At 40.4% G+C, this 144,179-nt stretch overlaps 1 protein-coding gene, 1 long non-coding RNA gene and 1 other non-coding gene across 13 annotated transcripts; 1 reads left to right on the forward strand and 2 right to left on the reverse strand.

Annotated features, from left to right (window-relative positions):
* Positions 1-4,338: 4,338 nt before the first annotated feature.
* WAC (WW domain containing adaptor with coiled-coil) lies at positions 4,339-83,509 on the reverse strand. Of its 6 annotated transcripts, none has more exons than XM_061126379.1 (14): positions 83,405-83,509; positions 82,444-82,480; positions 80,744-80,939; positions 38,810-38,916; positions 34,482-34,597; positions 33,810-33,922; positions 29,127-29,435; positions 17,287-17,532; positions 15,777-15,899; positions 14,789-14,937; positions 9,705-9,826; positions 8,328-8,514; positions 7,044-7,171; positions 4,339-5,786 (listed from the first exon to the last, which is right to left on the reverse strand). In XM_061126379.1, exons 3-14 carry the CDS (start codon positions 80,880-80,882, stop codon positions 5,717-5,719), a joined length of 1,809 nt encoding a protein of 602 aa, XP_060982362.1. In that variant the 5' UTR covers positions 80,883-80,939; positions 82,444-82,480; positions 83,405-83,509; the 3' UTR covers positions 4,339-5,716. The 6 variants fall into 6 exon arrangements, with proteins under 6 accessions (XP_060982362.1, XP_060982363.1, XP_060982361.1 ...); XM_061126380.1 differs by having other exon boundaries at positions 80,744-80,956; positions 82,443-82,480; positions 83,405-83,420; XM_061126378.1 differs by lacking the exon at positions 83,405-83,509 and adding an exon at positions 82,853-82,976.
* LOC133045404 (U6 spliceosomal RNA) lies at positions 44,755-44,861 on the reverse strand. The gene has a single exon (XR_009690265.1). It is a non-coding gene; the product is annotated as a U6 spliceosomal RNA (small nuclear RNA).
* Positions 83,510-83,739: 230 nt separating the features above from the next.
* Positions 83,740-118,453, forward strand: LOC133044733 (uncharacterized). Of its 6 annotated transcripts, XR_009690047.1 has the most exons (6): positions 83,740-84,018; positions 84,167-84,337; positions 100,111-100,210; positions 102,605-102,794; positions 108,109-108,187; positions 108,278-110,168. It is a non-coding gene; the product is annotated as an uncharacterized LOC133044733 (long non-coding RNA). The 6 variants fall into 6 exon arrangements; XR_009690046.1 differs by lacking the exons at positions 108,109-108,187; positions 108,278-110,168 and adding an exon at positions 113,505-118,453; XR_009690043.1 differs by lacking the exons at positions 108,109-108,187; positions 108,278-110,168 and having other exon boundaries at positions 102,605-108,096.
* The last annotated feature ends 25,726 nt before the right edge of the window (positions 118,454-144,179 follow it).

The following is a 144,179-nucleotide window of genomic DNA, read 5'->3' on the forward strand; positions in this document are numbered from 1 at the left end:
CCTTCTGCTTATCACTTCAACAGTTTTAGCTCATAAACATGATAAATGTCAAGGTATCAAAGTGGAAAAATAAAAAACAAACAGTGAAATTTAAGGAAGTGGCTTGTTGACTTGATATTTCAGAATGACTGCTAAAGCTCTCTTTAATCACAATTTTTTTTTAAAAAAATGCATTAAGCTTACATGTTAAATACAAATTTGAGCAATCCTAGAAAGCAAATATGTAAGTTGTATATTTCATTCATTCATGTAAAAATACTTGAGCACACTCTAGGTGCTGATTTTTCTAGATGACGGGAATACATAATACAAAAAAACCTTGTTCTTGCATCTTGCTTTTTTCACTAAGGTAAAAACCCTAAACTACCTAAATAGGAAGAGAAAATTTACAGTCTTCACACACCCACATATGCTGGTCAAATGGGGCAATTAAACAGTAGGCACATTACAACAGGAAAAGATGCCCGTTTATGGAGTTCAGTTCAGTTCAGTTCAGTCCCTCAGTCACGTCTGACTCTTTGTGACCCCATAGACTGCAGCACGCCAGGCTTCTCTGCCCATCACCAACTCCTGGAGTTGGAGTTATGAAGTACGTGCATGCTAATTCACGTCAGTCATGTCTGACTCTGTGACCTTATGGACGAGCCTGCCAGGCTCCTCTCTCCATGGAATTCTCCAGGCAGGAATACTGGAGTGGGTTGCCATGTCCTCCTCCAGGGGATCTTCCCCACCCAGGGATGGAACCCGTGTCTCCTGCAGTGGCAGGTGTGCTCTTTACCACTATCACCACCTGGGAAGCCCTTATGAAGTACACCCAGTCACAAAAGCAGGGATTCTCACATCCCAGTTGTTTCCCTCTAGGATTGTTGTTCAGCTGCTAAGTCGTGTCCGACTCTACAACCTGTGGACTGCAGCACACCAGGCTTCCCTGTCCTTCACAATCTCCCCAAGTTTGCTCAGACTCCTATTTTATGAATCGGTGATGCTATCCAACCATCTCATCCTCTATTGTCTCCTCCTCTTACCCTCAATCCTTCCCAGCATCAGGGTCCTCTAGGATAGACATTTTTCTACCAGTGACACATCTCAGAACATAGTAGGTCTACACCCATCCTAAAAGTTAGAAGCATCTAGGTGGAAGTCAAGGCATCATCTAAACCAAAATGGACCCATCAAGGCTTCCTACCTTGTGAAACCTGGACCCAGTCCCCAACCCCATCAGTCATGCAGTCATGCCCTGCAGCAGAGACACTTCCTGCCAGTCCATCTCTCTGTGCTTATCACATCAGAAACAGCACCTTGCTTCTCAGGGGATTTTTTTACTCCTCAAATGTATTTACAGGAGGCTCTGATTTTACTGATTCAGTTGACTGATCATTTGAGAGAGAGACTTCATAACACTAGCAATTAAGATGGGTTTGGAGTTAGGTCTTGATAACCAAGTCAATAGTGATTTCTTAGAAAAGAAGAAAAAAAGCTAGTTGCTGGTCTTGTCTCTCAGGGTGAGGATCAAAATCACAACTTGAAGAAAGAAAACTCAGTAATCTTGTCTTCTTAAACTCACCCTGTCCATAGCCCTTTAACACTCTTAATTCATTCAACAAATAATGTATGGAGTGCTTTACTCTGTATATAAGACACTCTCAAAGAAAACAACATGCAGGCTAAGGGATACTGATTTGGATGGGGGGGTGGGAGGTGGTCAGGACAGGCCTCTGAGATGAGATTGACTGGGCGGCCAGCTATACTGACCTCTGGGGTCAGGGCTTCGTGGAGAGAGGAAGAGAAAACCACGGGGGCGGGGGTGGGGGGAAAGGGGCACTGCAGCCAACCAGGGAGAAACAGCAGAGAAACCTGACATGAGATCATGGTGATATTCTGGGGTTTGAACATGTAAGCCAAAGGAGTTTTGGATTTTGTTCTGTGACAGCCTGTGCATGTGTGTGGGTGTGTGTGTGTGGCCGGCATTAGAAGCAAGATGAAAAGCCAGGAGGGTGCGGTGGCCTCTGGCTTAGAGGACTGAGGACTGGGCTGGAGCGGGAAGCCTCGGGGTAGGGAGATCTCAGGGGTCAAGCACACTGTGAAGGCAGACCTTGTGGTTCTTGGTGATGGGTAAGCACATGCTATTAGGGCAAAAATATTTGGATCTTGAGCACCTGGGGAAACCATGCTGTCAGCTATGAGAATGGGAAGAGTGGAGGATGAAAGATCCCCTCTCCCCCACCCTGTCTTTTAAGAAAATTTGCCATGTTAAGGCAAGAATTAAACTCACTTGTTGGGAGCTCAAGAAGAGCCAAGGGCCGGAGATAATCTGGGTGAAATCGACCAAAGAGTAGGATTCTCTAGGTGGACTGCATTTTGAGGGCACTCCCCAAGTTCAGAATCAGGGAATAGGGTACAGCAAATCAGAACAGGATCTAAAGAATCCCAACTTTAAGCCAAATTTTTCATTAAAATGTGATTAAGAAATTATATGAAACACGACTGGAACACAACCGCTATTAAAAATTTTGTAGTAACCTGGTATTTTAAGTATTTTTCCTCAAGTGCGTAATTTATGCACTTAGACTTTCAAAACAGACTGTTCTGAAATAACTGCACAATATAGTCAAAACATATTTATTACTTTTCAGTGTCATTTTGTACACTCCAGTACAAATACAAGAATATAGCCATATTTACAGTTATTGAAAAGAAATCCGTATATTCAAACCCCACATCTAAATACAGTAGCTTTAAGTCCTGAACTACAATAGTTCTGGTTTGCAGTGAATGACTTCGCCCCCTGCCCCCTCCCCTTTGAAATAATCCCTTAAAGGTCGTGTTTAAAGAGAACAGATTACTTCTGACATGGGTTAACAATTAATTCTTTGCAAAGTGTTAAGCACCTCCTTTCCAAGATTTTACAATTATGAAGCAGATATATAAAATCTGGAAGATAAAAATCACTCATTTGGGCTATTAAAAGCAGCATAATGTCTTTAAAAAAAGGCTGACACAGAGTTTTCAGTGTGCTTAAAGTCTGGCGGTACAGCCCAAGTTATCAAATTAAAGGTTAGTCAAATTAGTTAAGCAGAAAATAAAGGGAAAAACAGGAGGCTGGCTCTTCAAGGCTAAGACTTTCTAACAGACCCACCCTCACAGAATATTTTATTACATCACTTTTTAAGATTTGAATGTAACACTACTAATGTCCCTTTTAAAATAAAATCCTGAGGTTTCCTAGGGGCAATTTGTATCTCTCTTCTCAAATTCTCTGAACCGCGGTGTCCACAAAAGGAGATAGCCATGCCAACAGGACAACTAAAGAATATTCTGGGGGGTATAACATCTATTTTAATAAATATCCCCTGGTTACCTCAAGAAGGTTAGTAGCTGGACACCGAGTCTGTATTAGTATTAAAGTGCAGTATTTAAAATAATTCACTACAGAATAAGTGAATCAAATATTGTAAAAATATTTCCACAAAATTTTTAATTGTTTAAAAATTCACCGGGAAATTTCAAATTAGGCCATCTTCTCATATATATATATACATATATCTGTGTGTATATATATATATATATATATATATATATATATATATATGAGCAATTCCTAATTTAGGGATAAAAATACTTTTTAAAAGTCCAAAGAATAAGGTGATACAGATCAATAAACAATTAGCAAATTAAATTCAAAGTTACTTAAACCACAAGTCAAGCTGCCATCTGATGGGGAAATATCTGCCTACCCCATCATCTTTCCAGAAAAGACACAGGACTACATCAGTAAGGGTTCTAACTTAACAGAGCTCTTCCGAGTTTCATGTACATGCACTAATCAAGCCCAGCAAATATTAACAATCTCACAGGTATTAACATTTCATGACGATATAATTTATGACATTTGTCTTTTCTTACATTTTATCCTCAAGTTACAATTTTAAAAAAGTCAGTTTCCAGTATGATCGTAATTCTTAATTACACTGGAATATTTTTGTATTTAGAAAATATCAACCATACTATCACAGTTTACCTTTTTAAATGTATTGAGAAGTCTGAGCATTATCTTCTATACTTTAAATATGCTTAAAGCACAAGAGCATTTTGAATTTTTGCATCCCAGAATGTAGCAACAATGTCTAACATCACAAAATAAGCCCTTGGTGCTGGCAGTTCTGAAAGCACATGAATGCATCTGCCTCAACAGGAAAAAAAAGTCTCTAAATTGGATAAGATTTTGAATTAGGAGATTTTTCTGCATAAAGAAACCCTTGTGATCTGATTTAATACTGGCAGTATCATGCTAAGGCCACGTGACCAATATTTTAGCAAAGAAAAAAAAAGCCAAGGTAATTTTATAGTAGCAATAGTTTCTTTTTTTATTTTAATATACTTTAGGAAACAATATACAAAGCTGAGCTTTCCCACCGTCTCCAGGTAACAGCAGGAAGCTCCAATTACACAAATTTAGCGTTTTGTGATGGCTAAGAACAGCAGTCAGCACCAGACTTGAACAGTTAGCTACAACACAGACATCCTTCAAAATGAAATGTCCTCATAGCAAGACAGGTGAACCAGGGTTTTAACAAAAGACAACCACTTGGGAAGTGACTAACGGTTCTTGTTGAATTTATTTCATTAAATAGTCTTATACACATTTTCCTGTTAATATGCTTTAAACAAAACCTCCCTTAAGGAATTATTTCAATGAAGTATAAATGTTCAACAAGAATAGTTCTGATAAAGAATCCCCAGGTAGTTTAAATTCTAATATGCATTGACCGAAGGTAAAGAAAAATAACAATTTTTGTTTCTTTTAACATGTTTATTACAACAGATACAATTCACATCTGACTAGAGTTGTTTCCTCTTCCCTCCCACAACCATGTTCATTGGGCCATTTCCTCATATTTGAGCAATCAATGTACTTTCAGCACACATGCCCAGCAGTACTTTTAAGTCCATTCTTACAGGGTGCAAATGGATTTCAATAATTTATACAAACAAGTGGGTTATGCTCAATCACTGCAATTTTAAGCTACTGTACACAGGAATGAAAAGGTTATAGAAAAGTGCCATAGCAACAGTGCCTTAAGAAAGGAGAAAAAGAGGAGCCTTAAAAAATGGATAAAATCAGATCAAGGATTTCAGAGGGAAATGGAACACACGGGAAATGAAAAACATTTCTCTGCAAAACAAATGGAGAAGCACTGCTCTTGATCAGGTGCAAGTGTGGAAACAGTTGTTTCATGATATTTTGTACACTGCCCATATGGTTCAAAATCGCATCCTTAGACACAGATCGCCTGGCGCTTGCACTGAATTTTTGAAAATGCAAGATTTCTGAATGATAAATTAACCCCCCAAATTTTTCTTTAAAAAAGCTAATTTTGCAGACAGGTTTACATGTAAAAGGCTAGGTATTTAGCCACCTCAGCATTGATTAGTTTTGGATGTCTAAGCTCTGTTACACATGGCTTCCCATGGCTTCACTCTACAAAACATATTTACAACGTGAAGAATACATCTACAAGAAATCTACATTTCAAGGGTTTTACAAATCAATCTTGTATCTTTCCCCTGAATTGAATCTCACAGACCCCGACCCCTTGTCATTTCCTTTGCCCAGCTTAACGGTCCAAAGTCTACTTAAATGCAGCTCAAAAATGTTAAGACTGGGAAACAGATTTACAGTTCCTGTTCTCAACACCATGTGCAATTATTCACATCTTCACACCATGAAGGAATTCTGATTTTTTAGCTTTTCGAGTTCCTTAATTTGTTGTCTCAAAAATAGTATCCTGAAAAATAAAAGACGGCATTAGAGCCCATGCGGTCATTATAAATTTTACAGAAAAAACAAACTTTTAACTACAAAAAGACCTTTACAAAGAAAAGGAGTAACTACTAGCTATGACGAAGTAATTTAAAACTGTTCAGTCTAGTTAGGACAAAATAACCATTTGATAATATGACATATTAAAGTATTGGGATCACAAAAGTTAAAATATTTCCTAGTTTTCTAACCCTTTCTCAATAATTATGAAAAAAATTCTCAATATAAATGTAGGTTCATAAAAATGGAGCAAAGCCCAGCTGACATGCATATTTAAAACAAAATACAAAAATACAAACTCCACAGCTAACTAGATTTTTATGAACTTTGTAACACTATTCCTCTTCTGTGAACTGTGATAATTACTGCTTATTATCTGTATGGTCAAACATGATTTGTGACACATGACTGTGTTTCAGTAGCTGCAAGCTACTGTTCTGTTGAGCAAGCCAAAGTAAGGTTTTACATATGCCAGAACTACTTTCGGAGCAATCCTAGAGTAAAAAAAAACCCCCAACTGATATTCAAAAGTGTTTCCAGACTTTTTAGTCGTTGAAAGGTTAGGTAAAAACTCACTTTCCCAAGTTTACCATAAACCATGACTTGGTATCTGCGGTTTCACGACAAGATTACGTCTGACCCAGTGACTCAACACAGACAGGATGTGAAGCCACTGAGTGTGGCCTCAGTGTGGCCTCAGCTCTGTAACAGGCTTGGAAAGACCTATGCTGTCTAACACAGTGCAGAAATCCCACCTGGATAAAACACTGTATCATTAAGAAATACGAGACCGAGTTAAGGTGAAAACAACTAAAGAAGGCACGTATATATCATTAAACTTCCTAGACAACTAAACTTCATGTAATTTCCAAGGGATCTATTGATGCTTCAAGGACAATGTAATCAGTAGTTTGAATGTCAACTGAAATATTTACCCTCAGTAAGAGGGCACTGCTCTCAACCAAAGAGGGGACTCCTGGTAACTGGTCGCTGTAAATATCTTACTTTTTAAATAAAACACTGCAAGTACCTTATGTAGTCATTATCCAAGAAAAAAAGTTTAATAATAAAGCATTTATACCACGGGTTAAGAGAAAAAAAATCTAGATGCCATTACTGTTCACCAGGAACATTACTAAACTATGAAACAGTTCACAGTATTATGGAATGTGATATATCAAACAGAATTTTAAATTAAAATTTACTTCAGTGAAAAGCTTACCTTTGCTCTCGCAAAGTTGCTTGAATTTCACATACTCGGACTAAAGATCTTAAATTTTTTAATTCAGTACAAATTTCTGACATATGAACGCTTCCCATGTTATGGGCTTCTTCTCGCAATCTTGATGCCTATAAAAGAAATGAAAATCTCATGAAATGTAAGCCACATTCACATACAAAAATAAAGAGTGTAACTTTCTATCAAGATTATAGAATAAGTCTTCTAAATTCACAAAAATGCTCATGAATCTGAGGGGAGGGGGCGGGGAATGATTTTTTTTTAAACCATCTCTAATGGTAAAATGTATTTCCTTTAAGAATTCCCCCCTCAGGCTTCTTGAGAAGACAGTATTTTCAGTCTCATGGTAGTACAGCACTAATATAGAAGGATTCATGATTTGTGGTTAATAAAAAATGCTGGATCAGCCAAAGTGAAATTCAGGTATAACACTGATAAAAGGGCCTTACTGTATCCCCGTATCGAGAGATATACAATGCATGACCATAAACTTACAGAACATTTTAGATGGTCAGTCATTTGATAAAATGAAACATAGCCAGTGGCAATAACTGGAAAGTGCTAGGGTTGGTCCTTCATCCCTACTAGTACTCTCAGTAGTTAGTTGAACCTTGAACAACAGAGGTTTTGCACTGTGCAGGCAGGCCCACTTACACATGGATTTTTTCCAATAATAAACACTGCTGTCCTACACGATCCACGGTTGGCTGATCTGGGGGTGAGGGACTGTGGATATGGAGGGCTGACTATAAACCATACTTGGATTTTTGACTGTGTGGAGACTCAGCCCCCCTACCCAAGTTGTTCAAGGGTCAACTGTACTAAAAGGATCAGAGTGGCCGGCTGAGTAGGAAAAGCATGCTGGCTTTGAGTTGTATCACTCTTAGTAACTGAGTGACCTTGGTACAGATTATTTGGTCTTAAGGGCCTCTTTTAGTAAAATGAAAAAACTCATGATCTGCACTGGTCAGTAGTTTTAGAAAATGGAAAAAATAAACATAAAGCACTTAGCACAGACCTAAACGCTGAGCGCTTGATAATGGGAGCTACAATGATAATTAAAATAGGTAAAACCACAAAGTTATCTCACAAGTATCCTGTAAGTACATATCAAATATTTTACAAAGTGACCACACACAATCTAATGAGAAATTAGTTGTTTTAAAGACTGCTCGAATCCGCAGGGTCCGGGTTAGATTTTCTCACAGTGGAATTGAGCTGCCAGCAAATCACAGGCAGAACAGCTGCTGTGACTGTGTGATATACCTGCTTCTCCGCATGATCTGCAGGCCATCCTTGAACGTGCTTGATGAGATTTTCATTGAAGTGTGCTGCGAGCGTCGGTGTTAGTGAACACGGAGGTCGGGCAGAGGAGTTCTGTGGTACAACTGCTGTATTTGATGCATTACTACTAGACGTGTGATTTGGACCAGGTGACGGACTTCTCTGGCTACTACGAGAAAAGATAACCGAACGTGGGGCATGGTTAAAACTGGTTTCTAGGTATCCTAAACATTGCCTGTCAATACCTTTCATTAACTTAAAGATACCCAAATTTCTAAGAATAACTTATTATTTTAATATTAAATAAGTATAATTTAAAATCCAAAGAATACTTATATCATATTCCTAATACACGTCTGGAGGTTATAAGAGCCCTCTGAACAGTAATGTCAGGGCTTAATTTAAAATATCTGTACTCACCCAAACTTGACAGTGGAACCTGTGATTTTGTATACTACAAACACACATAAGGATGTGACTAAGCAATGGTCACATTCGAACAGTTGTAGATATAAGGCACATCAATATATCTTAAATACATGAAGACATGGAGGGTGAAAAGTACAGAGGTTTGACTGTTTAAAATCAGAGTAAAGTGAGTAATCAGAGAGTGAAATAATGTGAAGCAAAACAGACAGTGTAACTGCCTCTCAATGAATGAGTTCAGTGGCAAAATAAGACCAAAAATGGGGAACACTCTGAGGCTGCTTATCTTCTTTTCACCTGTATGGTTTGGGCCAGGATTTAGGGATGTGGTGGTGAGAATCAAGAATGTAATACCCCAAGCTGACTTCCTAGCTGCCTCGCACCAGACTTTGCTCTGAATGAATTTCAGTTATTTCCAAAAATGAAATTTCCCAAAAGATGAAAAGTTCTCATCACTGAGGATATTTAAAATTATATTGCAGCCACTAAAGACTAAAGGATCAGAATTGAGGCTATTGGGAAGGCCTGACACACATCAGCTGGAAAATACTGACCCAAGTTTCAGATGTGAGGTTTTTGGCTTTATCAATAAACTCAAATCTAAAACTGCTATTGGGAAGTTATCATTTCCAATGAATGAAGTAGTATAAAATCATGTGCCTCTACAAGTGAAGTGTCATATATATAGTTACTCCCATTGTATTCCATCAAGCAAAACTCTAAATAGAGAGCCACTTTTCTTCAAAATAATTCAGGATTCACTACTAGAGACAATCTAGTAAGATTTGCCTTTGTAAATTTTATAATACACAAAACTATGTTAGGCTATCCATGGATTCTTCCAAGATCAGGTTCTACTATACATATATAATATCCAAGTAATATGGTAATATAAGGAAAAAAGTGTTGTCTCAACACACAACATCAACTTACTTTGAGCGCTGAAGACTTCGAGGAGAGACAGGTTCATGACCTTGTTGCTGCTTGTCAGCAGTTACAGGCTGCTGTGTGGCCGACTGTGAAACTGGTCCTTGCTTAACTACTGGAGTACTAACCTGGAATGTCAAAATCTGGTGAGACAGGCTTCTACCACACAGACAAACAGCAGTGAAAACCAGATAAGAGCAAAAGTTCTGCCAGTGAAAACTTCCCAATTATTTCTGTTCAGTGATTTTTTTTAAAGGTAAGAATTGTCGTAAATGTTCACAATAAGATTAGTATTAGGGATACAGCCACACTTAATTATGTAGACTATTGTCATTTAGGGCCCAAATCCTCAGATCCCTCCAAGTCTAGTTAGTAATCTTGAACAATATAAAATACAGAGATTTAAAGAGGAGGAATCGAATGAGTTCCCAAAGGTCATGTGGTTAGAAGAAAGTTTTTTGAGGCTTAGATCCAATTTCTTCATAAAATGGCCCAGGGCCAAACAATTACTTAAGCCAACCAGCTTAAGAAACTAGTTCTCCTGATTTTAAGCCCCATTTTCTTTCCAATTTCCTGATTTACTATTACTTCTGTATCAATAAAAATAAATATATTACACCACATCATCCAAATACAGCTGCTTAAAATTCAATCACAAAAGAAGAGAATGTATTGACTTGTCTATCAGAGAATGAGCTATGGCCCATATGCAGTTTAGCTGGAGTGGGCTTCAAAGAGATGGTACCTTACAGAGGCAGATCAATAGGTCCATGGTTGCCACTATGGACACATATATTTCCACATACACACGTGTGACAGAAAACAAGCAGTTTTCAATGTAAGTCCAAAATATGTACAAAAGCATGTTCTTTTATATAAGATCAAGTGTCCACTTACTTTTAAAGACAATTTGAAAGGTTTATAATGCAAGCAACTACAAGCCATCTTGCTTACAGGATCTGAAGTGACAATGTTACGATCAACTGTAAACCCAACACAACCACTCATGCCATGTGCAGCCATATTTCACTGTGCTCTTAGAATACCACAAGGTAAGTTATAAGCTCTAAGAACAGGTCTCTTGTGCTAAAACTCACATTTTAATTCTTCTCTCATCAAAACACAAGTAAACAATAAGGAACTACACAGAAAACTAACAACTGTAACTCAAAATTTTAAAACAGCAATCTACAACACACACAAAAACATGACTCAAGTAGGGAAGGAATGAGCCAACAGAAAGACCTAAGAGTTGGCCTACCATCCATTTCAAGTCATGTTTTAATACATTTTTATTTTTAGGCTTCTGCTTATGATTTTATTTAAATAAGACATTCTTTGCCATGAAAGTGTCTTAACAGCCCACTGTTTTACAGCTTTTAAAAACAATTTCCCCAAAGAGTTACCAGTAAGAGTTCAAAAAAAGTTAAAACTCATACATTTCAACTTCCAAATAGCTAAAGTTCTACTGGTGGTATTCTACGAAAGCACAGAATGAGGATGACTGGAACTGCTTATGAATTTGTGAGCAAGAATCAAAGAATGCAGCATAAAACCCGACAGCAGCATCACAAGATCCTGTTCACAGCCCAGTAAGGACAGAGACTAGTCAACAGTCTAACTGCTATGAGGAGCCAACAATGTAAGGTTTTACTTGGACAAACAAGCAATATAACTTCATAAAATGGGTTCTATATTCAGAGACACCTGGGTCTAAAAATGACTCAACCATAAAAATCAGACTTAACGAAAGAGTTAATTTTCTATCAAATGAAGCAAAGAGTAGCTGATGTGAAAATTAGATACAAAGCTCTTGCCACAGAAACTGACTCATTTCTATAAAAAACATATGGGGAAATCACTGGAAAACATGTTCTCTTACACCTTGGAGTCTAAAAACATGTGAATCCATGGCTGATTCATGTCAATGTATGACAAAACCCACTACAATATTGTAAAGTAATTAGCCTCCAACTAATAAAAAAAAAAATGGAAAAAAAAAAAAAACCTCTACAAAAATAACACTCTATTAGTAAATCTTCTTTATCCATGAAGTCAATGAAGACAGAAGAGCATCAGTGCAGAGGAGGGGCACTGGTGCAACTCCCCCCTCCAAGCCTTCCATTAGCTGAGATTAACCTGCATCTATTCTCACTCACCTGCCAGGCATCCCACCACCATCTCACTCCCAATAAAGGGCTCTTCCTTCATATACAGTCTAGAACACTATGAAACTTGTTTTAACCAAAAGTGTGTTCTTTCCCAATTTCCCTCAGAGGCGATGTACCTTTCAGTCAGTTCAGTGGACTCTGCGACCCCACGCCAAGCTTCCCTGTCCATCACCAACTCCAGGAGATTGTTCAAACTCATGTCCATCGAGTCACTGATGCCATCCAACCATCTCATCCTCTGGTGACCCATTCTCCTGCCTTCAATCTTTCCCAGCATCAGGGTCTTTTCCAAGGAGTCAGTTCTTCCCATCAGGTGGCCAAAGTACTGGAGCTTCAGCATCAGTCCTTCCAATGAGTATTCTGGACTGATTTCCTTTAGGATTGACTGGTTAGATCTCCTTGCTGTCCAAAGGACTCAGGAGTCTTCTCCAGCACCAAGTTCAAAAGCATCAATTCTTCAACGCTCAGCTTTCTTTATAGTTCAACTCTCACATCCATACATGACTACTGGAAAAACCACACCTTTGACTAGATAGACTTTTGTCAGCAAAGTAAAATCTCTGCTTTTTAATATGCTGTCTAGGTTGGTCACAGCTTTTCTTCCAAGGAGCAAGCGTCTTTTTATTTCATGGCTGCAGTCACCATCTGCAGTGATTTTGGAGCCCAAGAAAACAAAGTCAGCCACTGTTTCCATTGTTTCCCCATCTTTTTGTCATGAAGTGACAGGACTGGATGCCATGATCTTAGTATTTTCAATGTTGAGTTTTAAGCCAGCTTATCCACTCTCCTCTCTTACTTTCATCCAGAGGCTCTTTAGTTCCTCGTCACTTTCTTCCATAAGGGTGGTGTCATCTGCCTATCTGAGGTTATTGATATTTCTTCTGGCAATCTTGATTCCAGCTTGTGCTTCATCCAGTCCAGCATTTCACATGATGTACTCTGTGAAATGTACTCTTATAAGTTAAACAAGCAGGTTGACAACATACAGACTTGACGTACTCCTTTCCCAATGTGAAACCAGTCCATTGTTTCATGTCTGGTTCCAACTGTTGCTTCTTGAACCTACATACAGATTTCTCAGGAGGCACATAAGGTGGTCTGGTATTCCCATCTTTTGGACGACTTTTCCAGTTAGTTGTGATCCACACAGTCAAAGGCTTTGGCATAGTCAAGAAAGCAGAAGTAGATGTTTTTCTGGAATTCTCTTGTTTTTTCTATGATCCAATGGATGTCAGCAATTTGATCTCTGGTTCCTCTGCCTTTTCTAAATCCAGCTTGAACATCTGGAAGTTTTCAGTTCACCAATTGTTGAAGGCTAGTTTGGAGAATTTTGAGTATTGCTTCGCTAGCGTGTGAGATGAGTACACCTGTGTGGTAGTTTGAACATTCTTTGGTTATTGCCTTTCTTTGGAATTGGAATGGAAATTGACTTTTCCCAGTCCTGCGGCCACTGCCGAGTTTTCCAAATTTGCTGGCATATATTGTGCCATCTTTGCATAAAATGTTCCCTTGGTATCTCTATTTTTTTGAAGAGCTCTCTACTCTTTACCATTCTATTGTTTCCTTCCATTTCTTTGCATTGATCAATGAGGAAGGCTTTCTTATCTCTTCTTGCTATTCTCTGGAAGTCTGTATTCAGAAGGATATAGCTTTCCTTTTTCTCCTTTGCCTGTCACTTCTCTTCTTTTCTCAGCTATTCATAAGAAGTCCTCAGAGAACCATTTTGCCTTTTTGCATTTCTTTTTTCTTGGGGATGTTTTGATCACCAACTTCTGTACAATGTCACGAACCTCTGCCCATTGCTCTTAGGCACTCTATCAGATTCAATCCCTTGAATCTATTTGTCACTTCCACTGTATAATCCTAAGGGATTTGATTTAGGTCATATCTGAATGGTCCAGTGGTTTTCCCTACTGTCTTCAATTTAATTGTGAATTTGGCAATAAGGAATTCATGATCTGAGCCACAATCAGTTCCCAGTCTTGTCTTTGCTGACTGTATAGAGCTTCTCTATCTTCCGCTGCAAAGAATATAATCAATCTGATTTCAGTATTGACTATCTGGGGATATCCATGTGTAGAGTCATCTCTTGTGTTGTTGGAGGAGAGTGTTTACTAACACCAGTGTGTTCTCTTGGCAAAACTCTGTCAGCCTTTGCCCTGCTTCATTTTGCACTCTCAAGTCAAACTTGCCTGTTAATCCAGATAGCTCTTGACTTCCTACTTTTGCATTCCAGTCCCCTAAAAGGACATCATTTTGGTGTCAGTTCTAGAAGGTTTTGTAGATCCTCACAGAACCATTCAACTTCAGCTTCTTTGGCATTAGTGGTTGGGCACAGACATGAATTACTGTGATACTGAATGGTTCGCCTCGGACACGAGCAGAAATCATTCTGTCATTTATGAGATTGCACCCAAGTACTGTATTTTGGACTCCTGTTGACTATCAGGGCTACTCCATTTCTTCTAAGGGATTCTTGCCCACAACAGTAGATATACTGGTCATCTGAATTAAATTCGTCCATTCCAGTCCATTTTAGTTCACCGATTTCCTAAAATGTTGATATTCAGTCTTGCCATCTCCTGTTTGACCATTTCCAACGTACGCTGATTCATGGACCTAACATTCCAGGTTCCTATGCAATATTGTTCTTTACAAAAGCATCAGACTTTACTTCCATCACCAGTCACATCCACAACTGGGCGTTGTTTTTGTTTTAGCTCCATCTCTTCATTCTTTCTGGAGCTACTTCTCTACTCTTCTCCAATAGTATATTGGGCACCTACCAATCTGGGGAGTTCATTTTTCAGTGTCATTATCTTTTTGCCTTCTCATACTGTTTATGGGGTTCTCAAGGCAAGAATACTGAAGTGGTTTGCCATTCCCTTCTCCAGTGGACCACGTTTTGTCAGAACTTACCTTTGGCTGTGATGAAACAGGAGGAGTACTGATCAAAGGTTTGATGGGGACTGTGTTTGTCTGGGGTGTGCTTATCCTTGGAGACACATATGATCGTGGGGATGATGCGTCAGACGTTAAAGACATTGGAGACTGATTGGATGGTTGGGCTGCAAAGAGTAAAATAAACCAGAAACTTCTGTAATTAACGTGGGGCAGATCTTTACAACTCTGCACATGCCCCATAACCTCAAAGAGAACACCTATCTGAAAAAGTCAGCATCTCTACCCACTGGGGCCACAATGACCACATGACCTGTCAGAGACTAGCCACCCAATGCAGCACCCATTCTAAGTCTGAACAGTCTCGCCAGGAAAGCATCCTGATCTTTAGCCTTACTTCTAGTCCCCCTCAGATTCCCACCCCATGAGGTTACCCAAGGGGTCTCTTAAGAGTCTTTTCACTGCACTGGTTGATCAGCAGTCCTGCTCACTTGAGCAGCTTTCTGCACTGGGACTCAGGGATAATAAATCAAGTGACTCTTTTATTTCCTGTCTGCTCCTTGGTGTCATCTCCACTAGACACCTGCACGGAGAAGAGGGCTGGCTAACTCAAGGCAGGACTAAAGCATTTCCACATCCTCTGATCAAAAATCATATAACACCAACTGGAACCAAAGTTCAACTCTGAAAACAGATTCAATGTTTCACAAAGATTGAGAGCATATCATAGTTTGTTTTAGCTTTGGAGCAGGATACCTCATTAAGGACTTACATGCTGAATTAAATATATAATACAGATCTGATGGCAACAGCATAAGATAAATGTGAAAAGCCTGTTTCATTTAAAAAGGTAAAGAAAAATACTACTTGTATAAAGGAGTGTTAAAAAATCAAAATAAAATTATCATAGCTACTTTTTCTTCAAAGATTAAAAGAAATCTGTTATTAATCCCCTCTGCCTGCCTTAAAGACACAACTCTAGAGGTATCTAAAAGTACATAAATACCTTGTGTGGAGAGCTGAGCAGCTTGAGAAATCAGAGAAGTTATGTTGAAAGCAGATGGTCCAGCAGTAAGAAACTTGTGAATTATAGACTGCAATGAGGCTTGTGTCACAGCTGCTGTAAGAACTAGAAGCACAGTACATCTTAAATTCAAATAAAAACACAGCAGCATATGTAGTATTAGTAAAAATGAAAATTCAAATAAGAACCCAGAAAAAAATTGTTTCATACTAGAATTTCCAAATTGAGTCTAGAAAACAGGAGTAATACAACAGGTCAAGACATGGAGAATGATCTGAGGCAGAAGCAAAGAAAATGAATTGGCTTATACAATAAAACAGTAGAGTTTCCTTTCCAGTAAAATTTAGGTGTTCAGTTAAAAGAAAACTTCTTAAAGGCGTTTAAATCAGCAGAGTATTCACTGGAACTTCTGACTACACCAGAAACCTAACCATACATAGGCAAGGTGCTTCGTACGTTACTTGTAATTAACGGGATAAATAGCTGTTTCATGCAACTGCTTTACTAGATAAGCTGAGCACTCAAATCCTACGTCAACACCTACCCTCAAAAATCTTTCAAAAATGGATGTTAAAAAGCTGGGTACTTTGAAATACTATTTTTGGAGCGTAAGATATTTTATTATCAACATTTTCTTAGGCTATGGTTTCTTCAAACTGTTTAAAAGTCCTACTTTGCCTAGTAAAATCTTTACCTATCAAACAAGAGAATACAGAAATGTTGAGAAGAATAAGACTGGAAGATTAATGACCAACTAGCCTGAGATAGCTCCATTTTTATGATACAGGAAGAACTTAACCACTTAACAGTACTGTTAAATATATGAGAATGTATGCAAACAAAATGTTGCGATGTTCGTAAGATTTAATACTTCAATCTGAATGGTTTACAAACTATATCCATTTTTACTCAGACTTCTTTGAGGTGGCTGTCTAAATACTTTAGTAGTACACTGAAAAGCAAAATTGGAATTAACAATGCAATTTAACTAGGAAAAACAGCATAACATGATCCCCATGATCCATTACTTCCCTTCTCATTGATATTTAAGTAGTTCAAGAACTACCTGAATTCCTACACTTAGCTTAGTCCTAGTAAATAGCATATTTAAAATACTTCAAGTAATTATTTACCAATATACAGGAGGCTTTTTGAAATATGTTGGAGACTAAGTGTTTTCTATCAATTTTAGTAAATACTCTTTTTTTCTGTTTTCATTTGGAAAAAAAAAAAAAAAAAAATTTTTTTTTTCACCAAAAACATTAAGTTAACAGAACAATTATCTCTGGTAACTACCAGGTGCACAAAGAAGTCTTGGAGAATACACAGAAAATTAAAGCATTGGTAATTCAATCATATCTTTTGAAGCATGCAGTTCAAATGTAAATTTCAAAATGAAACAAAGCATATTCCTATACAGGGGATTTTACTAATTATGTAATTCTGCACACTGCAAATGAACTTCTGAGAAACTGTTACCATGAAAATTTACCTTCATTTATTTTGGATATGTCCACATTAGAATTATTAAGTTGCAGCGTGGCTTGCAAAGCAGGAAGCAACTGTCTAAGCAGATTTGGGTCCTGAAGTAATGGAGGTATTGGTGACTGTGGAACAGGAGAGACAGGAATTGCTGAAGCGGATGCTGGAGGTGCAGACGTGGGGTTCAGTCCAGAGGCTGAAGATGTGGAAGGAGTTGTGCAAGAGTGTGATACAGACTTGTCTCCTGATGTAGTTTCTAAAGACAAAGGAGACAGTAAGGCTGAAAAACATGACTTGAATACTGGAAATTGGAACCAACATCAAACAAGCAGGATCCATGTATGTGCCAGGCACCTAACTCAAGTAATCTCATTCCCAAGGTAGCACAGAGTGGGCTCAGCAAATAGTTGGCTGACTAGATATGAGGTAGATACTTCACACTCTGATTTCACAGATGACAAAACTGTACAAAAAAGACTATGTAACTTGCCTGAAGTCACCAGGGAAGGCAGTGACGCTACCATACCATACCATACCTGTATCTGTGGTTCAAAGCACCACTATGCTTATTAGTAATGCTGTCTCAAAAACATGTACAAGCACACCTTGTTTTATTGCATTTTGCAGTTACTGCCTTTTTCATCCCCCTCAAATAATCGAAGGTTTCTACAGCAATTCTGTATTGCAAGTCTACCTACAACATTTTCCCAACAGCATTCTTTTTAAACTAAGGTACGTATTTTTAAAAACTGGAATATAATTGCTTTACAATAGTGTTGTTTCTGCTGTACACCACTGTGAATCAACCATAGATATACTATATACATATATCCCCTCCTTCTTGAGCTTCCCTCCCACCCACCCCCATCCCACCCCTCTAGAGGTTATCACAGATTTTAGTCATAATGCTATTATTGCACACTTAACAGACTACAGTATAATGCAAACGTAACTTTTATATACACTGGGAAGTCAAAATATTCATTTGACTTGTTTTATTGTGATACCTGCTTCACTGTTGTAGTCTGGAACCGAACTCTCAATACCTCCACGGTACTGTCCTGTATTGACTACATTTCCAAATAAGCTTCCATTAAGATATAAAGGGACAATACAATTCTCCAAGAATTAATTTATATGCACCATAAAGGTGAAAATGTTCATCACCACAAAAAACGGTCTGCTTAAATATGAAAATCAGAATAGGAGTGATGGTGAGCAACCCCAGAACGGACTATGGATGTGATAAATAAGAGGAGACACCTACTCTGAACTTTTATACCTAACAACTGAGTTTTGGAATTACATACTCCTCTTCTGGAATTAAATATATAAGGCAATGAACTATCTCTATTTGTATCATTTAAAGGTTATCAGCACTAAAAAAGATTCCTTAATAGCCAAAAAAAAAAACCAAAACAAAAAACCTCCCACAAAATCCCAACCTGTGTTTCAATGTACACAAAAAAATGTATATTTATGAAAAATTATCATAATTTGAAAGCTGTCATTGCAAACTATTTACATAGATTTAAGGTAACTGAAATTAAAATCCCAACAGCATTCTTGGTAGCATTTGAAGAGGTAGGGGTTAGTAAAAGCTACAAAACTCTTTAAGAAAAAGAATATAGCTAGTGACACGCATGTCAGACATAAAAACTTAAAACAAAACCAATTTAAGGCAGATTTAACTTTTGTATATACATTTAAGTCTTAAGAAATAGCAGAGGAAAATACAGAAAAATAACTCTGATGTGAGGATGCAGAAAATGACAAAAGAGCAAAATAATTACACCCAAAGGACTGGTAACCAAAATACTTTAAGGAATTTCTACAAATTAAAGAAACACAAACAATAGAAGAAGAAATGAAAGACACGAAAAGACAATTCACAGAAAAACCTGAATGGCTTAAAAAACAAAAGATCCTCAACTTCACTGATAATCAGGAAAATATGTATTAAAAAGCAACAGAATATTCTTTTACATTCATATTGAGAAAAATGTCCAAAAGTCTAAAAATACCAAATACTGATAAAGAGTAATAGAAACAGCATCTCAGGTGGAAGCTAAACTCATATAACTACACTGGAAGATAATTTGGCATTCTCTAGAAAAACTGGAGGTACATGCACTTCATAACCCAGTTAATTCACCTTAGGTATACACCCTTAGAGAAACTCTAATATATGTAAATTAGGAGAAAATACTCAATAATTCTTGAAATGGTATTGTGCTTTTATAAAAAAAAAAATTGAGCACAAAACTAGAAACAAACCATGTCTACCAACAGGAAAAGGAACACAAACTAGTATTTTTATATCATCAAATTTTATTAATACAGTCACTTTAATGAAGCAAAGAATTAAAAACAGAAGGTAATGATGTTTAGACTAGATTATTCAAGATATCCATACACTCTTACAATCCTGGCATTTCCTTAAGATTTTTCAAGCTCACATACATTATAGAACCGAATTAAGACTGCTACTATGATAAAAGTCTCAGGAACACTGTATTTGAATATCACATTGCTACCTAGTAAGTACAGATTTTTAATTCCAATTCTAGGAACTAAACATTCGTTAATCTTCATGGCCTCAAAGAAGCTGAGAATTAATAACAAGCTTATTGCAAAATAAAGAAAAAACCAAACCTCCTTTACCAGCCTTTTAACAATACTGCTGTAAAGGTCAAAAGAACTAGGGACAATAGCTCTCTAAAATACAGACTCAGAGCTGCTTTCACTACATTTCATGTATGTGCTGAACTCTTATGATCCATTTTGGTCTCCACATCTTTTATAAGACAGATACTTTCATTTTACAAGCACACATTTTAAAGGAGGGTCTGTAAGTCTTAGCAGACTGCTTACCATGTTCAGCCTTGCTTTCAAACATTTGTTTGGAATCATAAACAAGTACAAAGAAACTTGAAGAAAATAAGATCTTCCTTATGAAAAGTTACTACATTTCATGAAGCAATTCTAGACAATAGCAGCAGTTTTCTCCAGATCATATCTTAAATTCAGCTTAAGGAATAAACAGTTTAAATATCTTAATGATGTTTAGAATGAAACAAGTTCTATTTTTACTTCCTTTATGAACAATTAAGTCAGTACTTATACTCCTCTGAAATGACCCTTTTGTTGCTTTTACTTAGGTTTTCTTCTGCCTTCAAGGACAGGAGTTGGAGAAGGTGTTGTTTCCAAATTTGTTTCAGTGCTGCTAAATCCAGACTGGAAAAACTAACAGGGGCTGGAAAGTTCTTCAGTGTTATTCCTCATTCCAGGAAAAGAAGAACACTCCAAAAGAGAAAACTAATACATATCTACTCCCACAGAGATAATGTAACAATGTAAATAAATGTTTATTTATCCTATGGATACATGTCTTTCACAGTTTTTAAGAGATTATTGATGAACAGTATGGAAACCAGTTGACACCACTCAATATTTATAGGAACCTTCAGCATGTAACATTTCTTAAGGCCAGAAATGCTCTTTTTTCAAAGGTTTGATTTTGAGAATGACTTTAGCAGAATTACTCATGAAGTTTAAAAACAAAAAGATATAAGAGCTCCACCCCAGTTCTAAGGAACAGAATGGGGGAGGGGGAGTCCAAGAGTATATATGGTAAACTTACAAGAGTTCTATGGGTGAATCTGGCACACCTTGCTGGTTATGAAAAAGAAAGATATTTAACTTTAAAACAAAAGGAAACAAAATCAAAACAAAATTTTGCACAAACATGAAGAAATAATGAAGAAAGGGCATGATCAAAGACAGGAAAGCTAAAATGCTTTTTCCAGGTAGTCTTCAGCATGCTATTTTCCAGCATGCTGTATGTTCACACTTTTTCAAACAGCTCCAGTCACCCTACTCTTCCTAAAAGACACACCTATACACATGCCCTCCCAAAACACATTACATCTTTAACATTTTTAATATTACTTGTCTCAATCTAGAAGTATAATTGAGAACAAGAGATCATATGTGATAATGAAAACATAAAATGCTACCCTGAAAGGTAGTCTTATCACTAAAATACAGAAGAAAGCTATTGGTTGGGTGTTGCTCCTCTACATTCAGAATGCCCTAGCACAGGTATTACTCAGCATCTTCTATTAGGGAGCTTATTATCTCTCCCTTTTATCAGAAAATGAACTCTTTCAGGAAAAGAAGTTTGTTGTATTTATCTCTGTAGCTCTAGTAGCAAAACATGATCCAGCACCAAAATGGCAACACCACATGCTTCCTGATTGATGCCAGACTCGGCAAGAAAGGGGCAGGTGCATGTGTACGTGGTCCTCTTCCTTAACCTCTAGGTTCAAACCTTAGAGTGGGGGAGAAAAGCCTAAGATCTCCAAAACAACTGATAAAGCAGACAATGACCAGCTTGCTTTATGTTATTTTTCATAAAGCCAAGTAATACTGTATAATCTTAGAAACAAATATAATTTATTTAGACTTAATTCGAAAAATCTGAATCTTAGAAAATACAAATAGTGACTTTAAGTAAAAAAACCAGTGCAGCGTTTTACATCCCAAACCCACTTCAAAAGCTTCTGCTTTGTAACATCAGCCTCTAGTCTATTCTTTAAATGAGAACCTTTGCAACTTCTCCTTTGCAACTTAATTTCGTAGGTTGCTTTAAACCTATTTTTTTCAGTTGTTGGCAAAGCAATGGTATCTAATTTTAGCTCCAGCATTTTTATTGTGTGTCTTTTTTTAAGGAAATGTAGCAATGTCGTCCTACCATATTTTAAATTTAAAATGAACTAAGTTACTTTCCTAACTGATATTTCAATCATTTGTAATTCTCTAACCAAGTCTTTAATATAAACCATGGAATAAGTATGTTACCCTTTGATTTTAAATTGGATATATTAGCTCTGAGAAAACTTTGTCTCTTTATGAATTAATCATTTAGATTCATTTATATTTCCAATTTTTACCAGTAGAGGGAGCAATTTACCAAACACTAGACCGTTCACACAGAAATGTTATCATAACCTAACTTTTCAAGCCTTAAGTAGTACCCACGCACCTCTTCTAATTATAGATACCCTTTCAAAATACTCAAGACAGCATATACTAAAGTCAAAATTTTCTGACCCATATTTTTCCAGTATGCCAAGTAACTCCTTCTCAATATGCGAAAAGGTCTAAAGAGATACTGCACTTAAAGAATAAAAGGTACTGACTACATTACTAAACAATTTCCTACAATATTCTGACAGTTGCTGCAATAATATTGAACAGGACACAGGAACAAAGCTCAAACAACTGATAATGAGGCAGCCTGCATGTTCCACTGTGTAGGAGTGGTTACACAGAGGGGTACAACATGGAGAAATAAGGGGAAAAAGTGTACAAGTGAAAAAAACCATGAAATAGCTAGGTGACAACACCTGGTATATAACCGGTCACTTCCTTTACTTTATAATTCATAATTTTAAATCTTGTCTGTCCATAACTTTTCTAGGCATTTAAAATGTACATAAAAATAGGTATGGTATTGCTATTTTATAACATTTATGCTTTTGCAACTTGGTTTTTTAATTCAATCAGGAAAATCATTGATAATACAAAGGATAAACCTACTTTAAAGCTTAACAGATTTTACTTAAGTGACCTCCATAATAATCATCTTACACACTTTTACCAACTGTCATTAATCTTAAGAGTGAAAAAAGTCATTTTAATTTCCAATACTGAATCAGTAATCTTTCTCTTGAACTTTCATGCTGATAAAATACACAACATACAATTAATCATTTTAACCATTTCTGGGTTTACAATCCAGTAGCATTAAGTGTATCACACTGACACACAGCCATCATAATTCACCTGCAGAACTTTCTCATCTTTCCAAACAAACACTCTACCCAATTAAATAAAGCTCCCCATCCCACAAACCCTAAGGAGGCACAGCTCTAGTCTGTGTTCATGAATCTGTCCATCTGGGCTGCCTCACAGAACTGGATCACAGTAGCTGTCCTTGTGTGTCGCTGAGCATGAGGTGTTTAAAGTTCATGCGTGCTGCAGTGTGTAGCCGTGCTGCAGTGTGTATCACAATCTTGCTCCTTTCTAAGGCTGAGTAATACTGCATGTAAATATATATATATATATATCACATTTTATTTACCCTGGGATTGTTTCCACCATTCAGCTATTGTGAACAGAGCTGTCTCGATCCTTGGTGTATAAATATCCATTTGATTCCGTGGCTTTCAATTCTTCTGATTACATTTAAGCAAGAATCACTGGACGATCCTATGGTAATTTTATCTTTCACCCATTGAGGAACTGCCAAACTGTAATCCACAGTGGCTGTGTTTCAATGTGTATAGAGGGATATTTCACTGTGGTCTGATTTGCTTTCACTATTGACTAATTATGCTGAGCACCGTTTTATGTGCTTATTGGCCATTAGATTATGTTCTCTGGAAAAATGTCTTTTGAACTCATTTGCCCATTTCTGAACTGGGCTGTTCACTTTCTCCTTGAGTAATATGACTGTATATTCAGGATATTAACCCCTGACCAGATGTAACTTAACAAATGTTTCCTCCCACTCCATGGGTGGTCTTTTCACTCTAGAGTGTCCTTTGAGGCACAGTTTTTAATTTTGATGAAGTCCAATTTACCTATTTTTTTTTTCTTCTGTTGCCAGTGCTTTCGGTGTCACTGGAGAAGGAAATGGCAACCCACTCCAGTATTCTTGCCTGGAAAATCCCATAGATGGAGGAGCCTGGTAGGCTACAGTCCATGGGGTCACAAAGAGTCAGACATGACTGAGCGACTTCACTTCTCCACTATCATATCCAAGATATCAGCACCAAATCCAGTGTCATAAAGACTTTACCTTGTTTTCTTCTGAGAGTTTTATAGTTTTTATCTCCTAAGTTAAGGCCTTTGTCCCATTTTGAGTAAATTTCTCTACTAAATTTCTCGTCTAAAGCAAGACGGGCAATTTAAAATTCCTCTTCTGTAATTGCTGGTTCATATCCTTTGCTCATTTCTCTACTGGATTGTTTTTTTCACACTGGATTGTTTTTTTCACACTGCTTTGATGAATTCTTAATGTATCCTTAACGTACTGTGTTTTAAATATGTTCCAAATATTCTCTACTAATTCGGTATTTGCTTTTCAACCTTTGTTTCTTGTATCTGTCATAGAGAAGTTTTATGAACGTTTTAAGGCAAATGTGTTTTGAGTCTGATTTAAAAGATCTTCCTTGACTCTCAAGTTATAAACAAATATTTTCTAATATTTTTTCACCACCAGTGTTCCCTCTGCCCCACTATTCAAAATGCCATCTTTATTAACATAATTTTAGTAAACTCACTAACTAAATCAGACTAACCACCCTCTCCCTGTTAAGGTCCCCAGTTATTCAAATATCTGAGTACCTCTATGGCCAACTGGTCTAATTTTACATGAATATTTAGTAATCCTAAAAATAGTTTAAAGCAAATCAAGGAAGGGCTGAATGGTGGGCCACTTAAAACCAGTTATGACCTCCTCTGTGGGCTTACTGCCTTATTAATATACACTGGAAAGTTTTTGAGTTCATTTTAATTTCACCCAGTCTACAAACATCATCGAACACAAAAAGGAAGTTTAGGTGACTAACTTATACCTCATATTAAGAATGACTAATCCCTTTCTCATTAGATTAAGACTACAGAAAGTGAAAGTCGCTCAGTCATGCCCGACACTTCACGACCCCATGGACTATACAATCCATGGAATTCTCTAGGCCAGAATATGGGAGTGGGTAGCCTCTCCCTTTTCCAGGGGATCTTCTCAACCCAGAGATCGAACCCAGGTCTCTTGCATTGCAGGGGGATTCTTATCAGCTGAGCCAAAAGACTACAGAACCAGCATGTAACTGACTGACTCTTTAGACATGCTAAATTTTCTGAGAAATTACTGAATGCCACTGATTAGGTCTGTTTCTGCAGCTACTATTTACTTTTCAAACGTATTGACATGAATAAACTATAACTCAAAATTATTAAATAAGAAATTTTAATCTCTTCTGACTTTGGCACTTGTTTGGCCAAATCAAAAAACAAGGACCTATGTCTCCTGCCTATTTTGTCATTTCACAAATCTGGAAAGGAGGGTGGAGTCAGGACCAGTTTAGGATGGTCAACAGGCTACCAATCTGTAAAAATTCAACTGCATCATTTTTTAGCACAGAGTTTCTCTGTACTTTGTTGTCCAATACAGTAATCTTGCCAACAGATGTTCAAATGTTACTGTAACAAAGATATAAACCTGTAAGGAGGTAACCTGACACCCTTGTTTCACCCTACCTAACACTAGAATTATTATTCTCTGCAAAACCAAACAGCTTCACAGCTTCTCCACACTTCTATCCCTCAAGCAAGCACAGACTGATCTGCCTTACGTTCTTTTTAATGGAAGATACACTGGCATTGCTGCTGCTGCTGCCGCGGCTGCTAAGCAGCTTCAGTCGTGTCCGACTCTGTGCGACCCCACAGACGGTAACCCAACAGGCTCCCCCGTCCCTGGGATTCTCCAGGCAAGAACACTGGAGACACTGGCATTACACAGACCTAAATCTATTTCTGGTTTCTTTAATTAGATCACAACATATGTAACACTTCTTCTGCAAATACATTTTTAAACCATGACCAAGGCAGGTGCTTCGCCAGCCCTCAACAGCACATTACCATGCTTTCAGTTATTTATTCACATATCACAAATACCAACTGGCTATTCTAGGGATATAGAAGTGGTCAGGACAGAGATCCTGCTCTTGTATTCTTTATTAGAGCATTCTATTGCTGACAACCTTAAAATACAGCTTAGCTACACTATCAGCACTTAAGACCAAGACCCATCTGTATGAACCACCAACCTCTTAATTATTTGTTAAGGAAAATCCAAACAAGGAAATCACTATGCTGATGAGAAGAATCAACAGGAAGCTTAACTGAAGTAACACAGATGTCTCCATTGAGGGAAAAAAATATATTTCAAATTAATGGACCTTTTTACAAATTTAGACTAACTGGAAAACAATCTGAAAAGATCCAAATTGTTACACAATTTATTTAAGGGAATAATACTGTTTCAATTCACATGCAAGGGGAAATACTTGGAAGTTAGTACTATTTTCCTTATACACACAGGCAATTTCAAGGTAATCAGGTTGCTTCCTAGAAGCTTAAAATTATATGTAAAAGTCTCACGTTAAGTTTGTGATCAGCAAAGACACTCTGTAGAATTTAAACATGAATTGATTTGTGATCTCTTTCATGACATACAGTTTTATGGAAGGAACATGGATTTTAGAGAAACCACATCTTACACCGTACGTTTAGACTTTAGGAATGTTCAGGCTTTTCATATCTAACAGACAATTCTTTTCCTCACAACGTTGTTTTAAAGAATAAGAGGTATACAAAACATTTAGCACCAAACTAGGTATACAGTTTACTTTTTATTATGTTAAGTTTCTCAGGAATGGTGCTTGAAGCTTTGAAGGAGAGCAGGGAGTGAAAAAAGTACAAAAAGCAATAAATCATAATGACTAACTCTACATAGGACCGTCTAATTGGAGGAACTAAAATAATAAAGTGGTAAGTGCAATTAACAGATCAAAAGAAAAGTGTTTGAGAGGTTAACTGACAATGAGAACAGAAGGACACCATAGCTGGCTCTGAAAAAAAAAAGAGTACTGAGTTCAACAGAATGGGAATGGAGGAAAGAATACATCCTTTTCAGCAAAGGATCAAACCATGAAAGAGCATAACATGATCTAAAAAGAAGTACAAGTTTTTAGCAGATGAATTATATAGCAAATGTAAGAGTAAAATACTGGAGATCAAGCTAGTTATGACAGACTGCAATCAGACTGTCAAGGACTTGCTGTTGTCTTATTGGGAAGTATGAACTTTGATCCTTTGGATAAACCACTAGAAAATTTTAAGCCATGAGAGACCACCACCCGGTATAATGATGTCACTGGTAAATGCAGAGACTGGGTAGAAGGAAGCACAGCAATTATCAGAGGTTATTTCAAGATCCATGATCCGAGTCTCATGGCAGTGACAGTAGCAAGAGGAAGGACATATACAAGTAAAATCTGGAAGAATCCAAGAGTTGCTGATGGATGGGCAGGGGTAGAAGGGCAAGAATGTTAAAGAACATGGAGTAGTTGGGAGGATAGTGTTATCGCTGAGAACCTACAAATTAGGGGAAAGGGAGGCATTTGGTACACATTAACTTCTGGATACCAACTACTTAGATAAGGAAGCAGACGTGTGTGAGTTAGAAATAAAGATTTGGGAGTCACTTATGTAGACAAAGTAGTCATAAGAATTGCCTGCCACCCAGCAAATGAGAACATGTTGGGGGGAAGAAAAAAGAAAAACAACACAGTAAGAGACTAAACTCTATTGATATTCAAGGAGCAAGAAGAGAAGAGTGGAGACGTTAAAGAGCAGCAGTGTTCTAGAAGTCAGGGAAGAAAAACTCCAAGATGAACGTAAGAGCGTAAAAAAAAGGCTGTTAAATGAACAAGAGGTAAAATGAGATAAATACCAAAGATCTTTTTTAAGGCCAAAGGATTTTTTTTTCAAACTGACAAAGGCTTTTAAAAAGAAAATGTTCTGTAACCAAAATAAAACTGACACAACTGGAAAGCCAAGCTTCCTTTAGAAAGTACTACTAACAGTTAATGCATTAAATCAGATTTTCTAAGAAACTGCCTTTTGGAAATTTAGTTCTGCGTCAGGGCAAATACAACTTGTACAATGAATTCTGATACACCATCTTTGGGAAATTTGACAACATTTGGAATACCCTGTTTATGTACTATGCACTATATGATAAAGCATGGTTTAATAATGTGTGAAAACTGCTACAGGGGAAATTCCAACAACATACATAAAAGGAGAGGAAACTAAAAACGAGAGGAAACCCAAATACTTAAATCCTTTGTCAACAAATTAAGTCAGTGTGAAACAGTGGACCAGACATTACAGTAAAAGCGTAAACACTCAATAGGTCCATGTCACATCTCCTAAATCCAAAAGAAAGAAAAATTCTTCAACAGTTAACTGATGCTAATCTGCTAATGAGTTTACTCATACTTGTTTACTTAATGCCTTTAAATTTCCTTAGTTTCATAAAACAGTCTTAAGTCTGGGACTGTGACTGGTCTATGCAAATATGCTTATCCCATCACCATGCTTCCCATTATCCATCATCTCCCAATTTTTTTCTAACTTTTTTGAACATTCTGTGGTTATTAGCACAGAGCTGGAATGTGGTTGCAAATTTTAACCTCTAGTCTTTCAACTAAGTCCTAGTTCAGACATAAGACTCCTTATCTTATGGCCCATAACTGAGCTGTCTAATTCACAAACTGAAACCAATAGTTGCATGTTACGTGGCAATGACAAGTTTTAAAATGTCTCTATTCGTATTAAATTTTAAGTGAAAATTGAGACAATTTCTTGACTAAATCATGAAGACAATTATCACAAAACACCCAAAATTACTTGTATACAAGTGTGATGGGACACTCATTTAGCTTTAATAAGTTGTTTTATCCATTACTGTTATAAATTAAGCACTTGACTTCAAAGTATTAAATGCAAAACCAGTTCTGAGGCTCCATAATTAAAAATGAAAAGAAAAAAACTAATTACGGCTAACTCAAGATCTAATCTATGCAGTAACATTCTAAAAGACTTTAAACGGATTTATAATTCAGAGTCTCACTGAAGCTGATGGAAATCATGTCATATAATCAGAAACTCACACTACAGTTCAACGTGCAGCATCTAGTAACAACGGCATACCTTTTCTTTCTGTTCTCTGAGCAGGGACAGAAGATGTGGGTGTAGGCAGTTTTGATAAAGTAGATGCTCCATTAGCATCAAATGATTTCTTTGGCTGGTGATCAGACTGTAGCGTAAATGGACTAGAAGGAACAGTGCTTGGGGCAGCAGTTGGATGAACCACTGGTTTGATGGGGTGCTGTACTGGCGTAGAACTACTGTGAGTCTCTGCTCTTGGCAGTCTGTAGTCTCTGTCATTGTGTCTGCTTGTCTGAGACAAAATATTCTGTGGGAGCAAACTACTGGCATCACTGGAATGCTTGTCTTCCACTTTAGTTCAGAGTTCGGAAAAAGAGATGTTGGAATGACGGAAGGGGGAAGAAAAAAGATTACGTTAGAATCCTGTCTTTAACATCAGCTAATTTAGCAACATACTTGTACTTACATCTTTTCTATAAAACTGCAAGCCCAGTTAGTGTCTGCAGTTTTACCACTAGCATACAAACATCCAAATACTGGAAGAGGAATTTCAGATCAACTGTAAATATTAATTCTATACTCAGATTTCAAGTGGGCTACTTGTTTTGGGGGATTCTTTAGAACCACACCATAGTTCAAACAGAACATTTTTTTAAAAGATCAATATATGGATTTATAACATTTTATTCAAATTTAAAAAAAAATTTTTAAAAACAGAAAAAGCAAACGATCCATTCTTTTAAAATATGGATCTTGGCTCTAATAATTGACTGTATCATCCACAGTGATTCAATTGCAAAGAATTATTACTTTGTTAGCCTGATTTTTCTGAATACTGAAGCGGTTAACTAGTGGGCTCTAAAGTTGTTGGTACTAGGGCTTAACCTCATTTAGGGATGGCTGAATTTATGAACAACTCTGTATTAAGTCAGTCAACTCATATTTTAAAAATGCTAACAAATACCAGAGTTAGTTAAAAATCAAGTTATAGATAATGCTATCTGAAAATAGAAGACCTACATCTGCAGCAAAGTCAGAAAAATATACTTGGGTATGTTAAAAACAGATCCTCTTCCAACTTAAAGCCACAAAAATAAATTTTAAACTGAAAAGTACTTTTGCTTCCACAAAATAAGTACAAAAGAAGGAAAATCTGAACAATCACAGTTAAAGAAAATTTGTATTTATAAAAAATTCTCCAGCCTTAATTACAATAGTCTCCCCAGTAACTAAAGGATTAAAGCAACTTCCATGTAGAAAAACATCTTAAGATTCAAGCACGTGATTACCAAAGGATGCCCTCCCTGTTGAATGCAGTGTCATTTTTTCCCAACTCATGGTTCCTCCAAGTCTAGAGGCCACAAGAGCACAAAGAAGGAAGTATGCTTAAACTACAAGTCAGTTTTTAAGTTGGCAATGTACACCTTCTAACATTATAGCCAAACAAAAGGTACTTGGTATAGTACTGGATACTGTCAAAAAAAAAACTTTAGTCATTATCAAAACAAGGTCTTCTTACTTGAAGACTTAATTAATGAAAATCAGGGTTACAACAGATGCATTTATTATTGTACCAGAAAAATAAACAGACTGAGCTGCCACAGCAGATTACAAACATCTGTTCCATGATATTAACTTATCAGTAAACTATCAACTTGAGTGCACATACAAATTAAAAGTTTATTCTAGAGTTTCTTCCTGAAAAGAATACGACCCACAAGCTTTTAGAGACAGGTTTAACAGTTTAAAAAAAAACAAAACATGCCCAATTCCCATCAACCTTGTCACTTTCCTCATGAAGGAAATGCCCTTTAATGTTCTATATGACTACAGCCAAAATCTATCAAGTATTCGTATGAAAATTAAAGATACTTCTCACATGTGTAAACTTTGGGGGGCGGGGGGTGGGGCAGACACAGCAGCAGCATCACAGCAAATGAGAACGCTATGGCCTCAACAACTCAAGATGAAACACGGTTAAAGTGACTTGATCTGCACATCCCCACAACAAGAACACTAAGCAAGTGTCTGGAGACACTTCTGGTTGTCACGACTGGGGCAAGGAGAGGAGTGCCACTGGGATCTTATGTGTGGAGGTGGGAACAAGCTCTACATTCTACAATAGAGCACAGAATCCACCAAGAATGACCTGACCCAGAATGTCAGTAGTGTCACTGTTGAAGAACACCAAGTTAAAGTTTCTCTAACCACAGAGCAACCACTCTACACAGATTAAAGATTAAAAAAACAAACAAAACACAATACAACCACATCAGTGCAATTACAGCAGCAGTGATATCAAATTTAAAATTTCACCCATACAACTTCAGGGTCAAATTGTGGATTATTTCCAACACTGCCAAAAAACCCAAAACCCCAAAAATGCTCTTAAAAATCCTTTCTTCTACATTTCTCTCTTTAGATGTAAAGTGTTCCCAATCCTTCCTGCTCCCTGCTCCACACCTCTTTAGTGGGCTGTTAGGAAGAACAAAGCTTTAAGTGCTACCTGACATGCATACCACTGTACCAGACACAGGGGAAACTCCCAGCAGTTTTTGGTAGACAAAGTTAAGTACTTCAAAGGCTTAGTAACTATTACTCTCAACCAGGTAATCAGTTGACCAATTTAAAAAAAAAAAAAAGTAGCAGCAGCAGTACAGCAAAAGCCCTTTCTCAAACATTACTTAAAACTCAAAAAGTATAATACATGACTACATTTCAACACAAACACAGGCCCACTCTCCTCCTCTACACTCCTAGGAATTTAACTAAGGAAGTAATCAGGTAAGTGGGCAAACACAGGAATAGCAGCACTGTTTACTATAGGAAAGAGCTGAAAACCATGCCAGTCTCCACAGAGAGAGGATTATCTACCGAACATGAGCATGTTCAAAAAAGGGAACAGCATGTAGTCAACATAATATATGTTAAATTATAAAATGACAAACAAACATATGTTTGGGGGAAAAAAAAATTTTTTTTTGGCAGTGCCTTAAGTCATGCAGAATCATAGTTCCTCAACCAGCAATCAAACCCCCACTCCCTACAGTGGAAGCACGAGTCTTAACCACTGGATCGCCTGGGAAGTCCTATATCCTTGAAACATTACTGAACAGAAGGTTAAGAACAGTAACATAATCTGATTTTGATATAAAATACATACACATGTAGTTTTTATTTTATTATATGCAGCTAGAAAAAAAGTTTATGTCCCCAAGTATTCCTGAATCAGGAGATTAAAATATTTTCCCTCCTTCATTTTTAGTAACAAACATTGTCTAAGTTCTGAAATCATAAAGAAGAAAATCTGACTCACTCCTCCTGAAAGTAAAAGCTACACAGAGATAATTTAAAAATACAACTATTGTTTTATTTTCTTAAAGATATTTTTTAAGCACACAAAACTTGTGTTTTCACTTCTGTCAACATTTCTATCAGATCTCTAATTACCCGCAAGAGAGGACAAGGGCCTAGGTTATTTTGGAAGGAACAGACACACTAGATGGCAATCTTTTCCTCTCTGGGAACCACCAGCCTCTTATGTGGAGAGGCCTGCCCCAATAACTAAAATATGTTATCTTTACATCCAACTAGCCACTCTTCCTGGATACCCATAGTTGGTTCAAGAGGACCACAAGCTGGGCACTATGTATTTTTTTAATCTGGAAGGAAAAGCCACTCATTTTTAGTTACTCACCAAAAGTCAGTTACTTAAGTAAAATGAGACTACAACCAAGCCTTCTGTCTCAAAATACAATATTCTTAATTTCTTGAGTACCTTAAACCATTTTTATTTTCTAAAAATCAAGTACAATTTAATATAACAAATTTAATGTTTCCAGAAACACATTTTAAACATTCAGCCCTACAGAACTATATTATCTGTTTCACCTTAAATAACTTTTCCCATCAAAAGTTCAATATCCTTTATTGGGACCAAATATATCCCTACTTTTTTGAGTTACAGAATGAGAACTCAAATATGCTTAAGTCTGAGAATTTCCAAAACACATCTTAAAATTCTCAAAACTTGATAAAGAGCCTAAGAATTCTATGTGGCATTTAAATTTTATTCTGGGCAAGACAAGTCACTGGGAATAGAACATATGTGGTAAAATCTTTAAATTCAAACTTTATTTGAATTAAAAAAATAAATTTATGTTACCCATATTGTCCAACTTGGACAAAATCTGACCTTTAGAGAACATGAAGATATGCCCACGGTACCGAGATAGCACACAGATCTATGATCATTATGAAACCATTTCCAAATACAAGGATAAACAAGTTTCTCACTGGCAACACAAAAACAGGTATTTCATGTCACTATCTGTGTACCTTTGATTTAATTATTAGATTGAAATCCAGGAAGGTTTGCAGTGTCCAGTTTAAATGGGGGGAGGGAGATGTTGTGGCGGCTCCTGTTTTAAGAAGTGAATCCACAACATGAAATTTTACTTTTTAACCAACTCAGTGGCATCATAGCCATTATGAGTAGTGATGAATACACAGGTGTATTCATTCTACTATATACTATTCTATTATACACTCTTTCCCTTTGCAAGAAACAAAATAATGTAGGTTACAAGGACAGATCCAGCATAAAAGAAAAGACTTGTTATGTTTCTATTTTACATTCTAAGTGGCTATGCACATATATCTGTAAACAAACTACTGAAATGAATTCAACACTACATTAGTTCAAAGAAAAAAATCAATACTTACTTCCACTGGCAAACCCACTAGTGGCTGTTGCTTGCATCACCTCTCTTCTGTAATCTCTATCTTTTGGGAAGCTATTAACTGCCATCTTGTTTGCTTCTTTTTGTCTCTGTTCTCTAAAAATGAAAGATAAACCCATAAAAATTACAACAGATACAATGAATCTAACTTAACACGTCTGGTCAAATGTGTAAGGAAACAGTACACTGAACATCAAAGAACAAGGCAGTGATGTCATGTAACTGGTGTGGGACCTGGGACATAGCAACAGCAGTAATGCTTCTTACTGATGGCGACATTACGCTGATTTACATGCCATGAACCCCACAACTATACACAGTAACAATAATTCTACATTCTATATGAAACACTGTCCTACAAGACAAAGATTTCTAATACAAATTATAGAAAAGATGAATAAATGTAGATCAATATGTTTTAAAATTAAACATTCTGTTTACAAGGACCTTGTGGACAGCTGCTCATCTGTCCTAGTTTTTTTGGTTTGTTTTTTAAGAGAAATTATGGAAAACACAGACAATGGGTCAACATTTCAATTAAGAAGAGAAGTGATGAACAGCACACTAAGAAACCTAAATTTAGAATGTTTAGCGCCCTAGGATGTTAGCCTGTAGAATCAAGAGTGAGAAATACTGTTCAATTAAGCACAAATACCTTTCAAGCCACTCTTTTGGTTTTTCCCACTGTGAAACTTCTGTTCGACAATTGTAGTAGTATTTTTTCCCAGAAGAGCTAATATGCTCAGACCAGTCATCTGCAGAATCATAAGGCTTAAAAAAAATTAGAAAATGTTAGTGTAATTTAATCACTTGATATATCAAGAATGTAAATGGTTTTATAAGTACACATAGGGGAAAGACTTGAGACAAAGGTACCCTCATCTGAGATGGAATCATCTGCATGTATATTTAGGAGATCTTAGTCTAAGAAAACCTTCAACTAACAATGGAACACCCTATAAAGTATCAAATTAACATCATACTGACCTTAGAAAAGCATTACAAAACCCACATTACCACAATTTTAACTGCTGACGTCTAGTCACACAGAGAATCCAGTCTCAACTGGCTGACTTGATGGCATGAGAGCACATCAGTTCTGAACACTTTAAGGCACAACAGTAATCAGTGTAACAGAGAACAACCTGCTTGTACTCACGGTTACTTAGTGGGGGGGGGGGGGGGGGGGAGCACACACAGAAAAGCTTCGGTATAAACACAGGATATTAAAAGCTATGAATTTGCTCCAGCTTCACAATCCACAAGACATGTCAAGTATTAACTGAACTTGTCTCACACAACATACAGGATCAGCAGCATCACTCATTTTCCCAGAACTAAAATTGGTCTGTCTTAGTTCTCAGATTCAGTCTCTTGCTAGTCATTTCACAGACACTAAAATTATCAGGAAATTAAAAATTATCTGAAAGGCCCATTTCTCATGGAATTAATCTCAACAATGTAATGTTTAACTGCCTGCACTGGCTCCAGGAAATCTGGTAGAAATCCTAGTATTACATGAATTTATTGATAACTGTTTACCAAGGAGCTCTGAGATTAAAATGAAGCAAGGGTTATACTTTGGGAATTCATCCTTCCTTGCTCACCATTGTGCAGAGGGACACAATTTGAACACTTCAGGAAACAAATTCTTATGCACTGCCTACTCAACTTGAATTTAGCACATAGGAACAAGCACAGAGAACACGTCCATACATCACAAAACTAAACAGTGACAGGAGAAAAGATCAAAACTCAGGCTTCCAGGTATCTATTATTCCCATTAAATCAACACCAATTTTGGAAATGTGTAACAATTTTGAGCATAGCTGAAGAAACCCTGCAGATTCTGCTCTCAGGCTGTTTCAAAATTGTGAAGCTGCTGGAAATCAGCCCAGTGCTTCCAAACTTCTAGAGATCAGGGAAGAGTTAATTCTCAACACCCCACCTGACTCTAGCCAGGAAAAGGCTTCACCAGGCTGCAGGAACCCAATCCAGAAGGCAAAATTCAAAAGGGTTCTTCTCTACCATCTACCACCCCCCAGATCTAAATTATTATGCCAACAAAGCCCTCTATGGATGTATTTGCAAGATTTGGTTTCCTGGGCAGGCAATTACATGGGATTACTAGTTTGGTCTAAAGAGGATGAAGGAGATTTGGTCTAAAGGTGGACAGAGGACACCAGAGTAGAACAGAGAGGTCTAAGCCAGTGCTCTTCAAAAGTGATGGTTATGTCAACTGTGACCTGTCCTGGAGGAGACAAGGAGCTTGCATCAGAATATATATCAACACATTGCTCCCAAGCCGAAGGTCTTGCTTTAAACAACACACACATACCACAGCTCAACTAAAGAGTGTTATTTAATGAAAACTAATTTCCACTGTGGCACAACCTGCAGGACAGTGAGTTAAAAGTTCACAGACCAGAAGCTTGAAGAGCATGGGTCTATCAAATCCTAGGTTAGTACAAGTTAATATCTTACTTAACAAAATGTGCTCCAGGGTACAGCATTACAATCACATACTAGTAATTTAAGTTCATCTTCTCCACCCTATTTCTATCTCCCAAAACAGGTTAAGGAAGAAACCTTTTAAAGAAATGGAAATTATTTAAATGCTGATATGCAAAAGCAGGTGTTAAATGTTTTTCCCATTGTATTATTTTCCACTTTACTGAGGTGTAATTGACAAATATAATTGTAAGATATTTTATTTAACCTGGGTTAAAATAATGTGTTTTTTTAACCTGGGCTACCTAATATTCATCTGTTCGTCTCTTTCATTACAAAAATATTAATGAACAGTGATTTTATATTTTACTTTACTACTCAGAATTAGAAGTGATTTCAAGACATGGTTTGAAAGTAATCTTCAGATTACTAATGTTCAAAAGCCAGCTTCTCAGGTAACATTAAACTCAGTTTGTAAAAAAAAGTGCCACGCCCATTGGGTACATTATGATGAAAAAGACCACCACTTGAAGGTTAATTATATACCTAGAGTTGAAATTTACAGAAGGGGAACCTTGATTCTAAAAACACATGACATTTAATCCATCTTCTGTTGTCACTCACATAGTGAAATCCCCTGACACCCTTAAGAATCTGGATGCTGCAAACTTTCTGATGCCCATTATTTACACTCTCTGATTTCATTATGCCAATCCATTTCCTGAAAATCAAGATAATCAGAAACCGTTTTTCCGAATTTTTTTTTCACCAAAACAATGTCCACAAGGCCCGCCTCTGTCCTAACAGCATATGAATACGAAATCTAAATCGTCAGTGATGAAGGGAACATTAGGTTAGTGCTAGACTGTTAAATTAATGGGGCTATTTTTCACAAAAATGAATACTCATTGTAAAATACTGAGTATATTTCTTAGTGAAAATGATTCAGCAGAAGCAGTGTGATGATAACACCTGTCAAAGTTTATCAAGCTGCTGTCTGGATCTCAATACCATCCTTCTATGTTCTGTGATGCTAAGGCTGGGACAATGCAAATTACATTCTATTTAGTCAGCTAGCTTTCTGTAAGAGTCTGCCAATACCAGACATTACAGGAGGACTGAAGGGCAGGAGAAAGCAGCCACAGGGGATGCCAGTTTCCAGCTCTCAATCCAGAATCAGAAACAGCTTCATTATACCCCTCAGAGAACTGTGCAGGGCTCCTCCTTTGAGCAGTTAGGTTCTGATAACCCCCAACCTCTTCCTTTTGTTCCCAGTCCTCAGGGATAATCACTATCTATGCTACTTCTTGTTTTCTGTGTTTGAAGTTCTCTGTGCTAAAATAACTCAGCAGGATTTGTTTTCCTGAACAGACCCTAATACTTAAAACTTTTTATGAAAGTCGTTGATGTCCCAATTTTCTATGGAAATGTACTAATCACACTGATTCAGCAAGAGACAAAAAAATAATAAACCCCAAGAGTTTTCAATACCACTTAAGGTATGATAACCACCTGAATAACCAAGGCAATGCCTGCTGGATTCAACCAATACTTCCATGGCCTTTCAGTTAGTTGTCCTTTCATCCTTCCTGTAATGGTTTTTCCACACTGCTATCTGATGGTTTTTAAATAGCAAATACAGTACTTCCTGACTAGGCCCTTGAGGATCTCTCCACTGCCTTCACATACAGTCCACGATCCTTGGGAAGCAGAGAACACTGTGTGATCTGGCCCCATTCTCTCTGTAACCTGAGCTCCTACCATTTCTCCACACCAGCAAAACCTGTGTTCTGCAAACAAAGTGCTTCTTCACATTTCTGTGTCTTTGTGGGTGCTGTTCCTTTCCACGCTACACGAATTCCAGGCCTCTTCCACGACATGGGTTACAGGCAGCCTGCTGGCCAGCACAGCCTCTTCACCCAGGCTCAGTCCCCTCTTGAGGGCTCCCCCAGGACCTTAACATGCACTGATCTAATGGTTTACCGACCTATAGTCAGTCTCCATATTTTTTTTAGTTCTATACATCAAAAATCTAGCATCTGCTTGCAAAGTTGAAATCTTACTTTTGCATGAATGTATTAGAACTTTCATTTGATTCCTAACTTTAAAAAGTTCAAACTACTTCATTAACAATTACTTCATTTTTAGAAAAACCTACAATCCCTCACTGGGTTTCATGCCTTTCAGGACCAAGACCTCTATTATCACTAATGTCTTGTAGGGTATATAACATATAGTAGATACTCAAGTTACAGATTTTAAAAACAGAAGTTTATAGATTATGAAAAATATAAGCTCAAGTCAAGACACAAGTTTCACAATCTGAAGTTCTCTGTATCTCAAGTATCACAATGGTAAATTTTGCTCCACAAAAGAATGCTAATGAAACAGTATCAAGATGGCATATTCAGACTCTCCTCAATTTTAATATTAAAGCTAGCTCATTAGTTCAGGTGCATTAAGATCAACTTTGATTTTTAAAAATTTTGCAATATATTCAAAAAACAAAACCGCAAACGATTATATACTTACTGCATCTGAAGTTTTGCTTGGATTATTGCTTGGATTAGAAGAATGTGAATTTGAACTATGAAGAGCACTGTGGTTGTGTGAATTTTCTTGGGGAGAGTAACTGGTCCCTTTAAAAAATAAAAAGCAAAGAGAATTTTAAGTAAGTCATAGCTGATGTTTATACTGGGCTTCTGTCATACTACAGATATATCACTAATTCATCATTGCAAAAGTGAATTTTTATCATTTCTAGCAAACTGTAGGTTTTTTTTAAAAAAAATTAAAAGTTATATGAAAGACACAACATACATAGAAAAAAGGCCAAAAGTTCCACTAACGAGAGAACAAAAGTGACAATTAGCCAATCATCCACTGTCCATGGAATTCTCCAGGCAAGAATATTGGACTCGGTTGCCATTCCCTTCCCTAGGGAATCCACCCAACCCAGGGATCAAACCCAGGTTTCCTGTATTGCAGGTAGATTCTTTACCGTCTGAGCCACCAGGGAAGCCTCAATTATCCAGTAGGTTTTTGCAATTACTTTTCAAGTTCTTAAACAGTTTTCCACACTTGCTCTTTAAAGTTTTAACAAATTTTAACTAAAACAGTATAAAATTTTCAAAAAGTTAAGTTTCAGGGAAGGTGCTTGCTTTCAAGATGATGAAAATGACATCATATCTCCTCACAACAGGATAAGTTGCTTTAAAGTAAACATAAAATAAAGAATTTTATGAACCATGACCATCAGGGATGCCAGTTTCATCTTAAGAAAAGCCAAGATCTAAAAATCCAGACTTTATTAGTAATACAAAAAGCTCCACTACAAAAGTCTGTTAGTATTTCAGTTTCATTCCATGTATTTTTCATCATAAAGGTAACATAATTCAACTTTCCACCTACTCCTTGTCCCAAAAAATGAACTGGCAAGTGGTATGGAGGCTACAAGATAATGAACAAAAGCTGGAAGCAGGAAGAGCAATTTAGATGGTCCAGTGGTCCTGGAAAATTAGCAGTCAGAATCACGTTGGTTATGAGAAGAATTTAGTAAGAATTAACTATTTCAATCAACAACTACAGGCCTACCTTTGTTTTATTGGGATCTACTTTACTGCACTTCAAAGATACTGAGTTTCGTATAAATTGAAGGTTTGTGCCAATCTCATATCTATCAGTGCTATTTACAGCATTGGTTCACTTCTTGTCTCTGTGTCACATTTTGGTAATTCTCATAACATTTCAAACTTGTTCACTGTGATTATCTTTGTTACAGCAATCCGTGGAGAGTGATCTTTGATTTACTATTGAATTTGTTTTGAAACACCACAAACAACACCCACACAACATGGCAAGCCTAAATGATAACTGTGTGTGTTCTGACTGCTCCCCCAGGTCTCCCCTTCTCCACGGGCTGTCATCTTCCCTGAGACACGCAGTACTGAAATTAGGCCAGTTAATAACCCTACAATGGCCTTTAAGTGCTCAAGTGAAAGGTAAGAGTCACATATCTCTCACTTTAAATGAAAAGCTAGACACAGTTAAGCTTACTGGGGAAGGCAGGTTGAAAGCCAAGACAGAAAGCAAACGAGGCCTCACACCAGTTAGCCAATGTGAATGCAGGAAGAAAGTTCCCACAGGAAAATTAGAAGTGCTACTCCAGTGAACACATGAAGAAAGCACAACAGCATTGCTGCTGATGTCGATAAAGTTTGAGTTTAGATGGAGAGAAGATCATATATACCAGCCACAACATTCCCCTAAGCCAAAGCCTAGTGCAGAGCCCACACTCTCTTCAATTCTATGAAGGCTGAGAGAGGTGAAGAAACTGCAGAGAAAAGTCCGAAGCCAAGAGGTCGGTTCCTGAGGCTGAAGCAAAGAAGGTGCCTCTGTAACATCAAAGTGAAGCCACAAGTGCTGATGTAGAAATTGCAGCAAGTCACCCAGGAGATCAAGCTAAAATCTTAACATTCATGAAGGTGGCTACATTAAACAACAAATTTTTCAACACAGATTGAAACAGCCTTCTATTACTTTCACAGAAAGAAGACGTCAACGCCTGGCATCAAAGCTTAAAAGAACAGGCTGACTCTCTCAGGAACTAAGGCAGCTGGTGACTTGAAGTTGAAGCCAATGCTCATTTACCACCTGAAAATCCCAGGGCCCTCAAGAACTATGCTAAATCTTCTCTGCCTATAAATGGAACAACAAAGCCTGGATGACAGCACATCTGTTTACAACATGTTTTCAGCCCATTGTTAAGATGTACTGTTAAGAAAAAAGACTCTTCTCAAAGTACGAGGGCTCACAGACAATGTGCCTGGTCACCCAAGAGCTTGATGGAAACATACAAGATTCATGTTGTTTTCATGACTGCTAACATCTATTGTGCAAGCCCATGGATCAAGGAGTCATTTCAACTTTCTGTTCTCTTTCAGAAATACACTTCATAAAGTTATAACTGCCAATAGACATGAGTCTGACTGACCTAGGTAAAGTAAATTAAATACCATCTGGAAAGAATTCATTCTAGATGCCATCAAGAACATTCATGATTCATGCATGGTAAGAGGTCAAAATATCGGCATTAACAGGAGTATGGAAGAAGCGGATTCCAACCCTCACAGGTGACTCTGAGACTTGTCAAGATTTCAGTGGAGGAAGGAACTGTAGATGTGGTGGAAATAGCAAGACAACTAGAAGTGGAGCTGAAGATGGGGCTGAAAGGCTGCATCTCATGATAAAACCTGAATGGATGAGGAGCTGCTTCCCATGGATGAATAAAGAAAGAGGTTTCTTAAGAGCGAAGCTACTTCTGGTAAAGATGCTGTGAAGATTGTTTGAAATGACAAAGGATTTAGAATATAACAAAAATTTGATTGATAAAAGCAACAACAGGCTTGGAAATCACTGACTCCAATTTTGAAAGATGTAAAATGCTATCAACCAGCACTGCACACTAGAGAAACATTTGTGAAAAAAGAGCCAAGCCAGCAAACTGCATTGTCTTAAAGAAATCGCCACAGCCAGCCCAGCCTTCAGCAATCACCACCACAATCGGTCAGCAGCCATCAACATAGAGGCAAGACCTTACTATTAGGATCCTGAAGGCTCACAAAATAACATTTTTTTTTTTTTTAGCAATAAAGTACTTTAAAATTAAGGTGGTTGTTCAGTCGCTTAGGTGTGTCTGACTCTTTGCAACTCCATGGACTGCAGCATGCCAGGCTCCCCCATCCCTACTACCTTCTGGAGTTTATGCAAATTCATGTCCACTAAAGTCAGTGATGCTCTCTAACCATCTCATCCTCTGCTGTCCCCTTCTCCTTCTCCCTTCAATCTTTCCCAGCATCAGGGTCTTTTCCAATGAGTCAGGTCTCTCCATTAGGTGGCCAAAGTACTGGAGCTTAAATTAAGGTATGTACATTTTTTTAGACATAATGCTATTACTTAACAGACTATAGTATACTAAACCTTTACATGCACTGGGAAATAAAAAAGCTTGCATCTTACTTTATTGCAATATTCACTTGACTGAAATGGTCTTGAACCAAAATGGCAATCTCCCCAAGGTATGCCTCCAAATGGGTAAGAAAGGTGGATTAGGACAGACGATAACCTAAAGTTTCCCTTACTCAATTGTAATGGTCAGCAGATCTAGGAATTCAAAAGTGGAGCAAGAAGTCCATTCCATTAGAAAGGTGAAAAGTAGGGGACTCACATATAGTAACGTAAAAAACAAGCATTATGAGCTCTGAATGAGTAACAGCAAGGCAAGAAGAAAGGGAATAACCAAGATTTAATCTTGACTAGAACACAGCTTATTGGGGAAGCTAGAAGCAGACTCAGAGAGAGACCCAATAAAGCTAATGATATAACAAAAGATATGTACCTAGGAAAATGTATGGGGTACAAGAGAAGAAAATTTCCCAACAAGACAAGACTGCTGCTTAAGATGTCTAGTGGTTTCTTCATCTACTTGTTTAAATGTACCTTGCTGGACAGTATGTATTTATGTAAAACATCCTAAACTTTAAAAAAAATACAGTAGTCAATAAATTCTTCAATAAACATTTTAAGACTGAACACAACTGAAAGAAGCAATCAGTGAAGGATAAGCTCTGTGTACAGGGACATTAACATGCCAGCCTGAGATCGCTATTAGAAAAGTCTGCTTGCACAGTTGGTCCTTAGCTAGCACAATGACTGTTCAGGAGGGTTCCCACAACAGTAACTGTTAAGAGTGGTTCACTGTGCCTAAGCCTTTCTGCCGACCACATGGTTTATGCTGAATACCTGTTTTCCTACTGGGAATCCAGACTTTTGGTTCAAATCAGGCAGAGATGCCTACATAAGAATCCAAATCCAATAAAAACCTTGGGTTCCAAATCTCTAATAAGCTTCCGCAGTCCACAACATTTCACCAGTGTTGTCACAATCCACTGCTGGAGGAATGAAGGGTGTGCTGTCTTTCTCTGCTGGGCCAAGGCTCTCAGAAGCCTGCACCTAGTGTCCTCCAGACTTTGCACCACATGCCTTTTCCCTTTGCAGATGTCACTTTGTGTTCTTTCGCCGTTATTAAGACAAAGCCATGGTAATGAATGTTAGGTCCTATGACTCCTCTTAAGACAATCACCAAGCCTGGGGGGGTGGTCTGGGGACCCCAACACATTCAGTTACAAAGAAAAAAAACTCCAAATTAAGACTGTTTTTCATTCATTTTTATTAGTTGGAGGCTAATTACAATATTGTAGTGGTTTTTGCCATACATTGACATGAATCAGCCATGGATTTACATGTGTTCCCCGTCCCGATCCCCCCTCCCACCTCCTTCCCCATCCCATGCCTCTGGGTCTTCCCAGTGCACCAGCCCTGAGCACTTGTCTCATGCATCCAACGTGGGCTGGTGATCTGTTTCACCCTTGATAGTATACTTGTTTCAATGCTATTCTCTCAGAACATCCCACCCTCGCCTTTGCCCACAGAGTCCCAAAGTCTGTTCTGTACATCTGTCTCTTTTTCTGTTTTGCATATAGGGTTATCGTTACCATCTTTTTAAATTCCATATATATGCGTTAGTATACTGTATTGGTCTTTATCTTTCTGGCTTACTTCACTTTGTATAATGGGCTCCAGTTTCATCCATCTCATTAGAACTGATTCAAATGAATTCTTTTTAATGGCTGAGTAACATTCCATTGTGTCTATATACCACAGCTTTCCTATCCATTCGTCTGCGGATGGGCATCTAGGTTGCTTCCATGTCCTGGCTATTATAAACAGTGCTGCGATGAACACTGGGGTGCACGTGTCTCTTTATCTGGTTTCCTCGGTGTGTATGCCCAGGAGTGGGATTGCTGGGTCATATGGCAGTTCTATTTTCAGTTTTTTAAGAAATCTCCACACTGTTCTCCATAGTGGCTGTACTAGTTTGCATTCCCACCAACAGTGTAAGGGGGTTCCCTTTTCTCCACACCCTCTCCAGCATTTATTGCTTGTAGACTTTTGGATAGCAGCCATCCTGACTGGCGTGTAATGGTACCTCATTGTGGTTTTGATTTACATTTCTCTGATAATGAGTGATGTTGAACATCTTTTCATGTCTTTGTTAGCCATCTGTATGTCTTCTTTGGAGAAATGTCTGTTTAGTTCTTTGGCCCATTTTTGATTGGGTCATTTATTTTTCTGGAATTGAGCCGCAGGAGTTGCTTGTATATTTTTGAGATTAATCCTTTGTTGCTTCGTTTGCTATTATTTTCTCCCATTCTGAAGGCTGTCTTTTCACCTTGCTTATAGTTTCCTTTGTTGTGCAAAAGCTTTTAAGTTTAATTAGGTCCCATTTGTTTAGTTTTGCTTTTATTTCCAATATTCTGGGAGGTGGGTCATGGCAGATCCTGCTGTGATTTATGTCGGAGAGTGTTTTGCCTATGCTTTCCTCTAGGAGTTTTACAGTTTCTGGTCTTACATTTAGAAAAAATATGGAACGCCTCATGAATTTGCGTGTCATCCTTGCGCAGGGGCCATGTTAATCTTCTCTGTATCGTTCCAATTTTAGTATATGTGCTGCCAAAGCAAGCACCAATTTAAGACTTTTAAAAAGAAAATCTACACCAAAGAAGAAGACCCACACCAAAATTTGTACTTTTCAGGTGTAACTTAAAAACTATTTTTAAAACTCAGCTTTACAGTTGCATGCAAGTAAAAAATAACTAGTAATATGGCCTACAGAACACCATATTTATACCCTATGAGTTGAGAATCCCATGGAAATTTCCATAAATATGTTGCAACAATGAAGAAAAGAATGGCCAGTCTTACCAACTGAAATGATTCCCAGAGTAGTTCTGTAAGAAGCCTGGGTTAGATCCCCTGACATTTATTTGCATACATTCTTGAGCAAAATGTGAATCTATGAAAACAACAGTGCCACACTAAAGACGTGGTAAAAGACATGATAGGAAGAGTCCTCTATAAGCCTAAGATGTATCAGAAATGAGATCTACTGATCTCTCTTGAGTTTAAAACACAAGAATTCACTTTAGTGTTATTCTTCATATCAATGAAAATTTAAAAAAAAAAAAAAGTGATAATTAGTACTGAAGCACTTAACCTCTGAACAAATGACATGTAAGATAGCTTTTAGGTCCGTTGTTAAGTGTTTTCAGAGGGCACAACATAACAATTAAAAACAATAAGCATCAAGACACACTAGTGTAAGACTTTAATAGAATCAAGAGAAAAAACTCAATCAGCTGTTAAGAGGAAAGCTATTTTCAGAAACAGGAGCTTTTTGATAGGGACTAAATTCCACATTCTATGAGACAGACTCATCTAGAAGACTTAGCAAAACTACCAACTCTAACTTAAAGAAAGAAGTGAGGAGGAATTTCCTGGCAGTTCAGTGGTTAGGACTCTGCACTTTCACTGCTGAAGGCATGGTTCCAACCCTTGGTTGGGGAACTAAGATCCCATAAGCAGAGAGGTGTGGCTCCCCAAAAAAGTGAGGACCAAGATTAAGACACAGATATTTTATTGAAAGACTAAGAATAAACTGATATTCTTAAATAGAACCCAAAATAAGTAAAAGAGGTTGTACAGGAAGCATGATAAAGCAGGCAACAGGCTCTCTAGATTAGGGTCAGAAGGATGCACTTAAGAACTCAAGGCAGGGAAGATTTGCCTCTGAATAATATGACTATAATTGGCTGGGCTTCCCTGGTGGCTCAGATGGTAAAAGCAACTGTCTGCAATGCTGGAGACCCGGGTTCGATCCCTGGGTCAGCAAGATCCCCTGGAGAAGGAAATGGCAACCCACTCCAGTACTCTTGCCTGGAAAATCCCACAGACAGAGGAGGCTGGTAGGCTACAGTCCGTGGGGTCGCAAAGAGTCAGACACGACTGAGCGACTTGACTTTGACTTTATAATTGGCTGAACCAAAGGTAACTATTACAAAAGCTACAGTTTATATTATCTTCCAAAGTATTTGGGGGTGGGGAGGGTGAGGGTGAGCATCCCATTGAGACTTAATTTCTCCATGTAGTTCTTTCCAAACTGAAGTATCAAGCAGGCAGAAAAGCAAGGTCAGAGCAATGATTATGGTTATGCTTTTCCACAGCCATACCTATGGAGGGCTACAAACAGTATTTCTTTGAAAACTCCTACTTCATCTCTCATTAATTTTTATATTCCCATTATACTCCCATTAATTTTTATATCCCACTCCATGGTGGATTTGTATGTTTCAGGATAAGAAAAGTGTTTTTTATTTTGGTAATAGCAGTATAGTGTATAGTCTAAAGCCGAGAGAAAGAATAAATGAACTGTGGATGGTAAATATCCAAAGAAAAATACAGCCACACATAAAACTTGAACTCAGATTTTCAGTGCTAAATTCAGAGACATATACATACATATGCTGGTGAGAGACTGTCTCCTAGATGCTGCCTGGCTCAACAAAGTAATGGAAGCAAAAGCTGTTTACATGTCTGATGACCTTTATGCTTTCTTTACATTACCAAGAAAAAGGCTCTCCACTTCAAAGAAATTATCTCCTTGAGAAAAGCAGAATTTGTGACTAAGTGGGATGAAACTGTTTTAAGTAATACTAATTTAAACCAACCTTAAGAAATTAAAGTCTGATGAAGCAAGTATTCAAGACTTTCAGACCACAGGTGCAGCCAGCCATTTAAGTATTATCTACAGTTACTTTTGTTCTCTTAATTGTGGCAATGACTGTGTGGACTGTGGGACTAGAATTTTTACTATCCAGCCCGTAAAGAAAAAGTTTGCCAACTCCTGCACCAGGCAAATGATAGACAGTTCATGTTAATGGTGCAAGATGCTGCCCTCCTCCCTGATAGAATCTTCACTATTTAAAAAGGCAGAATAACCCCTCCTACTTGTCAACCTCTAAACTTCAGAAGCTAGATCTTAAGAGTGAGAAGGCTATAACCCACAGTCTGAGAAAGATGAAGTCCTAAGAGAGTACCATGGGAAATGGGACAAAAAATGTATCGAAACTCACCTGACTCAGCAAGAAATGGGCATTAAGCAATTAGACTGCCCTCCCATTTAGAAAAGGGAACTTGGATATTATTAAATGGAAAGTGGGAAGTACATACAATTCTATATAAACAAACAAGGCTAGGAAATGCAACTAGCTCTTCTGAAGATGAAATAAGTTCCCAATCTATTCAGGGGCAAAATATGGCATTGTGTCCTTATTCAGAACATGATAACCACTAGAATTCCCTACGACATCCTCAGACTTAGAAATTAGGTCTTAATGCTTTCTCCAAGAAACTGGGAAGAATATGTAAGGTACACTTATAACAAATGAAGATCTCAAGTACATCCACCACCCCAGACTGGTATCCAAACTAATATAAGCAGATAATGTGCATGACTGAATAAGGTTCAGCAGTGGACCTCAAATATCAATCTAGTAAACAATGTACAAAGGTAATTTCACAGAGATTGTGATTCACACTCTATAAGATGGGATCTCAAGATCTGGATTTTTTACAGGCACTTTCCCTGTCAAGATGGTTTTGGTGGTCAGGATCCAGACCAGGGCTTCCCAGGTGGCACTAGTGGTAAAGAACCCGCCTGCCAATGCCGGAGACATAAGAGATGCGGGTTTGATCCCTGGGTTGTGAAGATCCCCTGGAGGAGAAGAATGGCAACCCACTCCAGTATTCCCTCCTCAGAAATACCATGGACAGAGCAGCCCAGCGGGCTACAGTCCATGGGGTCACAGAACAGTCAGGCACAGTGAGCACGCACACATATATTAATAAGTATCCAGACCACACTTTATTCCAAGTGTCCTCCTCTCATCAATTAGAATCAGAGACCACAGATTTAAACATAAAGGGATTTCAGACTTCCCTAGTGGACCAGGTCTCCAATGAAGAAGACGAGGGTTCCATCCCTCATCAGGCACTAAGTCCCTGCACTGCAACTCCTGAGTCCACACATCACAACTAGAAAGCCCACATGCTACAACAAAAATCTCGTGTGCCACAACTTAGATCCAATGCAGCCATAAATATTTTGAGAGAGAGACTTACGCTTAAAGGTCAGGGGGAGTTCACCAAAAAAGTCATCTACCTGTAACGGGCATTTCTGTGTAACAATCAATGTTTTCCTGAAACACCTTGAATTCTGCAAAACTGCACACTAAAAGTAGAAGTTTTATTGGGAAAATAGGGTAGGGGCAAATCACTCAAAACTACACTTTATCATAACTGGAGCATAACAAAAACTTGAACACTGACAAGCAGCTCACTATGTTTGCAGATTGCTTTAAGGGATACTAAATTACTGGGGTTGAGAACATGGAAATGAAATACTGGGTAACAAGGCAACCATCAAAAAAAATGGACAGAAAAGTACAAATTGCCACAGAGAGGAAGCCACACAAAGCGAGGAAAGCAGACCTGAATTTTCTTTAAGGGTCTTGCCTGTACAGCTAGATAAGGGTTTTCCTTTTCTATTTGAAAGTTATATCCTACTCCTGCTATTCTAATTTCCATTTCCTAGAAAAAAAATTTTCATGTATGAATCAACACAACTTCATTATATTGATGCCATCCTCCAATTTACCGACTGCATGAGCTACCGGGTGATGAAAAGCAAAAGTTGTAGCTAACTGGACTGAACTACTCTGTACAGAACATTTTTCAAAGAACCATTTAATATCTGGAAAAAAATCAGCTTCTAATTAGCTGAGCCTATAACCTGATTCTGTTTTATTCAACCTGCTGAATTCTCTAGAAATGTAACTGTTGCACACATTGTACTGTATTGAGTTTTGTCTTGGAACTTTTACCAAAATGTTCAACTCTTACAAAAATCTCATTACCAATAATAATGCCATATAATGCACCTGCTGGTATCAAGAGACATGAGTTAGGACCAAAAATAATTAAACTTGTAGAGATAAATGAAAGATACAGCTCTCACTGATTAATAAAGCTCTCACTTTCATTAATATAGACTATTTAAAAAAGAGTACTGCTATCTTGTATGTTTATAACAAATGAATATGCTAAGTATTTTCAGCGCATTGATACCAACTACTCTGTGCAAATTACATTTAACATCATTTCCTTTGAAGTTGCCCTTTTATTCCCTACTCTTAACATGTGCAGGTGGTATGCATTATTCACACTTGTCTACAGGCTAGAAATGGGGAGTTTACAGAACACTTGAGAAGGTGCACATGCAACAAGGAAAACTGAGTTGTATCCCTTCCTTACATCATACAAAATAAACCACAGAAATTAATTTACGAGCAAAAACTATAAAACTCTTAATGGCATAATCATTGCCAAAAATATGAGCCAAAAAGAAAAAACAGATAAATTAGACTTAGTCAAAATAAAAAACTTCATGCTTCAAGGTACACCATCAAGAAACGAGAAGACAATCCACAGAATGGGAGAACATATCTGCAAATCATATGCAAAGGACTTTTACTTGGTTCTGCTAGTAGAAACTCTCTGGCCAAAAGGTACATGAAAAGATGCTCAACATTAACCACTGAGGAAATACAAATTAAACCTGCAATGATATATAACTTCACATCCATCAGGAGGGCTACAGTCAGAGAAACAGACTTAACAAGTGTTGGTGAGAATGTAGAGAAATGGCACTCTCCCACACATTGCTGCTACAGTAGTAAACACTCAACTGCTTTGGAAAACAGGCTAGCAGTTCTTAAAAAGGTTATATATAGTTATCATATAACCCAGTAGTAACACCTCTAGGTATGTGTCCAAAAAAAATGAAAGCATGGGTCCCAAATGTTTACTGCACACTACTTGGAACTGCCAAGAGACAGAAACACACCAAATGCCCTGCAAATGAATAACAAATGAATAAAACATTCTTTGTCTATACTATGGAATATTATTCAACAAAAAGGAACAAGTATTGCTACATGTTAAAATACGATGAACCTTGAAAATATTATGCTAAGTGAACAAGCCAGTCACAAGACTATACATTGTAGGATCTCACTTACATAAAACATCCCCATGGGCCAATTCCTTTCTATAGAGACAGAAAGGAGATGAACAATTGCTGACATGTGGTAGCACAGGGGAGTGGGGCTGCAGGTGCAGCCACAGTTTCTTTCTGAATGATAAAAACGTTCTAAAATTGGTTGTGGTGATGGCTGCACAGCTGGAAATGGAGGAACTGTATGGCAGGTGAATTACACATCAAAAAAAGGATACAAAAGTTTACCATATCTTATATTTGATTTTTACTTGTCTAGCTTAGAAGTCTGCCATCATTTCTCAAATCCTACTCCATGAAATGCTTTGAATAAACAATCTTGTGTGGTCAGGTGAATCTGGAAAAAGTTGCACATGATACTGTCTTACAGAAAACTTAAATAAACTTTAAAAGCACTGAGAATTGTTGGTGAATAAACTTTAAGAACCTGGTGCAGGGGGAGGAATTAAGTACAGATATTTGATACAATATGAACCGAACCTCAAAATCACCATGCTAAGTGAAAGAAGCCAGTCACAAAGACCACATGCAATCCATTTATATGGAATGTCCACAACAGGACAATCTATTAAGACAGCAGATCAGCAGTCTGGAGTGGGCAGGGAGAAAAACGGGAATGATGCTAATAGGTATGGAAATTTTTTTCCCCCCAGGGGATGGGTGGTAACTGCGTGGAATGTGAGTTATATCTTAATGTTTTCTAAAATAACTAAAAAATTCTTGCAGGGTGGGGAGGTTGGGTCTAACTAAGTTGAGAATCATTCATTTAGTGAAGAATACTCAGTCAGGCCTCATTTAGGCAATCTGGGCTTTAATCAAGATTTTGCCTCAATACTTCACTAAATAAAAATGAGGAGGTCATTCAACTTCTGTAGTAACCGCTACTTGTCAAATAAGGCAATGGTGTGCAAGACTACAAAAAATGACAACTAAATAGGAAATGCCATATTATGAATACTAGTAACTTCTTTGGACCTCTGCCATCTCACTTTTTACTAGGGGACTGATTTAGACATTGGAGTAAGATTTTTATCCTCTCTGTTAGCTCTTGGTGAGGGCTGTATTAACAAACTAACAACAAAAAATCCAGGGCCTTCAACCTGCCTATGCCTTCAAGATTCAGTGCCTCATACTTCTATTCCTAAAAAAAATTATCAACACAGAACTCTCAACTCTTCAGCAATCTCAGGCACTGGCCTTAATACCACGCAGAGTAAACAGGTAGTGAGCACTACAGGCCATGTTGACTGAATCCTGGATAAAAGCTCCTCTTCTTGACTCCAGTAGAAATTCACTGGGTTCACCATAATAGCTAACTGCCCTCCCACTTTCATTCTTATCTCCAGTTCAAAACACTCACCACAGAATACACAAGATAATCTTTTCAACATGTATCTCAGATCACGACATGTGTTTTTGAATTTCAGTGAGTACAGAGGGAAGCCATTCAAACTCCTCATTGCTCACTACACTTTAACTACACTGGCCTCTTTCATTTCTCTGAATATAGGCCCAGTTCTTTCCAACCCTAAACCCTTCATACACTCTACCTGCTCACCTGCTCATACACTCACCTGCTCACTATCTCCCACTGCTGTCTGTGTACTTGCTGATCATCCTTCAGTTTCAGCTTAAATGCCAAGTTGTTAGAAAAGCCCTCCCTGATCCCTCAATCTAAAAACAAGTCCCCACTGAGAATGGAAACACGTATATGTATGGCTGAGTCCCTTCCCTATTTACCTGAAACTATCACAACATTGTTAATTGGCTATATCTCAATACAAAATAAAAAGTTAAAAAAAAAAATTTTTTTTAAGCCCCCATCACAGCACATCTGTCCTTTACAGTTATTTTTATGCAGTGTAATTAGACGACATCTCACATTGCTCCCTATGCTTTCTTATTTTTAAATTAGCTGACTGGCTCCTCTAAGACAGAATGCATTCCTTTGAAAGAAAAATATAGGTTAGTACGAAAAATAACAAGCATTTTTAGTTAAATTTATAAAATTATCATGAGACTCTAAAAGGATGAGTAGGAGACAATGCAGCTGAAAAACTTAAAATATCCTTCTCCCAAGCTGATGCCTTTAGAGAGACAGTACAACAAACAAGGAGAAAGAGAGGCAGGTGCTGGCACGCCTTTAGGTCTCCAAGTTATTTTCCCCTCCTGACTCTAATCAACTGGACAAGAAGTGGCAGAGTTCAACTTTGGACGCCTCGTGGCACCCCCTCAATCTATGAACAGATGAACAAAGGAATCTTCAAGTAAGTGCCATGTCCTCTATGAAACGGAGAATAAAATTCTGTCAAAGCAAACAATATGAACAAACGGCATAAAAGGATGTGAGCACAGAATGAAAGGGTTCAGAGGGCAATGAGCAGAACTAGTTTGACAGGAACATGTGGTTCCCAAATGAGATAAAAAGTATAGTAAGCTAAATTAAGCTAAAGACATCAAGGACCCTGGAAATCAAACAAAGAGGGTGTGTGCGGAGATTTTCATCTTTGCTTTTGGGGGTTTTTTGGTGGTGCTTTTGAATAGTACTGGGTGCATCATGAAAAAGCATATTAAAAATATATCTCTAAGGAAAACATAAAAGACTAAAGAATAAGATTAAGAGAATTCTTTCTAGAGAAATGGTTATCTAGTATTTTTCTCCCAACTTCAAGCCACAAAATTTCTTCCTTACATGGCTGCCTGCTCATCCTTCAGATGTCAATTCATGTTACTCCCTTAAAAAGCCCTCTCCCTGACCACCTCCTACACCTGCCTCCCTTCCTCCCTGCCATTATCATTTACTTTCTTTATAGCACAAATCACAACATGAAGTTACCCTCCTTGTCTACTTTATATTATGTCTCTTCCACCAAGAGAGAAACTTCCTGTGCGTAGGAACCTTGCTGCCATGCCATGCTACAATCCCTGATGTAACTACAACAATGCTTGAGTTTCTCAATAGACACATGAATGGAAACCCAATACCTCAAACAGGAGTGCCTCTTGCTATAATGGTGGTAGTGGGGGATTAAGAGTAAATAGCTCAGTCACATTCTTGGAACCTCTAGGCTCTATACAGTGTCATTTAAAAAGAAATGACATAGATTATCCCTAGTTTAGCTCTGGAAAAGGCTGGATAGTAGTTAACAAGTTCTATGTATCATAAGCAGGTATACAAAGTCCACCTGTTAAATATGACATAGCAAATAGGTTTGAAGACACTCATGACCTGAAACAATCACTGAAAATGTCTGACACCCTCCATTCTATTACCTAGGAAAAGTGCTTTCCCCAAACCTATAAGTTATATGAAAGAAAAAAGGCAGCATATTCCAGCAGTTACCTCAAGGAAAACACTATTGATGAGAAGTTTTAAAACTGCTCTGTGTCTCTTAAAAGACACTTACTCTTTGGAAGGAAAGTTATGACCAACCTTGACAGCATATTGAAAAGCAGACATTACTTTGCCAAAAAAGGTCTGTCTAGTCAAGGCTATGGTTTTTCCAGGGGTCATGCATGGATGTGAGAGTTGGACTGTGAAGAAAGCTGAGCGCCAAAAAATTGATGGTTTTGAACTGTGGTGTTGGAGAAGACTCTTGAGAGTCCCTTGGACTGCAAGGAAATCAAACCAGTCCATCCTAAAGGAAATCAGTCCTAGGTGTTCTTTGGAAGGACTGATGCTGAAGCTGAAACTCCAATACTTGTGGCCACCTGATGCAAAGAGCTGACTCATTTGAAAAGACCTTGATGCTGGGTAAGACTGAGGGCAAGAGGAGAAGGGGACAACAGAGGATGAGACGGTTGGATGGCATCACTGACTCAATGGACACGGGTTTGGGTGAACTCCGGGAGTTGGTGTTGGTCAGGGAGGCCTGGCATGCTGTGGTTCATGGGGTCGCAAAGAGTCGGATACGACTGAGCTGAGCGACTGAACTCAACTATGTCTCTTAATACAGACATTTACACACAACAGCATTTACTCTAAAAACCCCACCTGTTTTTGCTGTGTACTCATCCTGCTTTGTATTTAGACAGGTCTACAGTTTAGGGTGGGGTACTGGTGATCTAAGATTGAACACCTTGTACCTAGGTCTTCTCCAACTGGGACATGGTTGTATATTAAAGGGAAAAGTAAACACTGCTGTATCACCTAAACCAGTTTTATAAACATTTAAATGGTGCATGCAAAATACTATGAGGTATCTTAAAAATAGAAACAGAAGCTCAGAATGATTAGGGATAAGATAAGCTGCAACAGATAATGTTGCTGATAATGTTTAACCTGCATACCAATTTTACCACAACATGCTTTCTACAGAGATTATTACTATGTTATCTCTTCACTCTCCCTTGAGTTCCCCTCTCTGTTCCTCACTACCCATCCTGTCCAATCACAGCTCTAGCCAGACTCAGATACTATAGTTTTACTGAGGAACTGTTTCAAACTTTCAAGGAAAAAGTACATTATCTGTTCCAGAATCAGATTCAATCATTAAAGTAACCAACCAGAAAACCCTGGCAAAAATTACAAGAATCAAAAAGAATAGCAGAAGAGGATTCACATCTATATACACACCTCAGTCCAGGATTGCACAACAGCTTAATATTAAAAGTCCTGTATGAATATGCATCTTAAATTTTAATTTTTTTAAATATTCTGTCAACAGATGAGAACATTTGATAAACTGTTCAAAGACTTCTAAAAAAGTGTTAACAACTGTAGCAAATAGATGGAAAAGCTTCAAATAAGGAACAGTCTTTACATAATGATTATCCCATCACCAAGCAATACCCTTTTAACACCCCCAAGAACCGTTATTTCCGATTGAGTCTTTTACTATTTTTTAATTGCAATAGCTATTGATTTTCTAAAATCAAGAACAGATTTTAATATTATAATCAGAAGCTACAGAAAAGCATTAAAAAGGATAACTGTATCCTCCTAGGTTTCTTCTCACATGGAGATCTAATACTCATAATCACCCTACTTTACATGTGGATTTTTCTACTTAATGTCCAAGAACATCTTCACTAAAAGTGGCTCTACATCATTTTTAACAGCAACGTTATATTCCACATTGCACTGCATAATATAAGTAATCCTGAGAACACTTATTTTCTCTATTTACCATCGAGGTGTTGGAATTCCCATCCATGCTAAAATGGAATGAGTGGTATGTATAAAGAACCAAGTAAAACTCATCTTAAGAGATTGTTTCCAAATTTTAAGAATCATTAATTCAATGAGTAGAATAAGATATTTTAATAACTAAATGATTCAGACGTCATGAAAATTTGACAATGAAAATTACACTGAAAGCAGATTTTCAGATGAACAGTGTTAAGAACAGGCAGTCCAGTGGTTAGGACTCTGTGCTTTCACTGCCAAGGGCCCAGGTTCCATCCATGGTTGGGGAACGAAGAACCCAGAAGCAAGGCAGCAAAAGTTTTCTACATGTGCCCTCCAGAAAAATCTATCAAAATTAACTAAAGAGAAAAATTAACAAATCCAACAAGTAATCCAACAAACTGGTCCTGACAAATGATTTCAAGGAAAATTAAATCCATGCTCAAGTGCAAAAACATACTAAAAAGCCAACATCCAATTCCTCTAAAGTCTATTAGGATACATATTTTAGAACTATGGCAGACAAAAGGAGGGAGAATTCTTAAATCATCCAGGCAGAAGCCTGTCACTTACAAAACAAAACTCAGAACTCTACATACAAACACTAAATGCCAAAAGACAATGAAGTAATGTCTTGTGCTAAGAGAAAAAAAATAGACATGACCCAGATAATTATTTTTCCAAGTACACTGTTATAACTGAAAGAGGACACTCTCAAATATTTTAAGAATTTAAAAATTAAGGTAGTCTTAATTTGGGAGGTGATGGTGTCAGTAGACTAACACAGACAATCCTAAGAAAATTCAAAATAACCAATGCCAAATGGAGACGCTAGAAGCTGTACTTTCGAGACAGGCAGTGTGCGCTGAATGAAGCTAAACTCATGTCCTTAGCATCTGGGCTCAACATCACTTATTTCAAAGCGTTTATTTTGATACCTTTTTTTTTGGTGCCAAATGACATACAGCAAATAATTTACTCAAAACACACTCTTTAAACTTTCCCTTTGTTATTAAAAGCAGTCAATAACATTACACACACACACACACAGCATTCATTTAACAAATGTTTCATTTACTGAACTTTTACTGTATGTCAAAAGCAGTGCAAGACCTAACAGTACAGAAATCATTCTTCTCTGAACCTTAGTATAGTTTTCCGAACTTTATGTATCAAAAAAAAAAAAAAAATTGAGGTGCTTTTTAAAACAGTGAAAATACCTATTCGCATTCACCCCTTTTAATAATTTGAAGATTTTTAGGTTTGTTTCAACTTCTCAGGTGATTCTGACAGATAGCCAGGTTGAGGAACAACAGGTCTGCCAGTTACAGCTGACCCTTGAACAAGGCAGGTTTGAACTCTTGGATATTTTTCAACAGTAAATGCTACAGTCTTATAGGGTGTGTGATTGGTTGAATCTGATGACTTGGAGGAACCGTGGAGATGAAGGGCCACCTATAAATCACACCACACCTGGATAAAGCCTTGCACTGTTCAAGGATTAAATGCACTGCAACCTCTCCTGGTCGCCTGAATCTTCAAAGGCAGATTAAATAACAGTTAATTTTACTGTTAACTGTACTTTAAGTTTTTTGACAATGGTAGCCCAGGTCATCTAGAAGAGATGTCTATGTTATTATCTGAGTAAAATGAGAAGCAAATCTGGTATATTTACCAGCACTTCACGCTGGATACAAATATTAAACATTAAATTAGCATACAGTAATTAAACATCTTTCCTTTAAAAAATTCAGATGTTTGTGTAATGACTTACAGAAAAATGTGATTAAAGAGAGGGTAATAAATGAAGATTAAGATCTAACAACAGCAATAGCTTGATAATTGGTGACAACAAGATTTTCCTATTTGCAACGGTCATTAAGCAGCAATTCATTTACTCTGGCATTTGTCATAGAGAAACGAAGTTATTTCACACCAAAATCTGTACATGAGTGTACAGCAATGCTGGTAATAGCCCAGAATTGGAAGAACCCAAATGTCCTTCTACACTGAATGGTTAAACAAACTGAGTACATTATACCATACAACACTACTCAGCAACAAAACAGAAACACACCATGGACACGCCTTGGTTCTCAAGGGAATAATGCTGAGTAAAAAAAGTCAATCTCAGTTACATATCGTGATTCCATTTATATAACATTTTTGAAATGACAAAATTACAGACTGAGAAGACATCAGTGGTTGCCAGGGCTTAGGAAAGAGTGGAAGGAGGGAAGTGGCTGTGCCTATAAAAAAAGTAGCACAAGAAACTGCTGAACTGCTCTATATCCAGACTATGGCGGTCGTCACATTCATCTACTCATATGCTACAACTGCACAGAACACATACATATGCAAAAAGGGCATGCACTCAATAAAATCGGTGAAAATCTGAGTGATTAGGGATTGTATCAACATCAATTTCCTGGTTGTGACAGTACACTAAGTATACTAATAGTTATGCAAAAAACTTTTTTGTCTTTTTTTTAAGTAGCCAGCCAAAACCAAACAGCTTGGGATTAGAACCCTAGTGTGACCACTCCTATTCTGCTTGTTAAGAAGTATGGGTGGTATGGTTTTGTTCTCTCACTGCCCTGATCAAAGTCATTCTTCTTGAAGGTGCTCTTTCAACATCACTGCCCTTCACTCTCCCCACTTAACTTCCTAATCTCCACCAATGTATGTTTAATCACTCCTGATTACTTGCTGAACTTCCATGGCTTTTCGCTCATTTCCTGGAATCAGTCACCATCAAAACTTTCTCCAAATACATAATTTTGCCTCTTAGAGACAACCCCAATATCAGCCAATTCTGTCAATGAACTCTACACAACACTTTTCTTTCCCCATTATTGTTCCTTAATTTTTCTTAAGTTTTTTTTTTTTAAACACTTACAGATTTGATGCCATTTCAAAGAGAAAATCCTGTTCAAATGTTCTCCTTAAAAATACGTCTTGTGTTGCTATCATTAAATTGTCATAGGTGTGAAAAATTCCCAGACTTATTTAAAACTTCCCTGCTTTCTTTCAACTCCAAAATCTCTAGAATACAACCACTGTGGTTTGGCTATGAGCCAAAATTAAGAAAAGGCAGAAATTATTACGCATTACTAAATACCCTAAGTATAGGAGAAGACTGATTACTTGGAAAGAGTAATGCTTAAAGAATATGCTTCTTTGTGCCTAAATCCAAATACATGGAGATCTTCCTGACCCAGGGATTGAATCTGAGTCTCATAAAATGCAGGTATTCTTTCTATTCTTTACTATCTGAGCCACCAGGAAAGCCCAGAGTGTGAGTTGCTCAGTCACTGTCCAACTCTTTACCACAGCATGGACTGGACCTCACCAGGCTCCTCTGCTCATGAAATTCTCCAGACAAGAATACTGGAGTAGGTAGCCATTTCTTTTATCCAGAGGATCTTCCCAACCCAGAGATCAAACCCCAGACTTCTGCATTGCAGGCAAACTCCTTATGGTCTCAGCCACCAGGGAAGCCCCATTTTTACTCAGATAGTATCAAGACTTCCCAGGTGGCTCAGCATAAAGAATCTGTCTGCCAATGCAGGAGATGTAGGAGACTCGAGTTCAAATCCTGGGTTGGGAAGATCCCCTGGAGGAGGAAACGGCAACCTCCAATATTCCTGCCTGGACAATCTCATGGACAGAGGATCGTGGCGGACTATTGTCCATGGGATCACTAAGAGTGAGCATGCACACACACGAATCAAATACTATCATAAAACAGAAAAAACAAGAACATTTTTTGACTACCCTGTACATGGCAGGAATTGTTACAGATTTCAAGCATGCTGTTCAGTCGCTAAGTTGTGTCTGACTCTTTGCAGCCCCACGGACTGCAGCACAACAGGCCTCCCTGTCCTTCACTATCTTCTAGGAGTTTGCTCAAATTCATGTTCACTGTCTCAGTAACACTATTTAACCATTGCATCCTTGTTGCCCTGTTCTCCTTTGCCTTCAATTTCAAGCAGATCACTCCATTTAATTCTCAAGCAAATCTTTGAGGGAATTGTAAAAATGCCTATGTTACAGTTCAAAAAAATGGAAAAGTTTTAAATAATGAGCCCAAGTCTACAGAGCCACTGTGTGGAAGACATGGGTTAGAGCCCTGGCCCTCACACTCTAATTTCACATTATTTTCTTTGTACCAGAACACCCACTGCTAAAGCAGAGCAATCTACACAAGTGCATCTGATACAGGAGAGCCAATACTGAATCAGTTTAATCTCTTCAAATAAAGGACAAAATGAAATGCCCAAATACTGTCAATTTTATTAATTTTTCTTACCTTTCTGATCTCCTAAAAGTATATTCTTAAATTATATTCAAATTCAGAAACAACTATCAACCAAAACTATTTGCTCATTAAATCATATTATTCAGCATCTACTGTGTTTAGGAAGAAGATGTACCAGACCAAAAAGCACACTGGAAATGATCGCATTACTCTCTTTGTACCAGTTTTTCAATTAACATCACTGCCCTTAAGGAACTGAGGGAAAAAAACATTTAGAAAAATCTATCAGAAAACAGAACTCATTACAAATGTCTGCAGCATAACACAGATCACAATCAGCTCCCAGTTCCTGGCTCCCTGCCCTCATATACTCTCTCACCCTTACTGAAGCCCTAACTATTTCACCCACCATCCCACCTAATGAAAAAACTACATGTCCTGTAATCCAGTCCACCCTCCCCCACCATTAAAACACACATATCCACATATCCTAAAGTAAATTGTTTTAAACTATTTTTTATTACAAGCACCAGTTAAAAGTGAACTTTTCAGGTAGTTTTTGTCAAAAGAACATCTATACAGGTGTCTTTAAGAAACGAAACAAAACCAAAACAAATTCATGACAAACATCAAAGTGAGGACAGTTATTTAAAATGAATCCTCCTTCTGTTTAACCTAAAAAATGGTACTACAATGATATCTCCAGCTATAGTTAAGTAAACAGTAAATAATAATCTGTATAGACACTATAATAGCATGTGTGTGTATATATATTCCTATTTATTATCAATGAACTGTTAATGCACCAATCTACTGCCAATCTTTAATTTATACACTAAGTGATCTTGCTTCTCTAATTCAGAGATTAAGTGACTCCATATCCTCCAATGGCTCTTCATCTTATTCAGAGTAAAATCCTTTGAAAAGTAAATCCTTTTCAAAGCCTCCATGATCTGGCCTTTACTACCTCTCTGAGATCATCTCCTATTACTTTCCCACTCTGAAAACAGATTAGCCGTCTTGTTTTTCCAACACATCTAACATGCTCTCATCAGAAGGCCCTGACACTCTTTCTGGAATATACTCCCTGTATTCATAGGGCTTTCCTCATAGCTCAGTTGGTAAAGAATCCACTTGCAATGCAGGAGACCCCAGTTCAATTCCTGGGTAGGCAAGATCCGCTGGAGAAGGAACAGGCTACCCACTCCAGTATTCTTGGGCTTCTCTGGTGGCTCTGTGCTAAAGATTTGCCTGCAATGTGGGAGACCTGGGTTGGCAAGATCCCCTGGAGAAGGGCAAGGCTACCCACTCCAGTATTCTGGCCTAGGGAATTCCATAGACTGTATAAAGTCCATGGGGTCGCAAAGAGTCGGACACGACTAAGCAACCTTCACTTTCATTCTATATTAATACACTCAACGTTTCTCATTATACAGAAATCATTACGTTCCCTACTTCCAACATTTCCATATAGCAACACCTACTTCCTAGATTATCTTATTTCCTCTTACTCAGCTCTACTTTTCTACAAGGAGTACTTTTCTCTGACTCATATATTACCACCTTATTATCTCTCTCAAGAGAGTATCAGTTTTGCCAGGGCACAGTCAACTATATGCAATACCCAGAGAGCCTGACACACAGGAGGTGCTCAATGTATTTATGCATTCTCTATCAGTGTCTCAGGGAAAGTACCATGCCCTTGCAATGGTTTTCTACCTTACACATTTCATCTGTTTTATCAACAAATTCACCTTGGTTGATTTGTACAACTACACATTCTTAATTATACAGTTTTCTGTATTTTCTAACCTTTCACTTCTAATCAGCCTTTGACTTTTAGGTGCCTGCCAATTATATCAACTAAAAAGCCTACACTGCATAAAAATCAAGTCTGACTCTTTGCAGAGTCTTTATTCCCCAGGACAGCCCCACCTTGGGAGTCCCTCAACTTCTTGAGTGCACCAGACCTTACTGATTCTGAAGCAAACTCTTTTTTATCTTACTTGCTTTCACTAATACCAGTAACTGTCGTCTTGGACACTGTAAAGTGCAACAATGAAAGCCAGAAATGTAAAACTGAACTTACCTGGTTCGCTTACATAAAACTTCTTACAATTTGTATTTATAAAGGTAGACTGTTGCACATAACATTAGAGAACAAAGCAGGTGGCAGCAGGAAAAAAAAAAAAATGAAGAAAAATAATTTCACAGAAATAAAGTCCTAAAGACCAAATTTGCTAAATCTCATATTCTTTATATAGGTAATGCTGATGTATAACATTTATACAGTTTTATAACACTGCTGCTATACTGCATCAACATGTGATTTTAACTGGCACTAAAAATGCAATAAATTATGCCTAAGAGTATACTCAAATATCTACTTGTTTTTAGAAAAACACTCTTTCAAGTTTAATAACATTGACTAAAAGTAAGCAATTACCAGTCTCAAATGTTTAGGACAATCTCCATCTTAAAACTGTTATACATTTCATATGACGACAAAAGTGCTAAGTTTTCATTTAACAAAACAACTGGTAGCAGACAGGAAACACAGTCTTCTACAACCCAAAATAACCCATTCACATCCAGGCCAAAAGCTGAGTGCTAATGTAAAACAGTTCACAAATCACTGTAACAAATACCTGAAATTGTCTGATGCAACCAAAGCACTAACGTAAAAGACATTTCCCTAGAAAGCAAGTGAAGTGAAAGTTGCTCAGTCATGTCCAACTCTTTGCAACCCCACGGACTATACAGTTCATGGAATTCTCCAGGCCGGAATACTAGAGTGGGTAGCCTTTCCCTTCTCCAGGGGATCTTGCCAACCCAGGGACTGAACCCAGGTCTCCCGCATTGAAGGTGGATTCTTTACCAGCTGAGCCACAAGGAAAGCCCAAAAAGCCAGGGTTTGCAAAAATCTTTACTGATTTTTACTGAATGTATGTTTTTTTGGTCTGAATCAAAGATTATCCCAGAGTTCTTAGTGTGACACACTACAGATAAAATGCTACCAAGGATTAGAAGGCATGCAAGTGCTGACAACTCCAACTGGATCCTATTCAGTCCCAAAGTGGGTCACACTTGTTTTTAGAAAAAAATGAAGGATATTTCTGTAGACTTACACGGCTCATGTTCGCTTAGTATCAAAGTTTTGAGTTCTAGTTCTTAATAAAGTTTTAAATATATTTAAATATTTTTTAAAAATTTAAAGCTTAACCCAGACCTTTCTGCCACTAACATGATATGGGAGTCACTGTAACTTCATTATTCATACAGCACAGAGCAGTGGTTGTCAAACTTTTATGCACACCAACCTGCAGGTTTGCTGACATTAAATAGGTCTCAGCACCCAGAGTTTCTGAGTCAGGTGGAACTGAGTGGCATTCTTAAAACACCTCAAGTGATTCTGGAGCAAGTGGTCCATGAACACCACTGTGAGAAACAATGGTACGTGTTTCTGACCATGAAAAAAAAAAAAACAGAATGCTTCTCTAAAACATGATATAGTTTTCTCTGAGACATTCTGAAGTATGTTCTGAAAAACACTGAAAAACTGAGAAAACTTAGAATTACTGGCAGTCTTTTTATAGTATATGGTCACTTTTTATTCAAAAAAGCCCTTTATAGACCCTAAATAACGCATTAGCTTTAGTCAACTAGCTAAGTGATACAAGATACCCAGACTGTGAGGCAGGAATGTACCTGAAATACTTGAGGAGACAAGAAAGACAGTGTAGTAAATCTCTGCAAGTGAACAGTAAGATCTAGAGACAGGTCAGAGAGGTGACAATTGCACGAGCCTGTGGGCCACTGTTGAGGACATCTGAGAGGGTTCTGAGCAGAGGAGTAACTTGATAGCATTGCTACACTGCTAATAGAGTCAGAAGGTAATAAAGCAGAAAGACTGGTTAGGAGGCTCGAGATTATTGGTCTGACCAACTGAAAGGCTATAGTTTCTACTTAACAAAATGTAGATGACTAGGAAAAGCAGGCTTGAGGGGGAAAATGAGCAGCTCAGTTTGGGCACTACAGTATAACCACTATAAGGAAAGTGTTTTACGGGATATCTGATTCGCTAACTAACCCAAACTGGGGCTTGGGAGGTTAGAGAAGCAACCTCTAAATTGAAGATGAAAAACAGGAAGGAATGAACTCGGTGAACTGAGGCACGAAGAGACAGTATTCTAAAAAGACACAGCATGTATAACAGAACTCCAGTTATTATCTTCAAACAACTAGAAGAGGGCTAGAAAAACGGAGATGCAGCAAGCTGTTCAGTGAAACACTTGTACTTTTATCTTAGGGGCACTGGGAAGACACTGAAAGATTTTTACATAAAGAATGAGCAAATGTGCTTTTCTTAGAAGGCGATTCTAGCAGCAGGGTGGATAATCAACTGGGGAGAGAAGGGGTCATAGACACTGCTTTCATTTAGGCAAGAGGGAATTGTGATCCCAGTTAGAAAAACAAGTAAGTGGCTTCGAGAGCTATTTCAGTAAAATCTAAGAGACTCAGTAAGTGGATACTGGGGAAAAGGAAGGATGACAGCATTAAGGAAGTCAAGAGCAAAGAAAAGGAAACCAAGATGCAAAGAGAACTTAAGTCCATACAACCAGTAAATGGACAATCAGGATACTTAACCCACACCTCAATGTTCACTGAATCACACAGCTACCTATACAGCATTATAAATACTTACTCATGCTAAATTATGTGCATTTTTAAATACTCATTTTCACCAAAAACAAACTGCAAAATTTAGGTATAAACATTTACACTCTACTTATATACTTTAAACCTAAGACTCTTCCCTCAACCTTAAATGGCACTCTACAATTGCATGACACTTTTGTTTCATAATTTTGTAAAGTAAAAATGAGAAAAGGCTGTATGTTCAAAATACAAAGAATACACAAGAATTTCTGGAATATGAAACTAGTGTTTCTTCCCTTTTTAAAAAGTAAACCCACCAGAAAATGGTATTTGGCCAATAGATTAAATTAAAAATATTTAATACTCAATGTTTTGAGAGTCAAGGTGATTTTATCCTGACAATGCAAAAGAATGAATATTGTTATTTGGTGGGCATCTTAAGACTTAAATTGGAAGCTGTATGACAGGGCTACAAACTAAACCACTTCTTGTATAAACAAAAATGATTTTTAAAGAATATACCATACAGTGAAAACTTCAGGGTTTGTGTTTATAATAGTCTTGAAAACGCTCAACCTTATTTCTCAAACTATCATGCTGTTCAATCCTTCTCTAAACAGTGATGTATGCATGTGCGTGCTAAGTCACTTCAGTTGTGTCTGACTCTCTGTGACCCTACAAACTGTAGCCTGCCAGGCTCCTCTGTCCACAGGGATTCTCCAGGCAAGAACACTGGAATGGACTGCCATGCCCTCCTCCAGGCTATCTTCCCAACCTAGGGATCAAACTCGTGTCTCTTACATCTCCTGCATTGACAGGCAGGTTCTTTACCACTAGCGCCACCTGGGAAGCCCTAAACAGTAATGAAAATATTAAATGAATATCGGAGAGAAATATTCCAAAGTAGTCTATACAAACAAAAGTAGTCTATACTTCTGGCAGGGAGAGAGTTTTGGTAACCCTGGAATGGCTGGACACACAGCAAATATTTAAAAGCATAAATTAAAGCACAAAAATTCAGAAGATTCTCCTGCACACATTTCAAGCCATTTATTTGGAAAGTACCTTGTAGATTACTAATTCAATCTTGTTTTTAAAAAGGGAAGGAAAGAGAAAGCATCCAGAAAGTTATATGGTTTCCCCATAATCAAAAAGCTAAGAATTAGCAAACAAAAACTACAAATCCAGACCAAGACTGGTGCTCTTTCACTTTACATTTTCTCACCTTAACCCTTGTTACCAAGCTAACAAGGCTCTACTTCTAACAGCATGCCATTCTAAAAGATACATACTCTCAAGTACAAAAAAGGAACTTTTTTGCAGTCTGAATCCAGTTAATACTCAATCCAAAGGGTTCCAGCTCTATGATTCAACATTTCCTTTTTTTTTAGGTTTCAAATTTTATTAGGTACTAGTTCTTTAACATGATACTTTGACATGTGTATTAAAAACCCAAATGCCAATCAACAAGATCTTCTGATAGAACACTGCAGAACGCAAAACAGAAGCTCTCCACACACATCCCTGGCTTCCTCCACTAACACCAATCTTAATGATACTGAAAGGTCTACAGAGAGATAATACCTAGTATGTCCAAGAATAGACAGTCCACAAACCAAAACTTAAGCACCACTCTGACCAACAATCCTGACTTTCTCCACCTGATTTGATCAATCCTGAGTCAGATGATGTTAATGGTAAAGAACCCTTCTGCCAATGCAAGAGACCTAACAGACATGGGTTTGATCCCTGGGTCAGAAAGATCCCCTGGAGGAGGAAATGGCAACCCAGTACAGTATTCTTGCCTGGAGAATCCCGTGGACAGAGGGCTACAGTCCACACAGTCACAAAGAGTCGGACATGACTGAAGCAAGTTAGCAGGCACCCAAGCACAAGTCTAGATATGGGAGAAAGCATATTGATACCATGTTCCAATGTAAGTAGTTACTGCTTTTAAGCCAGAAGACAGCTTTTCAAAACCTACACATATCCTTGAGAATAAACACTGAGAGAAAAAATTATGGTGACAAATGTAGTAATTTTTAAAAACTAAACATTAGAATACACATACACACCAAAAAAAACCAGATAGGAACTTTTAAAGCATTCACCTTAAGGCATCTCAAATGATGAAAACTAGTGATATAACAGAATGATATAACTAGTGTTATATCAGAAGATCCTTAGAACTTCTCCCTTGAAAGCTTGCAGTATATTCACTCAAGTATTTTAGGCTAATTCTTTAATCATTAAAGATGTGTTTGCCTATTAAAAACAACCAGCAACTCAATGAAAATACTGGGGGAACAGGTAGAAGAAAAGTTGGCTAATACTGTTTGGTCAGTATTGTTTCAGATGAAAAACAAAATGGAATTTAAGAGAAATGAAGATCAATCTGTTACTATGGCTCTTGATTTTCAGTAAGACGAGACTTCAAACCCCAGAAGACTTCAACTGATCTTCAATCCATTGCTGGATTGAAATAGTTTAGTTTACATTCTTTAAATGAGTTTTAAAAGTCATAATTCTCTCAAAATTTTACTGTCAAGAGCTAAAGTATGCCATATTATAGCTGTATTCTATTTTTTGCTGATACAAAATGATCTTCAGTTAACATTTTAGTCACTTTAAGGAATAAAATCACACACAATGAATCACTAATTAAAAATAATTAGAGCAGTAATTCTCAAGGGTGAAAAATATAGAGCACCACATGTGAGAATTTCTAGGAAAATTCCTAATTTCAATAAGCTTCAAAAACATTATTGAATATTCAAATACAGTAAAATTTGGAAAAAAGAGAACCAAAACAGGGGAAAGTAAAGCAGTGAAGCCCCTCAAAAACAAAACCAATTACTCTGCATAATATATCACAGAAAGTAAAACTGTAAGAGATCTTCTTAAATGATGGGGCATGAATTTAAAAGGATTTGAGAAACAATGATTTATAAGAGGAACAGTAAAAAAAAAAATTCGTAGTCTGTAAAAATGTAAATGTCATTATTCAAATTAAATATAATATATTAAAGAGAATAAGGCAACTGATACCAGTCTAACTATCAAGGTAACTTAAAGAACAGGTAATAATGTGTTGGAATAAGGTAACTTAAAGAACAGGTAATAATGTGTTGGAATTAACATAGCAATTACTGTACACAATTTTTTAAAGTTTATACAGATTCCTGAAAACGTGAATGAATCATTTGCTTCCTTCATAAACAGTACAAAAGCAACTTCAATCGAATCACTTTAAGAATTCTGAAGTATTAAATTCTTATTATTTTACTCTCAAGTGCACCTGAAAACAAACTGCAGTTTACCATCATTCACCTGTTTCTCTCATGTACTAGATGTGTCAAATGGCATGTTAAGTGTAACATTACTGAGCACCTACATTCATATGCCAGGCCCTGATACAAGAAAAATTAAACATAGTCTCTGCCTTCTAGGAGCTTAAGAGTAGGCAAACCATATATGTAAACAATTACAATTCACCGGACAGGAATTTTAAGAGAAACAGGTTCAAGGAAGGCTCATACAATAAAGAACTGGGATCCTGAAGGATTAAGAGGTTTGCCAAGCGGAGTGACTAGAGGACAGTTTTGCTGTAAAAAAAGATAGAACAGGGGGACAACAGTATTTGATGTTCTGGACCAGACAAGTAGTTCTACACGACTGTACTAGAGAGAAGAGAGGGTGGCTGAGAAAAGTTTGGACTCTTGGCCATGGTGACTCAAGAATATTTTTTTCCCAGAAGATTTTTAATTCAAGTTTTCTAGCTACCATTACAAGCAGAAAATCTATTGAGTTGCCAGCTTTCCAGCATGAATGTAAAAACATTTTCTTTTCATTTCAGTGTCTTCTATGTATACTACATAGGAAGATTACCCAGGTAAGTGTATGAAGAATTAGGGAGGAAAACACAGATTTGGACAATCATGTTGTTAACACATAATATTATATTTATGTATATTATTATAATATTATTTCATAAATTTAAATATGTATATTTGTAGTCTCAAGTTTTTACTCAGACAGCAATGCATAAGGAAAGAGACGACAGACCTGTAAAAATGACAGTTAGGAAAAGAGTAATGCGATCTAGAATTCCTCCTAAACACATGAGGAAAGTAAAACAAATCAAGGATAACTTCCCAAATAGTAACCAGGTCAGGGAATACTCGTTAAGAATAGACTTCAAAAAAAAAAAAAAAAGAATAGACTTCAGAATCCATGGAACATCACATGAAATATGCCTAATAAGCAAGAAGCCCTGTGAGCCTGGAAATCGAAGGATAGGGTGCAGCAAGGACAGAACAATGCAAAAAACACTGACATGTCAGTGAAGGTAAATGAGACTCGGAGCTCAGGAAGAGCTGATACCAGCTGCAATGAAAGGAAAGCCAAGAAAATTAAACATCAAGCAGCTATCAATAAGAAAGGCGAAATCACTTCAAAAGGACTTAACATCTGGAAGGTTTTCAGTGGACTTGGCAGCCAAAAGATTATTAGCAACTGCAAAAGGAGAAATTGCAATACTGCAGAGAGAAAACGCCATAACAGCAACGGGCTAAATTTAAATTTGAAAGCATTAAAACTTCTTAGCTGCATTAGCCACATTTCAAATACTCAAGAGGCACATGTGGTTAGTGGCTGCCACACTGGCCAGCTCAGATATTCAACACTTTCAACTACACATTTTTTTGGACAGTGACTGACTAACCTGAACTCTTCTTTCCAAACATAAACAGACAACTTCAAACAGCAAATGCCTGAGGAAACAGTAACATACAAGAGGCAGCAAACCCAGACAGAAAACTTTCTGAGGACATGTATTTGACATGGAAAAAAACTAAAATATTATATAAAATCTCAAGACTTTCTATTGAATCAAATTATAAGAAGGCATTTAAAAATTAAAAGTAAAATCATCCAAAAAATATAACTTTTAACAGGTGAATAAAATGAACACAGCTTTCAGTATAATTACGGCACTAGAAGAACCTGCCGTGGGAGTCTTCGCCCCAGAGTATAATGTACTCTGTTCTCACTCAAAAAGTTATCCCAACACCTACTTTTTATCAAGCAAGAAGTAAGAATGAAACCAAAACACATCTGACACCAATTCCAAAGGGAGAAGAATCAGAAATAACTTTAAAGAGTGGGAGAGGGTGGCAGGAAGAGGAGAAAGGATGCAAAGACTCTTCCTAAGGACTACAATCAAGCTAAAACAGCCCTTAGCAGAAGTACCCAAATAAGACCACACACAGGGAGAGACTGGTGAAGGTGAAATCCCAAGATTCTCAAGCTGGACAGGAGAGCAGGGGAAAGACACAGGCATCCCAAAGGATAAGCCTCTTATAAACAAGAACTAGGTTTGCTGTGGACTTCTCATTTGTACCTATGATCCGTTATCAATTTAGAAGTACCTTCAAGAAATAAAATGTTTAAAGATTCAAGGAAAAATGATTTTAATCTAGCAAAAAGACCATTCTCCATATATAGAAACAAAATGAAGACATGTTTGAGCATGCAAAGCCTCAGATTACCACCCATCAAAAAATAAGTGATGAATCTTTATGTATACAGAAAGGTAGAACACATAGAGCAAAAAATGCTTTTAAAAAATAAGCAAAATCAGCTATCATGTACTGGAAAACTTTCTTATCTGTCAAAAACAGATCAAGTAAAAATTAAAAATACAAAGGGTTTCTATTGCATAGTATTATATAATAGAATCTATATAGTACAGCAATAGTAATTTACTGCATCCATTTCTTTAGAACTTGATTTAAAGTGTTCTAAACTAGATCTAAAAAGAAAATTACATTATTTGCAAACATTTCAAAAACATCTGCTAGAATTAAAGTATTCTGAGATAACAGGAAAAAAATCTTAATTTCAAAAGGCCAGTAAAATCAGAACAAAAAGTCAAACAATTTTTAAAATACAGATTTATAAAATTCATTCAGAAATTTGAAAGCATACTTCTAAACACACTTTGGCTTTTAAAAAAAAGGAAAATCAAAACTGAAATCACATTTAGGCTTGAATTAAATCATTCTATAACTCTGCATTAAAATCAATGCAATATGAATAAAGCAAATTTACAGGTCAATCCACTTTACATTACAAAGTAGGACTCAGAAGTTTCCCTACTAGAAAAATTTGATAACAGTTCACAAACAAGACTGTAATGGGTCACCCAATGACAAATACACATCCAAACCGATCTATCTAGATTTGACACCAGAATGTTTTTCCTTCAAAATACAATCAACTGCAATCCCTCTTAAATTCTACTCCTACCACCTTAAGCCAAAACCTGATAATCACCTCAAATCTACAATACAACAAGCAGTGCTAACGACACAAGGCTTTATATAACCAAACGCTGGCAAATGTGCCCCAAATCAGTACACAGAAGGACAACCTCAAAGCCTAATTGTAAGGCTTCCCTGGTGGTCCAGTTGTTAAGTATCTGCCTTGCAATGCAGGGGACACCAGTTCCATTTCTAGTCTGCGAAGATCCCACATGCTGTGGAGCAACAAAGCCTGTGTGCTGCAGTTAGTGAACTCACAGGCAGCAACCACTGAAGCCCAGGTACCCTAGAGCCTGAGCCAGTGTAAGAGAAGTCAGCACAACAAGAAACCCAAGCACTCCACCTAGAGTAGCCCCTGCTTTCCGCAACTAGAGAAAGCCCACATGCAGCAAAGATAGACCCAGCAGAGCCAAATGTAAGTGTTTTTAAAAAGCCTAACTGTACAGTGTGCCCATGAACAAGGACATAATGGGGGAAAGCCGTGAACGAGCATGTGATTCCTCAGCTAACAAAGTCCAACTGAACAACTAGCAACTGCTACTACTAGCAGTAGTTCTCCTGCTTTAAAGAGGCCACTTAAGTCTTCCATACACTATGTAATGAAAATGAAAATCAACTTATATTTAAACAGTAATTATCAATGTCTGCACTAAAAATAATAGTTTAACATTTAAATACTAAAATGAGTGCTACATTTTAAAACCTGTTCTTCCCAAAAATCAAGAACATTCCAATTCTAAAGCCCATATCAGGGACTCACCAAACTGATTGTTGAGGAAATAATAAATAAAACTGACCCAAATCAAAGAGGAGATTTTGAGGAACCAAGTAACTTGGTCTACTTTTGCAAAATAAGGAACACTGACATTTAAGTTATATTAAAAAGAAACTACCATAATTACACAAAAGTACAAAGTTAAGGTTAGTCTTCAGCTTTGGAAAGAATAGTCTTGTGACTTAACCCTTAACAATATTCCTTATGACTTAAAACGTCTCATGTTAAACAAGACTTAATCTCTACACATACAGTATTAAATAAGAAGGCTTTAAAACCTGAATAAGGAGCTAACAATCAGCAGGGACAAATCATCACAGAAAAGGCTGTAGGGCAGCAAAAAACACCACTTCTAACTGCCCATCTTACTGTGTCACAGATTCCATGTTTCCCTCAGGGCTTCAATGGAAGTTTGCAGAATCAACCAGTGCACACTTTATAAAGTTTGAAAAATCAGAAAATTTTCTTCATAAGTGTATTATTAAATGCAGAAATATTCACCATGATCTCATCTAAGCCAAATATTCCAAAATAGTATCTTTTACGAGAGTTGCTTTTTGGCTACCAGAAAGGACCAGTTCTGAATATAATACAGTTTAGTCAAAACCCTTCAGAAGATGCCAACACAATGCCATGCTCTTTGGGGCATACTGCTGTGTAACTCAGAAGGAATCAGAGATTAAACCAAAAGACTAGCATTATCTAAATTCATCAGCCATGCTCATCCTAAGTTTTGTTTAAAATGCAATTACAGTTGACCCTTGACCAACAGAGGTTTGAACTGCATGGGTCAACTTACACATAGCTATCTTTTCAATAAATGCACTGATAGTACTAAACGACCAGAAGTTAGTTCAATCTGAAATGTGGAACCATGGGTAAGGATGATGGACTGTTAAGTTACACACAGAATTGCAATGCTGTGTGCGACAGGTCTGTTGCCATCCCAACCCAAAATACTGTTCAAGGGTCAACCCTACTCCTAAGGGTCAATTTCAAGAAAACTATTTGCTAACACCTGAAGTCAGCCTGAATATACCAACTTGGGTGAAGGCTGTACTTTCCAAATAGACAAAAACTAAGTCAAGTTTAGCACTAAACTGTCTCAGGAAAGCCTGATGGCATGGGAATGGGAGGGGTGGGGGGAGACACGACATGCCAAAGACATTTCATCTGAAGAAATAGCAGTGGCTTCAGATACTACCCAAATAGATCTTACTGGTCTGTCGAGCTGCTAATACTGGTAAGAAACTCTAGTGGCCACACCAGTTCTACTCTAGGGCATTAACTACCACATTAGATGCCACAGGATGCTAACTTCACTATTTAATGTGTAACTGCATACAAATTATACTATTATCTGTGACTCAGACAGAAGGTGACAGAAGAAAATTCTTTGAAACTCAAGAAAGCAGAGTATGATTTGGCAAACAACCACCCTACTTCTACAGTCCTAATGATAAAATTCACATTCCTTAATATCTCATTTTTTCTGAGGATCCCCCTCTTGTGTGTACTCTCCCTACATCTGCAGTTGGTAAATACTGAAATTAAACAAGCGTTTGTTTTAAAAAATTCAGTTTTTTATGCTCCATCCTCCTCCATTGCTCTGATTCAGGGTAATTCAGATGGACTCAGGAACTTACAGCTTTAAAAGCTTCCTAAGTGATTTGAACAGACAGCCCAATTTGGGGTAATCATAATAAACATGTGTTTAGGTTTCCCCTTCCATCAATCCTAAAAATCTCTCAACTACAGAGTTCTGAGTATGAGCAGGGAGCAAGTCAGCACAGTCCTGCAGGCCTCTTCATGCAGCTTTCACTGACCAGGTTCCTCAACTGGCAAGTGAAATATCTAGGATGCTCCTTCCTAAGGAAGAAGAAAGAATGAAAGAGTAGCTTGAGGCCTGGGGCTGCTGATCTGACTGACACCAACTCCTAATTAGTCACAAGAATAAGAGTAAACCTAATAATTCACTATGTCAGTCTGAACACTCAGCTAAACGCTTTACAAGTGCTTTAGATACCACAATTTTCATTCAACTCCACACCAGTGCTCAGGGAAAGGACACAGAAACACACATTAAAGTAATGGGCCTAAAGTCACCACCCCACTACAAGTATCAGTGCCTGGCCTTAAACAACTCTAACTGAAAAATGGCTTCACCCACTGGTTAAGCATGAAAGGTAAATACGTACATTCTTTGAGCACTAACTAAAAGTTCACCTCATCAGGCCTCTCAGACTGATACTGCCAACACCAAGTATTGAATCCATTGAGAAAATATACTAAAGACAAGTCAAATAAAACCGGAAAATGTTAACCATTTTTAATAGAAACTCTACAAAGGCTACCTATAGAATAATTCTGGTATTTTATAGCACAAGGAGGAGTCCTACAAAAACTGATAAGATTTGGGGCAATGTCATTTTCCCTCCTCTGCATTTCCTGGTTTTACTATAATAAAATTGTACTAACAAAGAAAAATTTTAGTACAAGCAGCACTATACAGTCCAAGGGCCCATTAACTCCAACCTTGCCTTGCAAAAACGTCCTATTTCAGAAATCAAGCAGATAAAAAGTTTTAGAAAAACAGGAATATGTGTCAAGCTAAATACGTCAAGAGTGATCATATTCTCCAGAACTCTGCTGTCCAATTCAGTCAGTCACTAACTACATGTGGCAAGTAGGCACAGGAAATGTTAGCTGGTCCCAACTGATATATGCTATAAGCGGAAAACAAGATTTCAACAACTTTGCAAAAAAATAGGAGTGTAAAAAAAATCTTTAGTTTTTAAAATACCAAGTATGTGCCGAAATTAATATTTTATATACATTACGTTATATAAAATATACTAAAACTCACTTCACTTTTACTTCAACATGGCTACCAGCAATCTCCACAGGTGACTTGCCTTTGTGGCTCACATTTTATTTCCATTGGGCAGTGCGCTCTAGCACCCTGTTACTCATGTGCAGCCAGCAACACAGGCAACATCTGGGATCTCGTTAAAAAGGCAGAGCCCTGGGCCTCACCCTAGACTGACGAACTGAAACATGCATTTCAGCAAGATCCCCAGATGTTTCATATACACATACAAGTTTGAGAAACACTGTTCCAGAAAAACGCAATTTCATTTCCTTAAATCATAATGACAAACCAAGTACTCTTTCATCTACCCATTTACTAAAATGCTCCATAGTGTGGAGCACTGTTCTAGGCAACTGGGATATTAGGGGATAAAATCATTAAGAAACTCACTCCCTATTCTGGTGAGTGTGTTCCAGAGAACAAGCAACTGTCAGTTCTGCTATAACACTGCTTTTTTTTTTTTTTTTTGAAAACGCAAGTTTGTTTGAGTCCTATTATCAGGAAACTATCTGAGCATAATATAAATTTCCCACTTACCTACAAACAATTTCATCTGCTGAGAAAACACCAGCTGCACCCAGTTGACCAAGCTTCATACTCACTCACAGGATAGACACACACCTCAAATACCTGCCAGTTACCCCAGTTCTTCCAGTTAGGAGTCACATCCACCCACAGTTGGTTACCATTTTCAGAGGGTTACTTCAGATAACCTTCCTTCCATCATTTCACAATAACTCACAAACTGCAACCTTTCCACAAACTAATTTCAGGTCATTAGCAAACTAAAATGCTGTTATTAACTATATTGTTAGTTTACTCCTTAACCATTTAACAAAGTTATATCAAGATATTTGTAAAGTTCCTCTTTTAATGTGTCATTGACAATGTTTTTGAATACTGTGCCCCTATCACATTTTCCCTATAAATCCCAGGGTGCAATTTTGCATGGCATGGTAACTTTCAGTAACATGTGCTGTAACAGAATGCCTAGAATAACATCAGGTCACTTTAAGTACAAGGAAGGAACAAAGTAGCAGACAGGACAGAGGATGATAGGGAGCTGTTTGAGTCATCAGAAGGGTAAGTAGGCCTCTGGGAGGGGGGTTGCTTAAGCTGACACCCTACTGGAATGAGACCGCATCAGGTGGACATACAGAAAGATGAGCATCCCAGAAACAAGGAGCGGAACTCTTGAGACCAGAACAAACTTCCTGAGGGCCGATGCAGACAGAGCAGCACAAACACCCAGACACCAGATTTTACAAAGAGCCTATTACAGGCATTGGTAAGTAACAGGGTCAAGGGAGGGTCTTGAGCATGAGTGATCTAAGCTGACTGGCATTTTATCTGGACCACTCTGGCTATGTGTTGTGAATAACAGTGTGAAGCAAAAAGGATGCGGAACACCACTCAAGAGGCTCTTGAAGAGTTCAGGTAGGACAGAAGTTCAGAGAAGGAGAGAATAGCAATTTTAAGTATATACCACAGTTCCAACTTAGGATCTGCTGGCCTTACAATGGTGTGGAAGCAAAAGGCATGCAGTGGAAAGCACACTTCTAATTGTGAATTCTGCTCTCTTCCCAGGCTAGAGATATGCACTATGATATGCACCTGAGGATGGGGCGGCAGCAGCAGGGAGACGGAATTCCCAGTCAGCCACGTAATTAGAAGGGGAAACAACTCCTACACTTACAGCCAGTTCTGCTTTTAACTCTCAGTACAGCAGAAAGTTACATGAGATATTCAACACTTTATTATAAAGCAGGCTCCGTGTTAGGTAATTTTGTCCAACTGCAGGCTCATGTAAGTGTTCTCAGAACATTTAAAGTAGGTTAGGTGTATTAAAGGCATTCCCAACTTGCGGTATTTTCAACTTTTGATGGGTTTATTGAGATGTAACCAAGTGGTTGTAGTTGGAGTACAACTGTAAGGTAGAGATAAGGTTTTATATATAGCAAAAACACTTGCTTTCTACTTTCAGTAGCTAATACTAGGCTACATAATTGGATTATATGTTCATCATAAAACAAATAATCCTGATCAGCCTAATTCAAAGGGGTGTGGGACCAGATATTAGAGGGCTTTCAAAATTATGATGCATCAAATAAATAATAAAAAGGACACTCTTCGTAGGGTGTATTTTCAAGCCCTAAAAACTTGGTTTTGAAATGATTGACAAACAACAACTCCTGTACTTAGTATAAGATCCCAGAAGCAGAGTCCAGGTACAGATCCCTATGAAGATACTCCAGCTCACTGCTAGCTCCACTGTTTTCAGCACCATAACAAAATGATTCACAACTTAACCCAAACTATCCTGCACAAAAGAATAAGACAAAAAGAGGCTTAACAGAAAGACCATCTAGAATACATATTTTCTGTGAATTACGAACCCCAAATCCTAAGTAGGTTCACCAAGAACTTTAAATACATCTTGCACAGCTGAATCAGTTCAATTAATACTGCCTTAGGCAATCCTTGCCTGGAAAATCCCAAGGACAGAGGAGCCTGGCAGGCTACAGTCCATGGGGTGGCAAAGAGGTGGACACAACTGAGCAACTTCACTTTTTCTTTCTTTCTTAAAAGATCTTGAAGTAAACCATACCAAAATAGTTTTGACTGTGAATTGAAATGCATTATATTATAATAGCCACCTCTTTAAGAATACCAAAAATGGGTTGCCATGCCCTCCTCCAGGGGATCTTCCCAACCCAGGGATTGAACCCATGTCTCTCATGTCTCCTGTATTGGCAGGCAGGATCTTTACCACTAGTGCCATCTGGGAAGCCCGTTTCTAGACGAATCTTACTATTGGTTCCTTTCACACAAGTAAATCTTCCCTCATTCATAAACTATAAAACAGGGATACTATTTGTTCTACCCACCTTCCAAGGTCAGTGCAAGAATCAAATGAGACTGTTCATTTTTATAGTACTTTCTAACATTACAAATGCAAAGCATATTTCATTCTATCCCAGTGTAAAGTTATTCAAAGAACCACAAAAGTCATACTATGCAATTATCAATTTAATGTGAGAATACTAAAATACTACTAAATTCTATTTTAAAAACTATAAGAACAAGTATCCCCAAATACTTCCTACTTAATAACAATTCCTTCAAATGTTACAATAACTGTCATTTGAAAATTGGATTAAATTTCCCAATTTCTCCAAATATGGGTAAATGACCAGAAAAATAAAAAGGTTACTTTCATTATGCAGTGAAAAACTTAAAAGTTAGAAATGCAAGCACTAAGGCAATTTTTCCTTTGTACTCAAAAATATTTGAATACTAACTTAAAAAGCTATAGAAAATCACTTAATTCCCACAATTCAGGGAACCAGTAAAGAATTTTTTTCGATTAACTAACTGAGCTAAGCTATCTCCCCCCAAAATATGTTTCTAACAGTTAATTCTCAGAGGGAAGAGAAGAAAAATGGGACAACCCCCAAGAGGCTGAACTTTTGTGGAACAGCTTTACATAGTTCCTATAAAGCTACCCTTCATTCCCAAACTCACTGGTACTAGCATCATCCTGCAGGTTGATCACAATATTATGTAAAAATAATTTTCCACCAAGTAATGAACCTTTAGGTAATGTTATGTCACAAAATTTCCCTTAGTTATAATAATCTAAACTCCCTTTCATAAATCCTAAGGGATAAAAATCTCTAATTCCTTTAACTGTACAAATTTAGTTGGAATAAATCCTTTTAAACTATAGACTTCAATCTTCTGCAGGGAGTGACAATCGTTCTCAATCCCTGCTTTCTGATTTCTTAGAGTATTAGTATGTCTTAAATTCTTTTTATATATTACTCTGAATTGGCACTTTAAGGAAATCTAAGGTGCCATGAAGAACTAAAAAAAAAAAACTGTGGACAGATGCCAGTAAAGTCCAATGGGACAGTGTGGGGTAGGGTAGGGGGTATATAGACACTTCAGTTAGGCATTTATTAAAATCACTAGATTTTTTTAAATCCTAAAATAAAAATCAATTTATATTAGTTCGATAATATAATAACCTGTTCCTATATTGTTACTTACACATGCTGAGTGCACAGAAAATCCAGCTCACTTGCATTTGACTTTGAATAATGGTTTTGATCTTTACGTGAAAATTTATCTACATATACAATTGATTTTATAAAGATGAAAATATCAGGGAATACAAATACCTATAATGAAATCACACACATTCACTTTAAAATGTTAGTTTCAAACTCTTATTGTTAAGAAAAAAATACCTGGAGTCAAAGTATAATGACTTAAACAGCTAAGAATTGAGGGAAGAATCACTTCACATCTTTAAAACGCAAAATTAACATCAAAGATGCTGTCTGCACTCAAGAACACAGATCTCATTTTATATTATTTGTTATTACTCCTCCGTGGTGTAAAGTAATATGGCAGTCAAGTATCTGAGAGATAACAGAGACCAGGGATGAAGTCAGTATTAGTTAAGACTCCAGAGGAAAACAAGCAAGTTGTTAAAAAGCAAATCAGAAAAGGGGCTTAACTTAGCAAATGACTAGATCAGAAAGATAAGTTTCTTACGAATGGAACTAAAGAAACATCAGCAAGCAGATGCACATAAAAAGGAAACTAAAACCCAATAAGAGGTATATAAACTACACACAGGAAGGAAAATGAAAATCAAAGTGAAGAAAAAAAAAAAAGTACAGAAAAAATCAAGCAGCTAAAACAAGTAGCTCTCCAGAGTCAGAGCTTGTAGCAACAGCTTCAAGGACAGGACCACATCTCAGCATTACTTCCAGGCACACCACACAACTGCTGACACACAGGGGACGCCCAGTGTTTGCTCAATAATTAAGCAACAGAATGTTCTTGTGAATATTTCACCTGTAAAAGAACTTAATCAGACACAGTTCACTGTAAATGCATGAAAGCATTTACAGAAGTCAAGTCTCCTAGAGTACCTAAAATGACCCTTTTCTGGATTTGGGGCTAGATGACAGATTAACCAGATCATAATCACTAAAAGAGAACCTGGGATACTTACTATCTTTAAGATGAGGTGCCACATCCTACTTAAGTCACAATCAGCAAAATTTTAAAGACAAAGCACAATATAGTACAAACAATACTGCCTTCTAAGATCTAACATTTGAAATGAAATCCACTATAATAGAGTGACTGGTAATACAATCTCAGGCTAAACCTAACACTACACAAAACTTATCCCCAAGACTAAAAATATTAATTTTGCCCCCAAAATTCTAACACTTATTAACCAAATCCACCTGCTGTCATTTACAAACATATATAAGTTTATATGTGTAAGTAGCATACAGCTATGCTATATTTAACAGAGAACTATACTCCCCTCCCATTCAATAACCATCCCAATATTCCATCTCCATGCAATCTTCTGACCACTATTAACTTCCTCAACCCACCAATTATATACAGAGGCGGCCAATGTTTTCCAATCTCATCACACTGAATACAGCTGATTTCTACCCTAGGAGGCAAAGAGAGAACCAGGAGAAGCAGGATTTGAAAATAGTTGAAAATCAGAGACAGAAAGCCATGAGGGACTCTTGAGTTTCCTTATAAGCTTATAAAAGCACAATCAAAATGGTGTATTTATTTCAAACAGATTATCTATTATGTAATTTAAGATCTTATAGCAGGAATAATAGAGATGATTAATTGACTTAGCGAAATTGGTTTGTCTCTCAATGAATGACATACATAGATAGGAAATCTTGATAATTTTGGTAAATTTTGGATACATTAAGTCTGAAAACAATTTTCAGCCTCCTACCACAAAGAACTTGAGGCAAAGTAATAGATGAAGGAAGGGTAAAACCACTGAAGTCAACTTTCAAAAAGGTGAGTATCTGAGTAGATACAGAAGTTACATTAATAAGACCCTGGAAAATATGAAAAATAGTATTTTCCTTAAAAAAAAAAAACCTAACAAAAATTTCCAGTATCACAAATGACTTTCTTAACCCATGAACTGTCTCAAAAAACCTTCTAAATTTTTAAATTCATACTTTACCACAAGAACACACATCTGAACTCCTTGAAAAATAAATTCAAGTAGAAACAAGGATCTCAAAATGAACCAAGTCAAACTGCAGTCTTGGAAAGTTGAAAAGGTAAAAGTTCCTTTCTTGGAGAAATGTCCTGCATGTCACTCACTACTAATAAAGCACTGGTAGGCTACATTCATAAATGCATCCTCTAATTATCACCCACTGGGGTCCAGCTGTGGATGCTCGGGTCAGCATCTTATTTCTATATAATTTGTTTAGGAGTCAAAATATTCTGACATAACCACTTAGTAACATTTGCAAGCTGGAAAAATGACTAAAACTTTTTGTCTCACATAGAATTATTATTAATAAATTTAAGTTTCAATAAAAAAAGCTACTCACCACCATCCCTCTCTCTAACTCTGTGAATATGCACATTTTTGGCCTTACTGTGACCTGTGCTGTCACTGTATTTGTTTTCAGGACTATCAGATCTCCGCAACATTTTGTTTGGTGGTGAAGGATCTGCGGCGTCTCGCATTTTTTCATGTCTGTGATCACCACTACTGGGGTGACTCTTCGATGAATACTTAAGTGCCTGTAAAACATCACCCCCCCAAAATAAAAAAGAAATCAAACTTTTAATTTCTTAAGTTAATTCTATCATAAAATTTGCAATATTAACTACATTCAGTTTTATGAATTTATGTCTGTAAAATTAAAATTTCTTTTAATTCTGCCTTTAAGTTATCCACCCAAGACCTAACCACGAGTTATTGTAAGGCTCCTCACACATATCAAAATACTTTTTAAAAAAAACCTTCCATTAATCATCTTGTAAACACAATAAATCAAAACACTTTGGCAAATTAACTCAAGCTTTTCTAGGAGTTAAAAATTTTAATCTGAAGTATTCACTGAGTACTACTCTAGTATTTTTGCTCTGCAACTATGCTAGACACAAATATAAGCATAAACACGTTTCTTCAATCTGACCCCAAAAAAGCATCAGAATTCAGAGAATTCTTATCAGAATTTCTCCAATTCTTGAATTCAAATAAGTAAGGCATTTCAGGCATGGGAAACAATTTTAAGGTATAGAAATGTTGGCTCTTATTTCTGACCTATCCTAATGGAACTCCCCCTCAAAAAATTTTAACCTATTTAAGACAACCATGATATAGCTGTCTTTTTAAATGCATAATTAACCATGTTTCAGAGTGTGATTCAACAGTTTAATCGTTGACTTATCCAAATGTAATGCACAATGTTTTACTCGTCAAGGAACCTAGATTTTTAACTGGAACTTTAACTCATGCTACCCAGAAACACAACTGTTTCTTTGGAAACCGGCTCTCCTATCCTTTAAGTGGTCAGATGCAAGAAGTATTTACTTCTAGGGTCACCCCGGAGTCACAAATTAATGAATTTCCCTCCCCCGGAAAACAGGAGCCAACTCTTTCAAAAAAAAATTTTACAATGTTACACGAAGCTGTCACAAAAAGAAAACTATGTACTTGGAACTCCTTTCATGAGAATGAATTACCCAAGTACTCAAAGATCTCAATTTCTACAGAAACAAAAGCGCCATCTTTCACTAGTTAAGACAATTAATTACGTGCACCCAAAACAAACTGGGAAGGGGTAATGGTTTACAACCCACTTCAAGAGTTGAAACCCATTAGTGGCTTCTTCCCTGCCCTTCCGTCTAATTCTGATACCTCTGCGTTAACTTTTAGTTCCCCCAAAACAACAAATGAAGGTGATTCCAGAGTTACTGAACACCTCGCCCCACCGAGTCCCGCACACCCAAATAACCGAGTCAGGTCCTTCCTGGACGAGAATCAATTTTTATTCCCTTCCCCCCATCCCCCCCGCAAAAAGAACTTGAACTTCCTCCCGTCACCTGTCAAAATAAGCCCCCACCCCTAGCCGGCGAGCGCCCCGTGAGCCGAGCGCAGGGTTTCCGGCCCCGCCGAGCGGGTTTCGCGTCTGTGGCCCCGAAGGGCCTGCAGCGACCTGTGAAGCCTGCGCTCGAGTAGCGGCTCCTCCCTCCCCCGCCGGCCCCGCCAGCCCCGCAGCCCGCGCCCGCCCCGTGGTACCTGGTAAGGCTGCGCGTCCCCCCGCCGGTCGTGACAGCTGGAAAACATAAGAAATGGCCACCTGAGGCCGGGAAACGGGCCCCCCGCACGGAGCCCGCAGAAACCCCCCCGCCCCGAATCCCAGCGGCGCTCCGGCCCCCGGCAGCCCGCCCTCCCGCCGCGCGCACACGCTCTCGCTCTCACACCCGCTCACACACACTCACAAGGGCTCCCGCCGGGGAGGGGCCGCCGCCGCCCGCGGCCGTCCACCGCCGACTATCCCCCGCCCGCCGCCGCCCGCGCGGCCGCTCCCCCTCCCGGCCGCTCCGGATCAGGGTTAACAACAAAAATGGCGGCGCGGCCGGCCCAGATGAGAAGGAGCGCCCCCCCGCCGCCCGCCCAGCCGCCTCGAAACGAAAAGACGATTTACCCATCACTGAGCCTCTGCTGTTTCCTCGCATACATTACCATCAATGCCCGGCCTGTGAGCGTGTGTCGGGGAGGGGGGAGCGGCCGCGGGAGACGGCGGCGGCGGGCGGGCGCGCAGGCGGCGGGCGGCGCAGGCCCGGCGCGCCCTCGGCGACGCTCAGCACCTCCCCGTCACTGGCGCCGGCGCTCCCGGGCCATCTCCTCCGTCCGCACCACGCTCACGCTCAGCTGAGGCCGGGCAGCGGCGAACCGGGGGGTAGGGGGGAGGGGGCAACACGACGCGTCCTGCTCGCCCTGCGGACAGCGCGACTGCCTCCTCCGCCTTCTCCTCCTCCCGCTCCGCCGCCTCCTCCCCTCCTCCCCCCGCCGCCGCCGCCGCTGGGTCCTTCGCCGCCTCCTCCTCCTGCCGCCGCCGCCGCTGGTGCCGCCGCTGCCGCTCCACCAACTACATCCGGGCAACTCGGCCGCTGCGGCCTTCGGAAACCCTCGGCAGTTTCCGCCGCGCCCCTCCTCTCCCACCCTCGCGCGCGCCGGAACGCCGCCTTCGGCAAACCTCGGCTCGTCCCGGCCTTCCTCTTCCTCCGCGGCCTGGCTCGCCTCCTCGCGACCCGTCCGCTCTTTCCGGTCGCCGCTACCGGTCCGCACGCGCCCGTTCGGCCGCCGCCGTTCCGGTTTAGGGGTAGTCGGGCTCGGGGAGCCGCCCGAGGCCGGTCCCGGGGGCCCCGGGGCGCGCGGGGCGGGCAGCGTCTATGGGAGGAGGCCGGTGGGGCGCGCGAGGAGCCATCGCGGACTAAATAAGGGCGGCTGCGCTGCTGCGCGTGCGCCCGGCGGCGCAGGGGGCGGGGGGCGCGCGGGGGAGCGCGCCGGCCGCCGCCCCCGCCCCCGCCCCTGCCCCTGCGGGCTCCGGCCGGGAAGCCCGTGGTTGGGCGGCTGGCGGACGGTGGGTCCAGGTGCTCGCTCTGTGAGCGGCGGCGCGAGCTCCCGCGAGGTCCGCTTCTCGGAACCGGAATCGGGGCCTCGCGCCCGCCTCAGACCGGCGGGCAGACCCGGAGCTAGGCCTTCGGCTTCACAGAAGTAAGTCACCCCCGGAAGCGCGGGGAAAGGGCCGGTGGCATTCAGGGTCACCGGGCTTTGTGCCCGAAGCTCGTGCGCCTTCGAAGACCAAAGGTGAGAAGGGCGAGCGCCGCTGCTTTAAAACACCCGATGAGCCTGCTGATGTAGGGGGACACTCAGAAAAAGTGTCGTTTTTAATAGTTTCCACCCCAGCCGCGCCCTCCCCACCGTCTCCTTTATTTCTCGTTTTTCTCTCTTTTAGTTCCTCCGCGCTCAGATCCAGTCATCTGGAGTTTTTCGCAGGTGAACTAAGTAAGGCCTGGTGGTGGTGGCGGTTTAGTTGCAGAGTCGTGGGCGACTCTTTGCGACCCCTTGGACTGTAGCCCACCAGGCTCCTGTTTGTCCATGGGATTTTCCAGGCAAGAATACAGAAGTGAGTTGCCATTTCCTTCTCTAGACCCAGGGATTGAATTTGGGTCTCATGCATTGCAGGCGGATTCTTTACCAACTGAGTCATCAGAGACGCTCCAATAAGACCTGGGAAGTGCTAATGAGTTGCTGCAAATTGAATCTTATAGACTGCTACAGGCACAGTGGCATATTTAGAGGGGGAAAATCCAAGTATACTCCCTAATAAAGGTTTAGGTGTGTGGGTGTGGGTGTGTGTGTGTGTGTGTGTGGAAAATCCAAGTATACTCCCTAATAAAGCTTTACGTGTGTGTGTGTTGGTGATGGTTTGGTCACCAAGTAGTGTCCCGCTCTTGTGACCTAATGGACTGTAGCCTAGCAGGCTCCTCTGTCCATGGGGTTTCCCAGGCACATGAATACTAGAGTGGGTTGTCATTTTCTTCTCCAGGGGATCTTCCTAACCGAGGGATGGAGCTCAGGTCTCCTGCTTCGCAGGTTGATTCTTTACCAACTGAGCCACCAGGGAAGCACAAATAAAGGCTCTGGGTAGGGTGGGCAGGGCGCTAAATGATTTGCTGCAAATTGAATTTTATACACTGCTACAGACTCAGTGGCAACATAGGCATATTTGGAGGAGAAAAATCCAACTATACCCCACCAGTTAAGGAGTGTATCTGTGTGTTTGTGTGTGTGTGTGTGTGTGTTGGTCGCTCAGTCGTGTCAGACTCTTTGCCACTACACAGTGGCAAATAGGCATATTGGAAGAGTGAAAAAAATCCAAGCTCACCTCCCAGTTAAAGGGGTGAGGGCGGGGGTGTCTGTGTGTGTATTGGTCGCTTAGTTGTGTCAGACTCTTTGCCACCCCATGGCCTGTAGCCCGATAGGTTGTTCCGTCCATGGGATTCTCCAGGCAAGAATACTGGAGTGGCTTGCCATGCCCTTCTCCAGGGGATCTTTCTGACCCAGGGATGGAAGCATAAGTTTTTTCTGTCTCCTGCATTGGCAGGCAGGTTCTTTACCACTGTCACCACCATAAGAAGCTGAACCTTTACCTGAGGGTGATGGTATTCAGGTGGTTTTATTTCTTCTGCTGTAAACTCCTTAAAAGGCAGCATTAACTACGAAGGATAGTAATAAACGTAAACTAAATATACAGCCATTTACAGGGAAGAAAAAGGCAAGGTAGGAAACAAATCAGAAGAAACAAGATCCCTTCAAAAAGAAGTATCAAAAAACTGATTTAAATGGTATCTAACCAGTTACATTATTGCTGACCTAATCAAGAGATGGGACGATGGGGGAAAGGGCCAGAAATCACAACTGATGGAAAAAAAAAATTTTTTAATCAGGTAGCCATATTTGTCAAAAGGTCAGATTATTGCTGTTTGGGAGGACCGGTAGAGGTCTACTTAGTGCCCTCCGATGCTGTCAGTAACTAAGAAGAAAACTGCCAATGACTGAAATGGAAGAAAAAAGAAAAACTGGAGCTTTTTAAGTGCAATTTCTAGGACTTTTGTAACAAGACATCACATTGGAACAGCACAGAAAATAGTACGGAAGTCTCATGCACAAACATCTTGAAAGCTGGCAGCCAAATTTATTACTAATTTCTTGTTTAATGATTGGATGTCTGCTGAACCTGTTTTATGCCCTTTGATCAAAACAGCAAACTGGGCTGAGCTACAGAGAGAAACAGCGGTAGCAGTGTACATTCCATACTGGTTAATCACAGATAGTGCATTGGCGAGTTCACTTTCTCACTAAAATTTATCTGTAATCCCCAGATCAATAGCCACAGTTATTTCTGGACATGCGTGGTAGAGAATGTGACTTGCCTGATAGGCACTGATGAGGGTAAAGGCAACACTCAGTCTTATTATTTCACTTCTCATACTGTAAACAAATGTGCTTTTCATGATACACATGAGTCATGTTTTTAGCATTTTTTGGTTGCTTTTTACTGGTGATTGTCCTGTTTTAAGTGCCCCTCCACTCCCACCCCAAACACAATGCTAAACTATTATCTAGTACTCCTAAGCACAAGATGGCTGTGATGTTCTTTGTGGAGAAAATGTGTACTTCATCGGGTTGATTTAGGTACATCGTTAGTGCTCTTGCCCATGAAGAGGTGAGTGCTGATGAACCAACAATATATTAGATAAGATGTCTAAACAGAGGCTTCCCTGGTGGTCAGCAATAAAGAATCCGCCTGCAGTGCAGGAGATGCAGGTTCGATCCCTGGGTCTCAAAGATCCCCTGGAGGAGGAAATGGCCATCCACTCCAGTATTCTTGCCTGGAAAGTTCCATGGACAGAGGAGACTGGTGGGCTACAGTCTATGAGGAAGCAAAAGAGTCAGACACGGAAGTGACTAAACCACCACCACCACATGTCTAAACAGAAACACACATAAAGTTGAATCAGTTGACGAAAATGTGGTCAGGGTATCTAAGGACCCCATCCATGTGTTTATTTCCCGAGGAGCAGTTCAGCGTTCCCAGTGACTATAGAACATAGCTGCCTCAGATAATGAGAATCGACTATTTACTAAAGTACATCTAAACATTAAACCCATTTTTTTAAAAATTACCTCTGTAAGGGAATCTAATTCCGTTATCTGTTGTTATAACTCCTCTCTTCCTCTACTTTACCTACCTGACCTGTATACCCTGCTCAATTCACTGCATGCTTGAGGAAAATGAGCTGCCAATATTCCTTACCCCCTATGTTACTGAAAGCTCAGCCTCTGCACAGGTGCCATATCAAATCCTGGAGACAGAGTTTAGGGTGAAGAAGAAAATATCGTTATTACTTCACCAAGCAAAGGGAGACACACCAGGTTTCTGCCTAGAAAAACTGTGTCCCAACCCCAGAGGACTTGATGATGGGGTTTTATAACAGTGGTTTAAAGGTGGGGTCTCTAACAAGGTTAGGATGTGAGCGGAAAAAGTTGAGGGTGTGAGCCCACGAGGCTCCTCTGTCCGTGGGGCTTGCCAAGCAAGAATACCGGATGATCTTCCCAACCCAGGGATAGAACCCACCTTTCCTATATCTCCTTGTATTGGCAGGCGGGTTCTTTACCACCTGGGAAGCCCTTCGTCTCAGGTGGACGGTCTCCTAATCTTGATGGTCCCTTTAATCTTGCCTCAGATTGTTTCTTGTATGCTCCTCCCTTGATCTGCCCTTTGGAGCTCAGGGAAGGTTGTGGAGGCTGGAGTCTCTCCTACAAGAAATAGGGAACAGAAAGGCCTCTATGCCCAGGAGCCTCACTGGGCCCTGCTCAATTTCACCTCTCACTAATTTCTCTTAGCCATGTACCCTACCTATCTGTTTAACATCTTCCAAACCTGACATTACATCCCGAGTCTTTGCTGTGTTGCTTCTTGTTTCTGTAAGAAAATAGAAGGAATCGGAAATGTGTAACAGCTCCGGCCCACTCCCACCCTTGCGTCTAGCAACATTCCTCCATCTGAATACACTACTAGCCTCTATAACTGGATGGACAGTCCAGATTCCTATCCAAGACCAAAATGGCTACTTTTACATCAAGTTCCATTTTACTCTTGGAATTGTCCTCTTATAAAAGTTTCCCCATTCTACTTGATCATTTTATAAACATTTTAATAACTGCCCTCCAGGGAAAAAAAATCTTGATTGTATCTCCCTCCAAAGACTACCCCATTGCTCTGATCCACTCCTATACAGAAAAACTTCATCTCTCATGTCTGCTGCTCATTCTTAAACCTGAAAGTTAGACTTGATCTCCAAACTCCACTTAAACTTATGCTCTGGATTCTCAGGAGCCTCCATGTTCTGAAATCCACTTTTCATTTCTCAGTCTTCGTCTCACTTCACCTGTGAGCAGCATTTGATAACTTATAGCTGATGACTTACTCTGTTCCTCGTGAAGCTTCTTTTCTTGCCTACTGGAATTCCGCTCTCTTATGTTTCTCTCCTGTTTTCTAAAGGATTCCTTAGTCTCCTTGCTGGCTCCTCTCCTATCTTAAAACCCACGAATGGCTTCCCATCTCTCGCAATGAAAGCCGTGGACTTTGCATCTTACCATGGTATACACGGCCCTGCGTAAACCACTCCCACCCACGTTATCCCCGGTTTTGCATTCAGGACTTTTTTACTTGCTCAGTCTTCTCCCACCTCTCGACCCTCCACTTTCCACCGCTACACCAAGCATGTCTGGGTCTCAGGACCTCTACTCTAGTATCCTGCCTGAGTGCCCTTCCCCTTGGCACGAACTTTGCTTACGCAATGTCTCTCCTCAGATCTCTTTCAGAAAGGTCTGTACTCTGAGAACTATGTAAACTGTACCCCACTTACTCTCCCTTACTCTGCTCAATTTCCCTTTATACCACTTGCCCTATTGTCTTGTGTATTTCATTTAATTGTTGGCTCTCACTAGAGTGAAGGCTGTATGTGATAGAATGAGATAAATATTTGTTGAGTGAAAGAAGATTTAACTACAAAAATGTGCAAAGAAAGTAGCAAAATATTGTAAGTCTCAAGAGAAAAAGGAATATGGTTTCATTTCTGCTTACTCTCTAAAACAGGGTTAATTCAGTCCTGCTGTCACAAATTAAGTGGGGAAAAGCTGGATTATCCCTAATATAAAATACTATAAAAGGTAACACTTGAAAATGTATATAAATTTGCATATGTAGCTAATCTTATGCAGATTACTTGCATGCCTTTCTAATGAGAGGTCTCAAATTTGTAAATGAGCAGGAGATTTGTATTTCAACCAATAAATTAATACATGTCAGCCACTACAGGGGAGAACTATCAGCAAAAGGCATCGGTGACCCTGATTTTAACACCATCCTCTTGGTGGAGGAAGAATAAAAAACTCATGTCCTCAAGCCTCTACAAGGCTCTTGTAAAAGTGACTTTAAAAGGTTTTGCTAGAATTTTTAAAGGGTCACAAAATAAATATATTCCCTGAAATTTTTACTGACCTCTTTTTCACTTCTCTTTTTTTCTCTTCTTGCCTTTCTGTCCTGTGCCTTGACACAGTGTAGTGATCGAGAGCATGGGTTTTGGAAGCAGAATGACACGATCTAGAACTCGCTACATGGTTGACTGATTAGCAGTGTAACGTTGGGCAGATTATCACAGTCTCCCAAGATTATGCTTCCTTGTCTCCAAAATTGGCTTGATTAGGTATAGGGCTGTCTGTAAACAGTGAATGAGATTCGATAAATAATTTAGCACCACGTGGCATATCTTTTTAAAAAAAATCTTTTAAAAAAAAAGTACAATCTTCTAAAAAAAAAACTGCAAGGAATTACCCACAGAACTTAGAATACAGCCTGAGTCATAATACTGTGCATCTCATGTGAAATGGATACTCTGACATGCTGCATGGGTGACCCCAAGTTATGGACCAGTCCCTGCTCACAAAACCACAGTATTCAATGTAATTTGCATGGCACTGTCTGCTTGTACGTAAGCACATATACTCACTGGTGAAAATTGTAGTCTGACAAAAACATTGTTTAAAGTTTCCCGTGTTAGGTATTAGGAGGTTTTCTTATGGCTTCATCCAGTCATGTGAGATCTTAACTACCCAACCAGGGATCAGACTCACACCCCGTGCAGCAGAAGCACAGTCTTAACCACTGGACCACCAGGGAAGTCCCAGGCTTTACTTCAGATTACAGTAAAGCAGGCTGGATCCAAAAAGGAAGCACTCCATTTTACCAGGAAGTTGCCCCCAAACAGCCAGTCATCCAGCCAGCGAGGGAGACAGCAGCTCTTGGGGAGGAAGTGGAAGTGCTGCAGTGACGGTACTCAGGCCTGCCGCTCCGGTCGACGGGTCCTTGGCTTGTCCACGGTGTTCCTCAGTGTAGACTTTCCTTTGCCGACTTCTTCTTGCAAAGCAATATCAGACCTTAGGAGAAAGGTACGCAACTTTTCAAATAGGAAAACTGATTCTTTGTTTTGAAAAATGTTCATTGTATCCGCTTTTTACCAATTTTACTCTTTTTGTGAACAAATGGTTTTTAATTTTTTTTTTTTTTTTAAATGCTGCTGCTAAGTCGCTTCAGTCGTGTCCGACTGTACGACCCCATAGACGGCAGCCCACCAGGCTCTGCCGTCCCTGGGATTCTCCAGGCAAGAACACTGGAGTGGGTTGCCTTTTCCTCCTCCAATGCATGAAAGTGAAAAGTGAAAATGAAGTCGCTCAGCCGTGTCCGACTCTTCACAACCCCATGGACTGCATGCAGCCTACCAGGCTCCTCCGTCCATGGGATTTTCCAGGCAAGAGTACTGGAGTGGGGTGCCATTGCCTTCTCCTTTTTAATGTTAGGAACTATATAAACTAGCAAAATTTCTCTCCCTAAAAAGCTTATCACTGCCCGTAAGGCTTCTTTTTCACCCTTCAGCTGTTTGTCTTTCAAAGCAGAGGGAAAGCCTAAAAGTGGTTTCTTGGGACCCTTTTAGTCCTTAAGTTTTGGAGAAATTACACCATTTCGGTATGTTTGGTAAAGCACAGTTTGCCTATAAGACTGGTGAATTCTAGGACTTCCCTGGTGGTCCATTAGTGAAGAAGCCACCTGCCAATGCAGGGGACACAGGTTTGATCTTCTGATCCAGGTAGATCCCACATGCCTCAAAGCAGCTAAGCCCGTGCACCACAACTGGGCTCAAGAGCCCAAAACCAGAGAAGCCACCGCAATGAGAAGCCCACATACCACAACGAAGACTGGCTTTCCACAGCCAGAGAAAGCCTGCTCAAAGCAACAAAGACCCAGCTCAGCCAAAAATAATAAATAAAATTTAAAAATTAAAAAAGAAAAAAGACTGGTGGACTCTAGAGGCTCTAATGCAGTTTGCAATGATTTCTTGTTAAAGTAGGGTTTCTCCAGGTCCTGCAGATAGCAGTCACTACCCCTGTCAACACTCTCCCTGCAGGATATCATTTCTGCAAAACCTTCCAAACACTCACATACAGATAATTTGTTCCATAAATTCCTGGAATACGGCTGGATTGGGGAAATCATAAGAGGTATAGTGGGCTTCTCTGGTAGCTCAGCTAGTAAAGAATCTGCCTGCAATGCAGGAGACCCTAGTTCAATTCCTGGGTCAGGCAGACCTGCTGGAGAAGGGATAGGCTACTCACTTCAGTATTCTTGGGCTTCCCTGGTGGCTCAGCTGGTAAAGAATCCACCTGCAATGCAGGAGACCTGGGTTTGATCCCTGGATTGGGAAGATACCCTGGAGAAGGGAACAGCTACCCAGTCCAGTATTCTGGCTTGGAGAATTTGCAGAGTTGGATACAACTCAGCGACTCTCACGTCACTTCAAGAGGTAATAGTGTAAGCCAGCTTAGGATAGAATTTAACATGGTAGCCAGTTTTTCATGTAGAATTTAAAGAAATACTATGATATCACTCATGTCAATGTCCAGTACTTCCTAATTAAGCTTCATTTCAAGATGGGATAACTTTAGTAGGGATATTCTTTTAAGCTCACTGTTTGACTGTATTGTGTGCATTTAGGCCACTGTGTTAAACCCATCGCAGCAGGGAGCACACTTGGGACTTATGAGCAGGTGTCTGTACTTGCAGCCCAGCCCAGCACAGCAGGGACATATGACTCCATCGGCACAGCTCCAAACTTGTATTAGTGTTGACTGCTTGATACAGGTAGTATGCAACTGTGTGGTGCCAAATTCCCTCCTTTTAAAATGTTTTTCATCTGACTTTTCATCCTTTCTTGCATCATGAAGTATACTTTAAGAAAAGGGGATATTCATCATCTATATATTTAAAAAGCCATCTTACATCAACATCTAAAAAATTTCATCTGCAAAATTCTAAAATCCATTTTTGATGTTTTTCTACATGAAAGTTACTTTCTTGTCTGAAGGAATATTAGATGTATATTTTTACTTATTATTTGTTTGGCTTCACCAGGATTTAGCTGGGGCACCCAGGATCCTTGCAGAATGCCATCACTTAGTTGTGGCAAATGGACTCTAGTTCCCTGACCAGGGATGGAACCCAAGCCCCCTGCATTGGGAGCACAGAGTCTTAACCATAGGAACACCAGGGAAATACCCTATTTGACAGAATATTGACCTGTTTATATAGTGAGTAGATTTACCTACAGAACACTACAAATATGAAAGCTCTCTGTGGCAAAAAGACCTCCTGCCAGTATCTTTTCGTTCTTAGTAGAACGCTTGGTTTTTAGTGGGACTATCTGTCCAGAAGACTGTATTTCCTTACTTCCCTGTATCTTGAGGTAGCCATGTGATCAACTTCTGTCTAGCAGGATATAAGCAGAAGTGCTTGGAACTTCTAAGGGATCCTTGAAGAGAAAGGGCTATTCCACCTCTCCTTCCTCTGGCACAACATGATGTGATGGCTGGAGCTTGACTAGCCATCTTGAGCTGTGAAGTAGAAGCTGTGCGCTAAGGATGGTTTCCTGGCACAGTGGACAGGCGTATCGGCCCCAGAGAGACTGCGGACAGCCAGATTTTTTTTTCTGTGAGAGAAAATAATCTGCTATTTTGGTAAGCCGCTGTAACACTGGGTTTCTTGTTGCTCGTAGCTAAGTCTAAGTCTGCTCTCAAATATGGAAAGAAATGATCTGAAAGTACGTTGTACTGTGCTCTAAGTTGTTTAAGTTGGGGTGGGTGATACAGCATCTCCATTTGATGAAGAAATTCAAATCTAAATAGTGAAAGAAAGAAATAACAATACAGCTCACTTCAGTTTTTCTTCCCGAAGATGTCAGTACCTTTACCGTGATGTTCACTTCCTTTGAAAGAATAACATGACTTAACAAGTGAAATAGGTTGTCTAAAGCAAAATACCTTGCTACTTTAAATTTGCTAACAAGCAGACTCTGTTGTATTTATTTTCAATTCTTGTGTCTGTTGCATTTGTGGAAAATTCATGTTCCAATGAATTCAGGAAATTAATGTTGAATTAATAGTAAATGAAGTTTGTTATTGAAGGTGATTGCTTTTAGAGGGCTGGTACCTTATTTCTTGATTTCAGTGGTGGATGCATGTATATTTATTTTTAATCCATTAAAATGTACATATGTTTATGTGCTTTTCTGAATTAATATATTTCATAAAAATAAAGGATTAAAGACGTGAATTTTGTGGTTTCTTTAGAAATACACCTTTCACTTGTTTTGAAGCAAATATTTTGTTTTTGACAAAAAGAAATGTGAAATATAAAATTCATATTATTGTTAACAAATTCCTCAATAGTATATTGCTTTGATTAACAATTTTTATCAAGTATATGTGGTTTTTTTTGTTGTTGTTAAAACCTTTCAGTAGATGAACTAACTACATAGTTCCAGAAAGTTAGCAGACTTTCTCTATATAACATCCACTTTAAGCTAAACCCTTTAATAAGTAGAATCTAGTTGAAATAGAACCACTTCATGTCTTTTGTAGAACAAGCCTAGGATGAATGAATTGCTAGATTGGATTTTGTTACAGGTGCAGTAACATTCTAAGACATATTTCTGTAAAAGTACAGCATGGTAAAAGAGTGTTAGTCTCCACAAGTGTGTTTGGACAAGGCACTGTAGATTTTGAGTTTTAGTTTGCTGTATCCATAGAAGATGTATACTATCCCTGCCGTCCTACAGTTGTAAAAATACAGTGAGATATATGCACGTCCATTGAACAAGCACTTCATAAACCTGTTGTTATTAATATACAGATTTAATTTAACATTTTTTTCCTCTGCCCCTTCTAAACCCAGCTTATACAACTGGAAGTTTTCAGTTCACATACTGCTGAAGCCTAACTTGAAAGATTTTGAGCATAACCTTACTAGCACACAAAATGAGTGCAGTTGTTCGGTAGTTTGAACATTCTTTGGCACTACCTTTTTTTGGGGTTGGAATGAACACTGACCATTTCCAGTCCTATGGCCACTACTGAGTTTTCCAAATTTGCTGACTTACTGAGTGCACCACTTTAACAGCATCATCTTTTAGGATTTTAAATAGCTCAACTGGAATTCTGTCACCTCCACTAGCTTTGTTGTAATGCTTCCTAAGGCCCACTTGACTTCACACTCCAGGATGCCTAGGTGAGTGCCCCACCATCTTGGGGCCTTTTTTGTATAGTTCTGTGTATCCTTGCCATCTCTTAATCTCTTCTGCTTCTGTTAGGTCCTTACATTTCTGTCCTTTATCATGCCCATCCTTGCATGAAATGTTCTCTTGATATCTCAAATTTTATTGAAGAGATTGCTAGTCTTTCCCATTCTGTTGTTGTGTTCCTCTGTTTCTTTGCACTGTTCATTGAAGAAGGCCTTCTTATCTCTCCTTGCTGTTCTCTGGAACTCTGCTAAAGATGAAACTCCAATACTTCGACCACTTGATGTGAAGAACCGACTCATTGCAAAAGACCCTGGTGCTGGGAAAGATTGAAGGCAAAAGAAGAGGACAACAGAGCATGAGATGGTTAGGTAGCATCTCCATCTCAGTGGATATGAATTTGAGCAAACTCCCGGAGATAGTGAAGGAGAGGGAAGCCTGGTGTGTTGCAGTCCATGGGGTCGCAGAGAGTCAGACATGACTTAGTGACTGGACAACAACAATTTAACATGGACATGGTCCACGTTGATCCAAGTTCTCTGAGGCCTTATGTGTCAGCAGAGAGAGTGTACCAGTTGGGTTAAGCAGCACTAGCTGCCTTCCAGGCACTCTGACTTCTCAGAAAATTGGCATAGCATAGATTGATCCCTCCATCCCCTCCTAATCCTGTGTGGGTCAGGTGGGTCTCCTTGGTGGCCCTCCTACCGAGAGGAGAGACATGGAATTGGGGATGTGGGATGCCTACATTTTGCAACTCTGCCACCTTAAAGTCCTTTATTAACACTTCCAGCTCCCCTGATGGGACAGAGAAAACAGAGAACTCACACCTGCCCACTACAATCCTATGCTCTTCCCGTCAAAGCCCTCGGGCCAGAACTGTTTCTACAGCCCCATCCCATCTTCCGGGAGACATGGGTATTTGTAACACTACCAGGCACAGCAACAGGCAGCTTAAAAGAGCTACTTGATTTAAAGCAGGAATTCTTAATATTTAGTCCATGAAATGGCTTTAAGATAGTCTGAGAATCCCACTAGATTGTATACAAAACTCTGGGCTTGTGTTGTGATGTTTATTGTTTCAGAAAGAGAATCCATTGTTTTCTTTGGTCTCAAGGGGTAGTCAAAAAAAAAAGTTAAGAATTATGATTTAAGGTGAGATTTTCCTGGTGGTCCAGTAGTAAGACTCCGAGCTCCCAATACAGGGGGCCTGGGTTCAATCCCTGATCAGGGAACTAGATCCCACATGTTGCAACTAAAACCCAGTTACCCAAATTAATAGTTAATTTTTTAAAAAGAATTACTGATTTAAGGCAATAGGTAAGAGGAGAAAAACTATGGAATTGGCTGCTCTCCTTTTATATTTAACACTACCTATAGTTTACAGCCTACTTTCTATAGGTGATACATGGACCATAGAGGTTGCACACACAATGAATGACCAGGCATTTTTCATATGTTACCTTTAATATTCACATTCACCTTGAAGGCAGATATTCCCATCCCCTTTTTGCAAATAGAGAAACTAAGAAGCATAAAGATCACATAATATGCCCCAGATTACACACCAAGTAAATGCAAGGAATACCTATGAACCCAGGGCTTCAAAATCAAGCTTCAAAATCCTCATCTCATACTGGGTAATTTAAGTGTTTATCATCCACTATAAATGAGATATAAAAGACAATGTGGCCTGAACACATTCCTGACTTTTATTTTCCTCCAAACTGAACAAATAAAATACTGGTCTTTAGCAGAAATGTCATAGAAATTTCTGTGGTTCAATTGACAGACTCCAACATTGATGAAGATCTGTTGTATACAGAACTGGCTACAGATAGAAAAAAAGACCAAGTAACAAAAAGAGAAAAGAATTTCTACCTTATTCATGCTTAAATAGACGGATAGATATGTAGAAATACATGCTTTTTTGATTTTGAGATAACTACAAATAATTTTAAGTAGCTGCATTGAACTGGTGACAAAAATTTTTTTCTTTCTATTTTTTTGCTGAATTTTCTAAATTTTCACTTTAAATATCAAAATTCATTTAGAAACGGTAAATATGTCCCTGAAGTATCCAGAGTGACTCATGATCTTCAGAGAGCACTATTGAGTTGGTATCCTGGAGCATTTTGGGCAATAGAATCTGGATTTTTTTTTTCTTGAGAACATCAAAAACCAACTCTGGCTATAATAAGCAAAATGGAATTTATTGGAAGAGCTTAGAGAATTCCTGGAAAGTTGGGTCCCCCAACTTGGACAAAGAACAGGAACCAAGTTGCTCTCAAGGGTCAGGAAGCAAGTTGTCAGCAAAGTTCTTGGAGCAGTAAGAATGTCTTCTCAGCTGGTAACTGTTTTCATCCCAGTGCTTCAGTGATTCAACATTCAGTCTCAAGAGTATCTAAATGTCCAGTCCTCGATAACAGGCTCAATACTCCTCTCCCTGCTATTTGCCTGGTCCTACAGCCTTCTGTTCCCATGAAGGAAAGAAGCCACTTCCAAAAATGACTCGCAGTAAAGGGTTCTCAAAACAGAGGCTGAGAGACCAAATCAGGCAGCCAAACAGTGGCTGCCCCACCACAAGCAGCCATCCCACAGGTCACTGACACCAGGCTTTTAGTGTATAACTTTTAGGAAAGGAAATTAAAAGGTGAAATGTCTTAGTCAAATTTCTTAGTTACCTATGCTGAGCAAAAATATAAAAAATGTATTCTATAAAATAGGCTTCCCAGGTGGAGCAGTGGTAAAGAATCTACCTGCCAATGCAGGAGACACAAGAAATTCGGGTTCAGTCCCTGGGCCAGGAAGATCCCCTGGAGTAGGAAAAGGAAACCCACTCCAGTATTCTTGCCTGGAAAATCCCATCAACAGAGGAGCCTCGTGGGCTACAGTCCATGGGGTTGCAAAACAGTTAGGCATGACTGAGTGACTGAGCATACAGCACATTCTATGAAATAATATATTAATTTGGAAATACCATTCATCTCAATTACGGCTCTTTCTATCCCAATACTTATCAGAGGAACAAAAACTGAGTAGAGAGAGGTCTTTTAATAGAATAGGGGGGTGACTTCTCTGGCGGTCCAGTGGTTAAGACTTTGCCTTTCAATGAAGGAACAGGTTCAATCCATGGTCAGGTAGCTAAAATCCCACATGCCTCACAGTCAGAAGAAAAAACAAAAAACAGAAGCAATATTGTAACAAATTCAATAAAGACTTTAAAAATGGTCCACATCAGAAAAATCTTAAAAAAATAAAAGAGTAGGATTGGAATTCCCGGGTGATCCAGTGGTTAGGACTCAGCACCTCCACTGCTCTGCCTAGGTTCAATCCCTAGTTGGGGAACTAAGATCCTGTAAGCCATGTGGTGTGGTCAAACATAAAAAAGAATATGATTGATTGTATCAAAGGAGGCTTTCCAGGTGGCACAAGTGGTAACAAATCCCCCTACCAATGCAGGAGATGGAAGAGATGCAGGTTTGATCCCTGAGTCAGGAAGATCCCCTGGAGAAGGAAATGGCAACCCACTCCAATAGTCTTACCTGGAAAATTTCATGGACAGAGGAGCCTGACAGGCTACAGTCCATGGGTTCACAAAGAGCTGGACGTGACTAAGCATGCACACAAGCAATACCAAAAGAAATACAATAAGGAAAAGAAGTTGTGAATAGTCAATAATAAAAGTAAGAAGAAATAGTAAAGAAGGAAAAGGGATGAAGAGACAGACCCTGCAAAGGAAAAGAAAGGGAGCCTGTCAGGAGAAATATGGATGCAAGCCTTTGGCAAGCTCCTCCTTCAGGCTTGCTCCATCTGCTACCATGAATTCCTCGTCACCCTCCTTTCCTGACACCGTTACTTCCATCAGTTCCAGTGAGCTCCCTGCACCTACAGACAAACCTACACTCTACAGTAGAGATGCAGAGCTCATTGAGATCTCAGGAAGTCAGGAGCAGTCCCTACCAAGTGCAGCTTCCTTGCACCATCAACACAGGAGCTCCAGAAAACCACAGGTGCTGGGTGCAGCAGCCCTGGAGGGGCTCCCGCAGAAATCTGATGGATAGCGATAACCTTCAGAACCTGTTCCTCCCTTTTGCTTCTTCAGATCCTTTCCAAACAAAGCTCTTCCAAAGGAGGACAGAACCCCTCACTAGGGGAACCCGGTGCAGCAAACCAGGGCTCACTCACGTCTGTCTCTGGCCTGAATTTCACCAGGAAATTCACCCAGGCACGCTTTGTTGAGAAGTACTTTGTGACGAGGCTTCACATTTTCCCTCAAATCAGCTAAAACAAAATCTTAGGTTTACCTCTTTGGTTTTCACATTTTTCTTTGTTGAGCTTAAGTAAAAGGGACTGTTACAGAACCAAACTTGGGTCCACTCACCTACAGGCCATAAAAACAATCTAGTGACCCCAGGTTCTGGTGAAGGAAAGTGCAACATTTTGAAACTGCAACTCAGATTGAAACCTGAACCCAAGTGACTGGGACTTGAACCCAGGCAAAACCCAGACTGGGACTTGAACCAAGTCTTCTAACTGAGATCACACACCTGCTCTCAGGACTTAATGGAGTTCAGGTTCTTGATACTTCATTGCAAAAAGAGTTCAGTGTGAGACAAAATGATAGGTAAGAGGTGGATTCATTTAGAGAGAAACACTCCACAAAGTATGGGCCACCTCAGAAGGCGAGAGCTGCAGCCAGGTAAGAGGGTGTCAGTTTTTATAGGGGTGGGTCATTTCTTAGGCTGGTGAGTGGGAGGGATATTCCAGCTATCTTGGGGAAGGCTATGTGCTAGGTCACTTCAGTCATGTCCAACTCTGTGACCCAATGGACTGTAGCCCGCCAGGCTCCTCTGTCCCTCGGATTCTCCAGGCAAGAATTCTGGAGTGAGTTGCCATGTCCTTCTTCAAGGGACCTTCCCAACCCAGGGATCGAACCCCCATCTCTTAGGTCTCCTGCATTGGCAAGTGGATTCTTTACCACTAGCACCACCTGGGGAAAGGGTGGGTGTTTTCAGAAATTGGGCCACCACCCACCTTTATGACCTTTATGGACTTGCAACTATCATGATGTCTGTAGGGTTATCATTTAGCTTGCTAATACGTTACAGTGAGTGCACACTGAGACACACTAGACTCAAGGTCTAGTGAAAGTCGATTTGTCTGCCATCTTATGTCTGTTTGATGCTTATCAGTCTATGTTATGTCCTCAGGCTATGTCATTCCTTTCAAGATTGTTCCTTAAATTCCCAGCCTCCTGTTTCAGCTTGGCCCCAATGTGGGGCCAAGGAATATGGGCAGTTAATTCTCAAAAGGCCCAAATTCCCCAAAGGCTTTCAGGGAAAGGTTTTTAAGGACCGAGTGAAGAAGAGGACTTCAGGGTGTGTGATCAGCTCATGAACATTCTTCTGATTGGTTGGTGATGAGGTAATCAGGAATGAAAATCAGAAACCTTCCAATTCCAGCTGGTCTGATCACAAGCTGGTGATCAGTATGCATTTAACTTCTACCTTCTACCTGGTGAGGGTTTCAGTACCTGCAAAATAGCTCAAGGATATGGCTCAGAATATTATTTGTAGCCCTTGAAGAGGAGCTGAATGTCCTTGACTTTAATGGCTAAACTATCATTATCATGTCTTGCTGGACTGTTTTCCTTTGTTTCTGCATTCTCTTACTTCTCTGATTAAATGTGTTCTTTGGAACTCAGGAAGGCCTCCAGAGACTAAAGTTTTTTCCATAAACAAGAGGCAGACAGAGGACACAGCGGGGGATCTGTCCCTGGAATGCCCCCATAGGATCCTGCTCAGGTACTGGACTGCTCTTAACCAAAAACTTCCAGCAGCATGATCACTGGTTACGGAAATCCTGGAAAGTCCAAACAGCCCCCAGATTATAGTCTACTTTGAAAATGAATACTGTATTAGACAAATATGAAAAGTCTTGAGAGAGGGATACTCCTAGATGTTTGTCTGCAACTTTAAGACTGTGATTAAAGTCCAAAGTAGGAAGAGGTAGAGAGAAAAAAATAGATTGTGATAAAATCTTTCTACTCTGTTTTCTCAAAAGAGCATTTTCTTGTCCCCTTTTTTGGGAGTTACCCTGTTCACTCCCTTTCCATTAACAGTGTGTCTCAACTTTGGCCAAGTTCTGGTATATTTTGTAAATCAACCTTGTTTTTCTATCAGTGATAGCAAGCACAGAAACTTTTTTTAAAGAGGAATGACTGTATCATGACTTAGACTTGAGGAAGAATTAAAAAATAGGTCAATTTAGGCTTCATTTTATAGTATACGCTTTTTATAACATGTATTTTTCTTAAATTTAGCATATATTTTTGTTACAGAGCAGCAAACATGTAGAAGAGATTTTTTATTTGGAGACTTGTTTAATAAACATGCTGGCACTTATTAGGAAAAGTCAAAACCTTAAAAAGGAGAGTTATAGACTTCCCAACTTCTATTAGAAAATAAATATAGATTTGGCAGTCTATCCTGGTGATTAGGTGATAGGCATATGACAATATTTAATGCAGAAGACAATGATTTCAAAGAAAATCAGAGAATGAGCCTTGTGTCACTGAGATGGGCTGGTAAACACTGAGAAAAGTCAAAATACTTTTAAGTTTTTAGAGCAACCGTGCTTTCTGCAAGGATGTAAGAGCCTGAGAGCTACCATTTAAGAGAGAGAAGCCTGACACTGAATTCTCAGAAAAATGGAACTGGAGTTAAGAACATTTTAGTGTTAAACTGGGTAGGGGTATATTTGGCCATCAAGAGTGCATCTTTTACTTAGACTGGAGGCCAGGCTTTGGGCTCAGATGGAGAGGAATGTGTTTCTCTAATACACAAGAGAACTGAGAACAAGAAATTGAGTAGCTGCTTTAAATCCTCTTAGATACATACAGACCCTGTATGTATCTAAACTAACTAACTATATGGCTCTGGTCTTGGCCTGGTCGTAGAAAGACGTGGGCAAGAATGAAAACTGAAAACAGTCTAAATGACAACTCTGTGCAGGGACATCAGTTAAATGGCTTTAAGCAACACACATGCTTATTCGCCTCTGTTGTACAAAATCCATGCCTAACGATGAGCTAGTTCTGGAGTCAACTGGTTTACACACCCTACACGGCTGAGAGCAAAGCAGATCTGGAGTAAGTGAGTACATGTGACACAACTCCAAGGACCCCAGTCCGTCCTGCAGCCTCTCAGTTCTCTCTGGTGTACCTATGTGTCTCTGCAACGTGCCTTTGCAGTGCCTTCCTCAGGAGACCGTCTATTTCCAGTCCTTATATCTGGACTTGACCATGGGACTTGCCCTGCAAATGTAGTGCAAGTGGAGGCTTGACCAGCACCTGTGCACACAGCCCCTCCCTCTCTTGCTGTTGAAGACTCTGCCTGTTACCAAGCCTAAGCTCATACTGCTCAATGCCTGACAAGCCAATCAATTGAGAAAGCTGCTGGGGCTAGGAATAGTGATTTTATTCAGAAAGTCAGCAGGTAGAGAAGATGGTGGACTAGTGTCCCAAAGATCCATTTTGCTGGGGTTTGAATGCTAGTTTCTTTTATAGAACAAAGAGGGGAAGGTGAGGAAGTAAAGTGAAAAAGGTGATCAGTTCAGTTCAGTTGAGTCGCTCAGTCGTGTCCGACTCTTTGCAACCCAATGAATCGCAGCACGCCAGGCCTCCCTGTCCATCACCAATTTCCCGGAGTTTACCCAAACTCATGTCCATCGAGTCGGTGATGCCATCCAACCATCTCATCCTCTGTTGTCCCTTTCTCGTCCTGCCCCCAATCCCTCCCAGCATCAGGGTCTTTTCCAGTGAGTCAGCTCTTCACATGAGGTAGCCAAAGTATTGGGAGTTTCAGCTTCAGCATCAGTGATAAGTTGTAGCAAATTATTTCCTAGTTCCAGCCAGACCCCAGAGGGGGTGTGTTAATTTCTTCTTTCCTACATCCATTCACAGATGGGCTTCATCTGGATGTTTCCCATAAGCTAAACAAAGGTATTTTCAACCTTAACTCTCAGGCATGGGAGGCAGGATTCCCAGAGATAGACCATTATGTACATTTTAAGCTATAGACAACATCCCTTTAGTGATGAACTTGTAACAAAAGCATAGAGTACAAAGGTTAATGGAAAAGAAACAGATCCAATATGAATTCACATTTGTTCTTCCCTATGACATACCCACTTTTCAGAAAAATCTCAGGCTAGTCTTGTAAAGGATGAAAGAGTACATGGAGAGAGGACCCAGAGTACATGGAAAGAGGACCAGGCCGTGCCAGCCAATCCAGCTTCTGCAGGTGAGAGCTACACACTGGCAGGGAACTGAGAGCTGCTGACCCTCCATGGAGCAAAGACAGACCCAAAGGACTGACCTACAGAACTGTGAGCAAGTACTGGTACTCTGCTTTTTAAGTCATTACATTTGGGGGATGATTGGTTATACAGTAAAAATTAACACTGTTACTAAAAAGTAGATGCTAATTATTATTGTTCAAACAGAAAATGTTGCTTTGAATCTTTAGCAAACATGCATGATATGGGGATAATTTTTTAAGACTAAAATAAATCTAATATACTTTTATTTATATACTGAAAGTATTCGTTGCTCAGTCATGTCCGACTCTTTGCAACCCCCTGGATTGTAGCCCACCAGACTCCTCTGTCCATGGAATTCTCTAGGCAAGAATACTGGAGTGAATTGCTATTCCCTTCTCCCGGGGATCTTCCCAACCCAGGGATCAAACCCAGGTCTCCTGCATTGCAGGAGGATTCTTCACTGTCTGAACCAGCATATATTTTAAAGAATAATGGAATTTAAAGCAGGAGTTAAAGAAATACAACACTTAACTACAATAAAGTAATTCACTGGAATTCAAATATCCTCAATTATTTAATCCAGGGGCCAGCAAATTACAGCCCTCAGGCCAAATCTGAACCCTGACCTATAAAGTTTTGACTGACCTATAAAGTAAATAAAGTTTTATTGGAACACAGCTATGCTCATTTAATTATATATTGTCCAAAGTGCTTTCAAACTGTGGTGCTGGAGAAGACTCTTGAGAGTCCCTTGGACTGCAAGGAGATCCAGCCAGTCCATCCTAAAGGAAATCAGTCCTGAATATTCATTGGAAGGACTGATGCTGAAGTTGAACTCCAGTACTTTGGCCACCTGATGTGAAGAGCTGACCCAGTGAAATGGGATGGTGGGGAAAGATTTCTGATGCTGGGAAAGATTGAGGGCAGGAAGAGAATGGGGCAGCAGAGAATGAGATGGTTGGATGGTATCACCAACTCGTTGGACATGAATTTGAACAAACCCCAGGAGATAAGTGAAGGACAGGGAAGCCTGGAGTGCTGCAGTCTATGGGGTTGAAAAGAGTTGGATACAACTTAGTGACTGAACAATAGCTTCTTTAATACTATGATACCAGAGCTGAATAATTGAGACTAAGACTGTGGCTTGCAAAGTCTAAATTATTTCCTATCTGCCCCTTTACAGAAAAATTTGCTGACTCCTGTTTTAGTGATTATATTTCAATAAATGTTAACTATTGTCATCGTCATTATCATACATTGTCATCATCCCTATTATTGTAGCCAATGGGATGCATGTGGAAAATAATATTCCCTTGATCAAAGAGCAGCCACCTAATCCTACAAAATTAGTATTCCTAATCTTTACATGAACACTGTAGTCAGCAATGAAGGGAAACACATACCCTTCTCCTTATTTGAGAAAGTACTAATAGAGAAACTTGCCTTCTATTAGAATGTATTTATTTGCCATCTAAGTCTACACATGTAATTTTTACTTAATTTCAAAGATATGATACATTTAAAAATCTCTATAGATAACCATTAACCAAAATTGGTTTAAAATATAATACAGACAAAAAGCAAAAATTAGATTCACTTTATTATGTGAAACTAGTTATTAGTGGTGTTTAGGGACCATATGAGCTGTTACTAAAAATCTTAAATCTGTATTTCTACAGAAGAGTACAGTAGTCTATGTTTAAAGAATGTTCTTGACCAGAAAGTTAATAAATTTAAAGTCATTTCCAGTTTTCCAGTTGAGACAATATACAATACGTATGAGAAAACACAGGAGTTTGATGAGTGACAAGATTTGAGAAGATAGACCCAAGAACTTGTATATGACAATAAATACAATAAGAATTGGAAAAAATTTAAAATTTGGAAGCATGGGTCCTGTGCCTTATTATTTAACTTTTAGAAACATTTATGTATTTATTTGGCCGTGTCTTAGTTGTGGCATGCAGGCTCAGTGGTTGCAGCATGTGGGATCTTAGTTCCGCAACCAGGGTTGAACCTGCATCTCCTGCGTTGGAAGGTAGACACTTAACCACTGGACAACAAGGGAAATCCCTGGGTACTTGGCCTTAGAACTCATTGTTTATTTTGTTTTCTTTACGTCATAAAGCTTCTAAGAGTTTTTTGTCATTCTTGTAAAATTTTAGGAGAATGTGGCTAAATATCAGTCTCTTAAAATGTAATCTGCTTGGCATATGATGGCTGCATCAAACGTATATTTTTCTCTGTTGTTGCTTTGGTTACTATCTATATTCTCTTTCTGAAATTGTGTGTGTCCTCCTTGATAGATCCTACATCTCTCTCAATCTGTCTGTCAAATTTCTTTCATTTCTTTTTTTATCTGTCTGAAAATTTATGTTGACTTAGCTTCTTAATTCATGAATGTGATCTAAATAAAAAGAAGTCAGCTTCAGATATATCTAAATTCTCAATATGTTATATTTCTCTTGTCACAGTTAAGATATATTAGTGAAATAGAACCTTAAACATTAATAAATGCTTAATAATTTTCCTAGATTTTATAAAAGTTTTCTTATCAGAAACATACCCAATGATCTAAAGAGGTTGGCTAATAATGAATATTCATTTCATAAATGACTCATAAATAGCAAAAGTAACTAGTGGCAGTGTAGGAGTAAAATATATGGATTCTGAATTGAGTCTGAATGAATCCACAATGGGTAAGTACTCTTATCAGCCTACTCCAAAATGAAAATATCCACTTCTAACAAATATGTTTTACTTCTCCTTACAGTAGTGGCAATTAATGAATCTTTTTTTTTTTTTTTAATGTTTATTATTATTATTTTTTTTTTCCAGTGGGTTTTGTCATACTAATGAATCTTTTAATTACACTTACACATTATTCTCATTAGCCCAGCTCCCAGTGGAAATATCAACCTTGAACAAATACCTGTAAAGGGTAACTGGTTTTTTTTTTTAAGAAATAATTGGCTTTATTAAACGATTCATGAACTGGGCAGCATACCATCTCACAAAAAGAAAGGAGTCTCAAAAAGCTGCAGAAAAGCAAAGATTCTTAAAGGCACAGGAAGGGAGGGACAGGAAGTCATAAATGAAAAAAAAAATGAATTATTTCAGGCTAGGTCGCCTACTTTGGGGGGACAAAAGAGTCTATCAGGTGAATTATCTCACTGGCACTGACCAAGGAGTTCCAGACTGATTGGTTAAGGGTAACGGTCAAATATATAGTGCTGTACTAAGTCGCTTCAGTCAGGTCCGACCTGTGTGACCCTATGAACTGTAGCTGGCCAGGTTCCTCTGTCCATAGGGATTCTCCAAGCAAGAATACCGAAGTGGATTGCCATTCCCTTCTCCAGGGTTAAAGATATAGACAAACACTTAAAGCTGAAAGATGCCTAGTCCAACCTCTTCATTTCAACAACAAGGAATCAGAATAAAAGGATTAAATGGTTTGTCTAAGATAACGCAGCTAGAAACACAGTTTCTTGATTCCTACCTCGTTAATAAACAATCCATTGTCTTAACAATCAGCATGACAGAGAGATGTGCCTTGGGAACAAGTCAGACTTATTAGAGAAGAACTTGCTGTGCACAGAGCCACTTCTGGGTAAAACACACCGAAACGGTCATCAGAGAGCCCAGGCATTAGAGACGCCAGGCACCAAACTCAAGAAGGCAGTGAATTAGAGAAAGGGATGTATCATAGTAAGCTGATGGGCTTCCCTCATAGCTCAGTTGGTTAAAGAATCCACCTGCGATGCAGGAGACCCCGGTTCAATTCCTGGGTTGGGAAGATCCCCTGGAGAAGGGATAGGCTACCCACTCCAGTATTCTGGTCTGGAGAATTCCATAGTCCATGGAGTCACAGAGTCGGACACGACGGAGCCACATTCACTTTCATAGTGAGCTAAAACAAGGATCCTGCTAAACAAGGACCCTGGATACTACCAGACACACATGCATGAAATGAGTCTATACAGTGTCCTCCCAGTCTCGGGGCCAAACCCACACCTACTTTTCTCTTATTTGTTTCTCTCTCAAAGCCTCTGCTTTTCTCTGTTTCTTTTCCCCACCTCTATTCCCCTCAAAATCTAATTTTAACTACATTATATCACATTAGTATTTTTTTACAGGCAGGGAAGAAGGCAAAAGTACAAAGCACAGTGTAATTTCCCCTAAGTCCCAAATTCCTTAAACTTGATCTTAGCTATGTGATTAAGTAATTTTCCCTGTGTATTTAAGAGTAATTTAAATATAAATCTTTATTTTTTCCCTTTAAAAACCCTATAAGGTTGCTGCATTATGCACTTCATGATCCGTATTTTGGTGGGGGGAAAGAAAGCTTAAAGAAAAATAAAGATTTTTAAACTTACCAAGCATTCCCAAGACTGGAAGTATCTCTGTTAATCTTGCTAATTAGAGGATTCTGCTGCTGCTGCTGCTAAGCCACTCCAGTCAACTGTGTGCAACCCCATAGACGGCAGCCCACCAGGCTCCCCCGTCCCTGGGATTCTCCAGGCAAGAACACTGGAGTGGATTGCCATTTCCTTCTCCAATGCATGAAAGTAAAAAGTGAAAGTGAAGTTGCTCAGTCGTGTCCGACTGTTAGCGACCCCACAGACTGCAGCCTACCAGGTTGCTCCGTCCGTGGGATTTTCCAGGCAAGAGTACTGGAGTGGGGTGCCATTGCCTTCTCCGACTTAACACACATGATATATGAGAATGTCACCTTCTGAAGGGCCACCTTTGCCTCCATGATCCACGATTCTCAGGATCTCTGCCACCAGTTGGACAAGTAGAGCTGACTTTTGCCCGTAAGGTGATGGTTTAGGAAGCCAGTATTCTCGGGAGGGCTTAGGAGTCGCTTAGGCAGCAAGTCGCTTCGGTCATGTCCGAGTCTTTGGGACCCCATGGACTGTAGCCTGCCAGGCTCCTCTGTCCATGGGTCTCTCCAGGCAAGAATGCTGGAGTGGGTTGCCATTGCCTCCTCCAGGGGTTCTTCCCGACCCAGGGATCAAACCGGCCTCTCCTACATTGCGGGTGGATTCTTTACCACTGAGCCACAGGGAAAACCCCTTCTCATATGGCAGCAAAGGTGAATTTGAATCTCTCTTGGTCTATACATCAGTCTATAAAAATAATTAAGCAAGCCTTCAACGTGACAGCCACTAGTTTTGGAGAGTCAAATGGGCATCCAACACCCAATATCCTGAATTGCTATCTTTCTGAGACTGGAGGGAAGTGATGAACCTACCACATTTTGAAATGAAAGCAGAAGTCACTCTGCGGCAGGGCTATAGCTTAACATTTTCAGCAAGACGTGGATCCTTTATTCACTTTCCACTTACAATGCTCTAACTGCAAGTCTTGTTCACAGTCAAGTGGAACTGAGACCAGGGTCCAGGAAGATTAAGGCCTAAGTCCCAAACTTGCCTTGGATCAAACCACCATTTCAGGTGAAATCTGAGGGTTTCGAAGTCTGAATAATGCAAATTGCCGGGGCTTCCCTGGTGGTTCAGTGGCTAACAATCTGCCTTGCAATGCAGAGGGGACACTGGTTTCATCCCTGGTCTGGGAAGATCTTACATGCTGCAGATCAGCTAAGCCGGTACACCACATCTACTGAAGCCCCTGCCATCGCAACTCCTGAAGCCCGCATGCCTGCATGCACCACGAGATAAGCCACTGCAATGAGAAGCCCGTGCACCACAAGGAAGAGCAGCCTGCACTCGCCACAACTAGAGAAAGCCCATGTGCGGCAACAAAGACCCAGTGCAGCCAATAAACAAATAAATAACAATTTTAAAAATAAATTTTTTTAAGTCATGCAAATTATTGTCTGTCGTGGCCAGAAGAATGTGCCCCTCAGATTTTCTAGGGCAGGAGGTATAATTGGCTTCTAGTCGTGGCTGCTGACATGCTGGCAGCCAGGTTAATCTTCCTACAGGCTGCACTGGCCAGTGATCAGGCACGTTAGGGATATTACTCCTGGGAGGCAGGGGCTCCTCTGATGGATAACTTTGGCTCAAAAGACCCTTCCAGACTGACTGAAATTTTCTTAGAACCACAGAGCAGTCCATGGCGTTCCTCGGCACTTTTATTCCTCCTCCCACTCCATCTCCCTTCCTTCTCTCCTTCATGGGTGCCAGACCTGCCTCAGGGTCTGTTGGCTCTCCTGCCTCCTTCTACTCCTTCCCCATCGTCCCTCACCAGTGTTTCCCCACTACATCTCTTATCCATCTCATCCCTGCTTGTCATCTGCTTCTCAGGGGAACTGCACGAAATCACTCTTTAACTATTCTGTTTTGCATGTGCAATTTAGGACCAAATGTATTTCCTGAATTCAGGTCCAAATGTCATTCATTAGAAGAAGGAAGACTTAGTCATGAAAGAATATGCATGTGAACTGCCTGTATTGACTAATGAACTCTGTTGACCTAAATATGCAGGAAAGCATTTCAGTTCTGACTAACTTAAAATCTCTAGAGCAATGCCTTGTAGATTGGAAGAGTTATTGGAGGAGCTACAAGGAAAGAGGTGAGGCCAGAAGGTCTCCTCCTACGTGCAGTAGATGAACTTGGAGACGAGGTGATGTCACAATGGAGGAACTATAGCACCGCATCGAAGCTTGCCTGGGGGTGGACAGGGCTCTGAGGGGCAAGCTGTGCTCTCATTACCCGGTCACTCATCCGCACGACAAAGTCCACAGAGCACCTGCTCCACAGCAAGCTCGCCCACAAGGATGACAGAGACACTCCTTTCCAAGTCATCACTTTGCAAGCTCCCTTTTGTTGATGTTAAAAAAAAAAAAAAAAATCAATAATCAGATTATTGGAGGTGGCCTCCTTATGACAGAAAACCACAAAATTCTGTAAAGCAATTATCGTTCAATTAAAACATTTTTTAAAAAACATAAAGTTTAATGAAATTTAAAAAATCAATCAGAAACCCCAATTAAATAGAATTGAGACCAGCAGGGGGCGCTCTCACTGCCTGTGATGACAGCAGAACCCCACAGGAAGAAGACAGACTCCCTCTGTTTCCTCCTGGGGACTCAGCCAATGACAAGCCCTGAACTCCTTGTTCACTTTGGCCCACCCTCCCGACTTCCCGTCCCCTCTATAAAATCGGGCTCCTCCCCTTTTGTGCAGGGATTTGCATGTAGTCCCCCATGGTTGCATACCTCAAATTACAATTCTCTGCTGATCTCAAATAAACTACTCTTTGCAGGAGAAATATTTGGCTATCTGTTTCTGGTCAATATTAGGAACACAGGCACCCATCGATGTTTCTGCCTTCCCAGTTACTAAGTTTTCAGACCGTATCCAAGAATCAGCTTGATCTTTATCTGTTGTTAAATTTTCTTTGTAAAAAGTACATATACGGGATTTGGTTAGAGTTTCCTTTATGGTTTTCTATGTATTTGAAATCTGTAATATTAAAATAGGTAAAAGTGAAAGATGATTTCATAGACTAAAAGTCTTCCTTTTTTTTTTTTTTGTTTAAATGTGGTAATAATTTCACCCATACAGAAAAGTTTTGTTTTGAAAGACTTTCCTTAGTGAGTTGTCTTGAAATTTTTATTGAAGGTCACCTGACTGTACGCTTATGAATCTAGACCCTACATTTTGTTTCATTGATGTGTTTATGCTGTGTCTTAATTACTTTATCTTTTTAAATTTTTATTTATTTATTTTTGTCTGCACTGGGTCTTCGTTGCTGGGGTTTTACTGACCCAGGGATCAAACTGGGGTTTCTCTAGTTGCATCAGATAGGGGCTACTCTTCATTGCAATGGCTTCTTTTGTTGCACAGTTGGCGCTTAGTTGCTGAGGCATGTGGAATCTTCCTGGATCAGAGATCAAACCCAGGTCCTCTGCATCAGCAGGCAGATTCTTAACCACTGGACCACCACAGAAGTTCCATGTTTATGGAAAAGTTGAAAGAATAACAATAGTACTAAGAACATCCACATTGTTCCCCTATTAGTATTTTTCCCCCTTCAGTTTATCATTTGCTCTAATATTTTTTTCCCTGACTTGTTTGGGGTAAGTTACATACACTAAAGCTCTTTATCTCCATATACATCACTGTTTCCTAACAGTTGCACAGTTATTAACGTCAGTAAATTTAACACCATGCTATGCTTTTATCTGAGCTTCCAGATGGAACTAGCGGTAAAGAACTCTCCTGCCAATGAAGGAGACATCAAAGATGTGGGTTCAATCCCTGAGTTGGGAAGATCCCCTGGAGGAGGGCATGGTAACCCACTCCAGTATTCTTGCCTTGGAGAATCCCATGGATAGAGAAGCCTGATGGACTGCAGTCCCTAGGGTCACAAAGAGTCTGACACAACTGAAGAGATTTAGCACGCACATATGCTTTTATCTAATTTAATCTATCATTGGGCTTACCTGGTGGCTCAGTGGTAAAGAACCTGCCTGCCAGTGCAGGAGACGTAAGAGACGTAGGTTTGATCCCTGGGTCAGTAAGATCCCCTGGAAAAGGAAATGGCAACCCTCTCCAGTATTCTTGCCTGGGAAATCCCATGGACAGAGGAGCCTGGCAAGCTACAGTACATGGGTTTGAAAAAAGTTGGGCAAGACTTAGCAACTGAGCATGCATGCCATGCTATCATTGGTATCAGTGTTCCAGTCTTGTCTTCTTAAGTTAATAATGTCCTTTATAGAAAATTTATTCCCTCCAGCACACAGCTGAATCTGGAGTCTGTTGTTGCATCTAACTGTCATGTCTCGTTCAGTCACCTTTTAATCTAGAACGTTTCAGTAGCTTTTCTTTAAGTGTTTGAAGAATGCAGCTCTTCACCCCTTTTTAAAATAGAACATTCCTCGCTCTGCATTTGCCTAGTTTCCTTATGATGAGGTGCAGGTCTACCTTCTTGACCGAAACACTACACAGGTAATACACCCTTCTCGGGATCACTCCTGGAGGCACGTGGTAGTCCTCTGTTCCTCACTGGTGATGTCGATCTAGAGCATGTAGTTTGCTGTTTTCTTCTCCCTTTCAACCAACAAGTAGTCTGGCAGGGGGAGACACCAGCATTTCACCAAATTGCCTGTATTGAGCATCTCGATGATTCTTCTCTGATCCAGGCTTTACTGTGAACTTTCAGCTCCAGCACACCCTTCATTTTGATCAGTGAGCCCCCAATTATTTATCACTTACTCGTGGTTATTACCTATTAATATGGACTCGTGGATTACTACTTTCCCAATGGCTTACAGTGTATTAACACAATTATTGGGAGGCTCACATTGTCCTGGACCTGGCCTGTGGAAGCCCCATCAAGTTGGCTCCTGAGTCTTTGTGACGGGCCATAGGTGCTTTTTCTTTAAACCTGCATTGTAATAATAAATTCTACGATTGCTGAAAAAAATTTAAAAATAAAAGTCAATTGAAAAAAATGCAAATCTCCCCTATAAGAATTTCAGGCTGCTCTGTTGTCCCTTGAGTTGTATTGCTTATAGTCTTTTTTGTTTTAAAGTTTTTTTTTCAATAAATTAAACATTTCTTGAGTATTCATAGTACTAATACATTATGTTTGCAATAATCTATCGAGGCACAAAGGGCAGATAAAAGAAGTGTAATCTATGGTCTTATATTAAGGAATTGATAATAGCTATAAACAGAAGGTCTCTCAGGGCTCCTTTAATATTTGAATAAGAAATGTAGGCAAAGCATACATAATAATCATCAGACATTAAGTAAAACCTCCAACTTCTAATCTTCAGTCAGTTTGAAACCCAATCAGTGTGACCTTCGTGCCAGTCCTGCCATCCTGAGCTCTCCCAGGGGCCGTGGACAGTCTGAAACCCACACCCTCCACGTTCCCCTGCAGACAGAAGCATCGAGAGATGCTAGTGGGTGGAAGGTAAGCACATGTCTATTCCAAGAAGCTGGTGCACACCTGCAGACACAGACAGCTGTGGGTGTTGCCTGTGGCTATCAGCTGTGCACTCAGCACCCCCACTTCAGGGAGGAAGGATTGGTGGGAACTTTTCTCTGATCCCTGTCTCTTGTCATTCCCATCTTCCTTATCTTCAGAGGCTAAATTCCTGGTTCCCAGTAACAATCTCACTAAAACTACTTAGGTGGCTACCGTTTTCCTGACTAATATCATGTGACTTAGTTTCTTATTATTTTTTTAAACTTTTATTTATTATTATTTATTTTGGCTGTGTTGGATCTTCATTGCTGTGCACGGGCTTTCTCTCATTTCCAGTGGTGGGAGCTATTCTCTAGTTGTGGTGCATGGACTTCTCATTGAGGTGGCATCTCTTGTAGTGGAGCACGGGCTGTAAGCATGCAGGCTCCGTAGTTGCAGTACACAGGTTTAGTTGCTCGTTGGCATATGGGATCTTCCTGGACCAGGGATCAAACCTGTGTCGGCTGCATTGGCAAGTGGATTCTTAACCAACTGGACCATCAGGGAAGTCCAATTTCTTATTAATTTGTCACATACTTATATAGCATTTACCATGAGCTAGGTTTTACAAATATTCACTCATTTCATCCTAATAACCCTACAAAGTAGGTAAAATATTATTGATAGGCACAGAGGTAACTTGCCTAAGGTCACAAAGCCAGGAAGCAGCAGAGCTGGGGCTCAAACCCAAAATGTTAGGCTCTGGAGTTCATGCTTTTATTCTTATAACCTTTGCAAATAATACCTGTGAGACTGTATTTGTCTGCTTGAGATGTCATAATACCATCAACTGGGCAGTTTAAACAACAGATGTTCATTTTCTCACAGGTCTGGAGGCTGGAAGTTCAAGATCAAGGCCTGGCAGTTGGTTTGCAGTGAGAGCTCTCTTGTTGACTTATAGAGGACTGCCTTCTCACCATGTCCTCACGGGGCCCTTTCCTGGGGTGGGGGTGAGAGAGAGAGAGTTATGGTGTCTCTGCTTATAAGAAATACCCCTATCAGATTAGAGCCCCAACCTTACAACCTTATTTAATCTTAATTGTTCCCATAAAGGCCCTACCTCCAAATAGAGTCACATTGAAGTTAGGGCCTCAACATGTGAATTTTGAGGGATTCAAACAGAGACCAAAATAACAGCAACAAACAGCCTTGCCCACTATTGACAGAAATCATCAGTAAAGGGTCAATAATAGAAGTGAAAAGGAGTCTTATTCGTGCCAAACTGAAGACTACAGCCAGAGAGATATAGATTCAAAAAGCCCTTGAATTGTGTTCCTCTGGGCTACAAAATAGAGGAGGTTCTAAAGGAAAAAACTACAAAATCACAGCAGCTGTTCATCAAGAATTAAGATTGGAGCTGCAAGAAGTAAGGAAGCTTGCTAAGCAAGGATTGGTTATGATCTGAAATGGTTGTGTAGTTACAAGAGGAGACCCTGAGACCTAAGGTTGCAGCTGGCATCTGCCAGCAGACACTGTTATGAGAACAGCTGGTGACGTCCTTGAGTCTGATATAGTTCGAAAATTCAACTTCCCACGGATGCAGGAAATCACATCCATAATGGTTACTGGCTCCCGCTGGGTGCCTGAACCACAGTGACTCCATTCTGATTTTCCAATGCATTCTTTCCTTTAAAGGTTAAAGCAGATGTACAGTACATGTTTAATGGGCCATAAAACAGGCTGTTTTAGTTACCATAAAGTTTAGGTTCAATCATGTATAAGCCAAAATGACTTCCCCACATCTCAATAGGTAAAAACTTCTCCCATCCCTACATCATTATGTCTTGTGGCCCTGAGAATGCAGCATCCTGTTCCCTGGGCTCCAAAGGAAATGCCTGATTCATTTTTTTTTTTTTTTAACCTCCCTCTATCATGGGACTGTGCCCGAGTTATTCAATCTTGTTGAGCCTTGCTTTCTCCACCTGAAAGTGGGTTGTGAGTATTAAATAAAACAACACAAGTTTCATAATCTAGTCCCAGCCACATAGCATCTACTCCATATACCTGTGCTCCCTGTTTTCAGTTCTCTTCAGATGATGCTCATCAGGACAGCATGTCCACCCTAGTCCTACTTATTCAGCAGCATCCGTGGACACTTGTCCACCCATAGATCGTGTTAGAGGGCAGATCCTAGCCTGGCTCTCTCTGCTCCACTCTGTCTCTCTGAGCGAGCTCTACTCTGCAGACATGCCAGGTGGAGACCGTATACCCCACTCTGTGTACAGCTGGGGTCCCCCGTGTACACACCCCCTTCTACCCAACAGCCGCACCCATGCCACTTGTAGAAAGTGGGGGGAGACAGAGGCTGCACTTCCGCTGCTTCTGGAAGCATTTGATTTTTCTGAGATGGGAGGGCCTGAGACATGGTCTGAAGGCCCCCGCTCCGAGGTGGGGATCAGCAAAAGTGATCCCCTGCGACAGTGAAAGCCCTGAACTCTCAGGACCCATGTGGGGCAGCAGGTCACTGGCTTTTGGATTCACATGGTGACCAAGGAGGCAGTTAACTCACGGGGTCAGTTCTGCAATGTTGGCCTTGAAGTTAGCTCTGAAAGTTCCACCAGAGCCTTCCTTTCCAGACTTTGTGATGATTTTGCCGACCCAATCCCCTGTAGAGTCTCTTTGTGCCCAAATGTCCTGGAGTCATCACCACCTAAAGCAGACACTGTCTCAGACAAGTGTGCAGAGGTCAGAGATACACAGTACCTGAGGCTATAGGTCCATGGAACTCACACCCTGAAGTTTCCTGTGTGCTTGCTGTGGTCACCCCAGTGCCCAGAACTGCCCGGTAGACAGTTGTGAAACTGTTAACCCAATATTGCCCCTTCATTAGTTATTGATCCCTTATTAGTTATCTGCCACTGCCTAACTAATTACCTCACATTTAATGGCTTAAAACAATGAACATTCGTTACCTTGCAGTTTCTATGGTTCAGGACTCTGGGATTGGTGTGGCTGGATGATTCTAGGCTGTGGTCATCTCAAAGCTACCTGAAGGAGGCTCCCTTGCCAAGCCCCCGACCCTCACCCCAGGCTGTTGGCAGGAGTCCCCGTTCTTCACCATGTGGACCACTTCCAGCTGCTGGAGCAGACTCACAACCCTGCAGCGTGATTCTGTCCCCACATTGTCCCTACCAAAGAGCAGGTGACTTTCCCGTGTGAGTGATTCAAGGGTGAAGCAGACAGAGACCCACACACATCTGAGACCCAAGCTCCAATCTCTGAATAATCTGCATCTTAGAGATGACATCTCATCTCATACCTATTAAGGTGGCTATTATCAAAAAACAAGAACAAGTGTTGGTGAAGATGTAGAGAAATCGGAACCCTTGTGTCCTGCTGGTGGAAATGTCAAATGGTGCCACTGCCATGTAAGTCCATTTGACAGTTCATCCAGAAAGTTAAGCCTTGAATTGTCATATGATCAAGCAATTCCACTCACAAGTATATACCCAGAAGAATTGAAAGCAGGGACTTGTACGTCTGTGTTCACAGCTGTGTTATTCACAATAGCCAAAGGGGGAAGCCGCCCAAGTGTTCCTTGATAAATAAGATATGGAATATACACACAATGGAATAATATTCAGCCTTAAAAAAGGAAATTCCAAAACATGCCACAACATGGATGAACCTTGAGGGTATTATGCTAAATGAAGTTAGCTAATCATGAGAGGACAAATATGATTCCTCTTGTAGGAAGTACCTAGGATAACCAAACTCACAGAGAAAGAAGAATGATGGCTGCCAGAGGGTGGGGGCAGGGGGAAATGGGGAGCTGCTTAGTGGGTGCTGTGTGTCAGTCTGGGATGAAGAAAATGTTCTGGAGGTAAATGGTGGTGATGGTTGCCCAACAGTGTGAATGTCACTGGACCGAACCTTGCCCTGAAGATGCCCACTCACAGCTCCTGTGGGTCAGGATTCTGGGAACAGCTCTGCTGTGATTCTTGGTTGGGGCCTCTCACAGGATAACTATACACTGAACTGTTGTACTGAAAATGGTAAAAAGGATCAATATATACATTTTACTACAATTTTAAAGAATAAATTAAAAATAAGATAGAAGTGACAGCTCATCATTTCTACAAAATTCCCTTGGCTGGAAGTGAATGACTCGATCCTGCTGACACTCAAGGAGAGGGAACTCAGCTCCACCCACTGAGGGTAGGAGAGACACAGGATGTGTGGGGTGTGTTTGTCCACCTCCACACCTGTTCAAGGCTTCCCTTCCAAAACAGGCACAACTGGTAGAAAAGTAGAAAAATATACCAGCTACTTAAGGATGAATCACAAACTCCTTCAGGGTGGACTTCATGCAAAGGATGATCCAAAAGGCAAGGATAAGTCTTCCTCCTCAGGTTGTACTTCGATTTATCTCTTTATACCCATGGGCCCTGACACCTAAATTGGTTTACCTCAGAGAGTAAAATACTGATAAGGAGATTAGCCTATGTATAAAATAGATTATCCAAACTCAGTGAATTATTCTTTAAGAAAGAAAATTCTATAAATCATTTTCACCTCTATCTACACGCCACTCGTACCTCCCAAGACTATCAGGCAATCAGGCTAAAGGCGTACCCTAGCTGAAATAACTAAGAAGTGTTCAGTCATGAACTGACCCTTTGCGCCCCCTGGACTGTAGCCCACAGGTTCCTCTGGCCATGGGGTTCTCCAGACTAGACTACTGGAGTGGTTTGCCATTCCCTTCCCCGGAGGATGTTCCTGACCCAGGGATTGAACCTGGGTTTCCTGCATTCCTGGCAGATTCTTTACCATCTGAGCCACCAGGGAAGCCCAAGAAGAGAAACCTCTAACACAGGGAAGTGTACTCAATATCTTGTAGGAATCTATAATGAAACATATATATTTATGAATCACTTTGCTTTACACCTGAAATTAACACAACATTGTAAATCAACATTTTAATACATTTTATTTAAAAAAAAAAAAAACTTTAAAAAAGGAGAAAGAAAATTCTACCTTTTATGATTTCAAATCAAATGTAATTACCTGAAGGACTGCATTTGAAGTGGCACAATATTTGCAAGGACAACATTCAAAATTTGCAATCTGTGATTTTGTTGAATTGTTAGGGTAAGTATATAAAACCATATTCTAGAGGCTTCTTGATATATTCCCCTGTGATCACCGTGGGCCTCTCAGTCACAGAAAGGAATAGGGGTGATCATAGGCTGGGGGTGGTCATAGGAGAGAGCGTGGCTGGAGAGAAACCACTGCATCTGTAATTCCTTTCTAACGTCTTTAAAGTCGTGTGCAGGGGAAACATCAGACGGAGATCGCTCTCAGGGTGGCATTGCCACTTCTTCCCAAAGGAATATACTAACAAACATGTTTTAAATAAGTTCTCTCAAGTAGTTTAATTTTTCCTCTGTATAAAGAGGATTTTATTGTTTTTCTCTCTGATTTGTTCGTCTATTTCTGCATTGCTTTTTCCTTTCTGATGAAAGGCCAAACTATTTCCAATTTAAGCCAGCACCTCCAGGCTTTTGGTAATCTTGTAGCTGCTCTCCTTCCTCTTCTTTTTTCCTTCCCCAGAGCGTATTACAGAAGGGTTGCAGCTATTTCTTAATTTTAAACAGTTGCTTTCTGGGGCAAAAAAAAAAAAAAAATCAAGAACAGAATAAACTTTAAAAAATCAGCACCTCTCTGTTGCTTTTTATCTTTTTAATTTGTCATTTGACTTGCCTGTGGTTTCATCTCTTTCAGGAGACAACAGATCTTTATCAGAAGAGTTAACTTATATTACGGCAATTTTTAACACAAACTGGGATTTTGATGTACTAGGGACTTCCTGTTATTGCCTTTCCCCAGATCTTTTTTTCATCCCCCCAAATATCTCACCTCCTTTTCTCCCCGTTTCTTCCCCTCTCTTTCTTTCTCTCCTGGGGGTAAAGGAGTTGATCGTGCTATTTCTGGCACTCCCTGACAGTCCTGCCCCTAGAGTTACCCCATTTTTCAGTAATTACCCAATTTCTATACAAGCACAGTTGCCTTAGGTTCAGAGGCCTTTTCCTTCTGTCTTTGTTGGGGGAATGGAGACAGCTGAGGGTGTTTCATTTGGGGAGATTTGCTAATGTATATTTTCCCACTCCCCTGCTAGTGGAGGTGGAGACAGGAGTTCAACTGAGTAACAACTAAAAGTTTTAAAAATTGCTGGCTGTGAACTGGAGCTTGTTTGACCCCGGGCTCATTTGACTCCCTGACATCACATCGGTCAATTGAACCCCTCAGACTCCAAGTTCATGTCCCTGGGTTGCAAAGCCTTCAGTTCTTAAAGGTTGTCCTTTTCAAAACAAAACTAAACAATAATTACCAGTTTAATCATTTATCCTCTGACATTAGCTCAATATTTTAACCGTCAATAATCCAAAGTCCCTCAAGAAGTTTGTACCACACTAAGACAGAATTTTGTTTAAAATTCTGAAACTGTGGGCTGTTGTTTTCTGGACAGTGAGGCAAATATCAGTGTTGAGACTTGAGTCCCCAGGAGGCTAACTCTGAGCTGGAGATGAGCAGGCAGGATAATTGTGAAAGGGGGGCCCCGGCACCAGAGGAAGGAAGAGCGAGTAAAGAAATAGGACTGGGCAACGGATGACGGTGGGCTCTAGGCCATGCTTGGCGTCCCCGAGGTGTCTCATTGAGAGGCTTGGTCAACTGGTCGCTGGATGTGGGCCATGTCTCCCATGTTCTAACATCTTTCGTGGCAACTCACATGACCCTAGGCTGTTACCCACCCAGGGCAGGGGAAGAGTGGCTTTCCTGCTGGACTGAGGCATACCCGGGTTTGTGCCTGGTTTATACACCTGCCCTCAAGTTCCAGCCAAACACATCCTTTACCTTTCCCGGACGTTGTTGTTCAGTAGCTCAGTTGTTTTTGACTCTTTGCAACCCCATGAACTGCAGCACTCCAGGCTTCCCTGTCCTTCACCAACTGCCAGAGTTTGCTCAAACGCATGTCCATTGAGTCCATGATGCCATCCAACCATCTCATCCTCTGCCTCCCCCTTCTCCTCCTGCCCTCTATCTTTCCCAGCATCAGGGTCTTTTCCAATGAGTCTTTTTGCATCAGGTGGCTGAAGTATTGGAGCATCCTGGACATAAGCCGCATTTATTGTCCTTTTTATGAAAACAGAGCCCAAGGTGAGAAAGGGCTGACCTTTCAGGAACCACACTTTCCTTACCCTCTGTTCCCTCCCTTGCTCCATCCGGTGAACCCTGTGCCTAATGCCCTCCCACGGGGCAGCACTCAGTCCTCCCCTCCAGGCTCTGAGGGGCCCCGTGCAGTCTTCCAACGCTGCTGTCAGAGTACCTACCACCCTCTGACATTCGTGAATGACCTGTGTTAAACCCACAAATGTAAGTAGAAGAAGAAAGCGGAACCACCTCAAAACCATGAGAAGTCACTCTTTTGTAGAAAGAGACAATGTGCTTAGTCCCTCAGTCATGTCCAGCTCTTTGCGACTCCATGGACTGTAGCCCACCAGCTCCTCTGTCCAAGGGGGTTCTCTGGGTGAGAATACTGGAAGGCGTTCCTATTTCCCTTCAAATTTTTCTTTTGTTAGAGTTGAGCTTCATAAAGAAGTATATTGGAAAACATTATAGGTTCTGTGACTTGTTTATGTTTACAGAATAACATTTTGTTTTATATCTTATTTGAAATAAGAGTAATAACTCCCTGCCATTTTAGTCTGGTTAGAATCAAATAGTGCAAAAATAGTGTGAGTGCATAAGGAGGACGTGGATGTGAGTTTGGATTTTCTTGTATCTTTTTTTCTATTTTAAAAATAATATTAAAGTCATGAAGGAGCAGAAAACATGGTGAGCAAGTACTACATGGTATAAAGAAGAAAGAAAAAAATCAGTAAGTTATGCAAATGGGTGTCTCAAAGAAAAAGAGGGAAAAGAAGAAATAATCCTTTGGAGGCATCAGATTAATCTCAACTCTGATTCATGATGTGCATGATATGAATTTCTGTCTTGCTTATGAGAGAAAAATATTACTTAAAAATTTTTGTTCTTGTTGTATTAGAGTTTCCACTGAGTTTCATGTTGGTACAGTGAGTGCTAAGAGCCCATTCTTTTTCGGAGAGTGCTAGAAACAGCCATGGGCCAGAATTAGTTTTATACTCCTTACCCCATTTCTTTTTTCTTTTTAATTAATTTATTTTTTAATTAAAGGATAATTGTTTAACAGAATTTTGTTGTTCTCTGCCAAATATCTACACCATCCACCCTAGCTCCTCAATCAGTTGACTTCTGACTTCTGGGTCAACCTCAAGAACTTATTACTGAGAAAATGGAATTGACAAATTCTAAGAGAGTGCCAGGGCCAATTTCTTAGGATTTCAGAGAAATAATTTTAGGAGTCAAGAACTAGAGCCTTTTAGTTGAGGACAGGATATCTAGTTCTTATAAGGCTGACTTAATTTGAGGTTCTAAGTGTGCATGCAATGAATTTTCCACATTTTTGTAGATTCATCAGATTCTGAAAGTCCCACATCACTCATTTAAAATAATTTACATGCTAAATGATCTGATATGGAAGGCAAAAACAGATAGCAATAGAGACCAGAGACTATGCTGATGGAAAACAAGGAAGACAAGTATCAGTAATAGAGAAAAAAGGAATAAAGCAAAGTGGTTCTTGCCACCAATCTCTATCTTTTTTCTACTTTTCTTCGCCTAACAGCTCAGCTGCTAAAGAATCTGCCTGCAATGCAGAAGACCCCAGTTCGATTCCTGGGTCAGGAAGATCCCCTGGAGAAGGGATAGGCTACCCACTCCAGTATTCTTGGGCCCATGGTGGCTCAGCTGGTAAAGAATCCGCCTGCAGTGCAGGAGATCTGGGTTCAATCCCTGGGTTGGGAAGATCCCCTGGAGAAGGGATAGACTACACACTCTGGTATTCTGGTCTGGAGAATTCCATGGAGTGTATAGTCCGTGGGGTCACAAAGAGTCAAACACTACTGAGCGACTTTCATATATATATATACATATATATATATATATATATATATATATATATATATATACACACACACACATATATATAAAATACTTTTGTCACCTGCAGAGAAACAAAAGCCAGCCTTGAGACTCAAATAACTAACATCAAGAGGTGTGAAAGGATGCAGGGTCTGTGTTTCCTCTTTCCTCCACAGCAGGGTCATGGTTAGGGGATTAGGAAGGGTTGGCACTGTTTTTAAGGCTGGTCCTAAGTTTAAACGGCAGATATGGCTGAACTGAGCTACAACCAGTGTTGAGTAAGATAATCAGAAGTTTAAAAAGGATTCTAGGGACTTCCCTGATGACCCAGTTAAGAATCTGCCTTCCAAGGCAGGGGACATGGGTTCCATCTCTGCTCGGGGAACTAAGATTCCACATGCCATGGAACATGTAAGTCCATGAGTTAGTTACAACTAGAGTGGAGCCCTCAGGCCATAATGAAGACCCAGGCAGACAAAAAAAAAAAAAAGGAAAAAAAAAAACAAACACACAATTGGGATTCTGACTCAACCAGAAATGATGTGACAAGTTAAATACAGTCTTCCTTCAATATCTGTGAGGTGTTCAGTTCCAGGACACTCACAGAAACCTGAATCCTGTGGAACTCAAGTCTCTTACCTAGAATGGCATAGTTCACAGACTCTCCTCTGTGCCTGAGGTCTACGTCTGCACTTCAACCAAACTTGGGTCCAATTTGAATCTGCAGATGCTGAACTCAAGGGTAGGGAGGGCCAACTGTATTTAGTGTTTATAGGACATGTGCGTTTGGGATTAAAAAGAAATTTGGTTTCCTGTCATGGTTAGAGGTAGAGATTTGAATTTTTTTAATGTGAATTTTTTGTCAATCATGAAGCAAAGCGAGTTCTGGGGTCTTTCTCACTGACTCACTGTATCTCATTTACTTTTCCTAAGATATTTAGTGTCCTTTTTTCACCCACAGAAAAAAAATTTTTCTCTCATTCACACGGATGAAATGTGGTAAAATCAGCTGTGAAAACAGGAGTTGATGTTAAGAGGTCAATATTCTAATAAAGCTGGAGACTTCTTTTTATAACTTAAAATGACCAGACAACACTCATATACATGGGTGCATGAACACGAAATCAGGGTTTTAGTTTTATTATGCAGAACAACACTAGGTCTCGTTGCCATGACAAGTGACCTTAAGATCTCCCTGACTTAGCCCTGCCTACGTGGCACATCCATTGAAGGGTGACAGGAGTTATGCTCCATCTGACCATTGGAGACTCAGGCGGCCAATGGCTTCACTGTCTCGTGACATTGCATCTCAGCACATGACTTCAGGGGCTCCATGGGAAAGGCAGAGTGTGAAAGACTCAACCAAACCCTACTCACAGCCCTGTGGCCAGAACTGGTCATGCGGCCCCAACCTAACATCAAGCAACTAGGAAGGCAAGGAGGACCAGATATGGTGGTTCTTGTCATTTCTACCACACTGCAGCCTCTGGATGTGTATAGATTGTGTCTGTGTTACCATCTGTCCAAGACATGACTAATAGAGTTTTTATTATAAGGGCATGATAGAAAAGGGGTTACTGTGTCAGTTTATGTGAGTTGAGCTTTGATATATCATTTTAAATGATCATACATTTTAAAATGTACCAGAATCATTAGACAGCTAAATAAAACACAAATTCCTTGTCCCTATCCCTAGAGATTTTTTTTTAATTGGAGGATAATTGCTTTATAATATTGTGATGGTTTCTGCCATACATCAATATGAATCAACCACAGGTATACATATGTCCCCTCTCTCCTGGACCCCCCTTTCCATATCCCTCCCCATCCCACCCCTCTAGATTGTCACAGAGCACTGGGTTGAGCTCCCTGTGTCCCTAGAGACTTTTAATCCAGCAAACCTGAGGTGCAGTCCAGGAATCTGGGTTTTAACAAGCACCTCTGAGGGTTTTCCTGCCTATCACCTTCATAGTTTGGAGCACATGAGGTGACTGGTTTCTGCTCTCCAACAGTGATCCTTCAGGGTTTCAGCATGCATGACAGAGAGAGAGACAGAGACAGAGAGATATTTTAAGGAGTGGAACACTAGGAAGCAGATGGCTGTTCCTTCTCGTTGAGCTCTACGAAACAAAAGCCTTGGGAGAAGTGGATCCCCAAACTTCAGAAGTGTGTGAAGAGAAACAGCTGAAAACGAAAGAGAATAAGTAGAAAGTGCACTGTGGGACGCTGTGCAAGATGCAAGGACTGTGAGCAGGTGTAAAGGAAGAGAGGGACTGGGGATGGTGTACATCCTGGTGGACCAGTCATGTGGCTAGAGGGACAGTGGACCAATCACGTGGCTAGAGGGATGGTGGACCAGTCACGTGGCTAGAAGGATGGTGGACCAATCACACGGCTAGAGGGATGGTGGACCAATTATGTGGCTAGAGGGACGGATTAGTGTATCTGGGTCAGCATATGGTCGCGTGGAAAGAGAAGGTACTGAGGCTGTTCCACATTATGGCAGAGGATTTTCATAATGGTTTTATTTAGAACCATCAAACTGCAGAACTAAGACAATGCTGAGAATGGGGCAAAGTAAAGTTGAACTTCTTATCATTATTGAAAATGTGATCGTTTACTAAAGAAATCATCAGAGATGTGTGTACACAGTACATACAAAGTTTTTGCAGCATTTTTATAATGATAAAAAATTGGACATCACCTCAAGTTGCCAGTTGGAAGTTGGTTAAGAACATTTGGTCTCATCCCTGGGTTTGGTATACTATATAACCATTAAGGTACTTCTGGGGCAACGAGGAAAGACAGGGATGTATTAGCAGATTTACAAAAATCTCCTTCCAATATTGAAATGAAGAAAACAAGATACACCAAAGAAAACATCATCCAACAACGAATCCAGGAAAATTTCCCAACTTCATACCACAGACTTCAGGAAATACAGATCTAAATACAAAACATCTGATATATCCAAAATACAAAACAATTAAGCCTAACAGGATATAAAATTCTGAGAATCAACCCACAACTCCCTTTATGGAGTGAGCTGCACAATGTGGAGAGAAGAGGCAGAATTTCTGAAAAATTCGACTAAAAATTCTTCTCACTTTGGAGGGACAGGAAATGGGGCCTGAGCTGGCAAGAGAAAAGATCTGAAATGTTCCACCCGGGGCCCTTTTTCTTAGTGAAAGCCAAACATCAGTTGAAGGTCAGAGTGGTGGGAGAGAGGCCAGAAATGTGCTTCTAGCAGCAATTCTCTCTGAGGGGCCAGCAGCTGCTAGCAGAGCAAGCTGGGTGGGGACAGTGCCCGAGGCCACACCAGCCAAGGCATTCACACCACCCAGCGGGGCTCTGACTCCAGCTTCCAACGCCAGGCATGGGAGACAAATCCAAACCTCCAGACCCACTGCCATCCACAGGCCGGGGCAGGCTGTCTATTCCCTGGACTGGGCCTCTAGACAAGGGTTTCAACAGAATCAAAATCAAGATGAATGTGAAAACTGTTCCCAGCTTTGAGGGCTCATAGAATCACTCCCCTCCCCACTCTTCTCAGGCAACTTCGGGGCCGACAGATACAAGTGATGCTGATCTAAGTCCCAGCTCGCTCATCTGTACAGGGAAGATGCAGATTGTGCTCAGGTAAACAGGGAGTAAAAAGACCACGTGGATACTTTTGGGTTAGCCAAAAAGTTCCTTCAGACCTGAACGCACTTTGGGGACAACCCAATATTTCAGGGTGAAGAGCAGGCCATGCAGAATAGGCTGCTATGACAAAGTAAGAAGAAACTCAGCTTGGGATCTGTGCCATAATTCAGCCCCTCACTCTCTTAAAAAAAAAGGAAGAGGAGGAAAGAAGTGTTAGGAAGTCCAAGCTCACACTGCTCGCCTCAAGACGATCAATAAGTCAAGAGACAAGTTGTTAGGGCAAGGACTAGCAGCTTTATTTGGAAAGCCAGAAGACCAAGAAGATTGTGGACTTATATCCCCAAATTTATCTTACCTGAGTTAGAATTCAGGCTTCTTGTATACTAAAAGAGGAGGGATGTGGCTGGTTTTTGCAGACTTTCTGGTGCTGGAATCCTTTGTTCTTGCACAAAGATTTGATCACAATGTTCCATTACACCTTCAGCAAGACAATTGTTATTTTCTGCACAAATTTCTCTCTCTGTATGAATGGGAAAGTGCTATATCTTTAACAGTCAGAGCCTTGAGAATGGGCTATCCTGTATATTTCAGGCTCTAGGCAACATTGTTTAAAAAGGTGCAGAGCCAGTATGACTAAGTTCAGGCAACAGAGCACCGGATTGAGCTAAAGGAATAGACCAAATAGGGAGTCACGTTTGCTCTTCTCTGTTTTGGAAGGTCAAAATACATAAGAAAAAGCTCACTTTGGAAGAAAATTGAGTCTATACTTAAGTAAGTTAAAAAGAAACATTCAATCAAAATAACAGAATGGAAAAGACTTCATGCCTCACAGAGATGAGGAACTTATACAGTACATGCAGTGGCTGGAAGTCTTATCATTGCCCTCCTTTGGAGGGAGGCTGAGTGCACTTCATGAAGCTGTGAATATTGTTTGAAATCGACAGATGGGAACAAGTATAGGTACATTGGATCACCAGAGAAGTGTGAACCCTGCCAACTGTTTATGTAAGCACACATCCTCCTCCCCTCTTTCCTGATGGAATTCCTACTGGTTTAGGTATCCATGCTCTTCCACATAGCCATGCGTTCAGAACAAGCTGACCCCACTTTCTGCCTCTGTGTACCACTAGTTTTGTTTCCTCAGTGAATAGGATCACCCTGGTCATTGTTAGGGGTTGTGGAAAGCATGTGACACAGGTTGGTGCAGTTAGACTGAAAGAACCAGCTTATAGTCCATGGCAGGGTGACATAAAGAAGGGACTACACAGCCTTGGTTGCCCTGGCAGCCATCTTGTGACCATGAGGAGAACAAACTTGTAGATTAGGTCAGTAGATGACAGCGGAGACAAACAGAAACACTCTGGGATCTTGATGACACCTTTGAGTTCATCCTATCTCTGAACTTACTGTTTAGTGTTTATGCCAATTAAAGTTATGGCTTCCTAACTCAAATACTCTGGGGTTTTTTCCTCTCTCTCTTTTTTTTTTTTTTCTCTGTATGCTTCCATATTGCTCACATTTCTTTTACATTTAGTGGCTATTCTTTTTGTAATTAGGGGAAAAGCTGTTTATATTTTGACAAGTTAATATAGAAGGAAACAAAGATCCTGAAAACTCTTTAAGATGTATTATTTAAAGATGGAAATTTTAAAAGTAGGTCACAAAGTTTTTGATTGAGATGATCCAATTTTATTTTTAGAGGTATACATAATGTTATATATGCATAGAAAAAATCTAAATGAATGCATACTGAAAAAAAACTGCAATTATTTTTGAGTAGTTGGATTATATGTGACTTTTTTTCTTTTTGTCTGGTTTCTTTTTTTCTTCCTTTCTCTTTCTTTCAAAAACCAATGAACATGCAATGACTTACATAAAGGTACCTAAAGGTTTAAAAGATAAATTTTATTATATTTATTTATGTCATGCCTTGTGGCATGTGGGATTTTAGTTCCTTGATCAGGGATCAAACCTATGTCCCTTGAATTGGGAGCACAGAGTCTTAACCACTGGACCACCAGGGAAGCCTTTTTTTTTTTTTTTGACCATGCCTCACAGCATGAATACAATTTTAAATAAAAATTGAAGCACTTTGATTTGGCCAGCAAATAGTCTTAGTTTTTTATCCTCTCAGATTTGAGTTTACAATATTTCTCAGGTATTAAAATGAAAGAAAAAACAAACATCTGGAGGCACCTCCTCTTCTCCCAACCCAGACATCAACTACAAAGACTCCACCGTCTTGTTGGATTCAGGTAGAGCTGGCTCCCCCAGCACCCACAACTCTTCCAAGCAGAACACTGAAGATGTTTTATCTTTCTTCTCATGAGCTTGAACCTTCCCAACACTGGCAGATTTAGGGTCTTAGCTGATATCAGTTTGCCCTGGAGGGTTTAACTTCAGATCTACAGTAAACCCAGCGTCTGGTCATATGATGAGCAAGTAAAGCAAAAGAGGGCTGTCCATGCCCTGCAAACAAATGTTAGCTCCAAAATTGCAATGAGAAATTTGTCTTTAGCACTTTCCTCTCTTCATTTTAGTATTACTGCTCATTCTTTCCCTTATTGGAGTCCTTGCCTCAGAGATAACCACTGTTTTCTTTTGGGTGACTATTTTTCCAGACCTTTATTTCTTTCATTTACTTACATGTAGGAATATATTGACAAACACAAGTTCTCATGTCTAGATTTGGGGCGTGTGAGTACATGTGTGTTATTTATATAAGTGGTGTCATGCTGTGTATGTTGTTCCACATTTTGCTTTTAAAAGTTGACATATGAGGATTTTTCTACTTCAGAAAAATATGAACCATAGCACATGTTTGAAAACTTGTTGCCTGGGGACCTCCCTGGTGGTCCAGTGGTTAAGAATGCAGGGGACACGGGTTCGACCCCTGGTCAGGGAAGATTCCACATGTCTCCGAGCAGCTAGGCCCATGCACTACAAACACTGAGGCCCATGTGCCTAGAGTCCGTGCTCCGAAACACGAATCCACTGCAATGAGGAGCCTGAGCACCGTGACTAGAAAGTAACTCCCTCCGCAACTAGAGAAAACCTGTATGTAGCAACAAAGGCCGAGTGCTGCAAAAAATAAAATAAAAAGATAGGACTTTTTAAAAACCCCAAAACTTGTTGCCAGGTATATCCTAGTGTGCAAATGCAGCTGTTTACTTGACCCTGTCCCTATTGACTGACATTCTGGGTATTTCCAAATTTCCACTCTCAGAAACAAGAGTACTGAAAATCTGTATACACCCATGGACCATTAGTTTCCTAAGACAGGAGCTGTGAAATCAAACCCTGGGCTGAAGCTCCCATGAATTGGGGGGTTTTATTCTAATATATTAATAAATATACCATCTGAGTGCCTCCCTCTGGTCCTGCGTGTAGATACACATGCATATATGAGGCTATGCCCTGGAAGACTAGCCACAGGAAGTCTTTAAAAATGAGGTACTGTCAGTGAAATAATTTCCTGAGAAATCTGTATGCAGATCAAGAAGCAACAGTTAGAACTGGACATGGAACAACAGACTGTTTCCAAACCGCGAAAAGAGTACGTCAAGGCTGTATATTGTCACCCTGCGTATTTAACATATGCAGAGAAATGCCAGGCTGGAAGAAGAACAAGCTGGAATCAAGATTGCTGGGAGAAATATCAATAACCTCATTTACGTAGATGACACCACCCCTATGGCAGAAATTGAAGAAGAACTAAAGAGCCTCTTGATGAAAGTGAAAGAGGAGAGTGAAAAAGCTGGCTTAAAACTCAACATTCAGAAAATTAAGATCAGTCCCATCACTTCATGGCAAATAGATGGGGGAACAATGGAAACAGTGAGAGACTTAATTTTTTTAGGCTCCAAAATCACTGCAGATGGTGACTGCAGCCATGAAATTAAAAGACGCTTGCTTCTTAGAAGAAAAGCTATGCCCAACCTAGACAGCATATTAAAAAGTAGAGACACTACTTTGCTGACAAAAGTCCATCTAGTCAAAGCTATGGTTTTTCCAGTGGTCATATATGGATGTGCGAGTTGGACTCTAAAGAAAGGTGAACGCCAAAGAATTGATGCTTTTGAACTGTGGTGTTGGAGAAGACTCTTGAGAGTTCCTTGGACTGCAAGGATATCAAGCCAGTTAATCCTAAAGGAAATCAGCCCTGAATTGGAAGGAATGATGCTGAAGCTGAAACTCCAATACTTTGGCCACCTGATTCAAAGAACTGACTCTTTGGAAAAGACCCTGATGCTGGGAAAGATTGAAGGCAGGAGGAGAAGGGGACAACAGAGGATGAGATGGTTGGATGGCATCACCGACTCTATGGACATGAGTTTGAGCAAACTCTAGGGGTTGGTGATGGACAGGGAAGCCTGGCATGCTGCAGTCCATGGGGTCGCAAAGAGTTGGACACAATTGAGTGACTGAACTGAACTGTCAGTGAAAAGTTGCAAGACCTTGGACTTCTGATTCGGGTGCTTTGACTTACTGTAATGTGGGTGTGCATCTCAGCTCACCATCTCCATGATGCACAGGATACTCATGTCTTCATAATCCTTTCATTTCTATGTCAAGCTCCCCTCTGCCTGGCACCAGAGGCAAAGTGTCATCAGACAAGGAGATCCCCGTCCAGTTCCTGTGTGGCTTTGTCTGGAGTCCCAGTTCCCATGGCAGGGCTGCCTGTGGTGGAGGACCAAGACGGCACTGGACCCCTGTGGACCCCGCTGCAGAGATGCTCCTGTATCTCTCTGCCCCAGCTGAGATACCAGATACCAGGCTTGGCTCTTCCTCAGCTCCTACCAACCTCCCGGGGCAGAGAAAGCACTTGGTGCTTCTTTGACAGGTGGGTGTGTGGGGAATGGCATCCGGCTTCCCCCCACCTCTGTGAGCTGTAGCTTGGAGCCAGGTTGCTGTCTCACGCCAGCTGGGGGCCTGGGCGCTGTCTCCCAAGTAAGGAGGAACTCGGGGTGGGTGGGGGTGGGCTCTCTGTATCCACCAGCATGTCTGTGGTTTCTCCGCTCGGTCTTGGGCTGGGGGGCGGGGTGGTGGTGAAGCTGGCCCCTACCTAGGGTGAACACAGGTCCATCTGTGCCCCTTTGCCTAGGATAGTCCTGGTTGGTGCCTGCTGTCTGAGCATCACTCCTCATAGTGCTCTCTTTCGCTTTCTGCAGTGTCCCAGTTTGACTGTTAACCTCTATGGTTACTAACCCCCTCCCCCATTCTAATATCCCTGTTTCCTTTCTGGCGCTCCTCTCTCCCCTCCCCCAACTCAGAGAATGTGCATCTCATTGCAGCTTGGAAACCCTGACTTTCACTGTCACCTCATATTCTTTCCAATCTGGTGTTTTTGGCATAAAACTGATGCTGTGACTCTTTCAAGGCCAGGCTTTTGATACTGAAAAGCCCAGATGTATGAACCTCCAAAAAGCACTTCCTCCACTTCTCTGTTGTAATAAACCTTCCCTGAGATGTACAAGGGTGGCCTCACAGTCGACTCTGACCAGTAAAGGGCATGGGGTAAAAATAAACTACTAGCAATGAGAAACACATGGTCTAGGAATCTGAAAAGTACCCACCACAGCCCCTCCCTGGTATCATTCCTCCTGAACTCCTGGGGGAAGCTGTCTGCCCTTAGAGGGGGCCTCTGCCACCCCCTCCCCAGGCAGAAAACCTGCATGGAAGCTGGGTTCCCTTAAGAGTCAGCTGGCCCAGAACCATCTAGGGTGACTTCAGCCAGCTACTGGCCAGATGCCAGACTGTGGCTGTTGTTGAGTCACCAAATCGTGTCCGACTCTTTTGGGACCCCATGGACTGTAGCCCACCAGACTCCTCTGTCCATGGAATTCTCCAGGCAAGGACACTTCAGTGGGGCACCATTTCCTTCTCCAGACCAGATCATTAGCACCCTGCAAAGGCCCTGAAGGTGGACACCCCTGGAAAGAGGGAGATTCTATCTGTAGCTCGGGGCTTCCCTGGTGGCTCAGATGATAAAGAATCTGTCTGCAATGCAAAAGACCTGGGTTCGATCCCTGGGTTGGGATGATCCCGTGGAGAAGGGAACAGCAACCCACTGCAGTATGCTTGCCTGGAGACTTCCATGGACAGAGGAACCTGGCGGGCTACAGTCCATGGGGTCGCAGAGAGTTGGACATGACTGAGTGACTTTCCCTTTCCATAGGGAACAGCTTCTTTCTCCCCATGGATGCTCTTTAGGGGGTGCCCTCCCTTATTCTCCTTTTCTGTACCTACTTCCCCCAACACTCAACATTCTAATGCCACCTTTTCCACAAAATTTACCCTGATTCTGTCTGATAGAAATTATCCCTCTCACTTGTAAATCATCTCTGATCTCATTACCTTTTTTCTTTTTTAAGAACACTCAGAACTTCCTATCTTGAATCGTATCTACTATTAGACAGTAAGAGTCATGAAGGCAATTTTTTTTTTTTTAATTTTCTTAGGAATCCCACCAGTCTGACCTCTGGAGCCCCAGAGTCTGGAAAATGTAGGTCTGGAATGGGAACAAAGACTGCTGAATTGTTAAAAGTTTCTTTAATTAAAAGTAATTAAATTGAATGAGATCACCCTGAATCAGTCGGAAGGAAGTTTCTGCCACCCAGTGCAATGGGCACACAACCTACAGGGAAATGAAGAAAGTTACATTTTTTGCATTTGTCAGCTGTGGCCTGAGACCTACCCCACTGCATTTGGGATTCCTATGGGATTGACAATAGTGGTAATAACAGTGTTCAATAGTGTTTATTGACGGCTTATTATATACCAAGTTCTGCCCTAAGGGCTTTCCATGTAATGTTAGAGAAAGCATTGCCCCATTTTACAGAAGAAAATTGAGTCACAGAGGAGGTGAAGGGATAACCCAAGGTCAAAGTATACATTGGTCCTACGGTCTGATGACAAGCCCTGGAATGGAATTTGGGACAGGTCACCCCAGGACATGGGAAAACTGGTGTGTGGAGATGAGGCGAACTTCTGAGAAAGTTGTGGACTTAGCAGTACTAGTGGGTTGGGTGAGCATGTGTTTTAAATAAAGAGCTATGGTTTCTGAGTCTATGCAGCAAAAGTAAATTTAGGGGTAGAAAAGGAGTATTTAAAAAGCTTTTCTGCGAATTCCTACATGAGCCGAACTTTGTCCTGGAAAGAAATGAGTTTTGTCTCTTGTAGCTCATGGTTCCACATCAAGGACCCCAACTCTGACCACCCAGGTAGAGGGCCGTGGGCTGCAGGCAAACTGACCCCCTTTAACCTACAATGAAGCCACTGCGGACAAGTCGTGCTTTGAAGGACGATCCCAGTTTCCAGCACCAGAGGGACAAAGCATTCCCCATCCCCAAGGGGATGAGGTTTTTCTTTTTGTTTTGAGACAACCTCTGAAAGTTTCCAGAAGAACAAATGCCTTCCCTGTTCCTCCTGATTTTCAGTGGCAAACAAAACATTGGGCAGTGGACTGTCACACAGAAATGAAGGTGAGTGAGGGGGCTTCTGTGAACTGGAAGGAGCCCTGATGATTGCAGAGGTCAAGGCTCAGCCCCCTCCTTCTATCTTGCTACAGCCAAGACCCAGAGAGCAGGTGGGGAGCGGGGGAGGCAGAACTGGGCGTCAGGGTGAGGAGTCCACCTGCGTCAGTGTTCCCTTTTAAGGAAAGGCAGTCACTGGCAGCTCCACACTCCAAACTCGCCAGTGATAACCCCCAGGTAAGGGAGGAGATCTGGGAGGGGAGCCGTGGTATCTGGGAGCCGGCAGCTTGAGAACTCCCATGCAGTGTGGCTTGGGAGCAGAGAAGGACAGAGTCCCGAAGGATGCCTGGGGCTGGGGCCACAGAGCGTTCCCTGTGTGGTGAGGGCAGTGTGCCTGTAGCCAGGAGAGAGCGCTGTGAGGACCGCCTGGGAGGACAGGGGATGCTCAGAGGAGGAGGGCGGGGGGAGGAGGGGGAGTTCAGGCTTCTCCTACACAGACTGTAAGTCCCACCCCTCCCCCCAGTTCCCAGAACTGAGATGCACCCCCAGGAAGGAGTGGGTACCTGAATGGTTGAGAAGTCGTGATCTGAATTGATTTAAGACCTCATTTCTGCCACCCTGCAGAATGAGGAGTGGTGGTCAGTAGTGATTGTCTGAGACAAAAACATAATTATAAAAATTTACATTTCCTGTGCACCAGAGCTTAAAGCCTGAGTGACTGGTACCCACTCTGCTTTAGGCAGCTTATTAGACCCTTTCCTACTCCAAAAGGAGCTCCTGTTAACTCTTGAAGAAGCAGGGATGCCACCACTCCCTGGAAGCCAGTGAAAAGTGCAGTGGTTTGCTGATATCTGCGCATGTAGGCAAGTGGCGTTTGGATTTGGGATGTGGGGTGGAGAGGTTTGGCTCTATGGAAATGAAGTTGGTGCGAGTTCCTGTGGAAAAAGGGTTTTTGTTAGCATTTTTGTTGCTGTTTGTAGGCAAGAAACAATAAAACAGAAGTGTCTGCTTCTGAGAGAGACTCTGGGAGACCCTCGGGGACGTGCACCGTTACAGGGGCCCTGGGCGACAGTGTGAAGGTGGACCCCAGCCCCGCCCCGGTCCCTGGGGTATTGTCTGAAAGGGCAGTCAGCAGGGACACTGGTCCCCTCATGTGAGGGCCGCAGACAGGTTCCTTCGGGCAGCCTGGTAGACAGTAGATATGAGACTGGAGTGGGGGGTTGGGAGGGAGGAACACGGCAGCAGGAAGACTCGGCTGTGGAGGTCACGGAGGGTGATGAGGCAAGGACTCTGGATCCCCATGGAAGATGCTGGGACCCGGAAACGTAGGTTCCATGTGAGTGTGAAGAGCTCCATACATATAATGAAAATCCTGTCTTTACTTTTCTACATGAAATCAAATTTAGCTAAAGGCTCATTGGCTTGGCTAACAGGATGGCCCAGTCAGTCACTTTTAGGAGACTGTCTCCAGGTGAAAGCACTGTCCCTCCAGGTACCGAAATGTCCCACATGGAATCTGCGAGTAAAGGAGGCAGATGGTTTTGGGTAAGTTGGTAGGTATAATTTTAACCATCACCACTACCACCCCTTGGGTCCCTGGCCAAGTGTATTCTGGGAGTATCCCTAAGGGAGAAACAGCAATGCTGGGAAGAGCATATGCTGCATCCTTGCACGGTGTTTCTCCAACTGGCGTAGGACTGGCTGCCAATAGACCATCCCTCCCTTCTACTGAGCTGCCTGCTTCTGGTGTCGGGATACCTAATAAGGTTAGGGAGTCTCCTGGGCGTAAACCCATGGCCTGTGTTTTCTCTGCAAAGTGAGTTCCGTGGTCAGAAGACATGTCGTGGGGGAGAACATGACAGAGTATAAGCCGTCCAGCAAGTCCGTAGAGAGTGCTGGCAACAGCATGACGACAGCAGGGGAGCCAAATCCAAATCCGGAGCAAGTGCGTGTTACAAAGGAAACAATCACCCTTTCCCTGATGGAGAATGTCCAGGGCCAGCAGCCTGCCACCTGGCAGCTGGCTCCACCCCCAGAGTTCTTCACTGCATTAAACATCCCTGCCGGTCACTCTGTCCATCAGATTAAAATCCTAGGAGTTCTCGTTTTATTTAGCCCTGACCACAATCCCATGAGGATGTACTGTTCATATGTCCGATTTTAAGGATAAAAAAATGGAGGAACAGAGAGACTGAGTAACTTGCTTGAGGTCACACAGCTAGGAAGGGGTGAAGCAACGTTGGTAGCAAGCACTCTGGGTCCAGAGTACAGTTCTTTTTTTTTTTTTTTAATTTATTATAAAATGTTATTAAAAATTTTATAAATGTGGACGCAATTATTTCTGCACTTATCAGAGCATGATATAATGGGGTGATGCAGGATAGATATTGACTGTGAGAGGATTTTTTTTTTTTTTAATTTTTTTATTAGTTGGAGGCTAATTACTTCACAACATTTCAGTGGGTTTTGTCATACATTGATATGAATCAGCCATAGATTTACACGTATTCCCCATCCCGATCCCCCCTCCCACCTCCCTCTCCACCCAATTCCTCTGGGTCTTCCCAGTGCACCAGGCCCGAGCGCTTGTCTCATGCATCCCACCTGGGCTGGCGATCTGTTTCACCATAGATAGTATACATGCTGTTCTTTTGAAACATCCCACCCTCACCTTCTCCCACAGAGTTCAAAAGTCTGTTCTGTATTTCTGTGTCTCTTTTTCTGTTTTGCATATAGGGTTATCGTTACCATCTTTCTAAATTCCATATATATGTGTTAGTATGCTGTAATGTTCTTTATCTTTCTGGCTTACTTCACTCTGTATAATGGGCTCCAGTTTCATCCATCTCATTAGGACTGGTTCAAATGAATTCTTCAGAGTACAGTTCTTAATGGCTGCCTTTGGTCTCATGGTACATCATGTATGTTTGGGGCTGGCTCGCACCCCCACTCCCCTTGTGCGTGTGGAGGGAGGGAGGCATTTGGCACTCACTCCCCAGGGCCACAGCTAATTATCCAGGGGAGGATACCTGACAGGACAGGCCTGAAACCTGCAGTCTGGTGACCTGGTGGGAAAAGCGAATTGTGCTGACCTAGTTTCTTTCCTGGGAATTTGAAACAAGGAATGGGGCATTGATTTTGGAAGCTGAGGGCTCCCTCCTCCTTGCCCCTCCCAAGACTGTCCCTCAGCCCCCATGGTCTGGGGCCTGTCCTTAATCTCCCTTTCCTGAGGTAACTTAGACTCTGTCCTTGGTATCCAAATGATTCAGCTCAGTAATTTACTTTCTTTTGAGAATTTATCCAGATCCGTTGAAAAGTGAATAAACTACCTCAGTAACGCTAGGTGGGCATCGGCCTTCTAGTTTTCCCCCTTTTCAGTTAAAAAATATGCAGAGGGGCTTCCCTGGTGGTCCAGTTGCTAAGAATCTGCCTTGCAATGCAGGGGACACCGGCTCAATCCCTGGTCCTGGAAGATCCCACATGCCACAGAGCAAATAAGCCCGTGGACCACAACTACCGAGCCTGCACATCACAACAAAGAATAGCTCCCACTTGCTGCAACTAGAGAAAGCCTGCTCTCAGCAAGAGACCAGCACAGCCAAAAATAAATTAAAAAAATTTTTAATGCAAAAATATGTGGGGGGACGTACGATGGCAACATTCACAGGTGAAAGCTCAGGAGTCAGACCTCAGCCAACACTAGCAGGAGGGGGAATCACTGAGAGGGTCCTTAAGCTGCAGGGTCCTTCTCACGGCCGCAACAGGGTGGGGGCGCAGATGTGGGCACGAGGTCTTCCACGGAGGAGAGAGATGGCTAACTCGGCATGAGACGTGACTTCCTAGGCAGCAGGCATTTTTCAGAATGTTCTAGAAGACATACGTCCTCAACTTTTGTGCCACGAAGAGTAGAGACAGCTAGAGCCAGAGAGGGGAACTGGGTGGAAGGTTGATGTGGTCTCAGCGTCCATATCTCCATTGACGGCCAGGGTTCTGCTGACAGGTGTGGGCACGCTTTCTGTGTCCCCACAGTGTTACAACAGAAATGGAAAACAGGTTTTTTTTTTCTGCTAACATGCAAGAGAAACAAAAGAAAGAGAAAATGGCTATAACCCGCCCCCGACCCCAAGAATAGGTCCGTAAGAGTGAAGCAATCCTAGTTTTACTTTAGCTGTTTCTCATCTATGGCACACATAACTAGACTTGTCCTTCACAAAGTTGATTTGTTAATCACTCTCTGATTCTGTGTGAATTCCATCCTGCACCTGGCATTGTTCCCCTCTGCTCCACTCCCTCATAGCATTCTTCATTTCAGAAAGAAGGCCACAGGCAGATAACTTTGGAAAAGACCAGCCCCAGTTACCAAGTTGCCTGATCCCAGCTGTGGCCATTTTGAAATTTTGCAGAAGAAAGAAGAATGCAAGCCATCCCTACTCTGAGCCTCATCACCTACCCCAGAACTATGAGCCCTGACTATAAGACCTGTCCCTATTCTCCGGGCATGGGGGAACAGTTCTTGAGGCACTAACCTGCTGTGCTCCCTCTTTGCCTGGCAAAGAATAAAACTACTCTTTCTCTTTACTCCCAAACTCAGTTTCTGTATTTCTTTTCAGCATCAGTGCACAGAGTCAAGATTTTGATGACAACAACACATGCTTCCCTCCTCACACAGCCTGCCTGATGGAGCAGGTGGACCTTCCTAGACAGAGGAAGACATTTCTCTATCAAGGGTGCATATGTGTCTGTGCTCCCTGCCAGAACCTTTAAGTTCAGTCTATGATGCCTGCGATAGAGGATGAAGTGGTTGGATGGCATCACCGACTCAAGGAACAGGAGTTTCAATAAACTTCGGGAGTTGGTGATGGACAGGGAGGCCTGGCATGCTGCAGTCCATGGGATCGCAAAGAGTCAGACATGACTGAGTGACTGAGCTGAACTGAACTGATGATTCCTTCCCGAAAGAGCATGGGTCAAGAAAGTTTCCACAGTATTAGACACGACCAATCTTCCCTGGTGGCTCAGTAGTAAAGAATCCACCTGCCAATGCTGAAGACACAGGCTCGATCCCTGGGTCAGGAAGATGTCCCAGAGAAGGAAATGACAACCTACTCCAGTATTCTTGCCTGGAGAATCCCATGGACAGAGGAGCCTAGCGAGCTACAGTCCATGAGGTTGCAAAGAGTTGGATGTGATTAAGCATGTGTGCAATCTGAATTCCAGTAGCCTGCCTGTCAAAGGATAATTTATAGACACTCGGTACTTCAAATCTGAGCTTTAAGTAATTGCCTAGAGAGAGAAAAGCTGTCTGTAATAAGCCAAAGCTACCTTGTACATGGGGCTTCCCAGATGGCTCAATGGTAAAGAATCTGCCTGCAATGCTAGAGACACAGGAGACGCAGGTTTGATCCCTGGGTCAGGAAGATGCCATGGAGGAGGGCATGGCAACCCACTCCAGTATTCTTGCCTGGAAAATCCCATGGACAGAGGAGCCTGGAGGGTTACAGCCCATGGGGTTGCAAAGAGTTGGACATGACTGAAGTGACTGAGCACACATGCATGCTCTTTGTACTCACTGTTCATTTAGTATGAAAAATCCTTTGCCTCTGTGAACCTCTGGAAAACCTTGACTCAGTCTTCAACTTAACTCAACATCGTATCCTCCAGGAAGCCTTCCCTGACCTTCCCTGTGTCCCCTGCCTGGGCACTCACTCAGCCCTTTTAGGACAACCGTGTGTTCCTAGGCCTCCCAGAATCAGCTACTGCATTGCGTTTATCTTTGCGTCCAGTACTGGGCACAGGGTGGTTGCTTCAAGTATTTTGGCCAAAGAAATGAAAATTGTAGAAAGACATCCCATCCAAGTATGCTGGTCTACATGAAGTAAGAATGAAGAAGACACTATAGTCAAGGGAATTTAAACACTGAGGATGAAGGCCAATAAAGCCTTGATGACAACAAAAGGAAGATATCAATTGAAAAGCCAGCTGCCTCTGGACCCCAACAGCAGAAAATAAGATGGGAAAGGATTAGGAGAGACAAAGGCCCTGAGATTCCGTAACTGAACACAGGGACTCAACCCTGCTCTGAAGATTCAGCTGCTATTTCATAGTATCAAGGTAACCCCTGTTAGGCGGGGCTCAGGGTTGGAGATGACATGGACACAGGAAGCATGAAGAATCTTGAGAACTGAGTCTTGAGCAAGAACTAGACCACAGGTCTGCTATGTTTTCTGAGGAAATTATGTATTCAAAGACACTAAGACCCTCACCTGAAAAGAGCCTTGTTCTTTGAAAACAACCCTTGGCTGGCCAGGAGTGAAAAAGCAGTCACTGCTGCAAGCTCTGAAGGAGGTGCACGCCCCTGTGCCCTCTGCAGGTGGAGAACAAGGGGCAAGGTAGCTCCTCCCAGCTGGCAGGCCCGGGGCTCCCCAGGCAGCTTCCTCCTCCACCACGGCAGGTGTCTGGTCCCCTGCAGGTCATCATGGCTGTGAATCTGTAACTGGTAGGTGTCTGTCATCCTGCCCATTTCCAAATGGGAGCTTTTATGGTGGCTGACATGACCCTGCTCTAAAACCATATGCGGAGTCTGTATTTGGGGTGATGGAGGCGGGATTATTTAATTTTAGTTCATGCCTCCCCCATGCCCCATATCACAAGGACCCCCACCCAAATCTGGGGGAGAAAACTGCATCAGAGCAAGGCTATGGAGTGTGTGCTTATGCAGGAGCCAGACGGCAGATCCCACTAAGTGGTGTGGGAGGGTGTGTTCTATGGTGTAGGAAGGAGGCTGCCAATGAGCATTTGGTGCCAAGAGGAGCAGGTGGCAAAGACCAATAGTGCTCACCAAATCCTGTTCTCCTCCCTCTAAAGGACAGTCCGCCTGCAGCTCCCAGCCTCCTTGGGGAGGGGGAACACGTCATGACTTCTGACCAGCAGGATGCTGGGGAGGACCCATGAGGGTCTCCCTGGAGAGTGTTTCCCTTTTGATGACTGGATGTCAAGGTCATCTTGAGAGGTGACCAAAGACAGCTGCTCCCCATCAGCTGACCCCCAACAAGGAAGACACCTTTGAATCCCCAAGTGAATAAGAAATAAGCTTGTGTTGGGTTCAGCAGCTGAAATGTTGGGTTTATTACCACAGGTGCCAATCCTTGTCCAATGCACAGCTTTCCACTTAGCATTACCTGAGGCAGTGGTAGTTAAGATCACCTACTTGAAGCTGTTCTTGGCGTTCTTTGCATTATCGTGGGAGAGAAGACCCCTGAAGAGGAGAAAAAAATTTCACCTGGGGAGATGTGCTTTCAGAAAAATATGATTAGACCATTGAGAGAGATTCTCCTTACTCTTGGACCTGAGGCTGCTGACATAGGACACAGCTCAGTTACCTTCAGGCTTGCGGGTAAGATCACAGTGCTCAGGATGGTTGGGTCTGGAGATGCTGCCTAGAAAAGATTCGTGCCTGTTTGAGTGATGTTTGCATCATAAAATGAAACATTTTGTGTTATTTCTCCATCCTTATTCACCAATTATTTTAATATTTGAAGAGAGTACTTAATAACATAAGAAACCTTTCAAAACAAATTAGGTGGAAAAGGCTACTAATAAAATAGTAGGCTCGGCATAACCCAGATTTTAAAAAGCAAGCCTCAAGTCTATGAGTATACTTATATAGGCACTGACCTCGGAAGATGACACCAAAATGCTGACTGGTCACTCATGGGTAGTTAGTTGTGCTGTAATTTTTTTTATTTGCCCTCATTCTCTTTGATAGTTTTCAAACTCTTCTCAACGGACATGCATCATCTCCAGATTAAGAACAACAATGAAGACAATAGAAGTTATTTTTAAGGAAAAGAAAAAAATGTTGTCTTGCAATAAAGAAAAATCTAGTCTCTTCACTCCTCATTACTGTAAGTTCTTGGTTAAGGTTACATCCCAGCAGAAAACTGGGGATCCTTGAACTCATCAATAAAACCAAAGCTGCAAACAACAGTCTGGTATGTGTGGTTGAATGAAGTCGTGCTTAACCCAGATCTTGAAAAGCAAGGCGATTGTACTGTGAGTTGATATTTTAAAGAGCTCTGCTTGCTTTCTGTTAAGCACGTCTGTACACTCCGGGTATACCTAGTCTTTTCTTGGACTTCAGGGCTGATCTCCAGCAAATCTAGCCATGTGAGTGTCACAGTGTCACCAGCCTCAAAACACTGCTTTCCTCCTGCTTACACGATCACACCCTCGTTAAGAATGTGTTGGTGGGTCTTCTTTGCCTGAGAAAGGTAAATGTGTTGGTGGGTCTTCTTTGCCACCAGCAGGTTGAAAATCGTTCACATTCGAAGGAAGTGTAAGATTGACCGAAGCAAGTGTTTCCGGAAGGTTAGCTACCACGCTCACCTTCCAGAGGAAGGCTGAGCTGTTGGTGACCTGCCCCCTCCTCTTCAGCCACCACAGCACCTCCACTCTTCCGCTAACATCCTTGCGTTAGAATTCATCCTGTGACACAAATGCTCTTCTACTGGACAGGACAGAGCCCTGTTCTTTGTATTGGAAAGTCCTCCAGTTCAGAAGAGTTTTCAGCTTTCTCTTTGGATGGAAGCTGGGGAAAAGGCAGTGCGGTTGGATTAATGTTCACAGGATTTCATGACTCTGTAAATGCTAAACATTTGCTACGGAATGAGCTGACAGCCAGTGATGTAAACACAAGAAATATAAATACATATTTGAGTGAAGTATGGATTATTGTAAGGGTGTCAGCTTTGGAGGAGGTCAGCAGACCCAGGGCCAAACCCCAGCTGGGTCACTAACAAGTTGCATGACCCGAGGCTAGCTTTCAGCTTCTCTGAATCTATTCTTTCACTGGGGGAGGGGCTGTCCTACAACTTACCTTTTTTTAAATTATTATTATATTTATTTATTTGGCTATGCTGGGTCATAGTTGCAGCATGTGGGATCTAGTTCCTTAACCAGGAATCAAACCCGGGCCCCTTGAATTGAGATCATGGAGTCTTAGCCACTGGACCACCAGGGAAGTCCCCTAGGGCCTGTCTTCAAGTGTCATTAGAACTCAGTGACAAACACGGGACAAGCACCTCGCTTAGTACTTGGCACACAGCACAGGCCCAGTAATGTTGGTTTCTCGGCCCCACCTCTATGGCTTGTTATGAGATTTGATTTGGGGAGAGGCTGAGGCAGAATAAAGCCAGACTGGAGGAACATGTCAATTGAAAGCCGGGATGAGGATGCAAGGCAGAAGGTGAGTATATAGAAAGAGAAACACTTTTATGGGTCCCATGTAAGCAGAAATAAGAGCTATCTTGAGGGCTGCCCACCAGGAGAGCCAACCAGACCTTCCCCTGAAAATGATCCCTTTCATGGGTCAAGGATGGATCACAACTGGTCAGCTTACAAAAGCCACCATCTTTCATGCTTAGCAAAGAGAATCTTTCTTCTTTTTTCCATTGGAACAACAGACTGGTTCCAAATAGGAAAAGGAGTACGTCAAGGCTGTATATTGTCACCCTGCTTATTTAACTTATATGCAGAGTACATCATGAGAAATGCTGGGCTGGACGAAGCACAAGCTGGAATCAAGATTGCCGGGAGAAATATCAATAACCTCAGATATGCAGATGACACCACCCTTATGGCAGAAAGTGAAGAAGAACTAAAGAGCCTCTTGAGGAAAGTGAAAGAGGAGAGTGAAAAAGTTGGCTTAAAACTCAACATTCAGAAAACTAAGATCGTGGCATCTGGTCCCATCACTTCATGGCAAATAGATGGGGAAACAGTGGAAACAGTGGCTGACTTTATTTTTCTGGGCTCCAAAATCACTGCAGATGGTGATTGCAGCCATGAAATTAAAAGATGCTTACTCCTTGGAAGGAAAGTTATGACCAATCTAGACAGCATATTAAAAAGCAGAGACATTACTTTGTCAACAAAGGTCCGTCTAGTCAAGGCTATGGTTTTTCCAGTGGTCAGGTATGGATGTGAGAGTTGGACTATAAAGAAAGCTGAGCACCAAAGAATTGATGCTTTTGAACTGTGGTGTTGGAGAAGACTCTTGAGAGTCCCTTGGACTGCAAGGATATCAAACCAGTCCATCCTAAAGGAGATCAGTCCTGGGTGTTCACTGGGAGGACTAATTTTGAAGCTGAAACTCCACTACTTTGGCCACCTGGTGCAAAGAGCTGACTCATTGGAAAAGACCCTGATGCTGGGAAAGATTGAGGACAGGAGGAGAAGGGGACGACAGAGGATGAGATGGTTGGATGGCATCACTGACTCAATGGACATGGGTTCGGGTGGACTCCAGGAGTTGGTGATGGACAGCGAGGCCTGGCATGCTGTGGTTCATGAGGTCGCAAAGAGTCGGACATGACTGAGCGACTAAACTGAACTGAAATAATCTTTTCCCATCAATTTTTAGAAGTTGAAGTATAGTTGATTTACAGTGTTGTGTTACTGCTGTACACCAAAGTGACCCAGTTATACACATATATACATTTTTCTTTTTTAAATATTCTTTTCCATTATGGTTTATCATAGGATATTGACTATAGTTCCTGTGTCATACAGTAGGACCTTGTTGTTTATCCACTCTATGTCTGTGAGTCAGTTTTTGTTTTGTAGATAAGTTCATTTGCATCATATTCACATTACATATATAAGTGATATCATATGGTATTTGTTTTTCAAAGAGAATTTTTCAAATGGCAATTGTCATCATTGTAATGGGCACATTAATTATGAATGTATAGTATTTCTTTCACTTTTATATTAATTAAGAAATCCCAATGCTACTTAGAAATCAAACTTCATTTGTTGCATGGTTTAGTCAATTAGGTTGAGATTATACTGCTTGCATTTTTCAGCAATTACACGTGGATTCACCCTTCTCAGCTATCTGGTTTAGAATCAGCATCTGATATAAAATTAGTTGAGTCCAGGGATTGTCAGATCAATCAGTTAATCTATATTTCTGGTTCAAATCCAGGTCTGAAGAGTCACTAAAAAATTTCAGTTGATCCACTGCAGTTCCATGGCTTTGCTTTTTTTGATCTTTCAGACTTAACCTTCTATGTGACTTCTTTATGGCTCCCTCACGACAGAGCTGGCTTAGATGTCCCAGGTGGAAGAGCTAGATAAGTAAGCTTTTGCTTCGGTATTTAAAAATCTCTATAGCAGAAATTTGTGTTTGTGTACATAAAAAGCACACACCTGCATGTGGCAAAAGGCGAATCTGCTTATCTTTCACTTTCATCCTTCAGTCCCCTCCCCAGAGGAAACCATGTCTAACAACGTAACATGTTCTATCAATAGATTGTCACATAGTTTTTATGTGATTATACTATTCATACATATTCAACAGCTGACTTTTAAAAATCTT

This window comes from Dama dama, chromosome 23, assembly GCF_033118175.1.
Source record: "Dama dama isolate Ldn47 chromosome 23, ASM3311817v1, whole genome shotgun sequence".
NCBI classification, from domain to species: Eukaryota; Metazoa; Chordata; class Mammalia; order Artiodactyla; family Cervidae; genus Dama; species Dama dama.

Excerpts from the sequence above, each read along its gene's own strand:
- WAC (XM_061126376.1), bottom strand. The coding sequence starts at position 82,893 with ATGGTAATGTATGCGAGGAAACAGCAGAGGCTCAGTGATGG. Across the intron at positions 80,957-82,442 it reads GGACGCGCAGCCTTACCAGG|GGGGTGATGTTTTACAGGCA; the intron begins TACCACGGGGCG and ends TTTTATTTTGGG. Across the intron at positions 33,923-34,481 it reads CCAAAAGAGTGGCTTGAAAG|AGAACAGAGACAAAAAGAAG; the intron begins GTATTTGTGCTT and ends TTTCATTTTTAG.